Source organism: Aulonocara sp. 'chitande type north' Nkhata Bay, linkage group LG2 (genome assembly GCF_057382095.1).
Source record: "Aulonocara sp. 'chitande type north' Nkhata Bay isolate Kocher_YH1m ecotype deep benthic linkage group LG2, A_spYH_male_GT1.1, whole genome shotgun sequence".
Lineage (NCBI taxonomy): Eukaryota > Metazoa > Chordata > Actinopteri > Cichliformes > Cichlidae > Aulonocara > Aulonocara sp. 'chitande type north' Nkhata Bay.
The window spans coordinates 408,249-532,778 of record NC_141345.1 but is presented as its reverse complement, the minus strand read 5'-3'; the positions used below and the strand labels follow the sequence as shown (position 1 = coordinate 532,778).

At 40.9% G+C, this 124,530-nt stretch overlaps 9 protein-coding genes and 1 long non-coding RNA gene across 16 annotated transcripts; 6 read left to right on the top strand and 4 right to left on the bottom strand.

Moving 5' to 3' along the window:
• The first annotated feature begins 3,369 nt into the window (after positions 1–3,369).
• On the top strand, positions 3,370–7,267 carry grxcr1a (glutaredoxin and cysteine rich domain containing 1 a). The gene is made up of 4 exons (XM_086300743.1): positions 3,370–3,892; positions 4,912–5,151; positions 5,253–5,318; positions 6,926–7,267. The coding sequence occupies exons 1-4, from the start codon at positions 3,491–3,493 to the stop codon at positions 7,103–7,105; spliced, it is 888 nt and encodes a 295-aa protein (XP_086156869.1). The 5' UTR covers positions 3,370–3,490; the 3' UTR covers positions 7,106–7,267.
• Positions 7,268–11,162: 3,895 nt separating this feature from the next.
• slc30a9 (solute carrier family 30 member 9) lies at positions 11,163–23,789 on the bottom strand. Its single transcript, XM_086300634.1, has 18 exons — positions 23,662–23,789; positions 23,172–23,324; positions 22,875–23,072; positions 22,615–22,662; positions 22,410–22,509; positions 22,097–22,189; positions 21,873–21,955; positions 20,796–20,854; positions 18,841–18,908; positions 18,016–18,174; positions 17,154–17,289; positions 17,036–17,075; positions 16,885–16,956; positions 15,903–16,010; positions 15,645–15,810; positions 15,216–15,345; positions 14,259–14,372; positions 11,163–13,379 (listed from the first exon to the last, which is right to left on the bottom strand). Exons 2-18 carry the CDS (start codon positions 23,281–23,283, stop codon positions 13,335–13,337), a joined length of 1,731 nt encoding a protein of 576 aa, XP_086156760.1. The 5' UTR covers positions 23,284–23,324; positions 23,662–23,789; the 3' UTR covers positions 11,163–13,334.
• A 473-nt stretch (positions 23,790–24,262) lies between these two features.
• Positions 24,263–55,877, bottom strand: gsr (glutathione reductase). Of its 5 annotated transcripts, XM_086300615.1 has the most exons (14): positions 55,770–55,877; positions 37,726–37,898; positions 36,803–36,968; positions 36,022–36,048; positions 35,821–35,909; positions 34,954–35,023; positions 34,710–34,857; positions 33,447–33,501; positions 33,262–33,361; positions 32,914–33,168; positions 31,773–31,884; positions 30,548–30,679; positions 30,265–30,398; positions 26,714–27,471 (listed from the first exon to the last, which is right to left on the bottom strand). In XM_086300615.1, the coding sequence occupies exons 3-14, from the start codon at positions 36,944–36,946 to the stop codon at positions 27,322–27,324; spliced, it is 1,416 nt and encodes a 471-aa protein (XP_086156741.1). In that variant the 5' UTR covers positions 36,947–36,968; positions 37,726–37,898; positions 55,770–55,877; the 3' UTR covers positions 26,714–27,321. The 5 variants fall into 5 exon arrangements, with proteins under 5 accessions (XP_086156724.1, XP_086156708.1, XP_086156741.1 ...); XM_086300590.1 differs by lacking the exon at positions 55,770–55,877 and having other exon boundaries at positions 37,416–37,872; XM_086300598.1 differs by lacking the exons at positions 26,714–27,471; positions 37,726–37,898; positions 55,770–55,877 and adding an exon at positions 24,263–25,211 and having other exon boundaries at positions 36,803–37,408.
• On the top strand, positions 36,615–39,729 carry LOC147337150 (uncharacterized). Its single transcript, XR_015130386.1, has 3 exons — positions 36,615–36,705; positions 36,807–38,524; positions 38,624–39,729. It is a non-coding gene; the product is annotated as an uncharacterized LOC147337150 (long non-coding RNA).
• Positions 39,956–45,324, top strand: znf518b (zinc finger protein 518B). Its single transcript, XM_086300569.1, has 2 exons — positions 39,956–40,102; positions 40,482–45,324. Exon 2 carries the CDS (start codon positions 40,636–40,638, stop codon positions 43,117–43,119), a length of 2,484 nt encoding a protein of 827 aa, XP_086156695.1. The 5' UTR covers positions 39,956–40,102; positions 40,482–40,635; the 3' UTR covers positions 43,120–45,324.
• Positions 53,039–55,329, top strand: LOC147337148 (zinc finger protein 862-like). The gene has a single exon (XM_086262078.1). The coding sequence runs from the start codon at positions 53,135–53,137 to the stop codon at positions 55,208–55,210; it is 2,076 nt and encodes a 691-aa protein (XP_086118204.1). The 5' UTR covers positions 53,039–53,134; the 3' UTR covers positions 55,211–55,329.
• A 3,918-nt stretch (positions 55,878–59,795) lies between the features above and the next one.
• LOC147337146 (general transcription factor II-I repeat domain-containing protein 2B-like) lies at positions 59,796–61,274 on the top strand. The gene has a single exon (XM_086263590.1). It carries the CDS (start codon positions 59,796–59,798, stop codon positions 61,272–61,274), a length of 1,479 nt encoding a protein of 492 aa, XP_086119716.1.
• Positions 61,275–62,259: 985 nt separating this feature from the next.
• Positions 62,260–99,392, bottom strand: LOC147337143 (uncharacterized). Its single transcript, XM_086300557.1, has 17 exons — positions 99,262–99,392; positions 95,277–95,317; positions 93,335–93,482; positions 92,313–92,365; positions 92,158–92,212; positions 70,328–70,378; positions 70,207–70,247; positions 70,068–70,078; positions 69,895–69,978; positions 69,644–69,668; positions 69,429–69,453; positions 69,265–69,340; positions 69,167–69,183; positions 68,993–69,087; positions 63,549–63,623; positions 63,224–63,379; positions 62,260–63,139 (listed from the first exon to the last, which is right to left on the bottom strand). Exons 2-17 carry the CDS (start codon positions 95,277–95,279, stop codon positions 62,987–62,989), a joined length of 1,068 nt encoding a protein of 355 aa, XP_086156683.1. The 5' UTR covers positions 95,280–95,317; positions 99,262–99,392; the 3' UTR covers positions 62,260–62,986.
• LOC147337145 (uncharacterized) lies at positions 77,238–80,232 on the top strand. The gene is made up of 2 exons (XM_086262065.1): positions 77,238–77,329; positions 78,267–80,232. The coding sequence occupies exon 2, from the start codon at positions 78,269–78,271 to the stop codon at positions 79,937–79,939; it is 1,671 nt and encodes a 556-aa protein (XP_086118191.1). The 5' UTR covers positions 77,238–77,329; positions 78,267–78,268; the 3' UTR covers positions 79,940–80,232.
• Positions 85,737–90,807, bottom strand: clnk (cytokine-dependent hematopoietic cell linker). 3 transcript variants are annotated; one of them, XM_086300545.1, is made up of 10 exons: positions 90,677–90,799; positions 90,504–90,587; positions 90,253–90,274; positions 90,038–90,062; positions 89,874–89,949; positions 89,776–89,792; positions 89,602–89,696; positions 87,373–87,447; positions 87,048–87,203; positions 85,737–86,963 (listed from the first exon to the last, which is right to left on the bottom strand). In XM_086300545.1, exons 1-10 carry the CDS (start codon positions 90,739–90,741, stop codon positions 86,811–86,813), a joined length of 768 nt encoding a protein of 255 aa, XP_086156671.1. In that variant the 5' UTR covers positions 90,742–90,799; the 3' UTR covers positions 85,737–86,810. The 3 variants fall into 3 exon arrangements, with proteins under 3 accessions (XP_086156671.1, XP_086156662.1, XP_086156653.1); XM_086300536.1 differs by having other exon boundaries at positions 90,253–90,277; positions 90,677–90,797; XM_086300527.1 differs by having other exon boundaries at positions 89,776–89,949; positions 90,253–90,277; positions 90,677–90,807.
• Positions 99,393–124,530: the final 25,138 nt, after the last annotated feature.

The window sequence follows — 124,530 nt, the reverse complement described above, 5'->3', positions numbered from 1 at the left end:
ACCCCGCGCCGTTTGACTTTTCCCACTTAGTAGCAGGCGAGCCGACAATCAGCAGTGAAATTAGAGAGCGTTACAGTATTAATCCTTTCAAATGACTTTTTTAATGGCAGTAGAGGTGGCTGCTGAGGTTATATTAGTGCTGCTGATGAGCCAGGCTGAGAGATAAGCTCTTCAAGTTGAATAGCCTATCACTATCACAGTGCTCTCCTGTCTAAATGTGGCAAAGTGTGATAAAATGGCTGCTTGACACAACATGGCGTGGGCATATTTAACTGAATTTCAGATAGGCATGCCCCCTCCCTGCCTTTAAGGAGGCAAAAAACATGGTAATGTGTTTAATTAATCTTGAATCATCTAATATTGTAGTGCCTCTTTTGTTGGCAGGAACCCACAGAGGACTCTTTTGTTTCAGGTGAAAAGCTGGTGTGTAGACATAGTGGTGCTTAAAGGCGCAAACAAACCAATTCAAATGAAAACTATATGTAAATGGGCCTTTTATTACAATTAAAAGAATAGTGTTTAAGTAAATTCAATTCAATATTATTTACACAGCACCAAATCACAACAGCAGTCGCCTCAAGGCGCTTTGTATTGTAAGGTCGACCCTACAATCACACATACAGAGAAAAACCCAGCAAGCGCTTTGTTGACAATAGGAAGGAAAAAACTCCCCGTTAACAGGAAGAAACCTCCGACAGAACCAGGCTCAGGGAGGTGCGGCCATTTCGGGTGAGAGAAGGAAGACAGGATAAAAGACATGCTGTGGAAGAGAGACAGAGGACAATAAATTTGACCTATTTAATGATCGTAACCATAAAACTCAGATTTTGTTGAAAATTATGAATTTAGACAAAAACTCTCATCTGAACCATGACCTACTTTTCCCAAAGCATTCAACGTTTGGATTATGTCCCCAAAATGAAGTTCAAATCCAGTTTTTATTGCTGAACCTGGAACTGTAAAATATTCTGTAAAGTTTGTCCTCTGCTTAATCAGTGCTGTGTATGTTTTGGGCTGTAGTTAAATGCACTGTGAATATTTTCCTAATAATTGTTTAACACTGTTTACGTGGGACAATAAGATCCTAAAATGAAAAAAAAAAAGTTACCTCAGTTAAAAAGATGTCTGTGACTAAATAAAAACAGATTTAATAATACATGTTTGGACCACTATGATACACAGAGAGCAGTCTGGTAAGTAATCCTACATGTGGACAAAACCTTTGTCTCCAAGAAAACATCGCAGGGTTCCTTTAACTGACATCTTCACGAGTCTGGAGTCAAATGACACTAAATCCAAGCTGTTGCAAGGGCTGCTTTTACCACCTGTACTCATTAGCAGTGAGAAAAACTAAAACTGACTAAAACGGTTCACACAGATGCCTCGAGTGAAATATCAAACCGGCCTAACTTGGAAAGAAAACGTGATCGAAAGCCACCATGAGAAATGCAGGTTTTCAAGACACTTACGGGTGAAAGTCCAGGAAAGGTAATGATCAGAAAATCTTTATCTGTTAGCAGCAATAATTTACAATACACCTACACAGGCCACACTGTAATAGCTGCAGTGATGTGCTTTTAATAAAAGACAGTTTAAGGGAGAGTCAATAAAAGCTGGAACCAGAGCCAGACCCATAAAGCAGCCCCAGCCTCGGGATGCCACTAAATATTAGTTTGACACATTGGACTTTCACAGATGGATTTTCTCCAGTGATTGAAATGAGGTGGCATAGAGTGTATTTGTGTGTGTGGTTGTAGCTCTCACCTGAGGGGCCAAACTGGAGCACTCAAACAGAGTGGTGCTGTCACCGCTGCAAGCTGATGCGTCACATCTCCAGGGACCCGCTTCATCACCTGTGACACAGAAAAACTGGCCGAGACATCTCAGAGGACATGTTGCTGTATTGAGTCACCGTGACACTTTATCGGTCTTCCTCTTCTCTCTGCAGGCGCTCAGTGCACGAGGAATATCCACCTCGGTGTCACTTCACCTCACTTTAAGATGGCAGAAAAGCTCCAGTATGTTACTGAAACTGGAGTGACGCATTTTTCAGAATAAGAGTAGAACCTGGCCTGTAAAATTGTGAATACTTGCAGAACTACTGTGTGCATTTGAATCCTTCACCACTTCACTGGTTTATCTTCACATATACATTTACAGTTGTTACTTATAGAATACTGTTTGATTTAGTCTGCTATATGCAACTTTGGCAACTTGTTCTGAGTCTATTCGGCATTTCCACTGTAAAACATTAAGTTTAAACTATACACAAACATATAAAGTAAAAGTAAAAAGGTATGCTTGAATAAAGTGCATTGTGGATTTACTGTTAACACAGTTCAGTGTTAAAGGAGTTCAGAGAAACCAGAACAACTGCGAGGCTTCGGATCCGCTAATAATGTCAACATGCTTGCAGCATCTGCTGATTAGGAATGTTTGCTAAAGTTTTTAAGGAATGTACTGTTGTGTTAGTTTAATGACTTAGTGTTTGTTTAAGCACGCGAAAGGTTAGTCTGAAAGAATTTTTATCTTCTTTTTCCCATTAAAAAAACATTTTATTTTTTTAAACAAATTTACATAATATTGGCATAAGAATAACTGCTGGGACATCACAAAAGTCAGAGAGATTAATCCTCTGGGAACCCCGAATCAATTTATCCAGCAGTTAAGATGTCACTCTCTGGACAAAAGGTGTGAAAGACTCAATCAAATGTGTGTTTGGGCTTTTTTGCTGGGTACTTGTAGTTGTTTTACATGTTTTGCATGTGTATAAAACCAGAACACAACCCTCATTACAAGCTGTTACGACCCGGCTCAAAAGCCGCAACATAAAAAAAAGGAGATGAATAACAGAGTGTGGGTGAGAAGCGGTTTCATCCTAAAATGGAAAACCAGGTTGGCTAAAATGGCTGGTGCCACCAAGGCAAAGACTAGTGCACTGCCGGAAAGCTTGCCTCAGGTATGCTTTTATCCACACCTGACTAGGTGTGGCCAATTAGCACCAGCTGAAAACACTGAGACGATTAGAAGCTGCAGAGGGACGTAACACAAGCTTGTGGGAAGAAAGTAACGAGATAACTGTAATAAATGTTGAAATATTGGCTTATCTGATGCAGACAGTGTCAGCTGTCATTTCATCTCAAGAGGGGGAAATGTTTGTTTGATTAAAGCATATGAGGTTTTCTGTCAATGTGCTGTTGAAAACTGTGTAAATTGCAATGAATAATTCAGAGACTACGATCATTTTACTTGAGACTAGCCTGGTAGGTTGCCATGGTAGAAATGCATGTATTATTTACAGGTTGTGTGACTGTTAGGCAGCTTACAGGCGCTCAGTTGTTTTTAGATCTGTTCAAGCTGCGAGGATTAAACGTGGTAGTAATCCACGGGAAACAAAACAGTGTGTCTGAGGCCTACATTCACCTCCGCATGAGTACGAAAGAGCTGGACTACAGTGTTGTGGACCATGTGATGTGGCAGAGGGTTTACGATGGAGGGGACAATGGTGACGGCGGGACAGGAGAAGCCACAGAAGCGGGTGAGGTTCCGCGTGGCTTCGGGGAACAGTGGCCGGGTGCTAAAGGAGATGTTCAAAGATGAGGGGCCTTCAGACTCCCTGGATTCAGACTGCACCAGCAGCTCTGATGCTGAACGAGCCAGCACCCCCTCTACAAGTGGAGATGCACATGGACACGTGTTTGGATACCTGGGCTCCGAGCTGGACAGTGAGAATGAGCCCGACGACTTGCTCGTGTATGCAGGGGCCACCAAGGACTGGATGTTCACCACCAAAAGGGTCAACATACTCAGCAAAAATGGGACTGTGAGAGGTGTCAAGCACAAAGTCAGCGCAGGTCAGACGCTGTTTGAAAATCTTCCTAATTCCAACAGTGTAAGTACATGTGAACGAGCCTGGGTTAATCGAATTGATTTAACTTGTTGCATTTTTACTCGGACGGTTTTTACACGAGTTCCCGTCGGTGTCAAGTCTAGTTACAGGAAGGGGCAACATGTGTGACCAGGATGAAAGCTTAGAATAGAGGACAAGGTCACAGAACAATGAAAGATTGATGATGCATTTCATTATCTGTTTCAAGAGAAACTAATCAGATTAATGAATTCTCAGAACTTTGCTTTCTAGTATTACTGGACTGTTTGTTATTCTGAGGTATCACCTGGCCCGTATATTGATGCAAAAGTGAAAGAAAGAAGGTCATCTCTACCAAACTATTCTCTGTAAAGTAGTATGAGGTGAAGACACAGCGTGACCAGACTAGATTATGTTGCTTATCCCTCTTAAGTGAGATTATCTTTCTCGTAGAGTGTGGTTTAAACGTGAATCAAGGCAGAACAGCCTGATCTGAGCCCAAAGGAAAGGGTTCAACAAGTACACGTACAAGTACAAGACTTTGTAACTATATAATTTATAATTTCAAGTTCAACAGAGGAGAATTAAAATAAACTTTGACCAAAAAAGTTAATGCTGATAAAATAAAATTGCTATATTGGACAAGTTTCAAGTCTCCGAAGTGTAAATTTATTTCAAGGCTGTAAAAAGACTGTAATATATAGCTTTCTGAAACATGTACCACTATTAAGTAAAAAAACCTCATTTTGGGATTAAAACTCCTTGAAAATGCCTCATTTGTTTCCTCTTCATATTATTCTTCCTTATTTAATAGCAACAAATAAAATGGTAAGTGTAGCTGCTGTTAATTTCGTGAAAGATTCTTGGAAAATGGCGCCAAGTATGCTAAATACTCATGTATATATATCTACACAACACAGGAAATACCACTACATGAGATACAGTACAGATACAGAGTGTTCAGAGTGGGATGGATGACTTAATCCACACATGGTTTGAATAAAAACTATGAATCCTTTAACTTTATTTGTGCTTCCTCGTAGATGGATTTATCCCTGGAGTTTGGGCGGATAGTCATCTACACTACGAGTTTCCGTGTGGTTAGGACGACGTTCGAGCGCTGCGAGCTGGTTAGAAAGATCTTTCAGAACCACAGAGTGAAGTTCATGGAAAAGAACATCGCGCTGGACAGTGAGTACGGGAAGGAACTGGAGGCGCGTTGCAAACGTGTGGGAGAACCTCCTTCGTTACCAGTCGTGTTCATTGATGGACACTACCTTGGGGTCAGTTCTCTCCGCTCCTGCATAATATTACCTGAGATCAATGTATGATACATCTGCAATGACTTAATTAAAGACGGAGGATTACTCTTTTTAATCGGCAGGGTGCTGAGAAGATACTTGGCATGAATGAATCAGGAGAGCTGCAAGATCTTCTGACAAAAATTGAGGTTAGTTCCTCTCAGTGTGCCTCAGAAATCACAATGTGCATAACAGATTTGACTGTGAAGTGAACTGCTTCATTTGGCCCACACAGATGTTACATTATTTAAATGCTGCATTTTAGATTTGCCTGAATACGTATAATATTAAATCTTAAGGTAATCACATTTATAATGAATGACTGGATTTCTTTGGTTGAAAGCCACTGAGGTGAACACATACAGATGCAAACAGCAGCACAAAGTTCCCTAACTAGCAATGCCATAAATAAAACACAAGTAAACTGCATTGTAAAACATGCGTGCACATCAATAGGCAACCATTAATAATGGAGGTCCTGTTATTGATTCTTTCAAACACATCAACACTGAGCAGATGGATTTGTAGCACAAACTGAACATGTACCAACCATTACTGCTTCACACTGAGCTGCAGCACATTCACTGGGCTTTTTTCAGAGTACAAACCACAAACAAGTGAATACAAAGCAGTATCGTGACATTTAAGCCATGGATACAGTCACTGCATGGTATTAAACAAAAGTATGCAGCTCCGAAAGGTCATGCATGCAAAAATCTGTCCAGAACTGACCACTGACATGGCTTGATTCATGTCTGCAGCTCTGCAGCTGAGCAATTTGGAAAGGAAGCTGTGTTTAAAATAATATTATTATGCTTATTTTCCTTCTATCACACATTGAGAAAAGAAGGTTGTTAGCTCTCACGCAAGCCCATTAAATATAAAACTAAAAGCAGGAATAAATTGGCAAAAACTCTCCTGCATAGGAGAAAATACCCAGCAAACATGCCTGTGTGGGCACAGAGTTGGCATCTGTGGGTGAACTATGGGGCAGGCTAAACCCACACTTTCTGGGGCTCCTGCATAAATTTTCTATATGTAAATCCACTATGGGTTGCCCACAGAAAACCCATGTGGGCCCCATGTAGTCCAGTCCTTGTGGGGCCCGTAGTAGTTCTGCTCTTTTGGACAGCCAAAAGGAAATTCTTCTGGGCTGTGTGGGTCTGCCCACAGTGCTCTCACGCGGGCCCAAGGGGGCATGTTGCTGGGTAAAAAAAGCAAACTGTATTCATATGTTGCTTTTCAAGAAGAAACATCCAATGGAAGAGAGTTTGACAGCTTAGGAGTCACAACCTAAAAAGCACAGTCTCGTTTTGCTCTTAACCTGGATCGAGGTACTCCTGACAAGCACTTATTAGTGACTTCAGAGACCTTTTGGTTTCATGTTGATCTATCAGTCATTGCTAAAAGCTCAGGTTTTGTACAAGTTAGACAAAAAGGACATGCACCAGACCTAACATTAGGTAGGAGTCAAAACTTCTTCTGCAGATGCTCAATCACATTGGTATCTGAAGCATGCGAACACTTAAAGCTGTTTCTATTGAGCTGGCTACTTGGGTTTTAGTGCAAGTGTGCAGGCCCAAAATCTCCTAGCAGAATGTTGCATCGTATTAAAATGAATATTGTTATTTATGTCAGATGTCAGTGTGTTTCATGTTATGCCTGCCTGGTGTAATTTTATTAATGGGTAAGTTCTTTAGTGGTAGTCAGTCCTGTTTGTATTTATTATTTAAATGAACCTGTCTGTCCGTTTTAGAGGGTACAGCATCCCCAGACGTGCCAGACCTGCGGGGGCTACGCCTTCATCCCGTGCCCGATGTGCCATGGCAGCAAGATGTCTGTGTTTCGTAACTGCTTCACGGATTCCTTCAAAGCCCTGAAGTGTACTTCGTGCAATGAGAACGGCCTACATCCGTGTGCGAGCTGCAGCCAGTGAGGGTGTTAAGTGCCTGAAACGACATCACTCCTTCTTTCCTTGGGACCCTACAAAGGGACTGTAATAATACGCAGGCAGTGAAAGTCCATACAGCAGGACTCTTTCTCCAGGGCCATTGTTAGCAAAGATTTGAATTTGTAATAAAATCTGTGAATTCATGGATTTTGGTTTTGCTCGTGTGTGCATGTTGAAGCATCATTTGAAGGTCACAAGTTTAGGTTATTGCAAAATCCTCATTCAAAGATCTTTGTTCGAATCTCTAAACAGGCAGTCAAATAGGTCCACTGAGGAGTCATGAACTTGCTTCCTCTCTTGCAAGCCTAAGCTTGTTAGTTAATTAGTGAGGAGGCCCCTTCATTAACAATGCTCTCATTACATAATCCCATATCAGACAGAGTCCGGGATAACAGACACTCAGCACCAGGAGTGAAAGTCAAGCGCTCAGTTTGCAGCCAGCAGAAGGCAGCAAACTGGAACGTTGTTTACAGGCAAGTACTGTTCAAACCTAGCATTAAAAATTCATACACAGTACTGTGCAAATGCTTCAGGCACTTCAGATGTTTGTACTCATGGCAACCTCGAACATAAAGAATTACCTAAACGACTAAGAACATGGAGTTCTGTAGAAGATGCTCCAGCCCCAGCCATGAAGTCTGTATGTTGACATGAAGCACAGTTTACCTGTGTACTATACTTTGAAGTTACAGGTATGGAGTTTCTTACCAAGAACAATATATATATATATATTTTGGGTAATTGTCATACTGGCAAGCAAAAGGACGACTGAGACTCAGGTTTGTATCTTACAAAATCTTGACACACCCTTCTTTCTTCATAATTCCTTCCACCTTGATGAGATTCCTAGTTCCACATGCTATGCAGTGTCACCACAGCACGGTGTCCTATCACTGTTTCACTGTGAGGACAGTGTTCTTTGGGTTCTACACATCTCCCTTCTTTCTCCAAACATAGCAAGGCCAAAGTGCTCTTCTGATCATCTGACCAAAGGATGTGCTTCCAGTATGCACACCCTTTCTCTGGTTGTCCTTAGCATACTTCAGTCTGGCTTGAAGATATCTCTTCTGCAGAAATGGAGTTTTTCTTGGTCTGCGAGTCAATCCCTGTGCAGGATTCTAGTGATTCTCTTCTTTGAGACTACAATTCCACTTGACTAAGTCACACACCAGCATCTTGGCAGCTGCGCTGGGGTCTTTAGACACATCTCTCACTAGTTTTATTCCCAGAGTCTTTGAAGTCTTTCCTTTCCCACCTCTGCCAGGCTTCTTCTGTACTGTGTGGTTCTCTCTGAATTTCTTGATGATGATACTCACTCTAGTTCTTGACACTGACCTGACTTGACCCTCGGTTTTAACATTACATTACACACAGTAGTTTGTGCTATGGCTCAACAAAAGGGTCAGTTTTTCAATAATATTGACCCTAGTAATTTTTATATATTAAGAAATAATTCTGTTATTGTGTACAAATCAAAATAATTCCTGCTTCACTTCAACCTTATGTTAAACCACCTTTATTTTATCGGCTGCCCGTGACAAACAAAAGATTGGAGCAGTTTGAATTTCTGTGTGGATCCTTTACATATGCTGACCTCATTATTTAAAGCTCTGGCGATCCATCACAAACAATAGCTTATGTAGCAACAGGGTTTGTGCTTCTCATGGTTTTACTATTCTAGTCACAGAGCTAAGTAGATGATTAGTGGAAAAATCAATATCAATGTTTAAAGAGGGCACTTTTATAGCCCATCTGAAGGTGTTTCTGTATATTTACTGATGAAAAATAGCTGGAAATTTGGGATCTGTGATCTTTTTTGTGTTATATTCCATGATATTACATACATTAAAATAGAATTTTATGAGATAATCATTTTGCATCAGTTCAGTGTAGATGCCAATGTAGAACCAGTTCCAGGCGTTTCCTTTTACGAAAAGAGCACCCAGTGCCAAAAAAGCTTCCTTCCCATGATTGCTGGGTTAGAGACTGTTGAAGTCGGAGGCTATGGGAGGGGCAAGAAATTATAGATAAGCTGGTTCTGGTTACCATAATTTTCTGCCCATGGTAACTACTGCAATTTTCCTCACATAATTTAAGGTTCTCAAATCTTTCAGAATATAGACTGGTTTTCAAAAGGCGCCACAGCAGAACTGGCTCCACACAGGCACCGTCATGATATCAGTAAAACTAGGCAGGCAAAATGTAAGTAGACATAAACCTCACCCATATTCAATGAAAGCATTTTAACTACATTTTTGTGCAGTGCTGATAAATCTACAAAACCCTCAAGTTGTTTAGAGAACAGACCCTGCTGTTTATATATATATATTAAAAACCTGATATATTTGGCTGTGAGCATGAGGTTTATTTGGCAGTAAATCAGATGCACTGGAGCCTACATGTTAAGAGACTTGGGTTCATGCAGAAGCAGCACAATCAGATGGTACTAACAAAGAAATCTGGATAATTCAACCCAATGAGCTCTTGATGTGCACACGTTTTAACAGTCCGACGTAACGCAGTGCATGTACGCCTTTAACTAAATTAGCATGAACCTAAAAGACACAGCTCAGTGGCAGATCACATGCAGTCCTCGCAGTTTGTGTTTTTAAACGGATGATGTCATTAGTTGGCTGCCATCCACGGGGTCAGGGAAACGCAGTGCCCGAGCCGCACAGCTCTCTATGCTGTCATAGCCCTGTACAATGCTGCTTGAACATGATTAGACAAGGCAGCACTGTAAAGAGGCTAAAAGCGTAGAGCAGGGTGATGATGCTCATCCGCCATGAAGACTTTTCGTGCCATCATACGCGACCTGGATTATTCTAGATGCTCCTCACCTGTGATTGAAACAGCAACCAAATCGATCATTTGGGGGGGGGGAGACGTCAGAAAGAAAAAACACACATTTACGCACACACAGTGGGCCCGCGTAAAAGCAAATACACAGTGTTGAGATTTTCTGCAGGAGTGATGAGAGATGATTACAACGCTACGTTTGTTGAATTCAACCCCGCGCTGAAGAGTAATGGGTTTCGGGGTTTTGTAACCACAGGCTTGTGGTGATGGAGGAGAGGCTTCATGAAAATCTGAGACCCCAACTGTGCAGGTTAACTGCGCCCCCATCTGTGGGTTGATGGAGGCGAGGGGGGGAAACAGGATACATCGAAAATAATAACATAAAGCAGCTACATTTTTTTCTTTACCTTTTTGTTTTTTTTTAAAAAAAAGGCGCCGACAAGATCTGTCTGTAAATGACTGAAAGCGGCGATGTGGCGTGCAGGAGGCTGCGAGAGGGCTGAAGATCTATGTGCTGATCTCCAGACAAGAAAGACGCTCCTCGACGCAGGTTTCTTTTCCCTTTTAATAAAAATGAGCCGATTCAGCCCGAGGATCTATTTTTCTCTCTCTAGCTACACATGCACAAGCGATTCTCTCTGTTTGAGGGGAGACATGGAAGGAAACAGGATGGGCAGTGGCACAACTGACTTGGGAATGGTATGACGAGACATGACACCGATATGCGCGCAACACCCCAAAAATTTAAGACAACATTTAACGGTGAAAAACCTGCAAATGGAGATCGTCCGCCCTCCAGGCTCGGCGAAAAATTATTTCAGTCGAGCAGTCTAGCGTGGTCCGGCCGCGATGCTGTGCGTAATGTTTTGAACGGTCGGTCAATGCGCAGACTGGTTGGAAATGACTGTTTTTATTGACGTCAGCGAACAGGCTAGTGCCCCCCTCTCTCATCCCCACAACTGCACCATCTAATGGACTTGGGTTTACATTCCAGTCATCCATCTGAGCTTTAAACAGGAAACAGGAATCCAGTTCGGGGAAAAACAATGCTTTAAATTCTACGTTTCTAAAAAGCAAGATAAACATATCTGGTGGTGCCTTTTCCAAGACCTACAAAGTTATTTAGGTTTTTTCCGTGTGTGTGTAAGTGTGGAGAAAGAAAGTGTGGAGCTTCTACAAGCAACACCAATGAATATTGGCACAGCATTCAAAACAAAAGAGAATTCAAACAAACGACACAAAAGGAAACCAAAAATAATTTAATAAATTATCTCATATTCGTCCCATGTCCTTCAACAGTAGCGTCATCGTTATGACCCAGGAAGAAACAGTTCACAATCCCCTTCAAAAACACAGATCTGCCTTCCCAACCGAGGCGAAATGACTCCGGCCCCCCTCCTGAAGCATGACAGCACGACGATCATGTGTCAGCGGCAACAAAGAATGACAAGCAAAAACACGTCACAGTCCGGTTTATACAGAACATTAGCAGATACATCATGAAGGAGTAACTTCACAACTTTTTCTTTTTTTGCCACATGCTCCACAGGGTGACGATGCCTGTAAGTTTTCAGCTGTTGGTGGACTTCAAGAAAAAAAGAAGAGAAATAAAAGGTAGCTGGTCCACTGGTCTTCATTAAAGATCTCTTATTTATACATGGTGGACAAGAGGCAAGGACGTTTCCACTCCTTCTGCATTTTATCTTTGGAACAATACAATCAGTCACGTGACAAGACGAGCATTTCTAACCCTAAGAACAGCGTTTAGAGATGTAAAGTCAGTGCCTATTATTGGCTTGGAAGGATGTCGTCATCAGAGCTCGTTTAAGATTATAACCCATTAAATGAAAACAATAATACAGTGCAGGGTTTCCAACACTGTATTCAAGCCCAGTGGTCCAGACCAAGTATTTCAGATTTTTCTTAAAGGCAACAGCGCCAACTGTTAGGTTAGCTACTGTATCTTATTAGGCTACCAGCTCTGCCAGCTGCTTTATACATAACAGCTGTTTGAACGAGTTAGCAGAATCAAGAAGTAAAAACAAAAAGTAAAAAGACTAGGACAAACGTTACGCCTTAATACAATGTTGTTCAGCTGATATTTGATTATGTGAGCATATTTCATCTTGATCTGGGGCTCTCCTGCTGATACAGACCGTTTGCTTGCTTGTGTTTGGAGAGAAAAAGTAGTGCTAGCTGTTCACAGTTCCTCAGTGTCACAAAGGCTCCTATGCTTGTCATTCTGTCCTATATATATGGTGGAGGATCATATTAAACATGGCAAAGCTTTCAAAGAATGAGGTCGGCATATGTACAAGTAACCCCTGTGTGCCAGAAGCTTTCTTTTTTGTTTTGCTATGTATGATGACATAGCGAGCCAGTATTCCCAAAATGGCCATCGCAGGAACACAGCTCTGTGAGCAGAGAAGCCCCGCCCACACGTTTAAGCCATCTGCTGAAGGGCAGCCAATCAAAAGACTGTTAGCTTAAAGGTAACCAGGAGAAAACAGCTCATTTGAGACTGAGGATGCAATGAGGGCCTGCACCAAGGCCCAGTGTAGGATACAGTCTGGCTTATTTTGAACTGTGAATCATGTAAAGCCAATCTAATGTAAAAAAAAGTGATGAAACTTTAAACCCTGACTTATCGAGCACTGCTGGTCAGGCCTGTCAACTTTTCTGGCGGAAACTCTGCAAATCCAGGTTAGACAACTTGTATTCATAACATCAAGTCCTACTATATTCACTCTACCTATTAAATATCTCAATAATACCATTTGACTTTCTATAATCGCAATAAAAATCTATTCATCACAAATTCTGTCTTCGTTAGAGAACCTGCGGCATCGCACCGTCTTCAGTTTTGACATTAAAAGGAAACAGAAAGAAAAACCCTCTAACATTGTCTGGTCATTAAATAAGTCTGGGTTGAAATTGTAGCTCTTTGGTTTCCTTTTGCACTAATAAAGGAAACTCTGTCACTGTGGTACAAGTCTAGTAAACGACACTGGTCCTGTTCTCGGTTTTGCTTTAGACACAGACATGAGCCCACATCATGACACTTTTATGGAGGAATGTGAGTCTAAGCAACCAGCCAGTGGACTACGCTGTCGTAGTTTGTGTGCGAATTTCTAGTGAAATTCAAGGAGCCTAATGACAGCCGTTAGTCTTCTGCCAGAAACACTCGCACTGGAATGTGAAAGCGGATCTCTGGCAGGGTGAACTCACAGTGTCCCAGACTGAAGTTCGGGCATAGCTGCTCGAACACCGTCTGTGCTCATCCTTCTGGACTATTCTACAGTAAGACTTGAGAAGTTGTGCGGGTTTGTTGTCCGTGTTTGTTTTGTAGTCAGAAAGAGAGGCAGAGGCAGGCGTGGCCGTCCTTCCAGCTTTTTCTTCATGGCATTTCGGGATGTTAGAGTATCTCCAAGTCTACATGACGGACCTCTGGGTTGCGTTGCTGTAGAGGCACAAAACCAAAGTTACGCACAAACTTGACTTGCAATTCTTAATCAAATACTTTTATTTAAAAATACCATTCTATGGTGAAAACGGAGGTTTGTGGCTTATGATAGGTTGGAAGCCTGGATCACTGCGATCCTCTTCACAAAAAGCTAACAGGATGTTTTTTGCTGAAAATAATGTCTGAGTGAAAAAAAGCGTATAATTTTTCTTTATCAAACCGCCACCAAATCTATGTTTTTGATATGTAAATGCAATTCCCAGAAGCAACATTGTCAACGTTAGGCTTTAAATGAACGACACCATGGCTGGATGATCAGAAATGGATCTTTTTTGGGAGATGGGATCATGTTCGATTTCCCAGACAACACTCTTAGTCAAATTCACAAGTGGGATATTTCTTATTTCTTTACAAAATCTGAAAAGCTGCTGCAATTATTTTAACAAGGACATTATTATAATGAACTCAGTGACTGAGATATGAGAGCTCATCCTGAGTGTTTCCCAGCTTAAAACAGGAATCTGGAGGGAGTGACTACAAATACAAACACAAAGGGTCTGCATCTTCTCAATTCATGCAACAGATTCTTTTGCCTTAGGAGAACTTTAAGCATTCCCCTTTTTGCCATTTAAGTAACAAAAATGTATTTTAAACTTGAGCAAATTAAACCCAACTTTACAAAAAATGTATTAAACATCACAATACTGGTGATCCTTCTCCGGTCTAAGGCCATGACCTCTTTGGGCACCAAAAGTGTTTCGTGATGCATGAAAAAATAAAGTCATTCCCAGATTTTATGACTTTTTCCTGCTGCACTCTGTAACAGCATGAGACAAACAACAAACTAGAATAGCAAAGAAATGTATATTTCAGTACTTTGAGCTCTTTCTCCAACCGGTCCACCTCAGCTCCCAGGGTGTCGATGATGTTCTCTCCGTGTTTCAGCATGAAGTTCTCCAGCTCCTCCGGGGTTTTCACCCGCTGAATGTCCTGCAGAGACACAAACACAAACATGTAGTTTTGTCAGTAAAGATACGGGTCAACATTCATGGCATCGGTCCTAGCCTGCTATTAGTGATCATTGGCTAATGCAGCTCATCTGTGCCTTCAAGGCTATAAAACATGGCCCACCTGCTCAGCCATGTGATGTCATGTGATGTCTGTCTCTTGGGTGCTTGTGTTAAATAAAACAGATTTAAATAAAACTTAGATTTTATTTAAATCTGGTGTGGTCTCCCAATTACTGTCTGAACTTTGAGGAATGTAGTGACAGCAAAAACACCATACGATAATTAATAATAATAAAAAAGTGTCTTTAACAACGTCAGATGCACACCGCACTAAAGATTTTGTTTCACCAGTGAATGTCAAGAACATACTTGAAGCAACTGATGTCTGTGTAAAAAGATCAGTAATCACTGGAATTCATACTGAAGAACTGTATGACACACTGCATAGCTCATGGCCTGCAAGGACAATAACTCCTGCAGATGATAATTACACATTTATGTGTGGAAGACACAAGAATGTGACATTTAACAGGATTAGTTCTTTTATATTTCAGGACTCAAGGTGGCTGTGTACATCTGACGTTTTTAGAGAAGCAAATGATCATGAACTGTTTGCTCAACACGATGAGCTGTGTTCACAGGATAAATAACTTCAGGGAACAGATTAGAATCTTGTATACAGAAAAAAACTATTTGCATAGTGTTCCTGACTTTATTAATAAGTTATTAAAGCAACTACTAAAAATAGCAGTGGCCAAACATCCAGTCCACAAACTGCTCTCATTCTGAGTACAAACATCAATACTAAAACAAGATAACTTACGTTGAGGATTTGGTCAATGTCTTGTTTTTCCAGATAAGACCGTGTCACCACGCGGCCATCGAAGTCAACTTCAGCCTTGAAGCGCACTTTACTCAGTCCCATATCAGTGGCCTTCACATCATGGATGGCCCTGCCAACAACACAATAAAACATCTCAATGGAAGAAACAGAAAAACTACGGATCTTAGTGGAGGGAATCTGCTACAACACAAAACGATCCAAATGCAAATGCAACAAATAAAAGAAACCAGTGAAACTGGTTAAAGGGTCATTTTTAATTTGAACTGCTGTTCACTGCATGTTGATTTAATCTTGACCACTTGTTTGTGGGAGGATTCAATTTATCAAAACGAATCATCCAGATTCGGAGTTAATCGAGACCGAGTTCATGTTTTGCAGTCGAGGAGGTTCGCGTGTGCGTTTGCTGACCTTACAGCAGGATCGTTCTCCAGAAACTCTGTGAGCTTCTGCACGCGCTCAGCCTGTATGGAGCGTCCCAGCAGGGCCTCTGTGTTAGTGTAGATGAGGAAGGCGGAGACTGTGCCCAGCAATGTGCCAACGCCAAGAGAGCCCAAACTATCATAGGCCGGGTTACCTGGGGTCAGCGAGTAAACATTCAGGTTAATGACTCCAGTCCAAAAGATCAGAAACATTATAAAACCGAGACATGACAACTCATGTATTTACCTGTAAGTGAGGTGAGCCCCATGCAACCAGCAGCCAGGATAACTCCCAGTACAGCAGCAGCATCCTCCAGCAGCACCACATTGGTGCTGGGGTCTCGGCTCTGCATCACTGCACACATGAAATAATACGAGAGCTTATTTATAGCTGAATTTTCAGATTTCTGACTTTATTTTGCAATATGCAAATTAATTCTGCCTCAGTGATGCCGTCTACACACAGCAAGACAAAACACACTATTTTCATTTTACACCTCATCCTGCTGTAAGTGTAATCGCAACAAAATCTCGAGTTATTTCCATACATATTTTCTTTAAGTTAAAAGGCACAATCATACATGTGCCTACTTACCAACACAAAAACATGCGTGTTGTCAAATAGCAGTTCCTAACATGGAAATCTCTAAGAGGCAGCCATAATAGCAGCTGTTTTAATGCTTTTAGCACAGGATACACTTTAGCATCCACTATGAAAGGAAAGGAGATAATTCACTGACAAGTACAGATGATCATCATGTAAATTACTGCCATGTTTTCCACAAATAGTCATAAACTGCTAATATATTGATATCATTTGATCTTTTCTTTAACACTTTCACCCTTTCAAACAAGAATGCTAAAGGCAATTATGAACCGTGGGCTAATGTAACAGAAACTGTGGGACACAGCATTTTAATCCTAATATTTATATACAGAGCACTTTTCTCAACACATATTACAATAACTGTAATATGTGTAACTCAGTTTGCACTTATTTAATCTCATTCGAGAATTTCATTGGATTATATTCACACAAAGACAAGTTAACCTGCATAATCTCATCCAAAGAATATTTTTGCTCAGTTATTCATGTTGAGATAAGATGCTTTCGTTTTTGCAGTTGGGACATTGTAGTCCCAAACAAAATGAGCACATATTTGCCACATTGACCTGGAATAAATTGTAGCGCCAGGTGTAAAGACAGATATGAACTGATCTGTACGTACCATATTCATAAAAAGACAATCCTTGCTGGCGGGCGCTCCTCTTTATCTCATTGATGGCAACCAGTAATGTGGCTGAGAAAGAAACAGATGTCTGAGAACAAGCTGCAGAGCAATATCTGATCTGATCTGTTGGTTCATTACTATAACTTACCTCCTTCAGACACCAGAGAGCCCGCCAAAATACAGTAAGCCTGCAATGAAGAAAAAAATATGTCGGGAAATGTTTTTTAAATTTGTTTTGAATAATTTGAGTCAACACAGACACTCACCCATAACAAAGACTCGATGGGTTCCGGGTGCAGCAATCCCATGATGCCGTGGTACCAAGAGAGGCCTGCTCCCATCATAAAAATGCCCACCCCACTGATGAGGGAGGCAATGTAGCGCATGTTGGAAAAGCCATATCTAAAAATCAGAACAAAAAAGCAAATACAGAGCAATGGCGCTCAATTACAGCCAACATTTACTCCACCATTTTTTATGTAGAGCAATAACAGAGATGTGACACCCGCCGCAGCCTCAAAGAGTCAATCATCAGCTGAAGCAGGCACACCGAGCGACACTGAGGTACCCACAGAAGACGTTTTGTGGGCACATCTGCTCACCATCATAGCAAAAAACTCTTTTTTTTTTCTTACTGTCTTCATAATTAGTTGCAATGTCATGAAACTTCACAAATAGATAGAAAACGGATAACTTAGAAGGTGGGAAAAAAGCCTTGTAGATTTATTTTGCATAAGGACACAAAACCTTTTAAATGTTTTTTACCACTGAAAGTAAAGTTATAAATTTACATAAGAAAGTTCAAAAGACCTACCTGGAGAAAATGGCTTACTTATACTCACTATGTGCATCCTCATCTCCAAAAATTTAAAAAAATGGTGTGGGTGTCTTTTCCAAATCCTTTCTCCCTTCTATGAATTATTTATTAGCAAGTATCCACATCAATGTATCTAATGTTTCTACATTTCTATACTTCTGTAGTGCCAATGTTAGTAATGTGCAAGAAAATTTAATATTTGGGTGCTGACAATATGCTGCAACTGACTTTGACACATTACTGCTTTTATTCCTTTTCTGGCGAGCACTGAACCTCTTCTTTTAATTAGTACAGGAAGGTGTAACACTTACGGGTGCACGGCATCTGGGTTGCGGACAGACTGGCTGATTCCCAGAGCGAGCAGAGCCTGGTTGCACGTGTCGGCCAAAGAGTGGATGGCTTCAGAGAACATGCTAGCTGATCCAGTGTAGACCCAAGCCAGGAGCTTGAAAAAGAAATTCAGCCCATTTCTGAGAACAGAACATAAATAAGTGAAGAGCTCACCGGGCACACAGATGTAAAGTTTCACATTTCAAGCTCAACAACAGTTCTGATTAAATTGGTTTATAGATTTATCAGGTTGCCTGCACTGAAACCCATTTCTTAAAAACTGTTTTAATCCAACATTGTGTGTAAATTGTTCCAATTTCTATTCTAATGCCTCTCAATCACTGTCATGTGCACTATGCAGTCCAGTGAGCCTCTCACCACTCTCCTATTTCATACTGATTTTGCTACATGTGACTGCACATGTTCTCTAACACAATCACCTTAACTTAATAAGCCACAGGACTGCACATGATGCATGCAGTTTCCATGCAATTCCTAATAGAAATGTGTGCATTTCTCGGGGAGTCTTTACAAGTTACTTCTCATCTGAGTTCACATGAATGTTTTGCACTTTTATTCATCCGCAGCGATTTCTGTTTTGCCGTTTGATTATTTTTGCACCTTCTGATACTTATCCAGCATACTGTATGTAGTAACCCTGCTGAGAACAGACCCGTAGCTCCTCTCTCTAATCCAATACCTCCCACTGTGTGTGCAAGAGCTCAGCAAAGCTGCTGAGTGCAGAAAGACTTGGCCACAAGACCAAAATGCACTCATGAATGAGGGAGACTGGTGAAACAACTTACATGCAAATAGCAACCATGACCACCTTCCCTGGCCCTTGTAGAAATGTTGTCCTCTGGCCTGATCGTGGCTTTATGAAAGATAAGAGACATTATTACTCTGCAGTTAAAAGGAAATAAGACCTGTACTACGAAGCAGGATTACAGGCTTAACGAGATGACTTCAGTGTTAACATATGAAGGTGCTACACCACCACTGGAACTTAACCTGAGCAGGTTTTACTCGAGATCAGCAGATACGAAACCATCACCATTCCTAGAAGATCCAGTGGCCCACAGTGTGCAGATAAAAAAGAAAAAGAGGGTCTATAGTTTTTAGAGACCATCTAAACAGTTCCCTTAAATAAACACATTCTAAGTGCAGGGAACCTATGGCCTTCAATTCTGTCCTGTTGGGATACACAGGGGTACAAAGCAGCACAGATTGAGCCTCAAAAACAAATACTGTGTACGCACCAATCTGTGCATAAATCCTGCGTACGAACAGTTCACACACAAATCAGTAATTTATTAATAATTTGGTATCTGAATTTGTTTGTACCTCTTGAACATCTTTAAAAAAAACAAACAAAAAAACCTACTTACTACTACTGATTATTACCATTATCAGTTTTTCTTGTTATTATCATTATTATCTTTGGTCATAATTTACAGCCTTCATCTAGATACACCTGCTCACATTCATACAAACACACTGGTTTGGCAGCAGCAGTTGTGTTCACTATAACATGCCTTATGTATTTAACTTGTCTTGAACCTGTGGTTCCAACATCTTTTGCTACCAAGGCTGCTGGATTGGACTTTTTACTTTTACCATTTTAAACCTTGTGGGGTGCTTCCTGTTTTAGGCAGCCCACTTTAAATCAGATTAATTTGCACAAACACAGGTAAAAACCAAAGTGACCAATTTCAAAGTAGAGCACATATACAACTATATACTTTTTTTTTAGTTCTTTCATTTCTGAAATGCAAGATGTATTACTGTACAGAAAAAGAAAAGCATCAGATAAATACCAGTTAAATACCAAATAATCATAAATGGCCCGCTGCTACGTGGCCACTTGAGAGGATGATATTACTACGATCGTTATTGGGCTCATATATGATTTGTGGCTCCATGCAAATTTTTGTGTGCTCAAAAATGTCCCTTTTGATACTAAAGGCTGAGGAGCTGTGACCCAACTACTCTTTGTTCGTAAAAGACACCACTAGACAACAAATCAGCAGATCTGTGTTTGTGATGGGTCTACCCCGGGAAACCCCGGGTTGACTTTGAGAATTAATAACCACCTTTGAGTAATGTGGAAAAGCTATCCTATGTATGCTGAACTTGCACTGCAGTACATGCTCTAGGTATCCAAAAACCCTAGTTTAGGTTGCTAAGCAAATAAGAAGATGTATGTATGTTGTTGTCAGGATGTAACACACCAGTAGAGTATAGAAAATACCATGACGCTCCAGACAAATGGAGAACAGTGCAGTCACTGAAATAATGTCAGCATCGTAGACTAAAAAGGGGGACTGTGTGAATGCCAACAGATAATAGGAATGTGTCAGAGATGCAGTGACCTCTCTAACAGGGGCAAAGATCAGGTAAACACCAACTGATACTATTTTATCCAAAGAACTTGGACGTGGGTAGATTAACATTACTTATCATGCTATGGACAGCTGGTAATATTATGTAAATAGTAAATGAACTGGTTCTTATATAGCGCTTTTCTACTCTACCTGAGCATTCACAGGACCTTATACAACTTGTCTCATTCACACACACAAAAAAAAGTGCTTTATATCTAACATTCATACACCAAGGGAGCAACTTGGGATTAGCATCTTGCCCAATGATATTTGGCCTGCAGAGTGGACCAGAAAGGGATCGAACCATCAACCTTTCATTTAGTAGATGATCTGCTCTAACCCCTAAACAATTACAGCAATAGAAGCAAAGAGCTCACCTTAGTGTTTCCCCAAAAGTCTTTATATTCTTGCAACAAGCGCTGATTCCGAAAAATATCTTAAAATAAAGAAAAAAAGGGCAAAACAAAGCTGATTAGTTCACAGAGCAACAAACGACAGAATCATTTCACATAAATAAAAAAAACAACAATGTCATCATTAATACATGTTTCCACCTGCTATTTCATGGCTGCTGTTAAACATTTTGTCACCAAAAATCAAGCTTCGGATTAGAACTTCACTGTTGTGTGTGTTTACATGCATGAAGCATTTGAATAGAGTAAATCATTTTGACATGCACTGGATTGCCTGACTTTCTGGAAACAGTAGTAGTAGCTGCGCTTCCGATGATTTTCTACTTTTATCCTCACCTTGCTGCGTAGATTTCAGTTTCTCCTCTCTGCCGCATTTGTGACTTATTTTTCATCTTTGAAAGGACCTACACTGCATTCTTGTTGTGTTGACGAAACAGACATGCACAGTAAGGATAACTGGCAGGACATTTTGATCCAAAGGAGCACAGATGGGTCAGAACCTTCCCACTGGTGCATTCATATCTAGCGTTTTTATTCAGGTCAGGCTTTTAATCTTGTTACTTTTGTGCATGTGAGCATGGCTGCTGTCACTGTTAACTCCACACTTGCCTAACTCAAGGTTGACTGCTAGGTATAATTTTTAAATGTTAAGATTTAGTCCGTATACGCTTCAAAGCCACTTGTCTTTGTCTCTGAGTTTCTTTAACACTGATGGCCAGACAGTTAGTTTGTATATCACAGCTGACATGACAAATGATCTATAACATGTTAAGTTAACTTTATTGTGTTAGGGTGTCCCGACAAATATTTATTTTCCGTGTCAGGCTTTGAGTGCGAAGAACTGGAATATTTCAGTACATTAGATCTAACAACGTGAGCGTTTGTCAGAGGTTTTAGAGTAATATGGTGAGCAAAAAGAGTGTACTCAGTACACTGTGGCTACGTATTCCAACTGCAATGTTTTCTATAAATTAGCAAAAAGTTTTGAAATTTCAAAGCCTGTTGAACTGTTTTGGATTAAGACCAAAGATAAAAACCTACTCTCTTGGTACTCTCTCTCCACCTCTTTCCTGAGGTTTCTCTCTCTGGCCAGAGCTTCATGGCTTCCCCAAACATCTAGTGCTCTAATAACAAAGAGAAATAACTGAATTAACAGGGGTTAAGAGAAAAATATCAGTGAAGTCTCTGGATTAAGCAGTAATAGTTTGGGAGGTGTTGTAACGTATTTGTGCTTAAGATGGAAAGCAGAGGTGTTTAACACTTACTTGGCCTCAACGTCTGAGCGCAGGAAGACAGTGAAAGCCTCTGTGTCATCATGGGGGCTGCGCCTTCTGATCTTCCGGAGTTGTTCCAAATCACTGTGAAGACGTGAGGGTAAGACTTAAGTTAGACCCATGCTGCACAAGGCAGTCCTACATTAGTTAATCACAGCAGCACACATCCTTATTAACCAAAAGAAATTTGTCTACCAGCATCTAAGTTAGCAGAAAACACTCAGCTTAGCTTTGATGATTTACAATTTGGTGCTGTTGTATAAATCAAACATTGAATGTTAAACAACTGAGGACGAGGAGTTACCTTGGTTTGAGGCAGAACTCATTCATCGCTCTGACTGCAGTGATGAAGTTGTTCTGAGTGTATTTGGCTCCATATTCCCTTTTCTTCAGGACAGCACGAACTGCATGTGACCACAGTGGGAAATTAAATTCAAGCTACCCGATCACACCCACATTCTTATTTTAAATGAGTTTAACGTGATGGAATGACAAATGTTGTTCTTTACCTTTCACTTGAATTGTCTCTGCTTTAGTCAGACCCTGAGGTGTTGCACCTATTAGAACAAATAATGTATCTTAACTGCACATTCCTCACATCATACATTTATCATTTAACTGTTTCCTACTGTTTGTGTTGACACGAGAAGCAACAAATACAAAAATATGCTTGATTATAAAGGAAAACCTGTGCACATCACAATGGTTTAAATCAAGTCTCTCAACAGCTACAATTTATGGAGCTTATGGAAATCTTCAAGTTTCTTACCTGGTGATTCTGGGGTGGCCTGTGCAGCACCAGATACAACCTTTGCTGCAGAGGGGGCATCACCTGATGGTGGTTTTGGGGGACCATCTTTACCGGTATCAGAGGTAGAGTAATACTGGACCTTGCCCAACCCTAGAGAAACTACACGGCAGTCTGGGAGGCTGAACCATAAGCTGTGTAGCCCTCCGCTTTGCCAACCTGTGCAACACAATCACAACTTGCCTTTTCATGCCCTCTCAAACAAACACCAAGCCTTAAGAGAATGAACAGATGACCTTAACGTGAAAGTCTGCTCACCGTGGCACAGCTGCGGAAACCTCGGGGGCCGCTGTGACAGGGACGATCTCTGTTGCAATGAGACCCTGCGGAAAACATGCCACGGTCTGTGGGCGGCCAGGCTGGGAAACATCCTCGCTGCAGCGGGAATCGGTACTGACGCACAGGAACTTTCTATGCAAGAGTCACAGACAGTCCGCACGTCAACGTAACCCACTTCTGACAGATTAAGGCCTCTCACGTCCACACAGTATCACCAAGCAACTACGTTAGCATGGCTGCAAACAAGCGTTTAACTGACACGGATGTCAGTTAAACCCCGTACCTGCTTGCAAGCACTCACAGAGATAACCCGGCGGTTACGTACCAAACAAGCTAACCTTGCTAGCCAACACCGTGAGCTAGTAACCCTGAGCCCTCGTAGGTAACAAGTGCCGTATAACATTTTAATTCACTTAGAAACACCTGACTAGAGCGTACATTTAAATGGAGTGCTCATAGAACCCAGTACCTTTCTGTGGTGAGGTTTATTCAGCATAATCTGTGTCCATTTTGCGAATCTATGGCCAAACTGATGATGTGAACGCCACTGTAGCTTCACAAACACACACGTGACTTGTGACGTGAAGTATTCGGCGTTGCTTTAACAGATATCGCGATATTTTACAAACCGTTGTTTGGACCATTCGTTTTGACATCTGACCAGGAATTTCTTTGAAGCCGTAGTTTGCTCTAGTATTTGATGCTTCTTGAAGAGTTTCTATGCTTCTATCAGTTTTTGGTTTCGATGCTCGTCTTGTAAATTCACCAGCAGGAAAAAATATGCTTTATGTGAAAAAGTGTTCATTTATTTATTTTATACTACAAAAAGATGACCCATATAAATCATGACTTGATTTATCAAGGGGAAGAAAAAGCTATCAAAACTTACCATATGAAAAAATACACCAACTCCACTTGTTAAATTATGAATTCACTGTGGTTAACCATATTTTTTGGAAAGCTGAGTTCAGTTTTACTAGCCACAGTCAGCTGTTGAGAAAAGGAACACAAAGGCTTGTCTTAGAAGAATAGAATAGAATAATCCTTTAATTGTCCCACAACGGGAAATGTGGTTGTAACAGCAGCCAGAAAGACACATATACAAACAAACAGTACACAGGACACAGAACAGAAACATACACAATTTTTCTTACATATTTACATTAAGGATAATGGTTACTATAAACAGAGTACAGTTATTAAATTAAATAAAAATAACTACAGATAAGAGGCAAACCAGGTTGTAGTGCGAATCGGTTGATTAAATTATTGCAGTTACAGCGCAGATGTAAACATCCACGTTTGTTGGGAGCAGTTCTGATTGTACAGTCTGACAGCTGCAGGGAGGAAGGACCTGCAGAAACGCTCCTTCATGCATCGAGGATGCAGCAGTCTGTCACTGAAGCAGCTCTGCAGTTCAGCAACATTTACATGCATGGGCTGGGAGACTCTGTCCATCAGAGATGTTATTTTGGCCAGAGTCCTTCTGTCTCCCACCACCTGCACTGGGTCCAGGGTGCATCCCAGAACAGAGCTGGCCTTCCTGATGAGTTTATCCAGCCTCTTCCTCTCAGCTGAAGATAAACTGCTGCTCCAACACACCACACTGTAAAAAATGACAGATGTCACCACAGAGTCATAGAAGGTCTTTAAAAGCGCTCCCTGGACTCCAAATGACCTCAGCCGCCTCAGCAGGTAGCGTCTGCTCTGACCCTTCCTGTAAAGAGCATCAGTGTTGTGGCTCCAGTCCAGTTTATTAGTCCACTATCTCAATGTCCACTCCCTGGACGTCTGCAGTATAGAGGGTGAAGAGGAACGGTGCCAGCACAGTGTGGGGCCCCCGTACTGCAGACCAGCGTGTCAGAGACACAGCCCTGTGTCCTCACATACTGTGGGCGTCCTGTGAGGTAGTCCAGTATCTGGGACATGTGTTGGTCCACTCCTGATAGCTCCAGCTTGTCTCTCAGAAGTCGTGGCTGGATGGTGTTAAAAGCACTGGAGAAATCAAAGAACGTGATCCTATGGAAAGGGAACAAAAACAAAACAAAAAATCACGGACAAACAGTATCCCATATTCTTGATTTTTACTTTACAAACACTTGTTGTAATGACTAACTACTCCTGACATCAGGCTGATCCTGCCACGATTTGTTCCCCCTGTCTAAATGACAGACAGTATTTCATAGTTGTTTATGTTTTTAAACCCATTTTGCACAAAGAGGCATTTTTTGAAAAATGTATTTATAGCAATGTTGAATAATATTATTGCACAAGAAAAAAACAACACGTAAAATAATCACACCGTGACACCTCTGCCTTTCTAAATGGAGGGACAGTAACGTGTGTAAGCGTGTAAAACCTGAAGACAGTCAGATTAACAGTAACAGTATTTTGTTTCTATCTCCCATTCTGCAATTCATCTCATGTAAACAATAACTTTGTTTCCACTTTGTTATTTTCCTCCGGTTTTTCCTGCATGGGAAAGAGAACACTTTATGGATCAATTCTGCAACAGCAAACATGGTGGGAAAAGTTGTCTGTGTCAAATAAAAAAGTTCCAAGTTAAAGTTGAAGCCACTATTATAATAACGGAGTGTTTAACACTTAAATTGACAAAGGAGGGCATCTGGGGGACAGAGAGTGTCCTCCAGTACATATTTCTTGGGCCATTGGGGATATTCAGCCACAGTGATTGCAGATGAAACAGATTTCAAAATTAGACTTTCCTTTGCTGTATTTTATTATGTCAATACCCACTGCAAGCTTGCTGTGTGAAGGAAGGCTGGTTATGAAAAAGTGCCACAAAGTTTAAAAAGAGACGAAGAAAAAGCCTCTTTCACATCATCAGAGATAAATTTTTATATATTTTTTACATGGTACTATATCCTAATGTCTCAGCAGAAATCAGTCCTTGTCAGGGCAGGCGATGCGTTTCTAAATCTTCTGTTGTTCAATTTTGGTGAAGCTGTGCGAATTGTCACCTCAGTATCTCGTCTGCTTCAAGATTTGATATGTTGTGTATCCAGGGATATTCTTCCGCATACAATGGCTATAATGAGTGACTAACTAGTGTTGCCTTCCAGCTCAAAGCAGTCTGGCCTTTCTGCTCTGATCTCTGGCATCAACAAGGTATATTTTCCACAGTGAATGGGACTCACTAAATATATTGTTTCTTGGAGCATTTCTCTTGAAATCCTGGAGGTTGCTTGAGAAAATCCCAGTTGTCAGATCAGAACTTGTGGCACCAACCACGTCATGCTCAAAGTCACTTGCTGCTGTGTAATTGGATGAACAGATATGCGTGTTAACAAGTAGCTCAACAGGTATATCTAGTGTGATCTAAAGTGGCCACTAAGTGTAGAATAAACTAAACAGCAAGGGTATTTTGTTGACAAATAATATCCAGTTTCATCATACTTTTTACAATAATTAAATTCTGAAAGTCACTTTTTAACCTGAAACAGGAAGTATCTCTCTTTAGTTTGAGTGGGGATTTATTCCCTCTACCCAAATAGGAGAAGCGCTTCATTTATTGCCCAATCAACCACAGAATTTAGTCACTGAATAAGAAATAAAAATCACAACATTTAAGAAAAAAAATCTGCAGGTTTATTGTTTTTTTTTCTTAACAGTACAGTAGATACATGTCATGACCCTGCATTGGTAGGGAATAGGTGCCTTAAAGAACAAGCAGTGCTTATTATATTCATGTGACGAATGACTGACAAATTAAACACATACACTAGGAGAGAGGTCTTTTGACTTCCCAGCAATCTCTTGACAAAAATACCTGCAGATGCATCACTTCCATTTCACAATCATTAAAATGGAATCCAGAGTTTTCAACCCATACTCAGGAACCACAGTACAGTCTAGGAAGACCATAACTTGGTCTTGGTCCATTTAGTTAAAAATGAGAAAAAAAAGTGAAACACTGCGTACAAATAAGGTCACTTAAATGAGAGAAAAATGGAAGCATGTAGGCTGGTTAACAAAGCAAGTCGTCAAGCTGATGCGAGAGCAGTTCGAAGGCGTGACTCTGTCCTGGTATGCTTGTCTGTGTTGCTGGTCGTACAGGGAAGCAAGAGGAGTAGCGGGTGGGGGATGCCTCGGTGAGTTTGTTTTTGCATTAACGCATCGTGACAAACTCCTCGGATGAGGTGGGGTGAATGGCGACTGTCTTGTCAAAGTCTGCTTTGGTAGCACCCATCTTGATGGCCACGGCAAATCCTTGTAGCATTTCATCACAGCCAAGGCCCTGCATGTGCAGCCCTACCACCTGCGAAGATTGTAAAAAATACAGTCGTCTTTTTTTTTTTTTTTTTTAAAGAACTGCAGCAGAGTGAAAAGAAACTGTTAAAAGATTTTAGTAGAGGCTTTAATGACACTTAAAGATGGCTTCAGGACTGCCTCCTGTATTAGTTTAAGTACTTCCAAGTTATTTTTTTGGAAAGTCTCAAATCTATTCTTCAATCCTGGTACATATAGCTGTGAAAGTGTAGAAAACAATTGCTTACAACATATGACGTAGGGCTGCCACGATTAGTCGACTAGTCACGATTACGTCGACTATTAAAATTGTCGATGACTAATTTAATAGTCGACGCGTCGTTTGAAGCTTTGTAAGATCACAAAAGACGCAGGAATAAGTAGTAGGATTTAAGAGTGTAATAACGGACTGAAACAGAAGATGGCAGCACTGCATGTACAAGGATGCCAGCTGCCGTTAAACCCCGAAGAAGAAGAAGCTGTGTCCCAGAATAGCTAGGTTTCATTTGACGTAGACGTGACGTCGACGTAAAGCGCGAAATTTGACTGGCGGTCGGAAGTGAAAAAGATAAGCGCAAAATCACAGACAGACAGTACGCAAAATGCCTATGTCCTGTTGTGTTTACGGATGCTCCAGTAGGTCGACCAGAGAAACTGATAAACGGTATTTTAGGGTACCAAAAATAGCCCAACGAAGAGGAGAAAAATGGAAAATTCTAACCGAAAAACGTAGGAAAAAATGGATTTTAAATTTACGTTTACAGTCGGGAGGAGCAGAGTCTGCCAATGCCCGTGTCTGCAGCGACCACTTCGTCAGAGGTAATGTTATGTTTGCAAACGAACTTATTAGCATTAGGTTGTCGTTAAATTCTCGTTTACTTAGTGCTTTTAAGTTAGTAGTCTAATATTGACTTGATTGGGACTATAGGCTGCCCAAGTGCTTTGGATGACGAAGAGTCGGAGGACTGGGCTCCGACGGTCAATCTCGGCTACGAACGAAAACCCAGATCGGAATCAGTTCTCAAACGAGAGAAAAGAATGAAGCTTAAGGCAGAACAGCATCAATGTGCAGAGGCGATTTTGGATATGCAACAGACGGCTGAGAGCCCGGATTTGAGCCTAGTGACAGTGGAGAACAGGCTACTAACCCTGCCATACAATTGCAATGAGCTGCAATCACTTCTCCATCCTCCTTTGCAATTACCCAAGTCTTCAGAGGTGTCTCGTTAGACCGCTGAGAATGGTTTACCTTGAAACAAACAGCTGTCACTCTAACGAAGTCCTAAGGATGTGGCATGTTTGTTGACGTTAAAGCCGCTACCGCTAACTGTTAGCGTGTTTAAGATAAAGCAATATAAGAACAAACACTCACCCTTGCAAACACCAAACTGTATCCATCACGGAGACGTTTTGTTCCAAGGTTGTGGACCCACCCGCTGACAAAAAAAAAATTGTACGCCTCCAGACTCTTGAAAGCTTTCATTTGCTGCCTAGTGTAGTAAGAAGTCTGGAGGACCAAGTAGTTGGTGATATCCACAGCCTCGATAGTAGGCAAATCCTTTACTTCTGTGGTGTATTCGGACATTTTCAAAGAATACGGATCACGTCCGATATATTTTTTAACTATCTGTTTATATCTCTCCCGAGAAACGGGGTCTAAAGTTGCACAATAGCTGCTCTCCTGACTCTCCACAGTGTCCTCCATGTTTACTTCCGCCCTCCACTCAAAAATCGCGCTGCCTCCGCACGTCATCAGAACCACGTGACCGCAACCCAACTATTCATAGCGCAGCCCAGCTGTTGTCAACAATGGCGGCAGCTAGTTAGTTTTTATATTACTCTTATTATTCTTTCTGGGTCACAAAATAAACGTTTAACATATTTTCAGGTGAGAATGTAGCTGTGTAAACCTCAAATATCTGCTCAGTTTATCAGGACACCACATATTTTCAAAAGCGCTCTGACGTTTTCAGAGACGTCTGTTACCCACTAGCTCGATAGCTAGCCGGGGGCTAGGCTCACTAGAGCCGTGAGAGCACCGGACTCCCGGCAAATCGTTTTCAAACCCACTGCCGTCACTTAGCTTAAAATGTTGTTGTTTGGCTTTTTTTTAGTATTTTATTTGTTCCTGAGTAAATCGGTTTGGCTGAGATTAAAGTTATAGTTTTTACACAGCTGAATAAACGTCAAGCAGACAGCTGATCATCAGAAGTGTGAGATGCTCCAGAATTTACTCCGGTGTCCTGTTATATTTTAGATAGCAAGGAGTTTATTAAACTTCACCGAAACAATCTGCAAATTTCATTAAACTTTAATAAACTATCATCTTGTCTTTATTTTTAGTTAGCACCTTAAACACTTAAAGCTGTAAGCTAATGATAGTTATATAAGAGCAGATGCTGCTGGTGCAATAAGCTGTACGTTTTACGTCCAATGGATGATGATGTGATTAGTCGACTAATCGCAAAAATAATCGGTGACTAGTCGACTATCAAAATAATCGTTTGTGGCAGCCCTAATATGAAGAGCTCCTGTATTACTGGTTGGGGGAAAAAGGCCCCATACGCTAACATTTACTGGTGATGTCTTAGCCCAAATGTGGTTGTTTACGAATAAAAATAATGCACTTCAACGTTAAGATGATTTAGAGAAGAACCTCCTTTTGTTGTTTAAATAATAGAAATAAATCGTCAAGAAGATATTCATTAAAATATTCACTATTTCATAAATTTAGGTGACAGTAATAATGTGCTAGAGTCACATTTATTTAGAGCCTGTTGTCTGGAGAAGAGATGACACTTACCTTCTCCTCTTTGCCCACACACACCAGCTTCATGATGCACTGACTCTTCCTGCTGGTGATAGCGTGATACATTGGTGTGAAAGAAGTCTTGTAAATCTTCACATTCTCCTTCCCTCTGGTTTTAATGGCCTCCTCTGTGACACGAACATTATCAAAAGTAAGGACAGTTTTACATCTTGCTGAGTAAAAATGGGAATAGCACATAAGATAAACGATTAAATGAAAGCCGGCCACAGAAACTGAGTTAAACCCACCGAGATGTGTTTTTTATTGTTCTACTCACCCTCTGTGAGGCCCACCGTGCCGATTGGTGGGTGGCTGAACACCACAGTGGGAATACAGGTGTAGTCCAACTTGGAGTCCTTCTTTCCTTCAAACAGTCTGTGCGCCAGCTTTCTGCCTGCAGCAATGGCAACTGTCCCAACACATGAAAACCTCATCAGAATGCTGCTAACACTCAAAATGCCCACAAAAGGGAATTTTATATTAAAAATAGGTTTAAAAAAAACAAACTCAAACACTTCAAAATACAGAAGTAGAAAAAAGGCACCAGGAGAAGAACTTCACCAGGATACCAACATGTTTTGTCAAGAAACCTTGGTCACTCAAAGTTTTCTTTTACTCTTTTGTATTAAAGCTTTGACCTCAAATAAGAGTTTTTTGTTAACTACAGAGATGAAGAATTGATTTTTTTGGTTTTAATCAGCATTCATCATTTCACCCTGCCCTCTTCAGAAGTTACTGAAAAAGACCAATTGATCCACTAAATATAGATAAATAATAGACTCTCAAAAAGGATTTCAGAGCTGGGGACATTTGGGACCAAATCCTTGTCTGAATACTGTTTTCTTTGTTTACCCACACGAGCAATCGGTGAGCCTGAGTCACACCTGAAAAGCCTTCCTGTCTGAGCGCCTGACCCTCCCACGCGCAAGAAACCCGACGGTTGTAAACACAACAGACTCAGACTCCAAGATCACGTTTGTATAGGACAAATTTCTGGAGACTTGTTATTTAAAGTTTTCCTATTTAAAAACATATTTTTAATATGCACAAGTCACTTGAAAAAGCCACTTCACAAAATTATGTATCCCCTGTAATCACCCAAAACCATGGGTGAGGTCACAAAAATGCAAACCTGGCATTTCAGTGCTGTTATTTGGAGTCACCAGTGTATGAAGTGTGTGTGGTTTTAAACTTGAGGTAGGTCTTTCCTCTAATAGACACAGAGAGACGTTATCCATTCTCACAAAGCGACTTACACATAAGATCTGATAATGTCCTGTCAGTGCACTCATCTGCAGCCTTCACAGCTTTGATATTCAAATATCCTCTATATAGCAATAAAATCCATTCAGAGCTATTAAACATAGACCCAGAAACCTTTAATATCACCAGGCTTCACTCAGCAATACTAAGTACATGGAAAAATAGTTACAACATCGGGAAACAGGTTGGAAAGAACACACACAGACACAAAAAGTGGATAAAGAAAAGTTGGGTTCTACCAGGTGTGAGAAGAGCTCTGCCACAAACATCCCCGACAGCGTAGATCCCCGATCGACTGGTGTTCTGAAACTCATCCACGATGATGTGGCCTCTTTCATCTGTATCCACACCCTGACAAAGAAAGAAAAGAAAAACTGTTTCACGTCTTAGAAACGAGTAAAAATGTGAACCGTGGAGATTAAAACAGATTAGGCCCATGTTTTCTCCTAGTTCCCTTTGAACTGGTTATTATTCTTGGAACTGTCTTCAGCTTTCCCTTAACATTAACGTCTCAAAAGAAACCTCCCAAAACTCCCATCCTTCTCTCTAAGAGAGAGTATTGTAGAGAAACACAGTTCGGATGAATAATGGTTTTAAGGAAAGGTAGTGCATGTTTTGCCTCTTTCTGTGTGCTTCCTCATGTATGATACTGACAGTGAATAAGAGACATGCGACTGAGAAGAGAAATCCCGTGTGGGGCAAGAAATAACGATGACTCAGCTAAACTGGAGGATTAAATGTAAAGCAGAACAGACAAAAGAGAGACGGGCCTCAAAGTCTTAAAGCGTGAGAACATTCAACATGTTTTTAGGTTTTTGAAAAGAGCTGGTTAAACTGCTGCTTTGACAAGTCATTCATTCTTCCTTCATATAACAAATGATTCAAACGATGTTATTACACATCCCTCAAATCTAAGCTCGGTAGACGGATCAAAGACGTTGGCGTAACTGAGACTTTGCTGCCCCGCCTTCATTTATCAAGTATTTATGCCAGAATTTCATGCATCACCTTCAACAAAGTAGTAGCATGTGGAAGCTGTCCAGCCGTGTTCCCAGATTATCTGTTATTAAGGCTTAAGTCAGCTTTTTTTGGGATACCAGTTTTTTGCATACAAGCCTTAAATTATAAAATATTTTATTATTATTTGTGGAAAGCAGTTTCATGTTGGTATGTGTGCCTAAGACACAGTTATCGAAAGACATCTGCCGTCCTGTTATGATCTATAAGGACAATTATGCAGCGGTAGTGTCTTACTGCTCAGTGCTACATGTAAGTAGCACATAATATCTCCCAATAAATAAAATAACAACAATAATAATAATAAGTATTTGCACATTACACTATCCAATCTACAGATAAAAATCACAGGTAAACTGTTACCATCTCGCCGATGTTCAGTCCACCTGTATTGGGCTGCCTGCCGATGGCCCAGAGAAGGCAGTCCACTCCCTGGATGGTACTGATCTTCTCCTCGTCATTCTTCTTCTCTGGGTCTTTGGTAACCACCGTCACCTCCAGCCCCTTGTCTGTTTTACTCACAGACTTCACCTGAGAGTTCTTCCACAAATCTATACCAGAGTTTTGCAGTTCTTTGGTGCAGTTTGCACTTATAAAGGCGTCAAAGTTCCTCAAAACCTACAGACAGAATACGAGAGTACACATATGACCACATGGCTCCACGCTTCTAAGAACAGTCATATTGTGATTCTGTGTTGTCATTTTTCTTACTCCCGTCTGTCGAATAATGAGGGATGTTTTGGACCCTAAGGTGGAAAGAATGCCCGCCATCTCCACTGCAATATAACCAGCACCCACAACCAAACTGCGTCTGTAGGAAAAAACAAATACTATAATCACAGACCTACATGGTTCTGACGGTCTCCCATTAACATCAGTATGTATGACAAGCTTACTTTGGCAGTGTTTCAAGTTCAAAGAAGCCATCACTGGTAATGCCCAGGCTTGCCCCTGAAATTGTCAACAAACACAACAGCTGTCATCTTCTACACATCTGACTGATGCTCACTGGTAAAACAACGTATAGCACAGGAGCACCACAGGGAACTGTGCTGTCCCCTCTTCTCTTCACCCTGTACACCTCTGACTTCTGCTACAACTCTGAATTATGCCATATTCAGAAGTTTGCAGACGACACAGCCATCATGGGGTGTATCTGGGATGATCAGGAAGAGGAGTACAGAAGTCTGGTGAGGAACTTTGTCGCATGGAGTCACACAAACCACCTGCAACTCAACACCTCAAAGACTAAGGAACTGGTTGTGGACTTCGGGAGGTCTAGAGCAGGTCCACTGCCGGTTCAGATAGAGGGGGAGGAGGTGGAGGTGGTCAACAAGTACAAGTACCTCGGGCTGTGGGTGGACAATAAACTGGACTGGTCATGCAACACAGAGTACCTGTATAAAAAAGCCCAAAGCCGACTGTACTTCCTCAGGAGGCTGAGGTCTTTTAACATCTGCAGGAAGCTCCTGAGGATGTTTTACCAGTCAGTGGTTGCTGGAGTACTTTTCTATGCTGTGGTGTGCTGGGGGAGCAGCACAGCAAAGAGGGACTCATCCAGGCTGGAGAGACTGATCAGGAAGGCTAGCTCTGTGGTCGGCATGAAGCTGGACACTCTGGTGACAGTGGCAGAGAAAAGGACATTAAAGAAACTGATGGACATTATGGACAATGCCAGGCATCCTCTGCACACGGCCATTAACAACCAGAAGAGTCTGTTCAGTGACAGGTTGCTTCTCCCCAAGACAAGAACTAACAGACTTAAAAACTCCTTTGTCCCACACGCCATCAGACTGTTTAACTCCTCTCTGGAGGGGAGAGGGAGGGGAAACAGGAGGACAAAGGAGGGAACAACTAAGCTGTAGTGCCTCTTCACCTCACTGTGCAATACCTTTTGTGCAATACTTTTGTAAATAGTCAACGGTGCAATAGACTCAATACTTGAAATGTGCAATTCACTTGTATTTTTATTTTTATTCCTATTTATTCTATTTATCCCCTTCGTATATTTTATTTATATTTGTCTCTGTATTTATATATATGTGTGTGTGTATAACTCTGTAACTTCGGTCGGTGCTGTGCTTTTTTGGAAATCGAATTTCCCAGAGGAACCCACCCGAGGGATTAATAAAGTTCTATCTTATCTTAGCATGTTTTACCTGGAACTTCTGCATCACTCAGAACAGAAGGTTGCCCTCCAGTGGCGATGAGGATGTGAGGTGCTGTATATTTTCTTCCATTGACTTCCACAGTCGGCTCAGCATCATTTATAAACCTGGCATAACCTTGAATGGTTGGGATTTTAGCCTGAAATAGAGCACATATGAGTTTTTTTTTCTTTTGCACAGCAATTACATTTGAAAAGAACAGAAACCAAAAGAGCAGAATTCATCTGACACTTACTTTGTCAAGATTGTTGCGATAAATGCGATTTAGGTGACTGACGTACGCATCCCTCTTGGCTTTTAGGGTTCTGCAAAAACATAATATAAATTATTCAACCAGCTAAAATATGTTGTGTTAATAAACCATCATCACAAGGAATACTTGTCTTGTATCACCCTTGTGTTGCCATTTCTAGAAAATGAATCATAAAAAGCATAAACTGTTAGACCTCTCCTATAGTCTCTGTGATGGTAGAAAAATACAAGTTTGATGAAGAAAAACAAATTTAACACCTGGTTATATCCAGTTGTATTTAGTTGGCTAAATAAATAAACAGCAGTGAATCTCAGAGTAGCAACAAGTCAGCTGATCACAGCCTGTACAAAAAGAAAATTGGAGCTCACAATACAAATTGTGACTTATTTCTAAGTAACTCTTTCCCCCACACTGCATCACTACAACTCCCACCTGCTAAATCCCACTTTAACCCCTGGGATTCTTTGCACACTGAAGATGTTTGTGGAGCACTTAGTACTCTACTGTAATCCATGCAGGCACACCCCAATCCCAGCACATTCCTCTCACACTAATGTTATATTTTGAAAAGGTTTCCTCATGTTGTAAATGTAGTCAACCACTCCCTTCAGGAAGGCTTATCTTCAACAGTCATTTTTGCCCAACTTCATTGTGCACAGAGATAGAGAAGTGGGCTAAAGTTAAGCAACACAAAGTAACTGACTGAGAGGTTGTGGGAGAAATGAATGCTTCTTTGTACCAGGAAAAACCAAGACAGCTTTTAAAAGAGTTCATTGCAGTTGCAAAAAAGGAAAAAAGAAAAAAAAAAAGATAAAAATCAAGTAGACACTAGCAGAAACTGTAACTTACTCCCAACTGAAACGAACGTCTCCAGTTTCAAAGCCATAATCACCATGATCGTGCAGATATTCGGCATGAACTGCTGCATTCCACATCACCTGAGAAGAAGAACAAAAAGAGCTGGCTTTGAGAACTTGAACTTTGAGAAGTGTACATGCAAAACCTTTTATTATAATAATATTATTATAATAAGTGTAAAGAAAAAGGTACCTTCTTAGGGACACAACCAACATTGACCTGAAAAAAGGAAAGAAAGCAGAACAAATGAATTGAGTGAAAGCTGGTCAAGTAGCAGTGATACAGATAGATTATGGAAGAGATACATTTTAGACTAAAGCTGCAGTGACAGGAAGAATATTTATGTAGTGCAAAGCAAAAGAACTGCAGTATCAAAAAATGCAATGCTGTGTCAGTGTGTTTCATAAAACCAACATTTTACAAAAGGAAAAGATGTAAAAGATTAGGTCAGGCGCATTCATATGGCTGTAAAGTAATACAACACCAGCATTCACTTATCAATAAGGAAAATATATGCAAATGTAACCACACTGTTTTTCACTGTGGCTTTGTGTGGTTTATGCCAAAACCATTGGACTGAAAGGTTTTGGTAGCCATTTCTTCCCCTGATGTTTTAACTGAAAAAAAACAAAACTATAGAGGCCTGATTTAACTAATAGTCAGCACAGACAGGCCTAACGCATTTAAAACCACTTCTTTCTTCTTCATATTGAGGCCTTGTGCAGATCATTTCAAAATGCCTCCGTTACAACAGATTCAGCTCAAGGCAACAGGAATGAGTTACAGTTTATAACCTCATCGGCTGCTTTGTACCTCAAACCCACAATGTTTGTCAGACACACAAAAAAGGGGTCGGGAGGTTTCGCAGTGAATCTGGTAACTAACGTGTCTGTGTGTGTGAGTGTACATGCTGAAGAGGTGACAGCAGCAGGGAGGCATGTCTGATTGATTTTTTATTATTATTTTTACTCACGCAGGTACCTCCGAGTTTGTGACTCTCGATCACGGCGGTAGCTGCTCCGAGCTCCGCCGCCCGCCGAGCCCCGGCCAGACCTCCAGACCCGCCGCCGACCACCAGAAAGTCGAACCGGGTTATCTCCGACGGGTCTGAGGCCATCCCGCTACTGATAACTCCGCGTCTGCAAAGTGACAAGAAAAACTGTTTCCTGAGAAGAAACCAGCACGGAGCTCGAGTCCGGGCCAGCTGTTTTAATAGTGCCATAACCAGGAAGGGCGCAGGAAGGCAGGGCCTATGTGTCGGGCAGACCGGGGAGTGGGAGGGTCAGTGAAAGCCACTGCTGTGTCATTGTGAACTGCAACAATGGTGTGCAAATCCCAGAAACTGTTCTGACAATAGTCATGATGATCCTCCCATGAGCGACAGTATGGTGGCTTCAAAAACATGAATAAATCAGAGCATTTTCATGCATCGAGGGTTTGATGGAAATATTTAAGGATATTTGAGGAGATCAGGCACTGGCGACTCCAGATTTAAGGATATAAAGTGAGCATCGTGACAATATTCAGAAACGCTAAACACACATCAGTAAAGCCGTTGTTTGCCACAAACTTACTGGAGTACTCACCTCGGTAATGCCAGTGATACTGACATACTAGGAAACAGTCTGCAGACTCTTGTGAACAGCATGTTTCTAACTGCTTTTATGGCATTTTAATCAGAGCTATCCACGGGGTGCCTTTTGCCTCTCTCTGACAGCCACTGCAAGCTGATAAACGCGTGTTGTTTGACTTTATTACAGCACACACAAAAGCGTCAAAGCATTTCCTGGGTCACTGGGTGAGCCCCCTCCCCTCTACATTGCCCCGATTTAGCAAACTGCTGCCTGGTCGTGTCTAAAATAATCAGTCCTTGTGCGAGATAATGGAAAAACCAACCGACAGGTAAAAACCGTAAAACTGTGATGGTGGAAGACGCCAAATTTGAAGAGTAGCGTAGATCCTCCAAAGCCTTGCGTTGTTTTTGTGGGAGATTTGGCGTAAATAACAGGGGAAGATGTGGCAGATTTGCGTGGTATTTCTTTCAGAATCACAGGTCCGTTGCGCTCAGCCTGTCAAGAAAAACAAATGATGAAGTTACACTTCTCACAGGGCCTTTCAAAACAAGAGTACACTCGAGTAGCAGCATGCATTATATTACTTTGTGAGATAACGCCTAAAGGAAACGAAGAATTAGACAGCAGTCGAGGCCATAATGTTTTGGACTGTGATATCATTTTCTTTTCTTTATTTTTAATGGATTTTAAATTACACAAGATGCCAATGAAGTGCAGACCATGGCAGTGCATGACAAATTAATACATTTCAACTGACTCTTTTATAGCTTAACAAGAAGGCCATCTACAGGCTCAAAAACCCAAATAAATCTCTCAGAAAAATAGCACAAATGTTAGTAGTGGCCAAATAATCCACTCAGACACCCCACAACACCACACAAGACAAATACATTATTCTAATTATATTCATTATTTGCAATATTTTTTTCTACGGTTAAGAAAAACAACTTCAAAGCATCTAAAGAACCAAGAATACCAGCAAGGGGGTATGTGTATGATTGTCAAAGTCTGCAATCAAAAGGCAACTTCACGAATGCCAGAAGAGCCTGCACAGCTCTGAAAAGATTCTTTGGACAGATGAAATCAAGATTAAACTGTACCAAAATGATGGAATGAGAAAGGTATGAAGCGTACCACATGTCAAATATGGTGGAGACAATATTATGGTATTGGCCTGTACTAGTGACCCAGTGTAACCAGTTCACTTGTGTATATTGCAGATGCTGCAAAACCGGTTGGACATCGTGACCCAAAGCGTGCTGAAAAAGCAACCCGAGCATTTCCCAAGGGAAAGAGATTCTGCAATCACCAAATGCAGGCAAAGGATTTCCATCCAACGATTAAAAAACCCCCCATATATTTAAAACTATGTCAGTTTGTCCACTTCATATTGAGCTGCTGAAAATGGATACATGCACAAGCAGCACGAACACAGTTTCTGCCTGGCAATTGCTTTTGACATGCTGCTGGACAGATCAATTACATGCTCTCGTTACTTCCTCTTTATTTTAGTTTTATGGCAGCTGACAACCTTGAGAGTTGCTCTAACAGCCAATAATCATCCATGACTTTGCATTTACTGTAATATAATTTGTATTTGCGCTTATCAGCCTTACTTCTGACATTTTTGGAAGGAAACCAAGCGAGGACTGTCCCTGTTTATCACTGGCCATTTAATCAGTTTATTCACCTGTTTAGCACATAATTTCCATGCACATTAATAACATGCAATTGGACAGAAAACCAAACTTTGCTGTGTTTTAACACATATTTTTATTTGCAGGCTTCCAGCAAATTAATATATTTGCACAATAACCCAAAATGCCCTCGTACATTCAGTCAGTGGTAAGATTGTGAGCCACATCAGACAGTGCACAAAAATTCATGCCTAGCAGGATGAACTATCTTCACCACTAGATGCTACATGTTATTAAATCCCTCGACATTGTCATGTAAGATGATGTCAGTCTTACTGTGAGTTCACAAAAACATATTTTTTAAAATCAATCCAAAAGGGTTTGAATCTTTAAACAATCCCATGCATTAACATAGGTGCCAGGTTTTCTATTTCTAATTTACCATATTTGTCACAAAATTGATCAATATTTTCTTAACTTAATTTATTTTTATTGGTTGAAATTTGTTGTATTTTGTCTTTTATTGAACCTAAAAGATGTTCTGATGTTTTTCCTGCCATATATTATTTTCAGCTCTCTGGTGTTTTTGTTCTTCTTTATTGCACTTAAATCATCAGTGTTATCTGCCTGTTAATACAGGTCTTATACTGTGGCAGCCACTGTGTTATATTGTTTACATTACTGAGAACCTTCACAGACATTGTTTACATTAAAAAACGTTCAATAAATAAAATATTAATAGTTTCCTTGTTGTGTTAAATATTATTTGCTGATGATCTGACTGAAAACGAAGGACACAGAATTTGTCATCACCAAGATTTCTAAACATGTTGAATCAGCTATATTTTTAACTTAGCGTGCTCTTATTTTGAAAACCAGAACAGCTTTCTTCCGCCATTGTTTTTGGTAGCTACAGATGGCTAACGACAAGCTAACCCAAAGCGGCTCGGTTGGTGGCGTTGACAAGCGTTAGTATCACGTTCAAAGAGTGGATTTTTTAAAATTCATTTTATTGAAAAAGATATCACCGACCAAATCGCTGTTTCGTAACACGGCAATCAGGTGCGTATGAGGCATTTGACTCTGTTGCAAATATAAACAGTTGTAATGTTGGCCGTCGTCTCCGCAACCCCCCGTTGTAGTTAGGTAGGGCCTTTTCGTCACGTTCAAAGGAAGAAAGCTCAGCGCGCACGGAGAAAAATGCAAATACAGACCAGTGCAATGAGTTTGATTAATTGCATTTTATTTTGCTGTATTGTTTTGATTTGCCTACACGCGCGCACAGCCAAATAAATATTTGCAGGAGCTGAAAATGCTGCATGAGCTGTGCGTGAGAGGAGGGGCTTCACAGGCCTCGTCCTAGTGTAAGCATAGTACACAGTGAGCTTAGGTCAATCATTTGTTTGTTAATGTTTTTGTTTTTCTTATGTTCCTTTCACAGGGAGAGACATCGTTGACAGGTGCATCAGTGTCTGCTTTCCCCGGACATGAACCCTGGACATCAGGTGAAGATGGATGTTTACTTCAGGGTGTCACGTCAGCCTCTGAAATTGTGAGAATTACTGCCAGATGGCCAGAACACCTCACTTCTCATTATGAAGCCTGTCAGCTATCAAAGCATGCCATCCTCTGTGAATGGTGGACATCCAAATTTGTCACTGGATCGCGTGTTAACCACTTCAAACGTGAGGTATTGTGAGAAATGTGGATTTGCGTCTACAGATGCCTCAGCGTTGGAGAAGCATATGGTTGAGCATATGGGGACACGGTTTTACTGTTTTTATTGCAACGATATTTCCTATAGTGAGGCGGAGTTAAACGCGCACCTGAAACGACACACTTCGAAGTATCCATTCAATTGTCCTCACTGTGGACAGGGCTACATGAGGAGGCTGTGCCTTTTTAAGCACATTGAACGTTTGCATAATAAAAGCATTATTCAGGTACCTGCTAAGCCTGGTGTGACGAAAAATCCGCAGGACCCCGTCCCCAGTGCCTTAACAAGCCTGCACGCTGCCGATCCGTCGTCGCTTCGGCCGGTTGTTCGGGTGACGGTACCTAGCCAGAGTGTACCTGCTGTCAGACTGGGAAAAGACGAACAGAGAGCAAAAACACTGGAAACGAAGGTATCGAATGTCACTAATGGCAACCCAGAACGTCTTTCCCCTTTGAATGGACTCATTCAGCACAATAGAGCTCTCACAGTTTCTCTGCCAGAAGAAGTAACAATTCCTGCTGGCTGCTTGGTTGAACTCGTTGAGGTGAAAACTGTAAATGGGACAAAAGAACTAAAGCTCAGGCTCGTTTCCCAACAAGAAAACGAGTCAGTGATAAAGGACACGAGGATGACAGTTTCTCAAAACACAGTGCTGGGGAAGCCATTGTCATCTACATTAATCAATCACACCAACACGGTGCGGCCTGGGAGTATGGGCACGAGCACTATTAACAGGAAATCATGTGACACAAAGATGGTGAATGTAGAGCGCCCCGCTGTTGTCCCGGTCAGTATTTCCAACAATCTCCCAGTGACTCCAGTGAGCAAAGAAAAGAGTGGACTGAAAAGGGTATCACCGGAAATAATCAACTTGGAGTCTAACGTAGTCATTCCTAATAAGTTTCCCAAAAATATCATCAGTCCTGTAAGAGAAGGGGTAAACAGTGGGATCAGAGTTACGCAAACAGCACCGGTGAGCCACGTAGCTCCTCTTCCAGTTATCTCCAACAGGGTCACCAGCAGGTTGAACACCACCAGCCTGCATCCAAGCAGCATGGTTTCTCAGAGAGTGATGGATGAGAGAAAGACCTTACTTCCAGAGTACCCCAAGAGTGTTCCATCCAGGAGAGCGGGTGACACGAAAAACATGCAGGATATGCCGGTGGCTATGAAGGTGGAACCCGGGAACATCTGCTTCAAGAGTAGCACTGCTTCAAAACCAATCAAAGAAGTGGCACCCTCGAACCAGGACAGGATTAAATCAACTTCTCCCTCCATAAGAAGTTCCATTGTTCCAACTGTCCAAGTGAGACCACCAATATGTCTCGTCAGTAAGGATAATGTTCCAACTCAGTCTTTTTCATTACCCAAGACTATAAACAAGCTTGTTTCAGTCAAAACTCCTGTTTTTTCAAATCATGCCAAGTCAAAGAGCTCAACTTGGATGCCGGAAGTCAGACTAAATGAGCTGGCAAAAGAGAGGGACGTTTCAGAACCTGAGAGCTTCCCCATCATATCCTCTGTGTTTTCATTGAGTCAGCAGCCAGAGGACGCCCAAGGTCCCATTCAGCCATTGGTAATGGCTTTGCGAGGCATAGTGATGGATAAAAGTAGCAGTTCTGTCAGTACGACTCAAGATCAAGTTAAGATAACAAACACTGAGCACATGGACAAGACCCTGACATTAGGGCCCAGCCCTCAGGTGGAAACAAAAAACAAATCCTTCATCCGTGAGTCGTTATTGACGGAGCAGACGGAGCCTGTAGAAGCAAAAGACCACAATAAGGGGGTTCATCACTCTCCTGCACTGACCCACAACCATGTTGATATCAAAGAGGAAAAAAAGATCCCTCTACCACCAGATGATAATAAATCCAGTCACAGTCCTGCTTCAAAATCTTCAACACACGAAGAATCTAATGTTGCAGAACACGCAAAGGCATCTGAAACTGAAGAACCTCTTGAGCAAATGGTCAAAAGTGAGCAGGACTCAAAGTTTCTGACTGTCACCCTGAAGAGGGTGCAAGTGGGCGTGTGGAAACAAACCAAGAAGGGACTGAAACTTAGAATATCCAAATATAAGACTCAGGTACCTGTGGACAGTGTAACTGACTGTACAGTCATTTACCCAATGCCGCTGAAAGTGGACCAACCAGTGAAACGACCGGGTCCAAACCAGCCGGTGGTAGTGCTCAATCATCCGAAGCCTCGCGGCTCTGCACAGAGAACGAGAGCTGATCCTTTTGCAAACACAGGAGCTTCTGAAGTGGTTCCAAAGTGCCAAATCTTGAAAATGAGACTGAGCAAAGTGATGGGTCAAAAATATGAGGTGATGGGTTGCACCGTCCGAGTGTTTCCATGAATGTATTGGACAATTCATCAATGGAAAGAAGTATACATCTATGAGGAAGCAGTTAGTATTACAGTAAAGAGATGTTTAAGGTCAAAAACTGACAAAATCTCAAGCCAATTATTTTCTTTATGGGAGAATAAGAGTAAAAAATATGGACGTCTGAGTATCACTGAACATTGTCTTATATGTATAATATGAACTATTCAAGTGCAATGCTGTTTGACTGCTTTGAGTCAATGAAAATGGACTGAATGCCGTTATAGATTGCAGTCAAAAACACAGATATTAAGTACTGTTTCTGAAGGTTGAGAGACCAGTGGATATGTCATTAATGCATGCTGTTTATTTAAAAAAAGGATAAAGTTTTTATTTATTTTTTTTTTACGTTGCATCAGTGAAATTTTATGGGCTTCCATGCTGCCACCTGAAATAGGTGCAGTGATGGGTATTCAGACTTTTTCCTGCCTTAAAATTGGCCTTTGGGGAGAGAAGTTCATATTTAAGGCAGTGTTTTCCTTTTTTTAAACAGAAAAGTTTGCATTTCCTGCTATTTGACACATAAATGTATTTCATGCCTGTGCGAATTAAACCCCACTTTAATAACAGTTAAAAAATACTGGTTAAACAGTCCTTGTGATTTTCCAGCCAAAACCTCTTTGGTGGGACCCAGATGTTTTGTATATGCTGGTGTTAAGTATGATTAAATATTTATAATGACATTTTGTAAGATGTCATTCCTTGTGACTGAAAAGAATGAAAATGTCTAATTGACAGTTCTAATTAGGTCAAATTTGGGGCAATACGTTTCCAGTTGAGTCATTATTTATTTGTATTTTTAAAATAATTTGCATCTTTGAAGGCGCCCCAATCACTTCATGTTTGTTAACATGGCCGATTGTGTAGATGACTGTGTGCTGTGTCTAAAAAAATGAACATTTCAACACTAATAGCCGTCTAAAAGGTTTGTCCAGTTTTAAAAGCTCCTCCAAATTTTAGCTGGAAAAATTTTACTTTTCATGTCAGCAGCTGGTTTTGTAGTTCTGCGTTTAGCTACTCTTTGCAAAATCTACTCTTTGGAACATGTTACAGAACCATGTTGTATTTTTTAATTAATCATTGATAACTTTGATTGGTGAACCAATTTAAAAAACAAAAAACTACTGTAAAGTGTAAATAATGGAACCTGGGCATACACTCAGCTGTGTTATCAGTTCAGATATGATATTAATCACTGAGTCTTGCAGAGATACAAAAGTCTGCCAGTTGTACATCTGTGTGAAGTGAAATGTTACAGAGCTTAAGGCTAAAATTTAGAGTATATCTACTAATCCAGACGTAAGGATGATGATGATGCACTAAAAAAAGTACCCTAATACTTTACGGTGTCATTTTACTTTAAAGCGCAAAACGAACGTCCTGAAGAATCAAGATAATTTTTTGGTTTTTATTCAATTTGGCTCTGTAATTAGTAATGTGATCTTTTTTTTCCTTTTCTTTGTGTGATTGACTTGAGTTTTCTTGTGTGACTTTTTTTCTCTCAAGGTTTAAAGCTTCACCTATGAGAGTAATCTAGAGAAGGTAGAAGCAACCTAAACTGGTCAATTCCTGTAATAGAAGTATTTTCCTGCCATGACAATGGTGACTCATAGACAATTCAAACCTGTTGTATATTTTTCAAAATAATCAAACGTAAGCAATCTTCTGTCCTGAGACTTCTCAGATCTGTTTTACTTTACAACAGCATATGTGTGTTGTTTATTATGTGTTCACAGTGTACAAGGTGCTAGACCTATGATCACATTTGTAGGTTTTGGTTGCCCCAGTTTTTATTACACGTGTGTGTATATGTATATATACATATATATGTTTTGGGTCACTCAGATTTTATGGTTTATAGACCTATAAATATAAAACATGGTAACTTGTGTTCATACTCAGTAGGGAATGGCCCCTTCTGGAGCACCAACACTTACTTTCCTTACATTGCAGCTAAAGCTGCTGTGCAGTCTGTTATATATTCATTATCCTAAAGTTGTTTGACATGTCTTTATGGCGGTTTTCCTTTTGCCTTTTAATTTAATCCTCATCTGTGTGGGAATTAGTCATATTCCAGTTCAAGTGTTTTTGAGTTTTATTACATTCTCAGTGTTCATTATCATTGTGATCCATGCTTTTATAATAACAATTGTGTAATTCCTCTTTTATTAAAAAAAAGTATAATTGACAACGGTTTGACTTGTATATTTTTTCCCACCAACTGAAACCCATCACTTAAAGTTCACTGTAGATCAACGGTAGTTTAAATCTATTAAAGCATACGTGATAATTCTTTTTCAGTTTTTTGACACCCTGTATTGTCCTGTTTGTCACATTGGGCCACCATGCTCAACATCAAACTAATCTCTGCAAATATCTTAATGTACAAAGGTCCGGGCAACATTCAGATAGTCAAATTTGCTTAGGAACACTCCTGGCTACCTGGGTGTATATTGATGGTATCAGTAATAAGAGCTAAACAAGCGTAAACACATGACTGAATGCTTTCTTTATTACCCTAATTAGCAGAGGATCCATCTGATAAACCTTTATAAAAGGTTATACCAGATTATATTAAACCTGCGTGTCCAAACCACATTAAAGTTTGGACACAGATTTTCATTTAATGTTTTCTCTTTATTTTCATGACTATTTACATTGTAGATTCTCACTGAAGGCATCAAAACTGAATGAACACATGAAATTATGTAGTAAACAAAAAGTGAAATAACTGAAAACCTGTTTTATATTTTTGATTCTTCAAAAAAAGCCACCCTTTGCTTTGATTATTGCTTGGCATTCTCCCGATGACCTTCATGAGGTCGTCACCTGAAATGGTTTTCCCAGAGATGCTGAGCAATTTTCGGCCCTTTTGCCTTCACTCTGTGGTCCATGGGATTAGGTCAGGTGACCGTGGAGGACTCTCCTTCTTGGTCAGATAGCCCTTGCAGAGCGTGGAGGTGTGTTTGGGGGTCATTGTCCTGTTGAAAAATAAATGATGGTCAACTAAATGCAGACTGGATGGGATGGCATGTGGTAGCCATGTTGGATTGGTGAGCCTTCAATTTTGAATCAATCCCCAACAGTGTCACCAGCAAAGCACCCCCCACACCATCACACCTCCTCCTCCATGCTTCACAGTGGGAACCATAAATGTAAAGACCATCCAGTCACCTTTTCTGGGTGGCACAAAGACACGGTGGGTGGAGCCAAAGATCTCAAATTTGAACTCAAATTCCCTGTGTTTCTTTGTCCAAAAAAATCTCTTCTACTTGTTGCTTTTCCTAAATGTTTTTTTTTTAGCATCTGTTTGACCATAAAGACCTGATTGGTGCAGTCTCCTCTGAACAGTTGATGTAGAGATGCGTCTGCCACTGGAACTCTGTGGCATTTATCTGGGCTCGAGGTGCTGTTAACTTGCAATTTCTGAGGCTGCTGACTCAAATGAGTTTATCCTCAGCAGCAGAGGCGACTCTTGGTCTTCCTTTCTTGGGGCAGACCTCACGTGAGCCAGTTTTGTCGTAGTGCTTGATGGTTTTTGGCAACTGCACTTAGAGAGACACAAGTTTAGCAATTTTCCAGACTGACTGACCTTCACTTCCTAAAGCAATGATGGACTGCTGTTTCTCTTTACTTAGCTGATTGGTTCTTGCCATAATATGAATTCTAACAGTTGTCAAATAGGGCTGTCAGCTGTGTACCAGCCTGACTTCTGCACAACACAACTGATCCCATCCCCATTAAGAAGGCAAGAAAGTCCACAAACGAACCCTGACAAGCACACCTGTGAAGTGAAAACCATGTCTACATCATGAAGCTCACTGAGAGAAGCCAAGGGTTTGCAGCACCGTGAACAAAGCAACGGTGGCTACCTTCAGGAATCTAAATATAAGACATATTTAGAGTTATTTATCAATTTGTCTTTGCTACAAAATTCCATATATCTTGCTTCATATATTTGATGTCTTCAGTTTGTAACTATAATGTAGAAAAAAGTCAAAATAAAGAAAAACCATTAAATGAGGTGTATGCAAACTCTTGGCTGGTAGTGTATGAACTTGTTGCCTTGTGTAAAGAATATATACAGTGCTTACTAAATGTATTAGACCACCTGTCATAAAAACAAGAAAATAAACACTTTAGAAATCATAAATATTTTCAAAAATAAGTGAATTCATGCTTTTATAGTCAAATTTGAGCTGGTATACTGGGTTTAATTAAGGTCCAGTGTGTTTAATTAACATTTTGGTCACTAAAAGTAATTTTTATGTTCAGAACTGAAAGTAAATAGCTGTAATTTGGCGTGTTAATCAAATGTGCCTCACAATTTTTTCCAGGTTTATTTGCAAAATAGTAAATAAAACTCTCAGTAAATTAAAATAAGTCAAATGGATAATTACAAAAATTCTATTTAAGCATTGATAGTATCATTTTGATTCAAGAGCTTGTGCATACTGGAGGATTAACCATTACAAAAACATATTTAAAAAAAAAGTATCTGAATTTGGCCTTTCGTAGTCCATCTTTGGATCAGTGCAGTTTCACTAAAGCAGATCCATGTTAATGACATCCATCGTCATGTTTTCAGGAGCAGTGTGCAAATGCAGTCAGACTCTGTACATCATGCCTTCCATTTCCTTATCCCTATGGATCCTCCTGCTCACCTTTCCTTGATCTGTGTAACTAGCAAAAGAAGGTCGCAGGTAATTTTACCTGACTGCTATTTTTGAAGTTAGTACCATCTTTTTATATGGTGATTTTCACAGACATTAAAGTCACGCTGCACAACAATTAAAACACAATATGCAAAGAGAACCACGGTAAAACTGAATAAAAATAAATTAAAATGTAAATAACAAAAAATGTTAGCAACCCTAACCCTAATGCCTGATTAAACAGAAAAGCTTAATCTTGGTACAATAGACTGAAAGGCTGTTACCCTGAGTCTTCAGTCTTCTATGAGAGACAACTAATAGATTTTGAGCTTAAGAAGTGTGTTTAATAACAAGTTGAGATAGGTGACCTGGAGCTTGTCCCTTTAGGACTCTGTTTATAAGTGTCAGACTTTTAAAAATGAATTCTAAAAACACTTGAGAGCCGATGTAAAGAGAATAAAATAGGGGCAATGTGAGCTCGTTCTGTAGAGTTCTGCAGCATTTTGCATTGCCTGGAGGAGTGACAGAGGATTTGTCTAAGCTGAAAAACAGTGGTAGAGTAATTGAGGTGCAATGATCTAAATGCATAAGCAATGTTTTATAGTTCAAAGAAAGACACTAAAGATCCCAAACATGGCCTCAATCTTGCCAGAGTTCAAAATAATCAGGTTATTGGAGAAATCCAGGATAAACCATCAACTGGAGTGGACAACCTATCCAGCTGATCAGGCTTAAAAGATGTGTACAGCTGAATGTCGTCAGCATACAAATTACAAGAATTGCCAGAAAAAGTTTGAATGATACTGGCTAGCAAAAACGTATAAAAGGAAAATAATAATGGACCCAGGACGGAACCTTGTTGAACCCTACAGGTTATGCAAACAAAGAAAGAGGATGTCACGTAATCATGTTGGTGTCACCAGCTTTGGACACTCATTCCCCCACCTCTCCCCCCTCCATAGAGCCATCACCACCTTCATACACTTCACCTACAACACCCCCCTCCTCACCCCACACAAAAGAGGATTTCACACCACCTCCTCCCACCACAACTCTTCATATTCATGAAGCAGATGTGAGGAAGCAGTTTAAGAGTCTGAATGCTCGAAAAGCTCCCGGCCCAGACGGTGTGTCTCCTGCCACCCGCAGACACTGTGCAAACGAGCTGGCCCCAGTGTTTTCTGGCATTTTCAACTCCTCACTGCAGGCATGTCATGTGCCTGCCTGCTTCAAGTCCTCTACCATAATCCCTGTCCCCAAGAAACCAAGGATCACTGGACTAAATGACTACAGACCCGTGGCTCTGACATCTGTGGTCATGAAGTCATTTGAGCGCCTGGTTCTCTCCTATCTCAGGACCCTCACGGCCCCCCTCCTGGACCCCCTGCAGTTTGCATACAGAGCCAACAGGTCTGTAGATGACGCCATCAACATGGCCCTACACTTCATCCTGCAGCATCTGGACTCCCCAGGAACCTACGCCAGGATCCTGTTTGTGGACTTCAGCTCTGCCTTCAACACCATCCTTCCAGACCATCTCCGAGGCAAGCTTTCCCAGATGAATGTGCCTGATCCCATCTGCCGGTGGATCACTGACTTCCTGACGGACAGGAAGCAGCATGTGAGGCTGGGAAAGAATGTCTCGGACTCCCGGACCATCAGCACCGGCTCCCCTCAGGGCTGTGTTCTTTCTCCTCTGCTCTTCTCCCTGTACACCAACTGCTGCACCTCCACCCACCAGTCTGTCAAGCTAATCAAGTTTGCAGATGACACCACCGTTATTGGACTCATCTCAGACGGGGATGAGTCTGCCTACAGGAGGGAGGTTGAACGTCTGGAGCCACTATCAGGGACAAACAGAGACTGCAGCGTGTTGTGCGCTCTGCTGAGAAGGTGATTGGCTGCAGACTCCTATCTCTGCAGGACCTGTACACCTCCAGGACACTGGGGCGTGCAGCTCGGATCTCAGCTGACCCTTCTCACCCTGGACACAGTCTGTTTGCCCTGCTCCCCTCAGGCAGGAGGCTCCGGTCCATTCGCACCAGAACCTCTCGCCACAAGAACAGTTTCTTCCCCTCTGCTGTTGGACACATGAACAATAACCGTATGACTGTTCCCACCACTAACACATGACCCTACGCTGTGTTCACTGCATCATTCCATGTTTGGCACTGATCACCACCTGCACTCATGTATATATCTATCTACTTAGCACTTTTAATTCTTATTCTTATTTTTATTTTCATGTCTATTTAAGCGTAATTTATAACAGTATGTTTGCACTGAAGCACCGCAGCAATTTCCTAATGTTGTAAACCCGCTCAACATTTGGCAATAAAACCCTTTCTGATTCTGATTTTATTCTTGTCCCTTAGGAGCTCACCACAAACTAAAAGAAGAACTTCAACATTTTGGCCCTCATGTTGAAGCCTTTCAGCTTCAGAGTTGGCTCACCCCTTTTTTGTATGCTGTATGTTCAGTTTTTTTCCATTTTTTCAGACCTGAAGGGTTTCTTTTGTTTTTTTATTAAACAGTTTTTCAGGTAGTAGTGATCCGTGGTTTGTTCACAAAGCAACGTACAGTCCTCGCCTCACAAAATCTGATATATTTTGTAATGGTAGCCAGTCAAAAGTAAAGTCACTCCACCTCTTAATAACACTTGGGGAGAGGATGCCATTTAACAATCTGTTAACAACTGCAATCTCCCAACAAAGGAGGGGGCAGGAGCTGAGTGACACTATGCATTCACCATTTGCATACAGTGGGCCTGTTTTCTCTGGTGGGGCAATGGTGACTCTGTTGAAGAGTTAGTAATGTTTTGTTCAGACAGACATGGTTATCAAGTGCTGAATTCAAAATCAATCTTGTCGCATACAAAGTTGTACGTAACGGGGTACATCATATTCTAAAGACCTTACGGTATTTTATTATCTCAACAGAACACGTTGGTCTAAGTGAAGGTTTATTTAGCCCTCTCGTCCATTAGTTCCTACTCTGACTCGCCATGGATCGCTATAACTCGACTCGGATCGACTGGTTTTCCATTACAATCCTGCTACTTAACCTGTGTGGTTGTCGTCATAGCAACACGTCTAAGCGTCCCTTTACGTAATTAATAAGCAACACGAACGGTACATAAAAGTACCCGCTGATCGTGCCGAGTAATAGAAAAGGGCTTTTGTGATTCCTAGAGATTCTAAAAGCAGTGTTCAACTATCAAACCCCTCTCTTGGGGAGCCTTAGTTTGGGTGACAAACTTAAATTTAAAAACTTTAATAAAGCTTAAAGTTATGGCTGGATCATGGGACTGGTGGACTGATCCCTGCATACAGGCATGAACTAAAACTTTCTAAACTTGCTGCAAAGACATTTAAGGAGTGGATTAATAAGGCTATAAAGAATATGCAGGCGTGACTGGACTTCACTGAATGGGAGAACTGCGATCCAACAGTCTGATTTAGTATACAAATGCTGTGACGTCCAACTTCCGTGATGACAGCTGCATACCATCACACAGCAGGGTGAGTTATAATAATGCCGAGCCCTGGTTCAAGGCTAAGTCAAGGCTAGGTTTAAAAACTCGAAGACACTTAATGACTACAACACTTTTCAGCTAACGACTGATCTGGAAAAGGTTCAGGCAGTTAACCAAATACAAGCCTAACCCTTCCCCCAAAATTCGACAAGACTGTGTCAAGTTTCACATGCTGCCTCCTGTGAGACTTTCACAATCAACAGGTACTTTCATGAATTTAAATACAGGAGGTTTTACAACAAGGTGCTACTCACTGTTGACACTCTAGAGCTAGAAGGCCAGATAAGATCAGACTTTGCCAGAAAACATAAAAGAACCTGCACAATGGGGCAGATGAACTAAGATTAATCTACAGAAATCATGGGAAGAAAAATGATGAAGAAAGAGGCAGCATACCACATTACCTGTTATACATGACATGCAGACATTGTTATGCCACTGGCATGAATGGCTGCCAGTGGAACCAGCTTGCGAATGTTTTCTTTGATGACCTTTTATCTGGTTTGTCTTGGAATTGACTGACAAGCAGGTCTTACCTGGCCATAAAACTGTTTGTCAGTCAATTGCTCATTTTTGAGCCTGAAAATGGTGCACCATGTATATAAATGGCTGTAACTTCTAAAAAATGTAGTGCAATGCCTTTGTTAGACTGCTTGAATCCACCGTGGTGGTCTAGTGAGGAAAAATGACAAAAACTGTGGCTTTCCAAATACCTATGGACCTAATTTTTGGCATCAACTGGGATACAAACATTGTCTATCTATAATTCTCCATTAGTGGTTCACACTCCAGATCTTCAGTAGCGCTCTAGGCCCAAATGTAACTGTTGATCCCTGGTGACATCTAAAATACTGACAGAAAAGGGAAGTTTATGAATACAGCAGGGGTTCCTATTAGAATCAAGTTCAAATTTTATTCGCCACATGCAGTGGAATGAACCCACACACACACACACACACACACACACACACACACACACACACACACACTGAAATGTACACTACAATGGGAAAGTACAAGAGGGAAAAAAAAGACCTCTGCTCATGCTGGGCTACAGGAGGACAGCATGAGAACAGGAAACAAAAAACCTCCTCTGCACAGAAAGCACATACATGTCAGGGCTCGCAAAATCGCTAGCCCGACGTCCCGGGGCTAGTGATATTTCCAGTCGGGCTACCAAAATCTATCTCAGCCCTGCCCGTCGGGCTATCATAGGAAGTAAAAATATATGACAATGCCTTTGCTTTCTTTCGCAAATGTAGCTGAGTAATTAGCTGAGTCCTCATCAAAGAACAGTGCTCTTTAATGAATGCAGCACATAACTTTACATCGTAGAGGTAACAGGGAGACATATCGAGTTATCAGATAGCCGTCTTAACTATATTCTAACTCCACAATTTCCCGACTGCACTTTCCTCTTATTTCACGACACCACCCTCTAGTGGTGCAATATGGTATAGTCAGACAGGACACAACATCACTCACTAGCTTACTCTTCAAACGTGGCACGTGAAATCTCCCGCAGCAAGCTTAAACGTGCTAGAGGTTGACTGCGCAGAGAATTAAAAAAAAAAAAAAAAATCTCTGGCATGTGTAAAGACAGACGGATTTACGCAGGTATTTTAGTTCTGCTGAGCCAAAAAAGACAGGTCAGGATGAAGAAGGGACAGGCAAAGAAAGGCCTACCACAAAGTGGAAAAGTTATGATAAATCAGATTACGAGGCAAAAAGAAAGCGCAGTTTTTTGGATTCATGGACAAAAGAATTTCTGTGGCTGGAATATGACAAGGTAAATAACATGATGTTCTGCCGGGTGTGTCGTGAGTTTCCCTCTATTGCTGAGTCGACAAGCGCCTTTGTTACTGGGACCAGTAATTTTAGGAAAGACCCCATCAGAACTCATGAGAAATCTCTGCATCACAAGAAATGCATTGGTGCTCAGTCTGCAGCATCTGTCCCAGAACAAACACCAATTGCAAAAACCATACTAAAAATAAACAAAGCACAACAAGAAGTCCTGAAAAAGCTGTTTAGAACTGCGTACTATGTTGCAAAGAGTGAACTACCACTGGCAAAATTTAGCAGTCTTTGCAAACTTCAGAAAGCAAATGGCCTAGATCTTGGTTCCACTTACCTCAATGACCATGCTTGCAGAGAGTTTATTGGAGCAATAGCACAAACTTCAAGAGACCAGATTGAAAAGGAAATTCAAGAAAGCAGGTTCTTATCCATTCTTGCAGATGGCAGTACAGACACTGGTATAATAGAACAGGAGTTGGTTCACGTCAGGTATGTGAGGGATAATGGTGACATAGCCACATACATGATCAAATGTCAGCCAGTCAAGAGTGCAAATGCTGCAGGTATTTTAGAGGCTATTGATGAAGCAGTGAACACCATGGGTATCAGAGAGGACACATGGAAAAAGAAAGTAGTGTGTGCAAATTTTGATGGTGCTGCAGTGATGATGGGTGAGAAAACAGGAGTAGCTGGGAGACTGAAACAGAGGATACCCCACATCATAACAATCCACTGTGTGGCACACAAACTAGAGCTAGCCGTGCTGGATAGCGTGAAAGGCTGTGAGTACCTGGTGAAATTTGAAGATACACTGAAAACCATCTTTAAGATGTACTACTATTCCCCAAAGAAGCGAAGAGAGCTGACAGAAATAAGTGAACTGCTAAATGAGAGGCTGGCACATTTCAGTGGGCTGAAGAGCACACGGTGGCTTCCAAGCCGGCTGAGATGTCTAAAGGCTGTGGAAAAAAATTACACTCCCACTGTTGTTCATATGGAGAACATGGCAGAAGGAAGTGATGTCAAAGCCGAGGATGCAGCCAAGGCTAAGGGGGTGGTGCAGGAGATGAAGACTGAGAAATTTGTTCGCTTCCTGCATTTCATGTTGGACTACAGTACCATCTTATCCAAGTGCTCTACTGATTTTCAGCATGATAACCTAAACATCACAAGAACAAATCAGTTAGTTGAGAGCACAACATCACGCTTACTCAGCCTAAAAACAAAACCAGGAGAATATCAGAAAACCTTGGACACAAAGTTCACAGCGAACCAGGATGGTAGCATTTGCTACTGTGGAACTCAGCTAACAAAAAGTCAGCGACCTGTTAGAAGAGGTGAGGGAACAGACAAAGACACCTTTGGTGCAGAGATCCAGAAGATTATTGACAACACAGTCAAGTACATGGACAACAGATTTAAAAATCTCCATGAAAAGCCTCTCTCTTGTTTCAAGGTTTTTGACCCTTCCACTCTTCCCTACCCCAGAGAAGAACTAGCAAATTATGGGGATGAAGAGGTGGATTATCTTGTCACACATTTTGCCTGTTTGCTAGATGCAGAAGAGAAAGAGAAAATTCCACAAGAATGGATGGATCTAAAAGTGTGGCTTGCAGAACGCCGGGGTCGCAAAGTAGATTGCTTGTACAGAGGTCTCCTCTCTGAGAATCCAGAACATCTCTCTCATATCTTGTTGCTGGTGAAATTAATGCTGACACTTAGTCCATTGACAGCCATCTGTGAGAGAGGATTTTCTTGCATGAACCGAGTGAAGACAACACATCGTACCTCTCTACACCCTGAAACACTGAATGACTGCATGCAACTCTCCATTAATGGGGAAACAGTTGAATCTTTTTGCCCTGACAATTCGATTCATTTCTGGATGTTTTCTGGAAAAGGTTCAAGACACCTGGATCATAAAACCCCGACAAGAACAAAGAGCAGTGAAATGGAGGGCAATGCACAGGAAGAGAAAGCTGATGAAGGAGATGCTATGCCCTCAACGTCAAGTGGCATTTTCTCATCCGAGACTTCAGTGGAAATTTCAGATTCAGGATCTGACACAGACTAATTCATGTTCTACACAGTTCTAACAAGTTCACAGAAAATTCTGTTTAATTAGAACCAGATATTTGAGTTGATTGTAATGTTTACACAGTTGTTGTAATTTGTGTTTTAACAATTTTTTGATTGATGTTTTGTTTCCTTTACAATATTATACAATAAAAATAATATTTTTTTATTCGGGCTACTCAAATTTATTTCGGGCTACCAAAAACTAAAGAGTGCCTGCCCGAAGGGCTACCAGGGATTTTAAAATTTTGCGAGCCCTGCATGTCCACAGTACAACATTGTAGAGCACGTGACCAGCAACAGGGTTGGGTAGGGGATAAGCAGTAATCCCAGGCAACACAGCAGCCATCCTGCCACTGTGCCATCACTCCAGCGCGGGCTCAGACCCGCCTCGTGTTCCCAGGAGGCAACAAGCATCGAAGGCATCAAGCTTCTAAGATGTGTATTAAAGCAATCAAATGCCTTGTGACTGCTACACTGTACACTTGGCACTTATCAGGTTGGTTTATAATGGAAAACCATAAGATTATTGGATTATTGTAGGGTCTTTAACTTACAATATAAAACACCTTGAGTAGACTGTTGTTGTCACAATCAGCGTGTAGAGTGAAAGGTGGACCCAAATGCAGACGAAACGAAACGTGAAACGTGACTTGAATAACCAAACACGAGCCGTTTATCGAGGCTGGCAAAATAACTGCAAGCAAAAGGCAAAAAGCAAGACTAATAAAAAAACTAAACTGGGTGAGCTAAATTAAATAAAAACCTACAACAGGAACATGGCCCTAACATGAAACAACGTGACATGCACTCTTGGCCTGGAAACAACGCCGACGATCTGACAATGACACACTGAAAACAGAGGACTTAAATACACAGGAGGTGATTAGGGGAAGTGGGAACACATGGGGGACCAGCTGACTGACATGAGCCTAATGACAGGACAGGGGAAGTAAAACTAAATACAATGAACAAAGAACACAAAATAAAACAGGAAACACTGAAAATAGACATGACAACACAAGCTTAACAGACCTAACACATGATGAACGATACAAGAACCCAAACACAGAAACCAAGGAAACAACAAACAATGATTGCCTTTAACCTCATCTAAAAGCTAAATAGGAGTGACACATTTACCCTATCGCCTACTGGTGTTGGCCAGAGGGCCCGTTGGCATGATATGGCAGCCTCGCCTCTGTCAGTCTGCCCCAGGGCAGCTGTGGCTACAACTGTAGCTGCCTCCACCAGTGTGTGAATGTGAGAGTGAATGAATAGTGGTATTGTAAAGTGCTTTGGGTGCCTTGAAAAGCGCTATATAAATCCAATCCATTATCATTGATGCATGCTCAATCATCCAGGTAAGGAAATCCCCAAAAGTTGATTCTGGACGTAACGTTTTCAGTGGGAGAAACGTTTCATCATCATCCAAGTGACGTCTTCAGTCTCAGCTGACTGCAGGTTTCAATCTTATAAACAGCACATTTGCATAATGACTGAAACCAGCCCACTGAAGGAACAATGTGCTGCGAGGTCTGATCCTTGATCATTAATATGCAAATTCTCATGACCATTGATCAACAACCACTGATCAAAGCTCACTCATCAAAGCTCACTGATCCATGTCCATGAGTCCCATTCACAGAGAGTTGGGGAATGGCTGCAATCACAGCATTGTAAGATGGTGACAGACGTACCCTTAGGCCCCTCCTCCACTCAGAGATGGTCTTTCCCTTTTCACGTAAATGGCCTCCTTGACTCTGCGCTCAAACCAGCGTTCCTCCCTGTCCAGGATGTTACATCCTCATCCTTGAAAGAGTGTCTCCTGGCCTGTAGGTGTAAATAGACTGCAGAGTCCTGGCCTGACAATGTGGCTCTGCTGCGTTGTGCCATCCTCTTCGCCAGAGGTTGTTTGTATAAATCCTGGCAATCCTCCTGCACTTAACAGCGTACACTATGTTACTCTGTTTGTGTCGGGGGACCCGATCCTTGGGGTGGACCAATTTTTGTATTTTGTAGTTTAAAAGCCACAGAGACGCGGTGTTTAGAAAAAATGTGTCTCAACTGTTCCGATACTCCTGACACATGCAGTCGACGGCACTTGGTACACTTAATAATCACAGTCCTAAATGGGTTATCTCCTATCTACATAATGCAGTGTCTGCTTTTTGGACAGACATACGGGGTCCAGGGCCATCCAAAGAGATCACTGTGACCTTCAGCTGACTTCTGCTGATGCACAACTATATGATCCATTTATAAGTACGGTAATGAAGAATTAAACTCATACATTGCCAGCGAAGTTTTTCTGCTCAAGCTTAAGCTAATTCAGTTAACAATAGTTCTGCAACAATCATGTAACCATCACGACTAAGGAAGACTCTGGACCGGACCTATGCAGGTCAGATTTTGGGAAGTATATGACCTAAAAAGACGTCATTCATTAAATTGCGCATCTACACTATTAGGCCACAACTCTTAATCTTTGAAGTTGTTTTCTATCACATTAGTATAAGTGTATAAAAGCAAGCACGCAGCCATGCAGTGTGTCATAAACGTTTGTGAAATAATAGGTTGTTTCTAAACAGCTCACTGAATTTGAAATCGGTATTGTAATAGGACATTACTGTTGCAATAAGTTTGTGAAATTCCTAACTTCCTAGATATTCCACAGCTGTAGGTACTATTATTGGAAAGGGGAAGTGTTTAGACCCCCCCCCCCCAAAAAAAAAAATCATGACCAGGGTGGGGGCAGTGCTGAAGGATACAATGCATAACGGGGTTTGCTGACTCAATAACCACAGAGCCTCGAAACCTCCCCCTCCTTAACATCAGCACAAATGCTGTGCACTGGGAGCTCCATGGTTTAGGTTTAAATGACCTCACTCTGGTTTTGTAAAACTAATGGAAAATTGTTCATATTATGCTCTCACAAGTTTACTGAGCCACTTCTGCACCTTTGTTTCTCTCCTTTGACTCTGCCATCAATCAATCGATGTTTTTAACTTTGACTGCATTTCTCCATGAGCTTACTATCTGGTATGGCTGTAATTATGCATACCAGTTCAATATTCTTGACCATCTGCTCCTATCCTTCAAGGTCACATGGGTCAGCTGGAAGACTGTTGACTTTTGCTTAACCGGGTGAAACTCTCTCAAGTTGAACACAGGATACACACACACACACACACACACACACACACACACACACACACACACACACACACGCACACACACACACACACACACACACAAATCTCCCATGTACACAGACACGCACACACACACACACACACACACACACACACACACACACACACACACACACGCAAATGTCTCATGTACACAGACACGCACTTACACCCCCCCCCGCTGCAAGTCATGTGCTTTTAGGTTGTAAGATGTGAAGATTTATGTGCTTTCTGTGCTGAGGTGTTTTTTTTTCTGTTCTCAAACTGCTCTCCCCGAGGAGCTCAGTCTGCGAGGATATCTTTTTTCTCCTCCTCTTTCCTCGTGTGTATTTCCATTGTTTTTTTCGTACCTCCCCTACCTGTCTTCCCAGTGTTATGTTTGTGTATTCCATGTATGGTCAGAAAAGGTGCTCATGATGGCACCGGATTGTCTGGTAGCCTTTTAAACAATTTCCCTCGGGATAAATAAAGTATTGTTACTCTATCTATCAATCAATCAATCAATCAATCAATCAATCAATCAATCAATCAATCAATCAATCAATCATGTGACTTGAAGTAGTTTGTTTAGCCTTAAATTTGCTATTTAGTATATCTGTCATTTTCCCACTTATATTGTAAAAATTAGTAAACTTTAGCTCCATGTTATAAATGGTTTCACTTGCTATCTTTAGTTAAGTTACCAACAGAAATACTGCAGAGCACTCTCTAAATCAGGGGTCACCAACACGGTGCCCACGGGCACCAGGTCGCCCGCAAGGACCACATGAGTCGCCCGCGGGCCTGTTCTAAAAATAGCTCACCATAACAACTTACCAGTAAGCTGCATCTATTTTTATTTTTTCTTGCTATTTTTTTTTAATCACAATTGCATTGGCGTTAATTTGTTAGAGATAATATATAAAAAAAATGTTTATTATTAAATATTAGATCATGATCTAATATTTAGTGCTAGCTGGTCTCCACGGAAACAGTTGCCGTGAAGACCAGCAAAGGCAAAGGTGAGGAGATGAGGAAAACATGGCGGAAAAAAGGAAGAAAACATATAATTTTCACAGTGAATGGGAGGAAGAGTTCTTTTTTACCACTGTGAAAGATTCATGCGTGTGTCTCATTTGCGGGGCAACTGTGGCAACGGCAAAGCGGCACAAGGTGGAGAGACATTTCCGAACGTGTCACACAAGCTACCATGCTAACTACCCAAAGGGCAGAACACTGCGAGCGGAAAAGGCCCGCGAATTAAAGGCAGGTTTGAGCAAACAGCAGTCTTTTTTCACGAGACCGGTGAAAAACTCTCAAAAAGCAACCGAAGCCTCATTTAGAGCTACACATTTCATGATTAAGAAAAAGAAGGCATTTTTAGACGGGGAGTATTTCAAAGAAGCAATGATGATAATTGCAAAAACTGCGCTTAAAGACGAGAAATATGGAAACGATGTAATCTCCACTCTCTCTGATGTCCAGCTGGGGGCAACTACAATTGTTAGAAGAGTGTCGGCTATGTCCGGGAACTTGGCCGATCAGTTGGATCAGGATCTGGCAAAGTGCAGTTGGTTTAGCATCCAGTGTGACGAGTCCGTCGACAGCAGCAGTACAGCACAGCTGATGGTCTTTATCCGGATGGTATTTGATGGTTTCTCCACAAAAGAAGAACTTCTGACACTACTGCCGCTAAAGACAACAACGAAGGGAGTTGACATCTATAACGCGGTGAAGGAGTTTTTCGCGAAGAAAAAGGTACCGTTGGAAAAGCTGGTATCAGTGACTACCGACGGGGCTCCTGCTATGATCGGCCGACATACGGGATTCATCGCTCACTGTAAAGGTGACACAGAGTTCCCAAACTTCATGCATTACCACTGCATCATTCACCAGCAGGCGTTATGCGCAAAGGTGATCGGCTTCGAGCACGTCATGACTCCCGTCGTGAAGATCATAAACAGCATACGCTCCAGAGCTAAACAGCACAGAACATTCAAGGTGCTATTGGAGGAGCTGTCAGCTGAATATGGTGACCTGCTACTACATACGGAAATCCGATGGCTCAGCAGGGGACGGATTTTGCTTCGTTTTTTGTCACTTTTGGGTGAAATCAAAGAGTTCATGCAATCCAAAGGGGAAGACACATCTCTGCTGGAGGACACTGAGTGGACACTTGACCTTGCGTTTTTAACAGACATTACTGGGAAACTGAACCATTTGAACTGTGAGCTGCAAGGCAAAGGTAAGACTGTTGCTGACATGATAAGTGCTTTAAATGGATTTAAAGCCCAGATGAACATTTTCTCTGTGCATTTACAGAGAAAAAAGGTGCTGCACTTTCCCTCTGTGCAGATGGTGCTGAAAGACAATGCTTCTGCATCTGAGACTTTTGACAAAGTTGCAGAAAAGTACACTCAAGTCATAAACCGACTTGGTCAAGAGTTTGAGAACAGGTTTTGTGACCTTGATCAGCTTGAGCCATGTGTCTCATTTGTTTCCAATCCTTTCATGAATGTGGACACAACATGCATTGCTGAGCAACTAAGTTCAATGTTCAGCTTGGATGCTGGACAGGTGGAAATCGAAATTGTAACATTGCAAAATGATGTCCACCTCAAAGCCTATCTGGGTGCACCAAACTTTTGGTGCCTTGTTGACACAGAAAAGTACAGTGGTGTGTGCACAGCAGCTATGAAGGTTGCCAGCCTGTTTGGTTCAACCTATCTTTGTGAATCAGCCTTTTCTGACATGAACTTCATCAAGAACAAACACAGAACACGCCTCTCCGATGCACATCTGCAAGACTCACTCAGAGTTGCAGTGTCAAGTTATACCCCAGATTACAACACACTGGTGAACAGCATGCAATGCCAGGTTTCCCACTAACAGACAAAGAAAGCCATATTAGATGTTCTCAGTGGCAACATTACAGTGTCATGTCAAAGTTGAATTTAATTATTGAAAAACAAATGTGTTTGTTAAGTGTAACATGTGACAATTTGCTTTAAAATGCTGCAGATTTGGTGAAAAGTTCTGTAAAATTTGAAAGTTGATTTTTTGTATGTTACATACATACAAAAATAATGTATGTAACAGTGCATGATTTGTTAAAATTTGTTAGTGGTAAGTGAAAATGTTGTAGAAGTGATCACTTCAAAATGTAAATACTTGCAGAGATATATAGAAATAAAGCGTTGCATATTGATATTTATGTTTCCTACCTTGTTTCCTAATTGCATTCTTTATAATTATGGTGAAAAATAATTAACATAATTAGTGTCCGTACATAGATGAATATCATTAATTATTAATGATAACACATAATTAAGTTAAACTGAGGAAATTTGTTATTTGAGAAGTGTGTGTCAAACTGGTAGCCCTTCACATTAATCGGTACCCAAGAAGTAGCTCTCACTTTCAAAAAGGTTGGTGACCCCTGCTCTAAATCAATTCACTGCACTTAAGCCAGAGCCACTGAATGGCACTGAGTCAAGCTAACTGAAACCTAGCACTGGGAATTTCCCAACTCTTGTAATAATTTAAAATAAAATCGTGATAAAATAAAAATAAAATCTTTATAACATTTCGTGCAGTTCATGACTGAAAAACAGCATTGTGCTGGTTAAAAATAAGGACAGGTAAGTAAGTCTGATTTAAGAAAAAGAAAGGAAAATGTGAAGTAGGTATGGAAGTCCATTCCTGCCAAGAAAAGTATACAAGGAGGCGAAACACATGAAAATGCTAACTTTTTTATATGGATTCATGATCAGTGTTTAACTGAATTCCAAATCAACTGTCCAAAAACCAGATTAGTATTTAAGAGATTAATATTTAATATTTCTTTTATTTCTCAGTAGATATGTGTATATGTTTATACAAATATCCATATAAAGCAAAAAATGACCAAAGATTACGCTATTTGGTTCTAGCTTTTTGGTTTGTATAATTGTACAGTTACAGACTTTTTATTTTAGATTGCTGCTACAAAATATACAATTTGAAGACATTAAATTAGGATAATTAGGGTAGATCACTATTATCTGTCAGAGAGAAGTGGGTCTCTACTCGGGTCCGGGGGACAGGGGATCTGTAAAAAAATTTGTTAAATTGCGCTAGATCATTAAAAAGTGCATTTTACAGATTGGGGACCATTTGATTCAATAACAAAAGCATATTTTATCCAGTAATTGCTACCATATTATGGAGGAACAGGAGGAACTGATATGATTGTGACTCACTGCAACAATGAAATCACTTGCTAGTTTATTAGCCTGGTAGCTAGCAGGTGTGGGAAGATTTTCGAATGCTGTGGCAGAACCAGCCAAATCGATATTTTGATTATAGGAGGTTTTGTGTCACTGGACCCAAAGAATTTGAGAACCACTTGTCTATGGGATTAATTTAAAAACCATTAGCACATTATTATTATCAAAATAACCAGAATTTATAGGTACGTCTGATCAACGTATATATTTTTCTTTTACAAAATCCATCCACCCCAACTTGCTCAGAATGACAGCGCTACAGTTTTTGTGGAACTGTGAACACACATGACACAAGAAGCACATTGACAAATCTTTGTTGGCAAGGTTCACATGTTATTGTAGCAACCGTTCAACATCCCCTTTTGTTATAGGAAATGTCAGCACACAGTTGTCTGGGTACTTGTTTCCCATCGCGGTTCTCCCACTGACAAGTGTTATTGGAAATATGGAGTGGAACTTGATGATGTCTGCCACAGAGTCAAACATCTGAGGAAAAATAAAGGGAATTAGAGTAAATATAGTGCGATTGAGGGTTCTTAATGAAACATTTTCTGAAATGTGTTCACTCACATCATTTGAACGATATCCTGTGCCCAATGCGTACTTTTTTGTGCTCTCGACAAACCGAATTTTGACATTGTAAACCTTCTTCTCATGATACACAACCAATACCAAGGGTTCAAAGTTGCTGTTGGTGGAGCAGTCTCGTACCAAAAATGCACCATCCTAATGGGAGGAGTTACAGAAAGAAAAGAATACTCCTGTTAAACTGTGCTTTTGGTGTGTTGTTTTTACACTTTCAACTGATATAGATCCAAATAACTATGTTTAACATCTGCCCAAGCTTAAGACATGTTCAGTTATATTTTTATATTTAGAGTCCTTATTCATATACCTTGTTCACCAGGTGCAAGGCGTGCTCAGCATCTGCTCGATTACATGTCCCGATGTACCAATCTTCCTCACAGGTCTACCAGAAAAGTTCATTGATCAGTGGATTCAAAGCTAGTTAATATCACGTTGTGATGGATATCATTCTTGATTACAGGATTAGTTTGGGTTAATTATGGATAGTTGTGAAAAATTAAATACACCTCCACTGTGTCCATAGGAATTAAAGGGGTAATTAGCAGCCAGGTGATGCCAATACACTTGATTAGCTGATCATCAGCACATGTGATCATCTCTAAAACACAGAAGCTTTGGCATTTTGCTGGAAATGATTATTCAGGTATTTGTTTACACAATACTACAGTTTTCCCAGGAGTGGATTCATCCATCCATCCATCTTCATCCGCTTTATCCGAGGCCGGGTCGCGGGGGCAGCAGCCTAAGCAAAGAGGCCCAGACCTCCCTCTCCCCAGCCACCTCCTCCAGCTTATCCGGGGGAATACCAAGGCGTTCCCAGGCCAGCCGAGAGATATAATCTCTCCAGCGTGTCCTGGGTCTGCCCCGGGGCCTCCTCCCGGTGGGACATGCCTGGAACACCTCACCCAGGAGGCGCCCAGGGGGCATCCTTGTCAGATGCCCGAACCACCTCAGCTGGCTCCTTTCGATGTGGAGCAGCAGCGGCTCTACTCTGAGCCCCTCCCGGATGGCCGAACTTCTCACCCTATCTCTAAGGGAGAGGCCAGCCACCCTTCGGAGGAAGCTCATTTCTGCCGCTTGTATCCGCGATCTCGTTCTTTCGGTCACTACCCACAGCTCGTGGCCATAGGTGAGGGTAGGGACGTAGATCGACCGGTAAATTGAGAGCTTCGCTTTTACACTCAGCTCCCTCTTCACCACGACGGACCGGTGCAGCGTCCGCATTACTGCAGCTGCAGCCCCAATCCGTCTGTCGATCTCCGGCTCCCTTCTCCCATCACTCGCGAACAAGACCCCGAGATACTTGAACTCCTCCACTTGGGGCAGGAACTCATCCCCGACCCGGAGTGGGCACTCCACCCTTTTCCGGCTGAGAACCATGGCCTCAGATTTGGAGGTGCTGATCCTCATTCCCGCTGCTTCACACTCGGCTGCGAACCGTTCCAGTGCGAGCTGGAGGCCCTCACCCGATGAAGCCAACAGAACCACATCATCCGCAAAAATCAGAGATGAGATTCTGAGGCCACCAAAGCGAAAGCCCTCCGCCACTTGGCTGCGCCTAGAAATCCTGTCCATAAAAATTATGAACAGAACCGGAGACAAAGGGCAGCCCTGGCGGAGCCCATCACCCACCGGGAACGAGTCCGACTTATTGCCGGCAATGCGAACCAAGCTCTTGCAACGGTTGTATAGGGATCGAATGGCCCGTAGCAATGGGCCAGACACCCCATACTCCCGCAACACCTCCCACAGAACACCCCGAGGGACACGGTCGAATGCCTTCTCCAAGTCCACAAAACACATGTAGACTGGTTGGGCAAACTCCCATGCACCCTCAAGTATCCTGGAGAGGATAAAGAGCTGATCCAATGTTCCGCGACCAGGACGAAAACCGCATTGTTCCTCTTGTATCCGAGGTTCGACTAGCGGACGAACTCTCCTTTCCAGCACCCTGGCATAGATTTTCCCAGGGAGGCTGAGGAGTGTGATCCCCCTGTAGTTGGAACACACCCTCCGGTCCCCCTTCTTAAAGATGGGGACCACCACCCCGGTCTGCCAGTCCACAGGTACTGCCCCTGATCTCCACGCAACATTGCAGAGGCGTGTCAACCAGGACAGCCCTACAACGTCCAGAGCCTTCAGGAACTCGGGGCGGACCTCATCAACACCAGGGGCTCTGCCACCAAGGAGTTGTTTAACTGCCTCAGTGACCTCGCCCCCGGAAATTGGCGGGTCATTCCCCTCATCCTCAGACTCTGCTTCCTCCTCGGAAGACGTGTCAGTGGGATTAAGGAGGTCCTCGAAGTATTCCTTCCATCGCCTGACAATTTTCTCAGTCGACGTCAGCAGCGCTCCGCCAGCACTATACACAGTGCAGGTAGAGCACCGCTTTCCCCTCCTGAGATGCCTGACGGTTTGCCAGAATCTCTTCGAGGCAGTCCGAAAGTCTTTTTCCATGGCCTCTCCGAACTCCTCCCACACCCGAGTTTTTGCTTCAGCCACTGCCCGAGCCACATTCCGCTTGGCCTGTCGATACCTGTCAGCTGCCTCCGGAGTCCCACAGGCTAACCAAGCCCGATAGGACTCCTTCTTCAGCCTGGTGGCTCCCTTCACCTCTGGTGTCCACCATTTGGTTCGGGGATTACCACCACGGCAGGCACCAACCACCTTGCGGCCGCAGCTCAATGCAGCAGCTTCGGCAATGGAGACGCTGAACATGGTCCATTCGGACTCAATGTCCCCAGTCTCCCTCGGAATGCTGTTGAAGCTCTGCCGGAGGTGTGCGTTGAAGATCTCGCAGACTGGGGCCTCTGCTAGACGTTCCCAGCACACCCTCACTACGTGTTTAGGTGCACCAGGTCTGTCCAGCGTCCTCCCCCGCCACCTGATCCAACTCACCACCAGGTGGTGATCAGTTGACAGCTCAGCCCCTCTCTTTACCCGAGTGTCCAGAACATATGGTCGCAGGTCTGGTGATACGATTACAAAATCGATCATCGACCTACGGCCTAGAGCATCCTGGTGCCACGTGCACTTATGGACACTCTTATGTTCGAACAGGGTGTTCGTTATGGCCAAACTGTGATTAGCACAGAAGTCCAATAACAAAGCACCGCTCGGGTTCAGATCAGGGAGGCCGTTCCTCCCAATCACGCCCCTCCAGGTCTCGCTGTCGTTACCCACGTGAGCATTGAAGTCTCCCAGCAGGACAACAGAGTCTCCAGGTGGAGCACCTTCCAGCACCCCCCCCAGGGACTCTAAGAAGGCTGGGTACTCTGAACTGCCACTCGGCGCATAAGCGCAGATGACAGTCAGGACCCGTTCCCCAACCCTAAGGCGCAGGGAACAAACCCTCTCGTCCACCGGGAAAAACCCCAACGTACCGGCAGCAAGCCGAGGGGATATTAGAATACCCACCCCAGCCCGCCGCCTCTCACCAGGGGCAACTCCAGACTGAGACAGAGTCCAGCCCCTCTCCAGGAGACTGGTTCCAGAGTCCAAGCCATGCGTAGAGGTGAGCCCGACTATATCTAGCTGGTACCTCTCAACCTCACGCACTAACTCAGGCTCCTTCCCCACCAGAGAGGTGACATTCCATGTCCCTATTGCCAGTCTTGGCAGCCGGGGGTCAGTCCGCCAGGGCCTCCGCTCCTGGCCGCCACCCGGCACACAATGCACCCGACCCCTATGGCGCCTCCTGCGGGTGGTGGGCCTGCGGGAGGATGGGCCCATGTCTCCTCTTCGGGCTGTGCCCGGCCGGGCCCCATGGACTAAGGCCCGGCCACCAGACGATCGCCCTCGGGCACCCTCCCCAGGCCTGGCTCCAGGGCGGGGCCCCGGTAACCCTATCCCGGGCAGGGTAAACTGTTCCCTCGATATCCGTTTTATAAGGAGTGGATTCCCCCAAGAAATTCACCCCAAGGTCAAACTGTGCATTGCTAGGTGCTGCAAAATAAGTGAAAAATACCCAAGAGCTACATCTTAGACTCTACAGGCCTCAGTTAACATGCTGAATCTTAAAGCTCTCGAATGTACAATTAGAAAAAGAATGAACATGTTTGGCTTTTTTGAAAGGGTTACCAGTAGAAAGCTACTTCTTTCTGAAGAAACGTAGTAGCATGGCTGCAAGTCTGCAAAGTTGCATCTTAACAAACCACAACATCTCAGGAACAGTCTCCTTTGGACTGATGAGACCAAAGTGGAGATATTTGGCGTGGCGAGGTGTAATTTCTTGGCTCAGCTGCTGGAGGGAAAGGTGGAGCAAAGTGGTTGAGGAGAAGTGCCAGCTGAAGAGAATAGTGCATCTGCTAATTAAGCTCTCCTACTGAATAATAGGTGTTAAAAACTGTGTCTATGCAATACTGAAGTGACTCATAGTAGCAAAGATACTTGCTGCTGCCACATGCTAAACATAGCATGTCAGTGCAAACACCTCTTACCAACTGGTGGTGGAGGTATGATGGCTGGGTCTTGTTTTGCAGACACAGGACCTGTGCAGTTGATCATAAACTCCGCTGCATACCAAAGTACTCTTAAGTGAAGTCTATGGCCATCTGTCCAACAGCTAAAGCATGACTGAAACTGGATCATGCAACTGGGAAAATTATCCCAAGTACAGCAGCAAATCTACAACGAATGACCCAGTCAAAGTCCAGACCTCAACCTGATTAAAATAGACGGTGGGACCCTAAGAAAGCTGCACATGAACAAATGCCTGCAAACCTCAATGAACTGAAGCAATGTTGTAAAGAAGAGTGGGCCAAAATTCCTCCACAATGACACAAGGGACTGGTAAAGTCCTTTAAAGTCATTCTTGAATCCTGAATCACTTAACCTTTCAAATGTCTTTTTTAGAGTTCTATGAAAATTTTAAGTTTGGAAAGAAAAGCGTCTGGACTTCTTTAAGTTTCCTTGAAGATGTTTCCCCTCTCAGCCAAGAAGCTTCTGCAGTTCTAAGAGCAGTTGGTGGAGAGTCCCTGATTTTAAGCCCTATGGGAGTGTCCCCAAGAGGGTCATGGACCCCCTCTTGATCCTCTACCGAATCACACGAGCCAAGGTGTGAAAGTGGGTGTGGGTCACAATCAGCCAAGGTTTCAGGTGAACCCACTGTCAAACCTATCCCCACACTGTCATGTGATTTACTGAGGTTAAATGGCCCAGGATGTGAGTGGGTGTTAAGGTGTCTGGGGAGGGAACTCAAAACTGGATTATAGATGTCAGTTGGTGTCGTAAGCCACCTTCTCTGTTCAAAGATGGTCGTTCACAGTGGACATAGATGCTTCTTTCACTCCTCTTTCAAACCGTCTGTCTTCTCTGTCCAAAATGTGAACATTGGCGTCCTTGAAGCAATGACCTTTGTCCTTTAGATGCATGCGAGTTGTGTCCCGTGGAGGTGGCTCTTCCATGTTGTGAACCCATTGGGCTAGTTTTCACAGTGGGTTCACCTGAAACCTTGGCTGATTGTGACTCACACACACTTTCACACCATGGCTCATGTGATTAGGTAGAGGATCCATAGGGGGCACATGACCCTCTTGGGGACACTCCCATAGGGCTGGGAATTTGGGACTATCCACCAACTGCTCTTAGAACTGAAGAAGCTTCTTGGATGAGAGGTGAAAAGTCTCTTAAAGAAGTCCAGACGCTTCTTTCCAAGCTCCTTAGAGTACGATGACCTGGATGACTGAGAACCTTTACAGACATACTTCAACAAAAACTTTCTTTTTCACATGACTGTGGCAGCACATGTACCTGTTGAGGCTTTTCCATTGGGACAAAGTCGTGCTGGTCAAAGTCTTCTTTCGTCTGAGGCCATTCATGGTGATGGCGTTTTGATGGGACCCTTTCTTTAAGTAGATGTCAGGGGGGACTTATTAAGTCAGTAACTGTATAATGACTGATAATGACGAGCCCAAAGATACTTACCTAGACTTTGATGGGTCCTAAATAAAAGATAAAAAAGATGCATGTAAATAAGACATTTAAAAAAGCATCTTGAGAAGCCTGAAAATATAAAGTCAGACCTTCTTTCTAAGTGAGACTCCAAATCCAGTGAATGCCTGTAACTGCCAGGTGTAAGACTTTCAGAACTGAGTGGACCTAAAAATAAAAACCCTTTATGTGTTAATACAGTTGTAAACAATTATTGGTAACACTTTATCACAAGAGGCTGTGATTTTTATCTTACCTTTCATATGTGAACTAAACTCTGCCTGTTAAAAGTATAAAAAGAGAGTTAAACGACAATGCTTGGTGAAATTTGTAGAATAAAATCAAATGTATATATGAATAAGGAAAGCATGTTTATTTTACAGTATTTCTCATAGGACTTAGTTTGTTAAGAGATGGTGAATAAAACGCAAACAACACCTTCTTATAGGTTCAGCATTTTCAGCTACTTACATTTCTAGTGGTCCCGTGCTCTCTGCTGAAATCAAATGACATTAAATAACATGTCAGAAGAGCCGCCAGCATTTTCTGTGATAATCTTTCCAACCAGCAGATGGTGTCATCGCTACACTGTACAAACTGTGGGGTGTTGTTTTTGCTTTACACCATTATTGCAGGGGAAAACGTCACACTGGGTTATCGTCAACTCCAGCAAATTAAAACCACAGTGTCAGGTTCTATATGTAAAATAAAACAGTACTCACTCTCTCCTGCAACCTTGCTGTGGAGCCTTTCCAGACAAGACATTGACCAACTCCAGGGTAAAAGGTGACGGTGATTGCAAACTCCTGCAGGAACAAAGAATCAAACAGTAAGTGCGTCCATAAGGCAGATAAATACAACAATGAGTAACTTAAACAATAATTTAGCAAATTACCTTTGTGAGTGCTGTAATGTTAGAAAGAGAAAAAGTTGGTCACCTTTTTAATAGTTTGTCAGCATTACAATTTATTGAAAGATAAAAAAGCAAACAAACAGTAGTACAGTAAACTGTATTGTTTGGCACGTGAAGTTACCTGGTCTCCTTTTGGCACCGGTGGGATCCTCCTATCTGTAACTACACCACGTGAATATACAATATGAGATTTAAACTGTGACCCAGAAAGGCAAAACAATTTCAGTCAGCTGAGATGTTACCTGTTTTCATCTTTTGTCGGCCAGGCTTCAGATCTCTATTTATCACAGGTGCTGTGTTTCAAACACAGAAGACAAAGGTGAAAAGGTTCTTTTCTGGGACAGAATCAGCTTTTACTCAGTTTACAGAAAACATTACAGTACATTTAACTAAAGACAACCAGCATCCTTCAATTAATCTGTAATAATCAGCTTTAGTATTAGAGGATGCCAAATCTACTGAGATCAGAAGCTGTAAATCTATGAGAAAAAAGTATTTTATGTTAAGCTGCATTAAATTAAACAGAAAAAAAGAGTCGCCAAAGACTGCACATCACTAGGGGCTGAATATTTCTCACCACACCATGCATGGATGAGAGGTATATCTAGATCCTGCTTAGTTACAGTTTTTTCTGAATGCTTAAACCCAAACTGTGATTCCTGTAGCACAATTCCTAAAACTATTCAGACATATAGCAAAACCACTCACTGAGTTTGCAAAACTAAAAGCACAAAAACTGCTTTGCACTCAGTTTGCAATTTTGTAACACACACTTTGCAAAACTGTAGGCACAATTCACTGCACAACACTCAATTACCAAATTTCCAACACACTCCTAGCAAAAGTATACACATGTATGGCTATCATTAACACTAATTTGCCAACTGTCTGGCACACTTTCACATGTGAAAACTTTCTTAGATAATTAGTTCACTTTGCAATCAGCCTAAGCACTATACAGTTTTTTCTGAATGCTTAAACCCTAACTGTGATTCCTGTAGCACAATCTCTAAAACTATTCAGACTTATAGCAAAACCACTCACTGAGTTTGCAAAACTAAAAGCACAAAAACTGCTTTGCACTCAGTTTGCAATTTTGTAACACACACTTTGCAAAACTGTAGGCACAATTCACTGCACAACACTCAATTACCAAATTTCCAACACACTCCTAGCAAAAGTATACACATGTATGGCTATCATTAACACTAATTTGCCAACTGTCTGGCACACTTTCACATGTGAAAACTTCTTTAGATAATTAGTTCACTTTGCAATCAGCCTAAGCACTATAATACAGGTAAGCTGTGTGTGCGGAGTACAATGGAGGGAGCAGAAAGAGTGAGAAGTAAAGGAGGCCGAGGAAGAGGACGTGGAGGTGAAGAAGTAGGATGAAGAGGACGACAAGGACAAGGGGGAGCAAGAGGAAGATGAGGAGGGGGGAGAGGAAGATGAGGAGGGGGGAGAGGAAGGGTAGGAAGAGTAAGAAATAGAATTGCTGATGACATCAGAGCTACAATAGTGGACCATGTAATCAACCGTGGAATGACCCTGAGGGTAGCTGGCCAACGGGTCCAGCCTAACTCGAGCCGCTACACTGTAGCAAGCATCATAAGGACATCTTGAAATGAGAATCGGTGAGTACAGTCACTTCGCACTAAGATCTGTAGCACTGCCATATGCCAATGAGAAACACACCAATACCATTGATGTACAAATACTGAAATTGTTACTTTACAGAATTGCTAGATGACCAGATGCTGGGGCAGAGGAAGCATGTTCACTGCAGACCACGTAACCCATATAGTCATTATGGCGATTGCAAATAATCCTATACTTGGAAATACACACTTGTGTTTGTTTTGATGTGTGTGAATAAACACCAGTACTTGAAGTTTGGATCCCTCTATGCTTATGGATCTATGACAGAAGTATGAGCTCAAACTGACATAGCCTACCTTGTGCACAGGGAAGGCAAACGCCAGATGTGTTTTGTATTCATACCATCAGTGTGCAGTTGGCGCATTGTGTGCTTAGTAGATGATGGCTTGTGTGTACTGTTTGATACGGAAACACCATTTTTACGAAGGTGTGAAGAGTTAATCTAGCTGTGTTTGCTTTTGCAAGAGAACTACAATGTTTTGATGATTGGGTGACAGGTTTTCTTATTTGTGTGAAGAGTTTTGCAAAATTAGCCAATAGTTACAAAAAATGTGCTTAAGCAATCAGAAAAAACTGTAAAACCTCAGTGAAGTCAGAGAAATTAGACCCAGAATAATCAGTGTGGAGAACTCTGGCTCCACCTGGTGGACAGCTGTAGAAGGACGCCTCAAAATATCTGTGGATGGAGACTCACTGCTCTTTTACAATATTCTCTTTCTAATTCTCCAATTATATCTGTTTTTCACTGAACTGTTAATATATTTATTTTCCATGTGCACATGAATGGACTTGATCATTCAGGTTCTGAATGGGTTAAACACAGAGAGATGAGAGTTAACTCCATCTAAAGCACAGAGAGCTCTGATTTATATTTCTGTAACTCTAATGTCTCAGTTTTAAATGGTCTTTGTCTTCAAGGTAAAATATTTAATGATGCATTTATGTGATGAAGAAAGATGGACACATTAAAGAAGACATAACAAACAGGAGGAGTGGAGGAGAAGAAATGATGCCACCTAGTGGCTGTTAAAATGATATCCTGATTATTTGTTCCAGTATCATTCTCCTGAGTATTATTCCTCCTACAGATGCTGTCTCTTTTTTCTCTCTTCCTCTTTTGAGCTCTTTGATTTGTATTGAAGGAATGTGAAGGATTTTTCAGCCTGAATTTATTTTTGTGTGAGTTTGGAGTCTTGATTCATTGGTAAATGCACTTTATGGATATAAATTAATCTCAGTGACTCATGTTTTTACTATTCCTCAAACTGTTGACAGGACATCTCCATCTATAAACACAGTAAGTTATTAGTCTTGGGATTGTGTATTTTTGAGCCATGGAGTTTTAATCTTTTTTTTCTTTCTTTCTTTTTTTTAAAAACTTGTCTAAAGCCCAGAAAAATCATTTTCCTCTGATTAATGTCAGGGCTGTGCACAGTCATGTTGTGTTTTGGAAACAGGGATCATTGTTCAGTTACAGCAGATGCAGTGTAGATGTGGAAGATTAAAGAGAAAACTGAAGAAATGACACAAAGGTGAGACTTCATTTTCACACACTCAGGTATTTGGATTTTGTGGTTTTGCCTTGTATTTGTTGATCACCTGTCAGACTTTGTTTTTGAATCATTAAATTTCATAAGTATTTCCTGATATGATGATCGGTGGTTTTTCCCTACTGCCCTGTAACACTTCTTTTTAGGGTGTTGTAATTGACAATGCTAGTGTTAGCGGCGCTAACGGCTGCAGACAGGAAGATACTGCCAGCACCGGAAACGTGCTCGTCATCTCCGAGCATGAAGTAAGGAGAGCCTTCAAGAGAGTGAACACCAGGAAAGCAGCAGGACCAGACGGCATCCCAGGTCGTATCCTAAGAGACTGCGCATACCAGCTAGCTCCTGTGTTCACTGAGATATTCAACATCTCTTTATCTCAGTCGGTGATCCCCACATGCTTCAAAGAGTCCATCATTGTTCCTGTCCCGAAGAAACCCCACCCTGCTTCTCTCAATGACTATCGCCCTGTAGCCCTCACCTCAGTAGTGATGAAGTGCTTTGAACGCCTGGTCAGAGACTTCATCATTTCTTCACTACCAGACACACTGGAACCACTACAGTTCGCTTACCGTCCAAATCGTTCCACAGACGATGCCATCTCTCATCTCCTCCACACATCACTCACTCACTTGGACACTAGAAGGGGGAATTATGTTAAAATGCTCTTCATAGACTACAGCTCTGCATTTAACACCATAATTCCCTCCACACTCACCACCAAGCTGGAGCATCTGGGACTCAGCTCATCTATGTGTCAGTGGATCTCCAACTTCCTAACTGGCAGACCACAGGCAGTAAGGATGGGCGGACATGTCTCAGCCTCCACCGCTCTCAGCACTGGAGCCCCCCAGGGGTGTGTTCTGAGCCCCCTGCTGTACTCTTTGTACACATATGACTGTGTGGCCACTACCAGCTCCACCACCATCATCAAGTTTGCTGACGACACCGTCGTGGTGGGCCTGATCTCTGATAACAACGAGACGGCCTACCTGAAGGAGATTAGGAATCTGGAGAACTGGTGCCAGAGGAACAACCTCCTTCTAAACGTCAGTAAGACAAAGGAGCTGATAGTGGACTTCAGCACTAAGCAGGAGAGGAACTACCAGACCCCCGTCATCAACGAGTGCCCAGTGGAGAGAGTGGACAGCTTCAAATACCTCGGAGTTCACATCACGCAGGACCTGTCATGGTCCTGTCACATCAACACCGTGGTGAAAAAGGCCCGACAGCGTCTCTGTGGATCCACAGGTCTGTTCCATCAGGACTCACTCTGTGTTCGTCTGTTTGATTCAACAGGAAGAACTTCTTCTGTCTTGTGTGATGGACGGTGGAGACAGACGTTGGTCAGGATCAACATGTGACACCATATCCATGACATTAGTGTTTAATCACATGACCAGCTGACTTTGGCTGACCAGAGGCATCCATCTTTGTTTGGTTTTCAGCCTCTTCTGTCTAATTAAGTGTCAAGTTGGACTCATTCTCCGGGTCTCTGGGTCGCAGCCATAGACCCAACTCTGATCACCGGTGATGATCCCTGACATGAAGGGTGGGTCGTCCTGGGCCTGTTGATGGAGATCATCACAAACAGAGACACTGTGCTGTGTTAGGAGCCTGACACCTACAGTTATACTGATTACTGATAACCTCTGCACCAGTAACAGACAGAGATATCATGTTTTCAGGATGTCTGTCTGTCCTGTTCTCATGGAGAAAATATCTCAGGAACATCTTGAGAGAATTTCCTATAATTTGACACAAACGTTCACTTGGTCTCAGAGATAAACGGATTCGATTTTGGTCAAAGGTGGAAGGTCATAACTAATGTACTGATTATGACTAATTTCTGCCAGAGGCCTAAGAGGTTAAAGTGATGAAGTGATGACATTTTCTATCCAAAAGGTCAAAGGTTAGCTTCAGTGTGACATCATAACCTTTCTGTCCATTATTCAACACCATACCTCAGGAACAGAAGGGGAGACTGTGACCATATTTCCTGAAACTTGATTGGTTTATGGAGGCGTACCACCACCAGGCCCTGATTCTGATTCTCTTTGTCCTGTTGAACTAAGTGCAGGATCAGACTCTGTTAACATTAGTGTGTATACTCAGTGTATAAGAGAGAGAAGAAGGGAGGTAAAGCCCTGTCTCATGGCTACAATTCACATCTGCCATCTCCTGTACGTGGTGTTTTCTAACTGGTAAAGACGAGGTGGTTCAGACCATTGAACGGTATCTCTTTGTGGTTTTGGTCTTTTCATATAAAGCAGTCGTCTTCCTATCATTTCTCCATATAAGGTAAGGCAAGGCAAGGCAAGGCAAGTTTATTTGTATAGCACAATTCAACAACAAGGTGATTCAAAGTGCTTTACAGAGACATTAGAAACAAGAACAAATAAAAAGCATGATTTAAAATTGATTAAAACAAGCAAATAAACTAACTAACTAATTAACAAACAAACAAACAAACAAACAAACAAACAAACAACAGTATATAAAATCAAAACAGATAAAATCAGAACAATAGATAAAATCAGTAGTTAAATGTAAGTTTTGAAATGTAAGCTTAAAGTGTGGATTTGGTGCTTTATTCAAATGCAGCTGAGAACAGGTGAGTCTTCAACCTGGATTTAAATAAACTGAGTGTTTCAGCTGATCTGAGGCTTTCTGGGAGTTTGTTCCAGATATAAGGCGCATAAAAGCTGAATGCAGCTTCTCCGTGTCTGGTTCTGACTCTGGGAACTGATAAAAGACCGGATCCAGATGACCTGAGGGATCTGGAAGGTTCATACTGGGTCAGGAGGTCATTGATGTATTTTGGTCCTAAACCATTCAGAGCTTTATAGGCCAGCATCAGAACTTTAAAGTCTATCCTCTGACGGACAGGCAGCCAGTGTAAAGACCTCAGAGCTGGACTGATGTGGTCCACTTTTTTGGTCTTAGTGAGGACTCGAGCAGCAGAGTTCTGAATGAGCTGTAGTTGTCTGACTGATTTTTTAGGTAGACCTGTAAAGATGCTGTTACAGTAATCAAGCCTACTAAAGATGAATGCATGGACTAGTTTTTCCAGGTCCTGTTGAGACATCAGATCTTTTATCCTTGATATATTCTTGAGGTGATAGTAAGCTGACTTTGTTATTGTCTTAATGTGTTTTCTAAGTTTAGGTCTGCATCCATCACTACACCCAAATTTCTCGCCTGGTTTGTGGTTTTTAGATGTATAGATTGAAGTTCTCTGGTGACCTGTAATCGTTTTTCTTTGGCGCCAAAGACTATTACCTCAGTTTTGTTTTTGTTTAGCTGGAGAAAATTGTGGCACAACCAGTCATTGATTTCCTCAATGCATTTACCAAGAGCCTGTACAGGGCCTCGGTCTCCTGGTGACATTGTGATATATATTTGTGTGTCATCTGCATAGCTGTGATAGTTTATTTTGTTGTTGTTTATAATCTGTGCCAGTGGGAGCATGTAGATGTTAAACAGAAGGGGTCCCAAGATGGAACCTTGGGGAACTCCACATGTGATACTTGTCTGCTCAGATGTGAAGTTACCTATTGATACAAAGTATTTCCTGTTTTCTACGTATGTTTTGAACCAGTTTAGTACAGTTCCTGAAAGACCTGTCCAGTTCTCCAGTCGTTTGAGTAATATGTTGTGGTCAACTGTATCAAATGCTGCACTGAGATCCAGTAAAACTAGGACTGACATTTTTCCACTGTCTGTATTCAGACATATGTCATTAAACACTTTGGTCAGAGCGGTTTCAGTGCTGTGGTTCTGTCTAAAACCTGACTGGAAGGCATCTGAAGGTAAACCTCTGTGCCTCCAGCTCCACCTGCTCCAAAGTGGATGAGAATCATGTGGTTGAAGGGAAGGTGTGGTCAGTCAGCCTCCTATAAGAATAACTGGTTGTGCTGTGTGGAGCTCAGAGGTCACAGACCATCATCCAACAACCATCCAGACTACCTGCTGATCAGCTCCACCAGCCTCACCTTTCTGGACCAGTATCCAGCTCTCCAAGCCTCTTCCCAGGTCTGAGTCTTTAGCATTTATTTATCTAACAGGGATCGTACAGTTAAACATAGTTACATACAGATGATCACTGCAGCAGATGTAACTCGTAACTCAGGTTAGGGAGAATTGAATAAGCCACAGATATGTAACCCTGGAAGTAATAATGAGGGACTGACCATTCTTTGTTCCTTTTTTTCTCTGGACATTGAATGTTTTGCTGCTGCTTTCAGCTCCAACACAGAAGTGAGATCGGAAAGCAAGAGTTCAAAGTCTGACAATATGCAGATGATGTTTTAATATATTCGTCTAAATTAGACCTGTCCATTTCCTCCTTTTGAACATAATGAGTGACTTTAACAAACTGGCAGAGTACACAGTTATGTATATAGTAAATTATGTAAGTTACATGGTCTTAAACAAACTTTTCTCTGAGCAGAAGAGCTAACTTTAATGTAACCATTTCACCAGACAAGAACATCGATATGGAACAATTTTACAATGTTTTAAAAACTGCCACTTTGTACAGTATCTGTAAATCACAGCTGAAGATTAGGGACAGATCACGGTCGTATCAGATAAATTATAGGTAAGTTATGGGAAGGCTCAGACAATAAAAACACGAGTGGCCATGGTTCAGTTGATAAAGGGACAAATGTTCCTGCAGGTCTGTGATGGGATGTGAACTCTGGTCTCTGGTATGAAGGTCAGACGTACACATCCATCAAAGGACATGATGTAAATCTTAATGAACTGTCCAATATGGGCTTCATTTGCAGGATACTGAGCTGGTTTTGTCCTGGACAGAATCACAGTCTGTGCACCAAACAAAACTCTCAGTCCGTCAGTCTGAATAAGGAAAACTTCTAGAAAACAGCAGGTTGTGAAGGGAGGGTGAGGTACTCTTCAATGTACAGCATTAAGGAAAATGTCCCATGTTATGTTATCTGTGTTGCAGTCATGGCGTCTCCACGGTGGTCTACCTCCATGCTGTTGGCTTCACTGATCCTCCTTCTTTACTGGACGACCTCCTCTGCTCGGTCACATGACTCCACCTCCACCGACCTGTCTCCACCACACAGGGTAAAAAGTGTCCTTCCTTTCCGTACCAGAGAGGAGGTCGCAGCATCTATGCAGACTGCAAAAGATGTTCTGAATTTCATCAACGACAGGATTGGAAAGAAAAATGTTGAATCATTGACAAGTGTCTTGAAGGGGATCTCCAATATTGCCAGCTTGGCACCCGTCATCGGAGGTCTGGTCTCGCCCATTGTCAATGTGGTCTTGGCCTTCGTCCCTCAAGAAAACCCTCTGAAGGAGCTGAGGGAAGGGTTTTCTCAGGTGAACAGGAAACTGGACTCTCTCTCCCTCCAGATCTCCAACCTGGCAACAGATGTAGAATGGTTCAACTACGCCAGCGTCTATTCTCAAGATGAGGTCCGCATCCTCAGCGCCTGGAAGAAGTTTGAAGAGTTCCGTGAGAACAGTGGGTTGGTAAAAACTGCTGAAGACAGACTCCGACTGGCAGAGATATTCACCAACTACTATGAGAACACAGCAGTTGAGGCCAGTGTGGCCAACCTCTACCATTACCTGACAGTCAGCAGCACGTCTCTCAGTGGAAACCTCAACGGCCTGCTGAAGAAGAAGTTTAAATGTAGCATCAGAGAGATCGGTAAATATAACATATATTTTAGCAGCTTGCTGTGGAGGGGGATGGTACTCAACCAGCTCTACTGGAATCTGGTTGGTTTTAACCCATCAGGCAAAGAAGCTGAACAAACCAAGATGTTCAAGACTGTCTCCAAGGCTCAGATATCAGCTGTGAAGTTCTGCCGCAAGAACTATACACAGTACATGGAGAAGGATGTGGAGGAGATCAGCAAAGCAATGAATCTTGATGACAAACAAGCCATTGCTTATCAGGTGAAAAAGGCTCTAGATGAGAAGTACAACTGGTATAACTGGGTGGTGCTGGTGTACAGCACAGATCGGGTTGGCGATCACATGTTTTATAATATGAAGGAGGTCCCCGCGGGCAAGATCACTGTGGCTGTGGGCTACACTCAGAAAACAGAGGAAGAAAGAAAAGTACAAGTTTTGAATCAGTTGAATTCTTGTTTTTCAGGGATGTGGCGAAGATATTCTGTTAACCACCCTCTGAGTGACAGGATGGGGTGTGTTTATATTGAAGAGCAAGTACCAAAATGCAGTGGAGAGGTTGCTGGTGTTCCTGTAAGAGAGTTTCTTAAAATAATGCACACCAGCTATAAAGAGGACTTTGGTAAAGTTCCAGATGCCCTGCAGACTTTCGACTGTAAGTCGGGAGGCTTCGCATACAGGTTCTTTGTGCATTATTCCCAAACCTTACCCGTCTGTAACCCTGATCCCTGTCAGAATGGAGGAAAGTGTGAGAGGCTGCTGGACTCCAATGATTGGCTCTGTGAGTGCCCAGATGGTTACTATGGAGACACATGTGAAAAGGAGTCTACGATTAGCGTGGCTTCAGAGACTGATTTACAACATCCTGTGCCTGACATCAGCACCATTGACATCAAACTGGACAAGATGGAGTCCAAATTGAAAAACATGGAGTCCAAACTGGAGGAGGTTCTCAACAAACTTGGTTAGACATCTCCCAATCAAAGGCAGATTTCTGCAGGAACAACAACATAACGCACACTCAGAAACGAACCACCTATCAAGTGACTGAGGAGAGAATCAACAAGATAGATGTGGAACTAAAATAACTAAAGTAAATTAACAATCAAAGAAATGCTCAATAAATCACTTATCAATCACACATCCAGGACGGTTTGATCTGATCAGAGTTTGTTCTTTAACTTCTTTCAATCTGAATCAAAAAGATTTAGACTGGACTGACTCGTCATTATCATCATTACTATGTGCTTCACTTCTTTGCTCTTGTCTGTGATTGTAAAAGAAGCAGATTAAAAATCATCTCCAGCTTCATTCTGAGAGTTTTCATTGTTTGTTTGACTCTGAAGATAAAGTGAAGTTTGATTCCAACACATGCAAACAGGAAAAACTACAGAGGCCCTGAAAGGCAAGTGAGATTTTTAAAAATTATTCTTTTTTGATGGGGCCAAGATAATTTTTCTAAGTCGGCCATCGAGAGCACCAAGACAAATCCTGGTGGACCATAGTAAGTGTTAACTGCCCCCGTCAGTCTCTGGTCACATTTTTGCCATCAGGCTTTCTTTCAGAAAGATCTAAAATACAAATAATTAAAATACTGAAAATAATAAGTTAACAGGATTCAAACCCCAGTCTCTTGGGTGACGTCCTGTGTTTGATCCATCATCATCCATCCACCTTGACTTGTTGATGCTGTCATTCTTTATATGACCTCATCCAACCTCCTAAAGCCTCCGTAACACACAACCTTCACTCAGTAAAACACATTTCCAGCCAAAAGAAAGATATGATATTTATGTTACATAACATGCTAACACACAATACATAGACCCTATGTTTAGAGTTCATGGAGACATTTAAAATCACCCATTTAGACTGGGAACGTGGTACATTGCAGCCTCTTGTGGCCAAGATTAGTATTACACCAACAAAAGGTATTGGAAGGCCAGCCTCCTGCAGCTGCAGCTGGCCTTCCAATTTTAAACAGTTCTGAGACTTTGTGGTGGGAATTTTATCTGTTTTGATCTGGAGAACAGGTAAGAACTTGTTTTTCTGTTCACATCAGTTTTGGTTGAGTAGAGTGATGTTGGACTCCCCAGGGCTGCTGCTCTATCACTGAGCCCAGCTGCAGTTTAACAAGTTAAAGTTACAGTTTTTTACAGTCGCTAACAAGCGCCTACCCATACTTCAGATACTTTTTCTAAACTCTTAACACAGACCCACACCTACAAAACACAATTGGCCAAATGGATAATATCCTTCCCAAAAATACACTTTGTTAAATATATACTAACTCCTCATTTCAAAATTAGAACACATCGTTCTCTGCACACACTAACTGTACAAAAACACTATAAATCTGACTCAAAATGAAATTAGTCTGTCAAAGAATAACACTTGTTTTCACTTCACAAGGTACATGCAGTCAATCAAAGTACACCAGGTTTCAAAATACTGGCTATCATTGACATTACAAAAACTGCATAGACTTTTATGTTTCAGTTTCACAGGTATTTGCATGCGAAACATGCAATCCACCATATTGACACCAGAAATGTCTTGGTTGGTAACTGTATGTCCACATGTACAGCAATGTTCACATTCAAAAGCATTCCAGTAAAAAGCAAACAAGTTTTTGTTTCTTTACTGTTTACCACAGGAGGTACAGTAGAAACACGGTATGATAGGACAGAGAAAGTTTTACAGTATTGCTTACAGTGAACAAAATATCCATGAAACACACAAGAGCATTCTGAACAAAAAAACAACAGCAAAAAGCCAAGATAAAAAGGGGGGGAGGGGGAGGGGGGCTAAAAAAAGGCAAAAGATTTGCATCTAATCTCTGCGATCTTCAGGGTTAGGCCACATGTTTTCATCAACATCACATCTGATGTTATCCAAGTCGATGCACCTGGGATAAAACCGCCTGGTATGTCGGATCCACCGACATATCATTGCAGAAGCAGAGGTTTTTATACTGTATCTAAGGTTTGGGATATTGTTTTTGCTATTGTGGGATGTTGTGTGTTAACATTCGTAGATACTACAAGAACAGTCCATAGTTTTGTTGGGAGGTATAACTTGTCTGTTAAGAAAATGTAAGCATTGTGGAAATGTGTTCACTGACTGCATATTGGGTGAACACGACATGAAATGTGTGAATGGTATGGCCACAACAGACCGATGCTGTGCTAATTGTGTTTAGAGTTTTGCAAATGTGACAACTGTTTGGACAAACGCTTGTTAGCGACTGTAAAAAACTGTAAGTCAAACCTCTGAAACAGCGCCTTCTACAGGATACAGCAGCTGGTTCAGACTAAACCACAGGCTCTGAGGACGCAGCAGAGGTCATGTGACTTTGACCCAGACAACAGGTTTAAACTGCAGCTCAGATAACGACAGAGCAACAGCACAACGGATCAGTTTGATTACTTTGATGGAATCAGCCTGAAAGTAAAACTGCTCATCATCACTTCATTTAGGTTTTCATTCTTTCATTCACTCTAAAAAATTAAAGGGCTGAAATCTACAAATAACAGGATGAGGAACTGAAGCAGAGGTAACCCCTAACCCCCTCATGAATGAATTTATGCTGCACTAATCAGAATCAGAATCGTGTTTATTGGCCAAGTATATGTGCAGACACATACAGGGAATTTGGTTCCGGTAGATGGTTGCTCTCAAGCACAGCAATATAAATCACACACACACACACACACACACACACACACACACACACACACACACACACACACACACACACACACACACACACGTGTCTATATACACACATTACACATACATACACATACATACACAAAGCTGTGTAAACCAACTATAAATAACGAATCTAAACTTATATACATAAAATACAAAAATGAATGAGGTGGAATGAATACTACAGAATGTACATAAGGTGCAGCTGCAGTCTGGCAGTGGGAGCAGTGTGACAGGTCAACTGTTAAGAAGGGAGATGGCGAGGGGAAAGAAACTGTTCCTATGTCGGGTGGTCCTGGTCTGCAGGCTTCTGTACCATCTGCCAGAGGGCAGCAGATCAAAAAGTCTGTGTCCAGGGTGTGAGGGGTCTGCGATGATTTTCCCTGCCCGTTTCCTGGTTCTTGAGAGGTACAGATCCTGGATGGAGGGCAGGGGCGTGCCGATGATCCTTTCTGCTGCCCGTACAGTCCGCTGCAGTCTGCTCCTGTCCTGTTTAGTGGCTGCACCATACCAGACTGTGATGGAGGAGCACAGGACAGACTCAATGACTGCAGTGTAGAACTGGATCAGCAGCTCCTGTGGAAGACTGTACCTCCCCAGTAATGTGAATATTTGCAGGGAAATCAAACGCATTTTACTCGCAGTACTCGAGCTGACTTACCTTTGTTTGAATGACGACTTGTACGCGCTGACTCCACAGACAAGGTATGAAAATATGTCAGGCTACGTCAATAGCGGTTGGTCTTCAGGGTTTCTACTCCACGGCCGTATTTCCTACGGGTCCACATTTCCAATGCAGGCTATTTTCTGCAAGTACCGCTGCTTCGCCTCTGAACGCAATCGGTCTCTACAGTCCTTTCTCTTTTGAGCCGCTTTTAAGCATCTTGTATTCGTCGTTCCAACACAGTGTGTTTGTTTTGATTCGTAGACCCTGAAAATGGTGCCGCGCTCCCACAATGCATTGCGGCGTGACGTCAGCTCCAAAGCCCTATCCGGTTGTTCAGTGATGACACGACAAATCCTACTTCCGGGCCTAAAGTAGTCTGCGTTTAATATGGCTTTTGTGGGTTTTTTTGGGTTTTTTTTTGCCTGTCCCATTTGGTTCTTTAGCCATCAGAATTGTTGTCTGAAGACCAACAAGGATACCCAATGGATTTACTTTGCCAAATGGATCATCGTGGCATTGCCGTATTGGTCCATTTGGTCGACCTTTGTTTTTATTATTTATTATATTTTATTTTCAGATGTTACAGACGGGACAGACATGAGTGAGGGATAGGAAAGGGAGAAAGAAAGAGGAAGGAAAAGAAAAACAGAAGGGGAGAGGGACAGTGAGAAAGGGGGGAGGAAAAAAAAAATCTCCTGGATCACCTGTTGAGAGAAGAAGAATAGAAAACAAGCAAAAAAAAACCCCCAAAGCAACATACTAAACACAACACCATCGCATTAATCTAGCTAAGTGTAAACAGCAGTAAATACTAAATATTCAATGTTGTTGTGCAGCACGCACGCTTTTGTGTTGTTAACATGTTTAATGTTATGTATTTTCTTCTATTTGATCTCAAAAAGCTCCTAAAACAGTCAGTGATCCCTGTTGACCTCCCTCGGCTTTTATTACCGCTAATCATTTATTTAAGCTCAGTTTTTAAAACCTTAGGATGTAACTACAGCCCAGCCCATGCAGCAGTATATGAATGACTAACCTCGTATTGTGGATGGATTATCTCAGTTGTTCTCCTGGCTGAAGTTTGGTCCTTTTACAGCATCCTGCCATGCGATTACATTTGTTCCTGACCACCGAGAACACTCATGTTAACTTTTATCAAGTGGAAAAAAAGTTAGCTTGTTTATATTATGCTAACATAGCTGTGTCGCTAGCGGTCACGTAGCACATCATTATATACCAGCTAGCCCAACTTCAGTAACCCTACAAACGTCACTGCTGTTTAGTTTTCTGTCTTCATTTATGTTGGAAGTGATAACAGCGTACGTTTGAATTTGTTTCCAAACCCCCGCAGTCAGGACATGCTATATTGTATTTAGATAGAAGCTAGCGAGCTAACTCCCTGCTAACTTCTGACTCCGTTAAATGTCATAAATTCCGTTTTCATGGATGCCTGGATGTTAAACTCAATTGTTACACCTGGTAGAGCAGAACGCTGATCATTTTATTAAAGATGAAATACTTTAGACAGTTTTTCAACTCTCAGTAATGCCATAGTGATCGTTTGATATATGGACCTGCAGCGGAGTTTAGGCCCAGACACGGCTAGTGACGTCAGACTGAACAACCGGATTGGAAAGGGGAAGTGTTTAGAACCCCCCCCCCCCAAATCATGACCAGGGTGGGGGCAGTGCTGAAGGATACAATGCATAACGGGGTTTGCTGACTCAATAACCACAGAGCCTCGAAACCTCCCCCCCCTTAACATCAGCACAAATGCTGTGCACTGGGAGCTCCATGGTTTAGGTTTAAATGACCTCACTCTGGTTTTGTAAAACTAATGGAAAATTGTTCATATTATGCTCTCACAAGTTTACTGAGCCACTTCTGCACCTTTGTTTCTCTCCTTTGACTCTGCCATCAATCAATCGATGTTTTTAACTCTGACTGCATTTCTCCATGAGCTTACTATCTGGTATGGCTGTAATTATGGATACCAGTTCATTATTTTTGACCATCTGCTCCTATCCTTCAAGGTCACATGGGTCAGCTGGAGGACTGTTGACTTTTGCTTAACCGGGTGAAACTCTCTCAAGTTGAACACAGGATACACACACACACACACACACACACACACACACACACACGCAAATCTCCCATGTACACAGACACGCACACACACACACGCACGCACACACACACACACACACACACACACACACACACACACACACGCACACACACGCACACACACACACACACACGCACACACACACACACACGCAAATGTCTCATGTACACAGACACGCACTTACACACACACACACACACCCCCCCCGCTGCAAGTCATGTGCTTTTAGGTTGTAAGATGTGAAGATTTATGTGCTTTCTGTGCTGAGGTGTTTTTTTTTCTGTTCTCAAACTGCTCTCCCCGAGGAGCTCAGTCTGCGAGGATATCTTTTTTCTCCTCCTCTTTCCTCGTGTGTATTTCCATTGTTTTTTTCGTACCTCCCCTACCTGTCTTCCCAGTGTTATGTTTGTGTATTCCATGTATGGTCAGAAAGGGTGCTCATGATGGCACCGGATTGTCTGGTAGCCTTTTAAACAATTTCCCTCGGGATAAATAAAGTATTGTTACTCTATCTATCAATCAATCAATCAATCAATCAATCAATCAATCATGTGACTTGAAGTAGTTTGTTTAGCCTTAAATTTGCTATTTAGCTTGTAAAAGTGGCTTTCAATCTGTCATTTTCCCACTTATATTGTAAAAATTAGTAAACTTTAGTTACATGTTATAAATGGTTTCACTTGCTATCTTTAGTTAAGTTACCAACAGAAATACTGCAGAGCACTCTCTAAATCAATTCACTGCACTTAAGCCAGAGCCACTGAATGGCACTGAGTCAAGCTAACTGAAACCTAGCACTGGGAATTTCCCAACTCTTGTAATAATTTAAAATAAAATCGTGATAAAATAAAAATAAAATCTTTATAACATTTCATGCAGTTCATGACTGAAAAACAGCATTGTGCTGGTTAAAAATAAGGACAGGGAAGTAAGTCTGAGGAACAGGAGGAACTGATATGATTGTGACTCACTGCAACAATGAAATCACTTGCTAGTTTATTAGCCTGGTAGCTAGCAGGTGTGGGAAGATTTTCGAATGCTGTGGCAGAACCAGCCAAATCGATATTTTGATTATAGGAGGTTTTGTGTCACTGGACCCAAAGAATTTGAGAACCACTTGTCTATGGGATTAATTTAAAAACCATTAGCACATTATTATTATCAAAATAACCAGAATTTATAGGTACGTCTGATCAACGTATATATTTTTCTTTTACAAAATCCATCCACCCCAACTTGCTCAGAATGACAGCGCTACAGTTTTTGTGGAACTGTGAACACACATGACACAAGAAGCACATTGACAAATCTTTGTTGGCAAGGTTCACATGTTATTGTAGCAACCGTTCAACATCCCCTTTTGTTATAGGAAATGTCAGCACACAGTTGTCTGGGTACTTGTTTCCCATCGCGGTTCTCCCACTGACAAGTGTTATTGGAAATATGGAGTGGAACTTGATGATGTCTGCCACAGAGTCAAACATCTGAGGAAAAATAAAGGGAATTAGAGTAAATATAGTGCGATTGAGGGTTCTTAATGAAACATTTTCTGAAATGTGTTCACTCACATCATTTGAACGATATCCTGTGCCCAATGCGTACTTTTTTGTGCTCTCGACAAACCGAATTTTGACATTGTAAACCTTCTTCTCATGATACACAACCAATACCAAGGGTTCAAAGTTGCTGTTGGTGGAGCAGTCTCGTACCAAAAATGCACCATCCTAATGGGAGGAGTTACAGAAAGAAAAGAATACTCCTGTTAAACTGTGCTTTTGGTGTGTTGTTTTTACACTTTCAACTGATATAGATCCAAATAACTATGTTTAACATCTGCCCAAGCTTAAGACATGTTCAGTTATATTTTTATATTTAGAGTCCTTATTCATATACCTTGTTCACCAGGTGCAAGGCGTGCTCAGCATCTGCTCGATTACATGTCCCGATGTACCAATCTTCCTCACAGGTCTGCCAGAAAAGTTCATTGATCAGTGGATTCAAAGCTAGTTAATATCACGTTGTGATGGATATCATTCTTGATTACAGGATTAGTTTGGGTTAATTATGGATAGTTGTGAAAAATTAGATACACCTCCACTGTTTCCATAGGAATTAAAGGGGTAATTAGCAGCCAGGTGATGCCAATACACTTGATTAGCTGATCATCAGCACATGTGATCATCTCTAAAACACAGAAGCTTAGGCATTTTGCTGGAAATGATTATTCAGGTGTTTGTTAACACAATACTACAGTTTTCCCAGGAGTGGATTCCCCCAAGAAATTCACCCCAAGGTCAAACTGTACATTGCTAGGTGCTACAAAATAAGTGAAAAATACCCAAGAGCTACATCTTAGACTCTACAGGCCTCAGTTAACATGCTGAACCTTAAAGCTCTTGAATGTACAATTAGAAAAAGAATGAACATGTTTGGCCTTTTTGAAAGGGTTACCAGTAGAAAGCTACTTCTTTCTGAAGAAACGTAGTAGCATGGCTGCAAGTCTGCAAAGTTGCATCTTAACAAACCACAACATCTCAGGAACAGTCTCCTTTGGACTGATGAGACCAAAGTGGAGATATTTGGCGTGGCGAGGTGTAATTTCTTGGCTCAGCTGCTGGAGGGAAAGGTGGAGCAAAGTGGTTGAGGAGAAGTGCCAGCTGAAGAGAATAGTGCATCTGCTAATTAAGCTCTCCTACTGAATAATAGGTGTTAAAAACTGTGTCTATGCAATACTGAAGTGACTCATAGTAGCAAAGATACTTGCTGCTGCCACATGCTAAACATAGCATGTCAGTGCAAACACCTCTTACCAACTGGTGGTGGAGGTATGATGGCTGGGTCTTGTTTTGCAGACACAGGATCTGTGCAGTTGATCATAAACTCCGCTGCATACCAAAGTACTCTTAAGTGAAGTCTAAGGCCATCTGTCCAACAGCTAAAGCATGACTGAAACTGGATCATGCAACCGGGAAAATCATCCCAAGTACAGCAGCAAATCTACAACGAATGACCCAGTCAAAGTCCAGACCTCAACCTGATTGAAATAGATGGTGGGACCCTAAGAAAGCTGCACATGAACAAATGCCTGCAAACCTCAATGAACTGAAGCAATGTTGTAAAGAAGAGTGGGCCAAAATCCCTCCACAATGACACAAGGGACTGGTAAAGTCCTTTAAAGTCATTCTTGAATCCTGAATCACTTAACCTTTCAAATGTCTTTTTTAGAGTTCTACGAAAATTTTAAGTTTGGAAAGAAAAGCGTCTGGACTTCTTTAAGTTTCCTTGAAGATGTTTCCCGTCTCATCCAAGAAGCTTCTGCAGTTCTAAGAGCAGTTGGTGGAGAGTCCCAGATTTTAAGCCCTATGGGAGTGTCCCCAAGAGGGTCATGGACCCCCTCTTGATCCTCTACCGAATCACACGAGCCAAGGTGTGAAAGTGGGTGTGGGTCACAATCAGCCAAGGTTTCAGGTGAACCCACTGTCAAACCTATCCCCACACTGTCATGTGATTTACTGAGGTTAAATGGCCCAGGATGTGAGTGGGTGTTAAGGTGTCTGGGGAGGGAACTCAAAACTGGATTATAGATGTCAGTTGGTGTCGTAAGCCACCTTCTCTGTTCAAAGATGGTCGTTCACAGTGGACATAGATGCTTCTTTCACTCCTCTTTCAAACCGTCTGTCTTCTCTGTCCAAAATGTGAACATTGGCGTCCTTGAAACAATGACCTTTGTCCTTTAGATGCATGCGAGTTGTGTCCCGTGGAGGTGGCTCTTCCATGTTGTGAACCCATTGGGCTAGTTTTCACAGTGGGTTCACCTGAAACCTTGGCTGATTGTGACTCACACCCACTTTCACACCTTGGCTCATGTGATTAGGTAGAGGATCCATACGGGGCACATGACCCTCTTGGGGACACTCCCATAGGGCTGGGAATCTGGGACTATCCACCAACTGCTCTTAGAACTGAAGAAGCTTCTTGGATGAGAGGTGAAAAGTCTCTTAAAGAAGTCCAGACGCTTCTTTCCAAGCTCCTTAGAGTACGATGACCTGGATGACTGAGAACCTTTACAGACATACTTCAACAAAAACTTTCTTTTTCACATGACTGTGGCAGCACATGTACCTGTTGAGGCTTTTCCATTGGGACAAAGTCGTGCTGGTCAAAGTCTTCTTTCGTCTGAGGCCATTCATGGTGATGGCGTTTTGATGGGACCCTTTCTTTAAGTAGATGTCAGGGGGGACTTATTAAGTCAGTAACTGTATAATGACTGATGATGACGAGCCCAAAGATACTTACCTAGACTTTGATGGGTCCTAAATAAAAGATAAAAAAGATGCATGTAAATAAGACATTTAAAAAAGCATCTTGAGAAGCCTGAAAATATAAAGTCAGACCTTCTTTCTAAGTGAGACTCCAAATCCAGTGAATGCCTGTAACTGCCGTGTGTAAGACTTTCAGAACTGAGTGGACCTAAAAATAAAAACCCTTTATGTGTTAATACAGTTGTAAACAATTATTGGTAACACTTTATCACAAGAGGCTGTGATTTTTATCTTACCTTTCATATGTGAACTAAACTCTGCCTGTTAAAAGTATAAAAAGAGAGTTAAGCGACAATGCTTGGTGAAATTTGTAGAATAAAATCAAATGTATATATGAATAAGGAAAGCATGTTTATTTTACAGTATTTCTCATAGGACTTAGTTTGTTAAGAGATGGTGAATAAAACGCAAACAACACCTTCTTATAGGTTCAGCATTTTCAGCTACTTACATTTCTAGTGGTCCCGTGCTCTCTGCTGAAATCAAATGACATTAAATAACATGTCAGAAGAGCCTCCAGCATTTTCTGTGATAATCTTTCCAACCAGCAGATGGTGTCATCGCTACACTGTACAAACTGTGGGGTGTTGTTTTTGCTTTACACCATTATTGCAGGGGAAAACGTCACACTGGGTTATCGTCAACTCCAGCAAATTAAAACCACAGTGTCAGGTTCTATATGTAAAATAAAACAGTACTCACTCTCTCCTGCAACCTTGCTGTGGAGCCTTTCCAGACAAGACATTGACCAACTCCAGGGTAAAAGGTGACGGTGATTGCAAACTCCTGCAGGAACAAAGAATCAAACAGTAAGTGCATCCATAAGGCAGATAAATACAACAATGAGTAACTTAAACAATAATTTAGCAAATTACCTTTGTGAGTGCTGTAATGTTAGAAAGAGAAAAAGTTGGTCACCTTTTTGATAGTTTGTCAGCATTACAATTTATTGAAAGATAAAAAAACAAACAAACAGTAGTACAGTAAACTGTATTGTTTGGCACGTGAAGTTACCTGTTCTCCTTTTGGCACAGGTGGAATCCTCCTATCTGTAACTACACCACGTGAATATACAATATGAGATTTAAACTGTGACCCAGAAAGGCAAAACAATTTCAGTCAGCTGAGATGTTACCTGTTTTCATCTTTTGTCGGCCAGGCTTCAGATCTCTATTTATCACAGGTGCTGTGTTTCAAACACAGAAGACAAAGGTGAAAAGGTTCTTTTCTGGGACAGAATCAGCTTTTACTCAGTTTACGGAAAACATTACAGTACATTTAACTAAAGACAACCAGCATCCTTCAATTAATCTGTAATAATCAGCTTTAGTATTAGAGGATGCCAAATCTACTGAGATCAGAAGCTGTAAATCTATGAGAAAAAAGTATTTTATGTTAAGCTGCATTAAATTAAACAGAAAAAAAGAGTCGCCAAAGACTGCACATCACTAGGGGCTGAATATTTCTCACCACACCATGCATGGATGAGAGGTATATCTAGATCCTGCTTAGTTAAAAAATATTCTTAAGAATTTCAAGACAATGTCTCCCATTTTTGAAATGTTGATTAATTTTAAATGTTTGCCCTTCCCAGTGGTGCAGTCACCTCTATGCCGCCCTCTGTGCCATCTCTGGTAAACTTTTCATGTCAACCTATCCATTTGTTTCGGAGCATTACCACAAACAATACAACAAAAAGACATACAGACTGATGAAATGAACTACATAACTTCATGTTATCTGGTTGAGTTAAAAACTAGCTGAATATCGACAGCTACCACTAAATCCCCAAGTTGTTTAGGTGGAGTTGACTTTCCTACTTTGTCAGTCAAGTGTAAAACACAACTTCAGATTTCTTTTGAAGTACTTTCTTTTCATTCTTCTTTGATTTTAAGCGACAATTAGAGCTAGTATTTGCTTCACTATGTTCATTAGCTAGTCGCTGCCCACTCTGGCAGTGCAAAGGTGCAAGGGCAGGCAGCAACTAATTAATGAAGTTAGTTGCATCATATGGGTTTTCAGCATGAGTAATGCCGTCTAAGTGACTCTGTGCTTTGATGAGCAGCAACCAAGAAGAGAGAAATTATTAAGCCATTGCAAAGACTAAGTTACCTTCAATATTTATCCAATGTTTTCTCATTTTCATTGATCATATTTGCCAGCACAAGCTGCTGTTACCAGGCAAAGTATGGATGTGCGCGATTATGTAATTAAGTTATTTTAACTGTTAATTAACTGTGATTTAATAGTTTTGTTTTTCAAGGTAAACAAAGATGTCTCTGATTTGAATTTCACTGTTACTGTTCAGTATCTTTACCACAATAATCACTCAATTTTAAATGCGTTGTAGGTTTACCTGTTGAAAATGGTGTTTCTCTGGATGGACATCTTGGGAGGATGTTTGAGTTTCCCTGATTGATTGAAGAGCACAACGAAATGTGGAGTACGGTCAGTAAGGTAGTTGCATTCAAATTGTATATTCATTAATGAAGACCAAAAAAGAAACCTTACAGGGGAGAGTGATGAAAGGTTGTGAGCTGATGATGACCTTGGGAGATCCCTGTCTTAAGAGCCAAAGAAACACTCTCATCAATGACTGTGATGATAGTACTTTAAGAAGTTCCAGTGTAAGCTGACAGTTTAAACACCCTGTGAGTTTGTATCATTCCTGTAAGTCGGTCGATGTCGGTCCCAGTAGTGCACTGCAGCAGCAGACTGTATTGATTACAGAGGGAGAATGCTCCAAGTGTGAACAAATTTAAAAGCCACATTCACTATAAAGTTGTAGACATGCAGCTGTGAGGCCCCTGGCTGCGGGCCACATCCAAGCAGGAGAGTAAAGCGAGCTTGTTCGCACTGCACATTTCCCTCTCTTCCCCCTCAGCTGCTGGATAATTGTAATCTCCCGCAGTCTGACTCAGCCAACAGATGGCCCTGGAGACCCACTGGCAGATCATGCTCACTCAGCATGAGCTCTTTCTCAGATCCAGGCTGCTTTCATTCTCACCACAGTTTGTGGTAGATCTGTTTTTTCCCCTGCACCTCATTCAGCTTCATTCTAATTACATTCATGAGAGCATTTCTGTGTAGGAAGGTAAAATAGACTCAGTGTCCCTGTGTCAAGTACAAATAGTACTTTAAGTCAAGTTTGAAGAAGTTTGGGAATTATTAAAATCATTTTAGTGGTTTTAGATTAAGATAACTGCTTAACAATTCATTTAATAATTACTTGTGGACGTATGTCCTTAATCCACTGTATATGTATACATTTAAGAAATAATGAAAAAAGGAAATAATAAAACACTATTAAACATAATAATAATAATAATCACTAAGCTCCTCTTACTTTCATGTTTTAATGTGCTTTATTAGGACCAAATAAACAACTTTTCTCAGTGGTCTCATTAAAGACGCTTTAAATACATTTTCAACTCATGAAATTAAAATCAAGCTATAGCTGAGGTAGTAGCAGTACTAGATGTTAGTATGAACAAAACTAACATTAAAATAGAAATGAAAGACTTTCTTTCTACCTGCATACTCTTGGTCATCATTTATGGGCCTCGCAGGGAGAATGCGTACACTAAGCACTTCTTCCTGGTTATCCACCACGTCGTACTCTGGTTCCTCTACGTTGTTAGCATATCTTTGAGTTCTGTTCCTTTCTGCTCTGCTGCGATCCTGTGAAAAGAAAATTGCAGCTTCTTTAGAGTGGGAAATGACACTGGCCTGCTGTTATTATTGCCATTATTTTTGTTTTTTGTTGTAGTTTTTTTTAACTTGCCTTTTCTTGCCCTCAACATCAGTATAAAGTAACATATTCTGAGCAGGCAACTCTTTGCAGTTTCGATGCACATACAGTACACTAAGCACAGGAAGCAACTATGGTGATATAACCCGCTGCTTGTCCCCCAGGGATTTCCTCATTTACAATTACACAGGCACCAAAGCCAACACATCATAGAAAAAGAGGTGATAGCTTGTGACACAGTGTTAAAAATCAGCAGCGTCTATTTCTGGGAGTTAATGACATATGACACAAAGTGCATTGTGACCATGTTTGGTATTTTGTTCCTGCTGTTGCAAATTTGGAAAGATGGGTGAGATTACGGTGAATACACAGTTAACGGGTGCATTGATCGTGCCGAATCAAACCTGCTCCTCTCCTTTAGTTAAAAACCTCCTTTGCTTTTAATGAGGAGAAGTCAAGACTGACTTTTCCACAAGGAAATTGATGTTTGTGTCCAGCAGGTGCAGTGTTACCATTAGACATTTGTGCACCACCCAACCTGAATATTTTGTGGAAACCATGTGTCCATGTTTTCTGTCTCTAATGATGCACCCTGAGACTTTATTTTAAAAATACTGGGCTGGAAATGTATTTTTTTAATTCCCCATTTATTAAACTAATCTATCTAAACTACCTGACTAACGCAGTCTTAATGAGAAAATTAAATTGCAAGCAATCCTTAATCGACATTTAAACCAAATAAAAAAAAGTAACAGTATAGGTTTTTAAACAGATATTAGTCCTCCTCAGCTAAAAACACTTTTATGAAAAGAAAACATTTGAGATATGCAACATTAGATTTTACTTCAGGTCTGTTACACATTTTTGTAGTTTGCTGTAGTTCATGATACAATGTTCAAAATAGTTTTTCAGAATATGATTGAACTATAATGTTTTTGTTGTAGAAATCAACTCTAACTCGACATTTTCAGTCTTTGAATCATCATATAGATCATAGAGTTCAATAGAGTTCAATAGAGTTATCCAGATGAATGAGAAAAAAACAAAAACATACGTTTAGGTTTTTAAGTTAAGATCAGATTTCGTCCCTTTCTGATGTACATGCAAGCCGTTTCCTCTTTCCAGAGGACTTTGGTCATTACGTTTGAGTGTTAGCACTTTGCGCCATGCAACGTCGTTCTGCTCTGCACTTCTGAGAAGCATCGTGAACCTAAGCGCTTAGGAAAGTACAGAAGAAGCTTTCCTCTAAACACAGAGCATTTCCTTGTAATACCTTGGTGCTGACATTACATAGTAATCGCCCAAACAATACGTTTACCTAGAATATATAACAACTATTTTAATTTCTTTAAACCTCTTATGTTTTTAAATGATAGACGTATAATGTATTAATTCATTAACAAGTATTATTAATAGTAACCAACACATGTCAGCAGAGTGCATGTAAACTTATGAGAAAATTATTGTATAATTGGTGACACTAATATAAAATATTTCACAATTTCAGTTTAGAAATGATATTACTAAATCACAGAGAACAATCCTTGTCGCCTACAATGTGTTGTTTTTACAATGCACTAACAATGACAGAGCAGAATCTCACTTCAGTCATTTCTGTGCTAAAAGGTAATTACACAGGGGGCTGCAGACTCCCAGCGTATCCCCTGGGAACATTCATGTGGAACCAGCAGCGAAACGCTGTGGATACGGCCGCCATAACTCACCATTATCACAGCAGACTCATGGCTGTTCCCTCTCTCTGCAGCTAACGAGGGGGTGAAACAAAAATGAAAAACATCATTAGTTGGGTGTTCAGCAAAAGAATGTGGCCTTCCAATACAGTTTGTCCTTGGACTTTTCTTACTCAACAGTTACACATGCAGAGGAATGAGGTCATTATATACAACAAAACAGAGCCGTTTGTGGCCTCCTGCTGCTGTCACTTGGAGCCACGATGTTTTCTTTCGGGTGTGAATTATATTTTTAACATAACAGAAACTGTTCAGCAATTTTTTTTAACACTTTTTAAAAAAATGTTAACTCAATCCATCCATCCATTGAAGGTTGATCATTTGACATTTGACATTACCACCTAGGGGTGGGGGAAAAAATCGATACTGTGTAGTATCGTGATATTTTGTTTGCTAATGATGTATCGATACAGGGACAGCAGAAATCGATATTTTGTTACAAAAAAGGTTTTTGTGCTCTGACTTCAGAGCATGTTGATCCTTTTTCTGAGCAAGAATCCTGACATTCCTTCACTGTCCAAATGTGTTTAACTTGTTTTTGGCAGCAATAAACATGAGTGTTTACTTATTTTAATTTAAGACATGTTTTATTTTAATTAAGTTTAAAACTTTTTTATTTAACGCAAAATTATGTTTTGTTTTAATTTACTTTCAAATTCTTCAGATGCTGAAGGGGCTGCATAGTTTTCATATTGCATAGTTCAGAATAGCTGTAATTGTACCAGATGGTTGCATTCAGTTAAGCTGGACTAGACTGTAATACAAACCGTTCAGTTTGTCAACAATAAAACTGAAATGAGAGAAAGACTGAGTGCGAGACTTTGATATTAGATAAAATGAATATTGATAAAGTTTACCTTTATGTACAGAATCTGAATATCGCAAAATATTTTTTAAAATTGCAATAATACCGTATCGTGCGTTATGTATTGTGATAATATCGTATCGTGGGATGTATGGTGATTCCCACCTCCATTATCACCTGGCTTTGGAGTTTGTTCTTCAAATGGAAGGACTGATGATGCCAAAAAGCAAAAAGCAAAAAACAAACAATCAAACAAACAAAAACAAAAACAAAAAACCAAGCAAAACAAAAATACCAGAACTATTCAATTATTCTTATCTTATGTTAAGCACGCTGAGTTTACATGTAACAAAGTGTCATTGAAATTAACACTGACGAGTTTTTCTTGGTCATAGCTGAATTATGGTCAACAGTTCTGACCCCCCCCCCCAACACCCAAAAATCTAAGAAGCAAACCAAAAAACTTGTATTAGTTAAAATTCATGACGATGATCAAGTTTGCTAATGATTATATTTGACTTTTTAAATATAATTGTTCACATATTAACATTATTCCTACTTAAAATGAGGTTCTGCAGGATTTGAAGGAAGAGACGTGACCTGGTTTAGATTTATGGAGGTGCTTATGGAGGTAACTCATATTAATAACTGAGGACACTCAGTTTATAACTTTTCTAGACCAGCGTCAGTGCTACACACTCTTGCCTTCACTCTTGGCTCAATCATACAGATGAGTTTACCTAAACTTCAGTGATGACTGTTTTATATAACTTTCTTTTCTAAAAGGTTCGGTCAAGTGTCATCAGCATAATGAGCAATAAGGCTGTATTGGCGGATTATGGGAGGCAGAGGAAACGTGATATTAGATTTTGGTTAAATACGCAAAGTAATTAGCATCCCGAACAAGTTGTAGATCACCCAAATAAGACCAGATCAAACACGATCAAACGTGAGCCTTCCCTGCAACTCGGTAATATCACTGCATGTGTCTAAAAGTATCTCTCTGTATGGTCAAGATAATGTTGCTGATTTTTACAATTTTGTTTACAGTTTTGTCTTAAAAATCTAACAATTAATTCATGAAAAATCCATAAAATTTAAACTCACAACCGTATACAATGTCAGAATTTAATCCATGAATAATTTAACCGGTCAACACTCCTTACCCCAAACATGCTGGTGCTGGTGTATTTTGAATCAAATAAACTTAATATACGTTAAATCTGATTAACTTTACACTGTTTGAAATACACTGTATTTCAAATGGTTAACACATCACTAGCGAGAGTATGTCCAAAGTCTTACTTCTTCTGTAATCTAGAGGCACATACTTGTTGAATCACAATGTGCCACAGACGGTTTTCTCATTAACAGTTCAATAATTAGGTGCTCCAGAGGTTTCAGTCTTTCTTAATGCCAAAAAACGGGGGTTAAAGTGAATAAAAGTGAGCAGATTTTACGTGGTCCACAAGTTCGTGAATATCACAAAGGTGGCTGTGAAATCGTTTTAAATTTGATCACATTAGATCACTCAGATCAAATGAACTGAAATCCAATCTCACAGTGAAACAGCTGAAGGGCACAAAGACAGTTGTTATGCTTTTGCATTAGCACGCTGCACTGAGACAGACTCGTGCAGTCACAGTTCCTTCACTTGTGTAATTTTCAAATTTTAACCTCCTGGGACCTGCGTCCACATATGTGGACATCACATTTTGGGATATTTAGACCAAAATACTAAATTTTGCTCTACAAGGGCCTGACATCCACTTACGAGGACATTATTCTGCTACCGTTCTATCAAAATTGTGAACGAATATCCTCAGATGTGGCTCTCATTTTTCCTAAAAACAAAAATAAGGTAAAAATAAAAAAATCTGGTAATTCTTTGTTTTTACATTCATCGTGTCCCAATCAGCCCAAATATCAAAGAGAAATTAAAAATGCTGCCGTGGAAGAGTTCGGGTCTTAGGAGGTTAAAAATATTCCATGAATTTTAAAATCCTGTTTTCAAAAAGGGCACAAAGAGGAAAAGAACCACATCCTCACGAGTTATCCACCAGTCTTTGATTGACAGCTTTTGATAGTTTTCTTTGGCCATGAGGGAAAACAAAACAGAAAGCAGGAAGGAAACCTGCCCAAAATAGGATTTAGGACATTTCAGCAATTTGAGGGATTGTGAAAATGCCAGCTGACATTAGAGGCTACCGACTCAAGAAGCAGCAAACTCAGTATTGGATTTGGCACTGTGGTCTAACACTCTGTGGGGCTGCCTGACTGCTTTGCAGAGCTTACTGGGCCACGGGAAGTGGGGTGGGGCGAGACATATGAAAAAGGAGATTAGATACATGGAGCTAGCATCTGAGGTTAAGCAGTTAGTCTGGAAAATAAACTTGTGCCCCATGGAAATTGGGTGCAGAGGATTGTGGCAACTCAAACCACCAGACTACTTAAGGATTTGTGACCTGGCTTTGCTATGGAGATCAAGAACGTATCAACTGCAGAGAGCGAGAATAAGCTCAGTGTGAGGAAGCGCCATCAACAAATTATGATGATTATCATTAAAAGTTATTTCCCTCTGTTGACACACGTTAATCGATTTGTATCGATTTGCAGGTAGTTAGAAGCAAGTAGATTGGTTCGCTCTTTGTGCATCTTTTATCAAACTCACTTAGCACACTTGACTTTTTAGGTTGTGCAATAAAAGCGCTCGTTGACAGTTTTCATTTTATGACTGTAATTTGGTTACGCAGTGTGAAATATTTCAATTTTGCTCTGTGTAATTATTTTTGTGAATCAAAATTAGAGGCACCTTATATTTCTAACATACATATATATGTATTTTTAGAATTGACCATAATTAACTTGACACGGTTTCAATCACACTTCAGTTTTAGGAAGTTCAATGTTCATAATAAATAATAATAAAACGACTTTTTAATCAAATTTAAACCAACTGAAATCTTGTTCTTGAATTTTAATCAAAGTGAGTTTCTCATCTTTTGCAGCAGCTCTTGCCTTTTAAAGACCCCCTTTCCTATTCACACATTTTCATCTATTTTTAGCACAGAGAAACATCTGCGCTTTGTTCTTTTGTAGCATTTACACACTCACAAATGCAGAATTTCAACATTCAACTCAAAGTGAACCCACCTTTTCTGAAGATTATACAGCAAGCACACCTTCATCAGTAAGTGACCAGCAGTTTTGTGCTTCTTTGGTTTGTGTATGGTTATAGAGAGAAAGTGTCTGCAGTATGTCTTCCTTCCCGGTGTACGCGCAGAGACACTGAGGTTGCATCAAGTCTCTAAGTCTCAGAGTTAAGCAGCCCACTGTAACCTAAAATAACTTCCTGTGTGGTGAGTAACTGGCCTATAACTCAAGGTCTTCTCTGTTTTAGACAATAAAATGGTTCTTTGCAGACAGTTTCTACTTGTGCATCTGTGCCCTGACTTTACTGACACTAAATTGTCAATTCAGAAAATGAACAAAATATTTTGCAGACGCATCCTTTCAAACACGAGTCTTCGTTTAAGTTTCTTTATTACTTCTGTGGCAACTTTTAGCTCTGTGCGAATTATTTCCTGTGTTGTTTCGCCCTGTGATTTTGACAGCTTATTGTTTGACACTATTTTAAAAGCATGCATAAAGCTAAACACTACACCAGATGCTCAGTAAATCAGGGTCGAACGAATCTTTACTAAAGTAGGTTTTTCTGTTGATTTTAAAAGGAACATGATGACATTTCGACATCTGCTCTGCCAAGCGGTAAAGGAAGCACGGTGACATTTACCCATTCTTCAACTGGCTTCATTTATGTAACAACCATATGGGTGAGCCCAAATTGTAATCTGAGTAAATATTTTAGCACGAAATTTGACTTCAGTGCAATATTTACTCATTTTATAGCACCTAATAAAGTATTGAGGATATACTTAGGAAGCACTGCTAAAAGAAAAGCTTTTGTTCACACATTCAACCCTTTAGCATTTAATGTGATAGTTATAAACCCAGAAACCCAAACTGGACAGCTGTAAACATGTAACTAACTAATATTAGTAATGTAATAGCTCAAATGAAGGAAATCTGCTGAATCGTGTTTTAAATGCGTCATTGTTGGCCATGAAGTGACATTGGAGTGAAGCTCCAATGCTCACTGAGGATAGCTCACAATAAACGTGCAGACAGTACTTATTGTTTTCTTCTTTTTTAAAAAAACTTGATCTGGAACAAATCCAGGAAGGTATTTAACGAATGTTCTCTTTAAATGCCTCATTTTCTCACATTCAGAAAGTGGTGACCTGTGCACGCACTTAAGATGACCTTTTAGCTCAAGAGAAATGGAAAACTTTTTGGTCCTTCAGTCCCAAGATTGCACACATTATTAGAGCTTCGCTTTTATTGCTTTGGCCATCTGTAAATGGTAAAGCCTGGAATCAATGCACTGCTGACATGTAATTCTGCTTCATTCTTAGATGATAACTGCTATTTTTCTGTTAATTGTGACTTTCATGTACTTTGATCCAAGTAAATATTTTTTTATAGGGATCTAAGTAGTTAACTTGCAAACTATTATGATAATACAAGCAATAGAACCAAGACTTCTACAAAATAAATACTTTTTAAAAGAAAGTAGTTATATTAAAAGATGTAATATAAAAGCGTAAATATTTTTTCACGTTTTTCTTTTCCGGGCCAGCTTCTTCTGTTCTTCCTGTTCATGCGAGCAAGTAGTTTTTGTGTCTTTTTAAAGTTACTTCCTGTTACATTTTGAAGAGTTTCATGTGTTTGCTTTAGTCATTCGATCCTTTTCCTTTTGTATTCATGAATCCATTTTTATCCTTCTCTGTGTTCTACCCTGAGCTTCTCACCTGACTCCTGATCCCATGTTCTTCCTCTGTGTATAATAATTCTAGTCATATTTACCATCCTGTCAGTCACTGGGTCATGCTAAAGAAAACTTGGCCATGATCAGTGCAATTTTAACAAAACAGATCAGGTTACACATAATTTATGAATATAATTTGTTTTTGTTTTTTAAGTAAACACAAAAGGAAAGAAAAACATGAAAGAAAAACTTATTTTTTTTGTTTCTGGTGAGTTCGGTTAATAAGCTGTCAGTGGCTGAGCTGAACACCCACATTCACAGTAGTTCACATAGTCTGTGGGCACATAGTAACCTTACTGCTAACCTTTGTACTGTTTATTTTAGTTGCTTAGGTTAAAGAAGCCACCTAGAGCAACTGAGTAAAAAATAAATTACATCATACATTATTGGGGATTTAAATGCTTTTAATGCTGCCGTTATGAAAAACTGAAATACTGAAGTTTCAGACGACTTCTCAGCGATCAGCAAATCCATTCTAGAGCTGACCTGCCTGTCTGTTTAAACAGAGTAATGCTACAGCAAAGTGTCTTCCTGTCTGCAGAGGGTAAGAGGCCTGGTCCCCTCTAAAAAGCAATGCAGCAGAGCATGAGCGCACAAGGTCAGTCTCTCTCCTGTGGTTTCTTCTGCAATGGTATAGCCTGACTTCCTGTGAAAGATTACCATCAAGCCTCTCGTATTCTCACTGATGCTTATCTTTTGAGCCACAAATGCCAACTCCCTGAACATCTCTACACCTTGGCCCCCAGTGACAGCTCCACTGGCCTGTCAATCTGGCAGTCCATCCTGTGTCCTCAACCCCCCCCCCCTCATCCTCATCCCAGCAGCCAAAAAATGAGCCTCCTCTATCCTGGACCTGTCATCAAGAAATAAGATCCAGAGTCCCAGTCTGGGGTGTGATGAACACAAAGGCTGAATATGGGAGAGATTTGTGTACGTGTATGATCAAAGTTTCAGTTTAACCCTCTCAGGCTCAAATTGAGTTTTTGTTGCTAATGCACAAAAGAATACCTGCAGTGGTACTTCTGAGTACAAAAAACTCATAAAATATGTATGTGGGGGAATCAGGTTGTTAGCTTTTAACTGTTGCAAATCTGCAACGCCTGCCTTGAGAGGGTTAATATCACCTAAGCTTCAGTGTATTTATAGTTGTCTTGCTTGAGTTACAGATGTTGAATTCCTAGCTCCACAGGAAGGATGCATGTGAGTGCGCTGATAAACCACATCACGTAAAGAAGCATCATTGAACAGCTGCAGAAGTAGTCTGTATCAGGAGGCCCTCCTCTACACAGAAGAACCACAAAGTGACAGTAACTGTGGGCTGACATTTCCTGCAAAGAAATTACCTAACATTCACAAATGGATTGGTTTAAACATATTTCCCAATAGATATTTATATTTGGGTTTTTTTTCTGACCAATCAAAAGATTTATTTAGCTTTTTTATGTCTCAAAAGCTGAAAGAATAAAAAAGAAAACAGACAAGACTCGGTGTGTAAAGCCGTCTTAGCGGAACTGCGAGGCTTAGGCAATGCTGCACTTTGTAATGACAACTCACTGAAGCCCTGTTGTATAAAACCCCCCACAAAAAATAAGTTCAAGCATTTAACAAAAATGAAGCTAAAAATGCCAACGCAGTGTGGAAACCTAAATATAACTAAACCTGATCTAATAGAACTCTATTTAGCAGAACAACTTAAGTTAAGTACGAAGCATGACATTTTGTGTGTGACCTTATCAGTCTCCTCCATCGTTGCGGAGGAGTTTTGGGGCATCCTTCTTTTTCAGCGTTCAGTTCATTGAGGTTTGTGGGCATTCATTTTAGCACAGATCTCTTAAAGTCACACCACAGCTGAGGTCTGGACGTTGATTTTGCCTGTTTGCAAGACCTTGATTCTTTTCTTCTTTAGCCCTTTGGCTGTAGATTTGATGCTGTGCTTGGATTTACTTTCCTCTTTCATTGGCCGGTTTCAGCCAAAGCTTTAGCTGTGGGACAGATGGCCTCATGTTTGACTGGAAGGTGCACAAGTCCTATGGCTGCAAAACAAAAAGTAAAACCTCAACCCGTGTGCTGACAGTGGGTATGACATATTTGTGCTGGCGTGGTGTCTTTGGTTTCACCAAATATGGCAACTTTGGTCTTATCTGCCGAAAGGACTTTGTTGTTTGGTCAGATGCAATTTTTCACAGACCTAAGCTGTGCTGCCATGTTCTGAGAAGAGCATTTCTCCTGGCAACACTTCCTGTCGTGAAAATTTAAGATATATCTGCAGTCCCCAGGTAGCTACTGAAATGATAAATGAGGCCTGTAGATGTAGCTCTTGGGGTTTTTGCAATTTCTCTAAGCATTTCTCCATCTGACCTTTGGTGAATTTGCTGGTGAATTTGCATCCACTGCTAGGAGACTGGCACGTTTCTCGAATGTTTTCCACTTTCCTACTGTAGAATGATGAATGTCAAATGGTTTGGAACGCCTTTACAACCCTTCCCAGATTAATGGACAGCAAGAGTTGCTGTTTTTCCTCCATTGCATTGTGTTAACACCCGAATGTTCCAGACCTGTACAGCACCAACACTTCTGCTTTAATAGAGGTGGTCACTTTTCAGACGATTAATCAAGTACAGGAGCACCTGGCTGCTAATTAATAGAGGTGTATCTGTTGTTTGTTTTAAACAAGTGTTGAAAACAAATGTTTCTACATTAGCTTTTGCTTCATCTTTATTCCATTAATTTTCACCATTTTAGATCTAATGCATGTAGGGAAGTTTATATGTGTGAAGAATGTAAGACCATTTGCTTGACTGTGTCTGTGTGCTGGAACTGAAACTACCTATAATTATATGAGTGTATGAGTTTGAAAAAGTGCTATGCAAATATTATTATTATTATTATTATTATTATTATTGTTGTTGTTGCATTTTGGCTTGCTATTTGTGATCTATTTTAGAGCCTCTTTATTTTCATATGTTCAGTTCCTTTAGGTATTTCCCAATAAACTAATAGTGAGATAGAAGTGAAAAGTCTTCATTTCAGTCTGGATTCTCACCTATTCCACATTTGACTGCATGCTTTTAGAACAGTCATTTTTCAAAGTTTCAAAAGTTGTCAATAAAGGTCAGTGTTCACCATAATAAGCACTTAGCTTGAATTATGCTTCAATCTTTAATGATACAAAAATGACACCATGTGACTCTTTCTTTGTTGCATTATTTGTCACTATGGAAACAAACTTACTTTTATCGCCACGCGTTATTTAGTTGACATTAAAAGCTCTAGATTTAGCAGTAGATGGCCTTTATGCAAAGAAGACACATGTTATCTGGAAAAGATTGAATGACCTGCAGTCAGTGAGTTCTGAGCCTGCTGACAGTGTGATTGAAAATGGTTGTAAACACGCTGTCAGTGCCCATTGATGATGAAGGCCAGCAAGGACATCACAGAAAATATGTTGGCAGAACATAAAATATGAAGACGGTTCATCCAAATAACTTCACACATTTCTCCTCTTTTGATCCCCAACAATACACCCACTAAGTGTGGTGTACACATACAGAGATACATGCAGAGAATCGTTCCTTTAGTTAGATAGAGGAGAAGGATGAGATAATTTCAAACAGTCAGATAAGATCGCCGAGAGGGAGAGGGCAGGCAGTCTGACCAGTTTGGCTATCTCTCCGATGAGCGTGTGATTCAGTGGCGTGAATAATTAAAGCTGGGAGCAGAGATAGGAATCTGTAGACGCCAGGCTCGGATAATACTGGACGGATATCAGGGGCCTTTGGTGCGGGGAGGTGGCAGCTGAGATGACATTAGTCACTCCCAGTGTGCCCTGGGCAGCCGTCAGGGTACAGTGCTGAAGGTCAGAAGATGATGGATGGACAGACACCGGCGGTGGCTCGTCGCTGAAGTTGACTAGAAAACGAATGTCCTGTACATGAAATATTATCCTCATGGAGGAAGATACCTGATCTGATACTGCAGCGATGTGTCATGGTTATGTGAACTTTGTGAAAGACTGTGGTTCATCAGCTTCAACTGAAAAATGTGGAAAGACGGATAAATGTATTGTGTTGATTATTCAGAAATGCATAAAGGTGATGTTAATTCACATAAGAACGCTTTCAGATTGTCATGAAAATGATTCGTTAGACATTCATCTTGCTATATTAAGTCATTAAATTCTTCATCATAACTACAGATTAAAGGATGTACTGCCTGATCTGTGTCTGTGAGCTGAATTTGAAGGGCCATAGTGACAGATTTGTTTTTCTCCCCTCCTACATAGTGATTTTTCATTTTCCTCTCTCTTATCTTGCTGCTTTCTCTGAGCCAGATGTCTTTCATGTAAGCTGCACAGAGACACAGTCAACTGTTAGCGTAAACTTTACTAAGAGTTTTTTTTTTGTTTAGTCTACTGCAAAAGGCACAACTGCCCACTCACTGATTGTTTGCATGTTTATAGAAACTAATATTGTTTGGCTTGCAAATGAAGCTACTCTAAATTTAGCTTGTGGGTAGATGTCACAGCATGCAAAAGTTGTTCTGAAACAAGCATCTGTATGAACCTAACCACAAAAGAGCGTCCTCCTCCACCCTGAGCATCAGTGTGACTGTACTCAGTCTTTTTCTCTCAATCTTGCATCCATGCATCGCTCCATTCATTATAATGGTAGCAGTGTGTCAGCAGAGCCTCCAGGAAGGAACCCCATATTCAGGTCAACTCACAGTCAGAACGATTCCTTGATTATTCCTTATTTATCCCAGTCATTCCCCCTGCTGTGGTGTGGAGTCTCTGGAAGATGTGTGTCTGAGTGAGTGGAGCCAGGGCTAATGAGCTGAGAGCTGGCCTGCTGATTGTTAGTAGGCTAGGAGCTGTGCTACAACCCACTCAGAAAGCACATTCAAATCATCAGAAGGCCAACCCTGCATTGAGATTGATGCAGGCCAGTGACGCAAGTCAGTAATGCAAATGTGTAGGTGTTTACTGCCTTGTTTTATGGTGATAAAAACACTCAATATGCATGTAACTCGAGGTTGTTCCACTGGAGAGGTGATTCAAAATCTGACAAGGGAAAAAAATGGCTATATCAACAGCACTTAGACAAAAACATTCCAGTACTGTCACATACAATCTGCAGCCATGCTATCAGTTCTGTGAGGCTTTAGGCACAGGGTTGCTTTGATTTACAAAGCTCAGATTAGCATGTTAGCATGCTATTTGCTAATTGGCACTGACTGCAAAGGTAAGATAAAGCTGACTGGAGTTTGTTATTCATTTTGTAGTAAAAATGGAGATATACACACTTTCACCAAATAACAACCCTAGATGTAAAGGCTAAGAGACTGTATGATGGAGGTGGCTGTGGTGGTTGTTGAGATAGTTGTTTCCTCTGGGTGTTTGATTCATATTCACTGGAAAAATATAGCACTGACATAAATACACAGCAGTGATCATTCTTGTACCAGATGCCATGAAGTTACAGCCAATACTTGTTAGCATATTTAACTCAAAATCATAAAGTTTGTGCTGAGACATTGAAGGGAAAGTCAGGTGTTTAGCAGGTTCCGAGTCCACTGTCCACTGAATTTCTCCTTCCTCCTAATGTCCAGACACAAGCAGTTTGTGGGGTCAGGTTAATTGGTGATTCTAAATTGCCCAAAACTGTGAATGTGCATGCAATTGTCTGTCTGTCTCTCTGTGTTAGCTCTAGTTTAATTGGCAACCGGTACAAGGTGTACCTGCCTCTTGCTATAAGGTGCCTATCCAAGTGTTGGATTACAGTACAAGACAAAAATAGATTAGTCTCTCTCTTACTTTTTGCAGTTAAGCTGTAATGTAACGTGTTATTTTTAACTTTCTAAGATTAGCTTGTATGAAACCAATAGCTTCTGTACATACATATTTAAGAGAGGTGATACTTTTTTTTCTGCTAAAGTATTTAAAAAAATACATATGATGAGCTTTTGTGTTCAGTGTTTAATTTGATTTTGTATAAAATAAAATATGCACTGGTACTGCCCACACACACCCCACCAAAAAACTAGCTATATATATTTTTTTAGTAACATATATTTATTAAAAAACGGTATAGTTCATACACGGTAGTACTGAAGTAGGTATAACATTCAGATAACTACATTAGTGAAAATGCATTCAAGAAGCTGTTGAGAAGTTTAGGAATTTAGCACATCCGTGTCTGCAAACTGTGCAAATTATACATTTATGTGTTGTGATGTTAAAGTCAATTTAATTTACTGTCTTAACTAGAAAGTAATTTACTAATTATTAGTTGTAGAAAGTTAAGTTACAGCAAATGCATTTGCTTTAATCAGAAAAGAACAAACCCCTGACAAATCTCAATTTCTTTAACGTTTCGTATAAAGCACGCTACCAAAAGCCTGACTGATAAAAGCTGCTCATTTCTGGAAGCATCATAGCTCACGCATTCATTTCCTATTGATGTGGTGCACCTGGCAAACAGCTGTACGTTTCTCATCATCTGCCTGTGGCGAGAAACATTGATAGCATCAGCATGTGTTTTTTTCCTGTTAAAATAAAACAAGTAAACATGTTCACCACTTACCCTGTGAGGAAAAATTACAAATCATCTTTACTATTATGAGCTGTGTTTCAGAGCCACGATTTGAGACGGTTTTTTCTTTGTTTTCCATTTTATTTCTGGTCGTTGTCGAACCATTTTAAAAATATGCTTCAGTTTTAAATTTATGTTTGGAGTGCTGTTAAGTTTGCAATTGTAATGTCTGTTGGTTTTTTGAATACCGGCACAGTCTGTTTTTAGATCTCTCTCCATCAATATTAAAGGCATTCATTCCTCCAGAGATCTAAACCTGATGTGAATCATTGCAGTCAATCACTGACCCAACGCCTCAGTAAGACACGTTATTGTTGTCAGTATACATAACTCTATAGTGTTAAGTTCAATTTTGCCTCATATAAATGTAACACAAGATAGTTGCTTATCATTGCCTAGCTTCTTAGGTAAACTTACTTCATCTTTTACACAAAGAGTGACTTTATCTTATCTTTTACATGATTTGTGTCTCATTTCCTGTCGCCCAGATTTTTGTTACAAATGATATCAAAACCACAATATAGCAGAACTTATTTCAGCAATATCTTGGCTGCCATCACAAATTTCAAACGGTGAAAACATTTCAAAAACTTTCAAAAAAACCCCGTAATACGGTGCATTATTTTATTTAAAATTGAAGACATTAAAGGCATTTAATGTCTAAAATATACCATTGTGGGGAAAAACATTTGATGGCAGGAACATATCTAAAACAAGTTTGGGCTATCTTAGCAAATAGGCTGGAAAAGTTAGTGGTGCTAAAATAAACCACTGGAGGAACATTTTGCAGCTAATTAGGTTCATTGGCACCAGGTCAGTAATATGGTTGGGCATAAAAAGAGCATCTTAGAGCAGCAAAGACTCTCAGAAGCAAAAACAGGTATAAGTTCACCAATGTGAAGAAAACAAACAAACAAACAAACAAACAAACAAACAAACAAACAAAAAAATAATAACCCCCCCAAACTTTATCTACAAATTGTAGATGAATTTCTCCTCAACATAAATATCTCTTAATCTACAGCAGGGGTGTCAAACTCAAACACACAGTGGGCCAAAATTCAAAACTGGAACAAAGTTGCGGGCTAACTTTAATATTTATTGAAAAAAAAATCTTCCTCCAGATTTAAGAATGAATCTCTTCTTATGGACTCAAACAAGTTTTGCTGGAAAACTGAATATGGAACAAGCAAAGCTTAATACTAAACAATATATATTAGCTGTGTAATACCAGTAGGCCAGCTCTGATAGTAATCTGGTATGGCTTTGCGGGCCAAATGTAATTAGGCTGCGGGCCAAATTTGGCCCGCGGGCCAGAGTTTGACACCTATGCTCTACAGTACAGTACAGAATTTAGAGAAATCTCTGTAAGCAAAGGACAAGCCCAACAATCAGCATTGATGTCGGTGATTATTGGGCATTTGGGCAACACTGCATTAAATACAGGCGTGATTCTTCATGAAAAACACTGCATGGGGTCATGAAGTACAATTAAGCACTCAAATGCAGACGTGGGAGGCAGGCTGGATTAATCAAAAGGTGTGCCTGTTTATTGAAGTTGTTTGTAAAATCCATAACATGAAGCCAAAAAGGCAGGAAAGCCAGAGAAAGACAAAATCAATATGAACACGGAGGGAGGAACGCTTAAGGATCACAGACGCTCTGACGAAGAACAAAGGGGAGGCAGAGCAGGCAGCCGGGGGGAAACGAGGCCATCTTGTTATCTGAAGAGAATCTTGATAACAAGATGGGGGAAAGTACAACCAGATAAACAACGCAGGAAACAAATGTTACAAAATAAAAAAGGAAGTACGTAACATTGAATAAACACAAACACATGAAAATAACTAAAAACAACAACAACGACAACAAAAATGGTTTTAATACTTAAAAAACCCACTAAGATCTCCACCTACACAAAGATGGCGCTGGCATGGCTGGCAGCCTTAACCTAGTTAAAGTATTATCAATCAATCACTCAATCAATCAAAACCACAAAGACCTTGGGACCATGACACGCTGGTCCAGGAACACTTCCATATCTCCAAAATCAGAAATATCCTGTCTCAGAGGGATGCTGAACAGTTCAGGCATTTATTGCTTCAATGCTGGTGCATTGTTATTCATTATTATTAATGAATAACAATGCACCAGCAATGCACCACCTAAAACAGGTTTAAAATTGCTTCTAGCTAAGGTAAGATGTGTTTTGGTTTAAAGTGGGTGGGTTGTGTTGACTGAAAAACTGCAGATGTCATCATGTGGTTCGTATGTTTATACCACATGTATGTGGCTGATCATAGCTGGAAACAAAGCTCGCAGGTAGTAGGGATGACATTAACACCGATTCAAGAAATTACTTGAATGGTAGGGGGAATCTTATCCCTGAATACATAATGAATGAAATCAAATCCATAATAACTGGATTCAAAAACTGCATTTTTAATGTAAAGTTTATGCAATTGTGTGATTGAAATAATTCTTCAGACTTTAGTTTGCAAACACTGTGGACTGTTGAACTACTCAGAAATGATATGCACACATAGACACATACCACCATTCACTTGGGAGGAAGGCGTTGCTCTAGCAATTATAAATAAGCAACCGTGAGTCCAAGAATAATGCATAAGCAGTAGCACGGTGGAGTCTAAATCCTGCAGTCTTGTGACCACTGAAACCTGGTCTTTACTCTCCTGGCCACCTCTCGTCTGGTCGTGTGTGTAATACCTTTTTGGGAGAGCAGGTTTCAGTCATATTGTGACACTGCACTTTAGCAGGCTATCAGTTCAGGTCCTCACCCCAGCTGCAGCTTCCAGTAAATGTGGCAGTACATCACCTCGGACGCAATCCATCCACATTAACTTTGAGCAGGAGGAGCCTTTTTCATCCTCATTGGCTACAGTGTCTACATCCGACAGCTACTTCATTCATATCAGCCAAAGATCTCAATGTGCTCATGAGGTTCAAGTGGTTTAAAGGGCACGGCGGGGCAGAGAATGGAAATTAATTGACTGTGCGATGACTGTAATGATTTGATCCCAGCCTGAGTGTGAAAACCATCATGAGTCTCTGCAGACTGTGACTGTCCACAGCTGGAATTAGCTAACAGTATTTATCACTGCGGCTGAAAGGAAATGTGTTATATAAACAGGATGCCCTCATTCCAGTTGTTTGTTATACTGGTGAGGATTAAGTCATATATAATAAAGGTGCCCCACACGGAAGATTGATTGCAGTTTTTCAAACAGCTGTATATTAAATATTATTGCCATAATTTTGAACCTTGTGTACCACATGCCCTGCTTTTCAGTTTTTCTTATATAACCTAAAATCTGAAATGGACCTGAAAGCAGCACTACAGCCAGACAATTTTTAGAAGCGGGGCCAGGCTGAGACTACTTAAATTGCTGTGCAGGCCAAAAAGTATGACAGCTATGTAGAAGTACATCAACTTGTACTGTATATAGTAAGAGTTTTATGTAATGCTCAGTGGATAAAAAAGTAAATTAATATGGATGCTTGAGGAATTCTTTTTTAATTGTTTATAAGAAGATGACATCGTAAATGGTGTTAGTGCTATTAACCCTCTCAGGCTCAAATCAAACTTTTTCTTGCTAATGCACAACCAAGTCCTGCAGTGGTACTTCTGAGTAAAAAAACTCATAAAACATGTATGTGGGGTAATCAGGTTGTTAGTTTTTAACTGTTGCAAATCGGCAACGCCTGCCATGAGAGGGCTAAAGGGTGTCACTGCGGGATTAAAGCCATAAAATAAGAATGGTGAATGGCCTGTAAATGGCCTGTATTTATATAGCGCCTTACTAGTCCCTAAGGACCCCAAAGCGCTTTACATATCCAGTCATCCACCCATTCACACACACATTCACACACTGAAGAAGAAATAGTTGGTTTACATTTAGTTGTGTGGAGAGGGATAATCGCTGGACTCTAAAGCAAGAAATTAGCAACAGTGGAGGGATCCTTGATTTACAATATGCAGAAATTTGTTAAAAAATATAAATAAATGAATTTAAAAGCAAAGAAAACAATACCATACTTATTTTAATGGAAAAAACTGAAAACAACCATGGTATGAAACTCAGAAATCCTTCGTTTGTCATAAATTTCTATTATGTTAACCAGTCAAATGTATGTTGAACTTGAACTTGTTGCATTACACACTTGAAAAAAGGATAATGCCGCCTGTTTAAAAAAAAAAGTTGACACTTTTGTAATTTCCAAGAAACTTCATGAAAAAGACTGAGACCAACAATGACTATTGAAGACAAAACCTTTTGGAATTTGGCACAAATTACTCCAAATTAAAACAGATTTATGAAAGGAAAATCATCTCCTAAAATAGACTCCTGCGCCTCTCATCGAGTGTCTCGAGCCAGGATGGTAAAGCACTGTTTTCAGCCACACTTACACAACACAGTCTTTATATAGTTATGCATTTAGTATTTACTGTCATATTCCCATATATCATTGTGATGTTGTTTATTCTATTACTCTTGTTCTCTTCTGCTTGCTTTCTTTTTTCTTTCTCAGCAGGTGATCCAGGTGATTGATATATGCATTTTTTTTCTCTGCCCGTTCTGTTGGTTTTTGTTTTTTGCCCTTCTCCCCCGTCCCTCTTCTCAGCTGTTTCTCTTTCCCTCTTTCTTTCTCCCCTTCTTTCCCCCAGTCAAGTCTGTCCCGTATTCAGTAAGTGAAAATAAAATAAACAATAAAAGGTGAATCAAATGGACCATTACGGCAAGGCTGGGATGGTCAGTTTGGTAAAGTAAATCCGTTGGGCATCTTTCTTTGCCTTTAGACAACAATTCTGATGCAAAAGAGCCAAACGGGACAGGCCAAAAATAAATAAATAAATAAATAAATAAATAAATAAATAAATAAAAAATATAGTTATGCAGTATTCATGGCACCCCCCCCCCCCCCCACACACACACACACACATATGTATTAAGGACAATTTCAGGGGTTAAGACATTTGTTCACAAGTAAGAGAAATAAGACACTGCAGACCGACTCAGAGAGTATTAAGACATGCGCATGGGTGTGTGCCTCTCAGCAAAATCACACACACTCAGCGCAGGCTGGTTGCTTTATTTATAAGGCAAAATGGGTTACATAGTACTTCCTCTTTTAACCGAAAGGGAAAAGGCCAGACATTACCTAAGCTTATCTGACCTCTGCACACAAACTAAGAATAAAAACATAGAAGTATATCACACTTATCTGACATCACACACACTGGGTTAAAGAATACATACTTGTATACTTGTCAAACATCTCAGACACTAAAGTAAGGAATGCATTATGTTCTCTTTAACAATAAACTTGGTTATGTGAAAATATATGAACACTCGATTATAAGGCACACTTGATTATACTTGATTTCATAAAAATCCTCTCACAGACAACCATAAAAAACCAAAGAAACCAGAATATCTTTAAACCTCTTTTTTAAATTAATTCACGGCAACTAATAATTTCTCCTAATAAGATGCATCTAAAAAATAATCTTTTCAACCACGACATCCTTTTCCTGTAGCATTTGCTTGATCGAATTCAGCTATGTTTGCTTCAAATGCAAAATCATATCAGAGTATAGCATGCGGAGCAGGGAGAGAGATGCATGCCTCAATCTTCGCTGTGGTTTCCTTGCGGAACATGCAAACAGCTTGCGATCAAGACTCATCCTATTTATCTCTGTTTTATCATACTCGCCGTGACGTATTGCATTACCTTGAGGTGTTCATTCAACTGAAAGAGGAAGTCATAAAGGAAACTACTATCTACAAGTGTTTCAATCCCTTGGTTCGCTTCAAAATATCTCACAAACCCATAACATATGTGTAAAAACAGACTGTGTATGAATGTTGAAATTGTGATTAAAAATGCAGCTTCTATGGTTCCTCTAACTGTGGGTCTCATTTACTTACTAAAGTAAAGAAGTAAAGGAGTGTGTCAGTTTCTCTTCATGTACAGGTTTTCTTTTTAAAGCCACCACTTGGTGGTGCCAGTAATCACACATCTTTCATTTCCCCGTGCGTGAGTGACTTCATCAACAGACAATGAGAAATATGGAGTCATTTGGATGTCATGGAGAAACACAGTGTAAGAAAAAATAAAATAAAACTGGTGTTTTCTCTTTAAAATACATATTTGGTTTAGAGAATGCACACAATGAATGGTAGCATGTGTATTGCTGAGGTTATACATTTTCTTTTTCCTCTGCAGTAGATTAAAGGCAGAAAAATAAAACCTTTATTGAGAGTTTCAGCAGAAAGGTTTGTGTCGTCTCGTCTCTGAGACAGAGCAGCTGCGAGACTCCTTCACCTCTAAAGATGAGACCATCTTTTTACTCTCCTGCAGAGACCAGATGAGGCTTCGCTTCCCCATCCAACACACACATGCGTGCGCAAACACACGCACACACTGGCTGGCCTCAAAGACAGAGCCATTTTGTCAAATTTGAAGCAGGTTTGGTATTTCAGGTCCGGTGCTTCTAAATTGGAAAGGTCGCAGTGTTACAGTTATTTTGTTCACCCGAGCCCCTTGTGGGACAATTTAACGACTCTGGGCTGAGAATGGAAACAAGCCGTGACTGGCCTGTCTCGTTTTATTATCAAGTCGCTAACTGCAACTCTTAATTTAATTAAGCAGTCACAATGAGCATTTCTATTCTGAAAAAGAAGTCAGTGCAGGGATTTTCCTTTATGCAAAAAATGTCTATCTAGGGACAAATGGTGAGTGAAATTCAAGCAAAACTTCTTCCTAAATGTAAACATGTGGAAATAATGTGGCAAGGGTGGGGTTGGGGGATGTAACCTATGTAAGCTGATTTTTATATATATTTTAATCGCAGTTTCTGTTCATACTTTGCTTATACTGGGTATTAATTAGAAGAACTTTGGAGTTTTTGAAACTGGTTTTATCATTTGTTGGGGAAAAAACAAACCCCATTTTTCTGTTACCTGAATGTTTGCGGGTCTTATCAGACTAGCTTGCTTGACAACAGAAACAATCCACTGAACATGAAGGTTAAACTTTTCCTTTCAGTGGAGATTTCAGTAAACAAAAAGGTTTCTAAAGTTCAGTTTAGTCACTGAGGATGGGGGTGGAGGCCATCGGCAGCATGGTTTGGTCGTTCTTGTCGTGTGCTAAATAGGTGTTGTGAAAACAAATATCATCATACCTTTGGCAGAGCACCGCACAGATAAAGCTCTCCAGCCTGGGCTAATGGAAAAACCCTACTAGATGAGACAAGTGATGCCATTCACTAACACAGTAACCATGATACTTACAGCATTTGGCTATCTTAGCGTAGCATAAAGATTAGAAGCAACTGAATAAGCTCATCTGTCTCACACAATCACCAGCTCACTTTTCCCCTTTTCTAAATGTTTGTGCTCAGCTGGGCTAATTGGATATTGGCTGCAAAAATTTACTCCACAGATGTGAAAAAAATATTTCACGTGTTAGAAAATGCTGTATATGGAACGTTAGAGTCCCAGCATTTCGGGGCAAAATGGGTGACTTAAGTCTTGATTAAATCAAGTAACATTAATTTTGTGATGGTGACCTTGAGGGTTCGCCTGGATGACCTCGTGACTGCCTGTTTTTTGTGCCCATCTGCAGGGTCAGGTTTGATGATCGACTCGAATCCTAGCAGAAATGCACACAGGGGACATATGATTAGGGGTTTGGTGAGAGGTTTGTAGGTAACTGAAGGCTTTGCAGGGGGATACAGCACAGTGCACTTGATCAGTGGTTCTCAAACTTTATGCCTCACTAGTGGGACCTAAGACCAGGGAAAAAATAAAGAGTGAAAGTAAGTCAGATTAATTGAATTGTTGTGGGGAAAGTAAATGAACGTCTCGATGCGTGTTAAATCATCCATGTAAGTAAATCCCAAAAGGTTGATTCTGTTGATCTGGACGTAGAGCTTCCAGTGGGAGAAACGTTGTGTTACTCGTCCAAGCAACGTCTTCAGTCTCAGCTGACTGCAGGTTTCCTCAACAAAATCAACCTTTTGGGAAAGTAAATAAACTAGTGATTGTGCATCTGTCGTGGTGACCTTCATCTTAGTATTATACAGGTCAATTTTTTAAATGATTAATAAAAAGTGTGGAGTGTGGGTGCTAACCTTTTAAGGCCTTCTAAAGCGAAGCACACCAAAAAGCAACCACTTAAAAACTACTGTCCTGACAAGCTAAAAAACATGGAAGATTGATCTTTTTCTTAAAATCAGTGGAAAAAGCTAAAGTTGCTTGATTGTTGTATTTTTCTTATTTTGTTTTTGATTTTTGTTTGTTTTGCGGGTGGACAAACCTGTAGCTTGTTCGAGTTGAGTGGAGATTTTGGATAATTTTCTGAACGCATAAACAAAAAGACAGCGTCCCTTTTGCATTGACGCTGTTTTTGTGAGATTTTCAAACACCGTGCTCCGATGCAGTACTCCGAAATCCCAAATGGACATCACTCGACGTGGATGCTGATTAATTGATAAGGCTCCAGAACAGGAAAGAGAGTGACAGTGAAGGAGCAGGAGAATGTGATCAAAAACACAGCATGAAAAGCACACACAGTGACTGCAGTGGACACTTCTCATTATTTTTAACACTCAGTCTCACTTCAGCTCTTTATATGTTACGACTTTGCTCTTCTCCGTGGCTGGATGATGGACCGACAACAGCTCAAGCGAGAATAGACCACAGACTGGCTGTATCGCATACTTTGTGCACTGCCTTCATCGACTACAGACGCTCTCTGCAGGTAGATGGGCTGTCCATGGACTGCCGCTGCTGAACCACAATTTCAGTTTAATAGGTACTGAAGATATGTAACACTACTGCCATTATGTGTTGAGATGTTGTTCTCTCAATCAGAACTCTCTTGCAGGTATGTTCCTGCTGGCTTCATTCAGATATTTCCATGACAATAACAAGGAAAATCACTGGATGCATGCAGGAATTACCACAGTGTGACCACTGTTACAATGCCCTTATAATGCCCAACAGCAGTTGGCTTTGTTTTTATTTAGTTTTTTTCCACATACAAATACTGGAAATTGTTTAATGACTCAAGCTTGGAACGCTTTCCAAAGTTGATTTTTCTTACATGTAACACGGCATAAATTTTGTGTGAGCAGCACTCACATGACTCTGGATATTCAGTTTGGCGTTTGTTAAGGTGCTGCTTGAGCAGAGCATGGAGGACGCGGGTTAAAGATTGTTTAATGTCTCATCTGGCTGCCTCAGACATTTCAATCCTCACATGCACGCTTGTCAAGTAAAGTCTAGAAAGGTTCAGCTTCTGCGAGTGCGTGCCACACAGGGCTGTCTCCAACACTCCCACAGCTTCAGTGAAGGATTATCTTTTTTAAACAGACAATTGTGGAAACGCATCTTGTCTTTATCTTATTGATAATTAGAAACTGAGCTGTTGAGACCATCATGATACTTAGAGAGGCCACATGAGACACCAGATTAATGTGTGTCCCATGGAAGACTCTTGAGTAAAGAGAGGCATAGACTAGATAGAGGTAAATTTATGGATCAAAATGAAAAAGGATGACGAGAAGATACAGAATATGCACCAGTGTCTTAAACTCTTCTTTCTGGTAGGTATTTTGTGCATGTTTTTGTTTTGTATAAAATTGCTTAAACTGTACACTTTGGCATTTATGAAAACAGTCAGTCACTCACACAGTTTGAGAGGCTCCAGCATCTTACAGTACATCTCAGATGAATTAATACTTTATGAGTTTCCAAACTGCTTCTCCAGGGAGTAAAGTAAAAGTGCAGCAACAGTGCAGCAATCATATAAAACACATTGTGTTACAATGGCTTCATTGGCATATGACAGGCTAAAGAAGAGTTTTTGAAGCTGACTGCATATAGACGTCTTCCATGCAAAACCTTGTCCTACATATTCAAAACAGCTCCGAGCAAGGCGATGAAATTATTACATCAAACTGAGACAGTGCCCGTTTTCTTAGTTCAGCTTGTATATTAGGGGAGGAACTTTCGTTAAAGAACTAATTCAGAACTTCTGGAAATATGCTTATTTTCTACGATTTTCTTTCTGTCTTGTACCAAGTCAGATGAGGATGCTGAAAAACTCTCATATCTGATCACTAAATATACGTCGGTGTCTTGTGGTTACTTTTACAGAAAGGTGAGCAGAGTCGATTTCCTGTAGTAAAAAAAAGCAATACCACACTGTGAAAACGCTGCACTACAAGTAAAACTGTTTGCTATTAGCAAATGTTGCTGCAGAACAATGTTCCTGGGTGTGGTCTTCTGTGGTCTTCTGCTGCCTATTCTCTTAAACAGAGGAGCTAGATGAGGACATTGAAACAACCCTGCATACCAATACACTAAATATGTAGCGACGACTTGTAGTGATCTTTAGAGGAAGGCGAGCAGAGATGCTAATTGATTTCCTGGAGTAAAAGTAGCAACAGCACTCGGTGAAAACTCCCCTTCACAGACTGGTGAACCTGTCCCTGGTGGTCACCTCATAGTAGCTGGGACAGGCTGAAGTCCTCCCAGGACTGTCAATTGGACAAGTGGAAGAAAATGGAAGGATGGGTGTAAAATGGCCCACTACTATTAAAATTATGTGCTATTCATTGTTTTTTTTACTGAAGCATAACTTATTCTGTAGAAGAAGAAGAATATTCCATGTCGGTGTTTTATTGTTATATGTGATGCTTATTGATTTTACTGTGGCATTTTGGGATGTGCATAATGCACTTTACTCCTGTTACGTCCCTCTGCAGCCCCTAATGTCCTCAATGTTTTCAGCTGGTGCTAATTGGCCACACCTAGTCAGGTGTGGATAAAAGCATACCTGAGGCAAGCTTCCCAGAGAGCTCACCTGTCGTTGCCTTGGTGGCATCAGCCCCTTTAGCCAACCTGGTTTTCCATTTTAAGATGAAACCTTCTCACCCATACTCTGGTATTCGTCTCCTTTTTTATGTTGCTGCTTTGAGCCGGGTCGTAACACTCCAGAATTACTTGTGTTAAATAATTGACTGGAGGTTTCTGATTATCGTACTTTTAATTCTATTTTTTGATGTTTCTGTTGTAGTCCCCATCTGTCTTCCTCTTCTGCTCACCAGTTACTTTGATAGATACACTGTTCTAATACCAGGTTGGACCTCTTTTTGCCCCCAGAACTGCCTTAATTCTTCACAGCATAAATTCAGCAGGGTGCTGGAAATATTCCTCAGAGATTCTGATCTGACATAGCAGCGTCACACAGGTGCTGCAGATTTGTCAGCTGCACATCTATGATGTGAAATTCCTGTTACACCACATCCCAAAGGTGCTCTATTGGATTGAGATCTGGTGACTTTGGAGTATTTGAGTACACTGAACTCACTGCCATGCTCAAGAATCCAGTTTGAGTTGACCTGAGCCTTGTGACATGGCGTGAAGCAGTTATCATAAACTGGATGCACAACGGTCATAAAGGGATCGACGTTGTCATCAGCAATGCTCAGATGGGCTGTGGTGTTTAAATGATGGTCAGCTTTAACTAAGGGGCCCATAGTGTGCCAGGAACATGCCTCCCTCAACCATTATGTATCACTAGCTGAACCATTAATACAGCACAGTATGAATCCATGCTTCTATGTTGTTTATGACAATTTTTGACCATATTGAAATACATCAGCAGAAATTGTGACTCATCACAACAGGCAACGTTGTTCAAATCTTCTTTTTTCCAATTCTATTAATCCAATCCAAATGATAACCTCGACTTTGTTTTACGCTGATAGGAAGGGTTTCTGGTGCGGTCTACTGCTGATGGCACCCATTAAGGTTCATGATTTTAATGAGTGGTTATTTGAGTTTTCATTTTCTTCCTATCAGCTTAAAGAAGTGCTCTGACCTCTGACATCAGCAAGGCATTTTTGCTCAAAGAACTGCTGTTCCACAGATATTTTGTCTTTTTCTGACAATTCTTTATAATCCATAGAAATGGTTTTCTGGAAAAATCAGTAGATCAGCAGTTTCTTAAATACTTAGACCAGCCCATCTGGCACCGACAAGCATGTCAAAGTTACTTAAATCACCTTCCTCATGTGATTCTCAGTTTGAACTTCAGCAGGACATCATGATGACATATATGTCAGATGGATAGATAGATGGATAGATACACAGAGGAGGTGGACACCTGGAGGGCTCTCAGTTAGCACAACTGTCTCTGATCTTCACTCAACAGCAGTGTTTGGGGCGAGCGTGGCTCAGGGGGTTGGGAATCGCATCTGTAACTGGAAGGTCACTGGTTCGATCCCTGGGCTCTCTGTCCTGGTCGTTGTGTCCTTGGGCAAGACACTTTACCCTACCGCCTACTGGTGTTGGCCAGAGGGGCCGATGGCGCGATATGGCAGCCTCGCTTCTGTCAGTCTGCCCCAGGGCAGCTGTGGCTACAACTGTAGCTGCTTCCACCAGTGTGTGAATGTGAGAGTGAATGAATAGTGGTATCGTAAAGCGCTTTGGGTGCCTTGAAAAGTGCTATATAAATCCAATCCATTATTATTATTATTATTATTATTATTTAGGCCTGGTCCTCTCCTTTGCTCTTTTCCAGACTGTTGTCCTACATCATGGAGTATCATTGCTCAGGCCTTTTATTGCAATGTGAACGTGTTTGCATACTTATCTGTTGTTTGCCGTCACCCTTATCCTTGTCTCTCCTTTGCCACCCCCTTAATCCCCCTAACTGGAAAACCCCTCTTTGCACGTATTCTGGATTGTTTGCTTACTGGCTCCTGTCAGTTAATCCCCTGTTGATGCAATATTCTCTGGTGACTGTCAGTAAAGCCTGTTAACTTTTTAACTATTGCATCCTGTTTTCAGGTCCAATCTGAAAACCATAACAATTTGTCTTTTTAATGTTTCTGTCTTTATTTTGGATTTATTTGTTTTTATGTATGTTTAGTTTATTATTTCACTTTTTTTTCTTTTTTTTTTTTTAAATTCTTGTACTTATTGGCCACTTTAATCGCTTATTATTGCATATAATGTGTTTTGTTCTATTGCTTATGACGTATTGGCTTGTCCGTCATCTGTAAAGCACTTTAGATTGTAACAACCTGCATAAAAATAAAACTTGACTGCAAATATTTAACGTTGAACTCATTTTAAATATTTTATGTCCTTGTTGTGGTTTAATTTCGGGTAATGTGATATATATTTTAACAAATAATGAAAATTGTTTGTCATTCTTTGCCGACAAAACAAAGCAAAGATAAAAACGAGCAAAAAGAGACGTTAAAGTGATTGGCACAGTGATGCTACTTTAGAAACATGAACAGGCAGAAACAGAGGCTGCAGCCTGACTGTACATTACTACTTTTGTTACCTGTGGAGGTGTAGGGTCTTGCTGCTGGGCTGGGGTCTGCACTCACTTAGCTTTAACATCACTCTGGGTTCTTGGCGAGCTTAGCATTAGCATACTATCTGTGCAGGGGTTGCAAAGAGCTTAAGTTGCATTAGCAACATAATGCCGTTGTTTCGGTCCTGGATACAGTTTCCACTTTACTATCATGCTCTCAACCTTTCTTCAATAAAATATAAATGAAATATCCATGACATAGACTACACTATTTTCTTCCTCCAGCACATGAACTGAAATCAGCTGATTGTAGCACAAATGCAAGAGGAACCAATAGAGGAATAAGAGGGATCAATAGGCAAGGAGACCATCAAATCAAAGGAACTGAACTACTGTGAACCAGTTCTATACCAAACCCAGTTTTGGATCCCCATCCTTATTTGAAGGACCATGCATAGCTGTCATCTTGCTTTTATTATAACCCATTTGTGATTTTATTTACATTTCCGTCCCTACTATTATTATTGTTATCACTGAGTTATTTATTTTTCTTCCTCTTTGGTTATTTCATGTTTTGTTGGGGTTTTCCGTCTTGCTCTTGTTCCTGGTCGTACTTGGCCTCATTAGTGTGCAATTGTTCCCAACTGTGTTTCATTTCCAATCTTCCTGAATTGTGGCAGCACGGTGGTTAGCACTGTTGCCGCACAGCAAGAAGGTCCTGAGTTCAATTCCACCATCAGGTCTTTCTGTGTGGAGTTTACATGTTCTCCCCGTGTTTGCGTGGGTTCCCTCCGGGTACTCCGGCTTCCTCCCACCGTCCAAAGACATGCAGCTTGTAGGGATAGGTTAATTGGATAATCCAAATTGTCACTAGGTGTGAATGTGGGAGTGAATGAGAGTGCGAATGGTTTTCTGTCCCTGTGTGTTGGCCCTGTGCAGATATAGTGTCAGATGTCTGATTGCCTTTTGGCCTTTTATTCCTAATCTTTTGTGTCTCATTATCCTTTTTTCTGTGCATTTTTGTTTGCATTAATAAAGACGATATTTTATTTAAATGTTTTTTTAACCTGCCTCTTAGTCCCACAGGTCCTTTGTCCCCACAACCTGTGGAAGTCTGTTTAAAAATAAATAAAAAATAATTCACGGTGAGAGTGGTTGTACAACATGATGGATCGGGGCTGCATTTCTGCCACTCGTCAAACTGGAGGAATTATGAATGCAGAAAAGTATGATCAGTTTGATCCACCATGTACTTCCACGTGGAAAACCATCTTATTGGCTTTATTTTTCAGTGTGACAGTGATCCTTAAAACACTGTCAATGCTGTAAAAGCAAACCTGGATAGAAAAACACACAGTGGAACAGTGCCGATCAGTCATGGATCAAACTGCGCAGAGCCTGGAGCGGGATCATCTTAACAAGAGAACAAGAGAAGTGAACAAAAGGTAGCCAACATATAAAGAAGAGCTTTTAAATGTCCTTCAGGAAGCAAGAAGAACTGTTCCTGAGGACTACTTAAAGAAATGATAAAAATATCTCTGTAATTATATAATTATTTCCCATATTATGAGTATAATATAAAGAAATTAGGGTTGGCTGAAGTATAAGTGAAGCATAAGCATATTCATCATTATGTACTTTTTCTTGGACACCTTGTAGTGTCATCTCAGAGGTTTCTGTGTTTTGTGTGTTTTAGATGCAAAAATGCAAAACCTGTGTCAGAAGGAAGACTCTTTATACGCATCACGATTATAATGCGTTGGAGGTTTGTGTAGGTGGAATGCATGTAGAAGTTTTACGATTTTATCCCCATTTTCTATCTGTATGCTAACTCAAGCTAACATCTGCTTGCTATGGACTTTTTTAAAATAAATATTTATTGTTTACAAGCTACAACATTAAATAAATGATTTACAAAGCAAACCCTCAGTAACATCTCAGTGAAATGCTGCTCAGCAACCTGCTGGCTGTAGGCTATGTACATGCAAATAAAGGTGAAGCACTGCCAGGTGTAAAACCAAACATGTCCACCCCCTCGCCGTGCGGCCTCACACATCGTCGGGGTCAAAAGTGAAATTTTCCTTCAAGCTCGGTGAAGAATCACGAATGCATGTGGTTTGACAGCAGCTTTGGTTCTAATATTTCTCTTACTAAACAGCAGCAGGTTGTAGAGGTAGTGTAAGAAACTGCAGAGCACTGCTGAGAAAGAAAGAAACCACAAGCCGGCTCTGCCTGTGCCCTCCTAATCCCTCCACCCTTCTGTATTCATCTCTCTCCATCACCAGAATTCCAAACGGGTATGAATGTTTTTCTGCTCGCTTTTCTCAAAGCTGCGTGTTAACAATTGTATCGTGCTGCAAATGGCATCTCCAAGGTAGGGGCTGACCTTCATCCCTCCGCAGAGGGCATGCCAGTAAATCCATTTCTCCAGAGATGCGGTTCACTGAATAACAAATCACGGGGCAGACGTGGCTTTCTTTCCTGTTAAGAAGCCCATTGCTAGAAGCTTCCTTCTCAGGGCGAGTAAGGAGTTTATTATAACGAGAGGGGAGTAGACAAATGCAGAATCTGCAGCCCGGGAGCTATACCTGCAACCATTTCTTTTTGTCCACTTTCTCCTCCATTTCTCTGCTGATTATAGCCTTGGTAAATTACACATCATACCATGTGAAAAAAAGCAATAAAGGCTTGTATATAAATAAATAAATGTAGTTCTCGCTTCTCCCTGGAGTTCACACATTTAAGAAAAACCCCACAATGATACTGACAACACCCTCAGTGTCAAATGCACGTTCCCATTTCTGCATTGATATCTCACGCATTCTGCATGTTTCTGTATTTCATTTCCGACGCGCTCCTCCGTGAACCAAATATCATCCACCTGTCAAAATCTGTTAGGGCTCGCATTTCACAAAGCACCTTATCTCACTTCCTGACCAATGTAACGTTATTTACACCTTGCAAACAAAATGGCTTCAGCCACTGTCAACACTGATAAGCACCTTTAGTTGTGGAGTAAGGTGACAGCAGCCAGATTACAAGTTGCTGATTTACCTTATTCATTTCTGTGACCTAGAAAAGAAGACCAATTTCAGTAGACGCTGCTGTTCCCTTGCAGACAGACTTGATTTACTGTCTGTGGTGTTTTATTGAATCCTCCAAAGAACCGTTCAAGCAACTTTCTTTTTATTTGAGAAGAGATTACCCTGCAGATTGGAAGAGATACTATTTACAGCATTTGCGGTACCCAATTTTTGAATCCTTGTGGAAGTGGTCTGAAGTGAATTACATCTAATTTTGTTTTTGTTGCCTTATAGAAAACTATGTTTACTGAAGTTATCAAGCCATCATAATTGTCACCATTGTGACTGCAGCTATCTGTACCAACAGTGTGAAAACCTGGAAGAAGCTACTGTGGCAGTGAAACACTGTAAAGTTTTCATAGTGTACAGATTTAATCCTATTATTCATTTTTCCCGAGTCTGACAAACAAAATAAAAATGGAAACTGCCTCTATAATGTAGATCACAAATGTACTTCTGGGGAGCATGCGAGCTAACCATAGTATCACAATAATCA

What these genes read in the sequence shown, in the direction of transcription:
- grxcr1a (XM_086300743.1), top strand. Translation starts at nt 3,491, where the DNA reads ATGGAGGGGACAATGGTGACGGCGGGACAGGAGAAGCCACAGAAGCGG. An exon ending in TTGATGGACACTACCTTGGG is followed by an intron (nt 5,152 to 5,252) that starts GTCAGTTCTCTC and finishes TTTAATCGGCAG; the next exon opens with GGTGCTGAGAAGATACTTGG. An exon ending in ATCTTCTGACAAAAATTGAG is followed by an intron (nt 5,319 to 6,925) that starts GTTAGTTCCTCT and finishes TGTCCGTTTTAG; the next exon opens with AGGGTACAGCATCCCCAGAC.
- slc30a9 (XM_086300634.1), bottom strand. Translation starts at nt 23,283, where the DNA reads ATGTTTCCCAGCCTGGCCGCCCACAGACCGTGGCATGTTTTCCGCAGG. An exon ending in AGAGACAATTCAAGTGAAAG is followed by an intron (nt 22,510 to 22,614) that starts GTAAAGAACAAC and finishes GGTCACATGCAG; the next exon opens with TTCGTGCTGTCCTGAAGAAA. An exon ending in ACATTGACCAAATCCTCAAC is followed by an intron (nt 14,373 to 15,215) that starts GTAAGTTATCTT and finishes GTGTCTCTGCAG; the next exon opens with GACATTCAGCGGGTGAAAAC.
- gsr (XM_086300582.1), bottom strand. Translation starts at nt 37,051, where the DNA reads ATGGCACTATTAAAACAGCTGGCCCGGACTCGAGCTCCGTGCTGGTTT. An exon ending in ACAAACTCGGAGGTACCTGC is followed by an intron (nt 36,049 to 36,802) that starts GTGAGTAAAAAT and finishes TCCTTTTTTCAG; the next exon opens with GTCAATGTTGGTTGTGTCCC. An exon ending in TCATTATTCGACAGACGGGA is followed by an intron (nt 33,169 to 33,261) that starts GTAAGAAAAATG and finishes TTCTGTCTGTAG; the next exon opens with GTTTTGAGGAACTTTGACGC.
- znf518b (XM_086300569.1), top strand. Translation starts at nt 40,636, where the DNA reads ATGAAGCCTGTCAGCTATCAAAGCATGCCATCCTCTGTGAATGGTGGA.
- LOC147337148 (XM_086262078.1), top strand. Translation starts at nt 53,135, where the DNA reads ATGATGTTCTGCCGGGTGTGTCGTGAGTTTCCCTCTATTGCTGAGTCG.
- LOC147337146 (XM_086263590.1), top strand. Translation starts at nt 59,796, where the DNA reads ATGATAATTGCAAAAACTGCGCTTAAAGACGAGAAATATGGAAACGAT.
- LOC147337145 (XM_086262065.1), top strand. Translation starts at nt 78,269, where the DNA reads ATGGCGTCTCCACGGTGGTCTACCTCCATGCTGTTGGCTTCACTGATC.
- clnk (XM_086300527.1), bottom strand. Translation starts at nt 90,741, where the DNA reads ATGCTGACAAACTATCAAAAAGGTGACCAACTTTTTCTCTTTCTAACA. An exon ending in CAATGGAAAAGCCTCAACAG is followed by an intron (nt 87,448 to 89,601) that starts GTACATGTGCTG and finishes CTTTTCTGGCAG; the next exon opens with ACCTGTGAGGAAGATTGGTA. An exon ending in CCTTGCACCTGGTGAACAAG is followed by an intron (nt 87,204 to 87,372) that starts GTATATGAATAA and finishes TCCTCCCATTAG; the next exon opens with GATGGTGCATTTTTGGTACG.
- LOC147337143 (XM_086300557.1), bottom strand. An exon ending in CCTTGCACCTGGTGAACAAG is followed by an intron (nt 63,380 to 63,548) that starts GTATATGAATAA and finishes TCCTCCCATTAG; the next exon opens with GATGGTGCATTTTTGGTACG. An exon ending in CAGGATATCGTTCAAATGAT is followed by an intron (nt 63,140 to 63,223) that starts GTGAGTGAACAC and finishes ATTTTTCCTCAG; the next exon opens with ATGTTTGACTCTGTGGCAGA.